The following is a 133478-nucleotide window of genomic DNA, read 5'->3' on the forward strand; positions in this document are numbered from 1 at the left end:
ATCGTTAGAAGTCGATCCACTCTGGTCAAATTAATAGAAAAAACAAGAAAGGAAGCTAACTTCGGCACGCCGAAGTTTGTATACCCTTGCAGATTGGTTTTGATGTTTATATTATAGATTTAAATGCTGAAAACACACACAAAACAGAGTTTCATTACATTTTACCTATACTTATTATGTTTACATTTTGACAGTTACAGTTTTACATTCCCAGCTTTACATTTTCTCTACATTTACCGATCGTTTATATGGCAGCTATATGATATAGTTGTCCGATTTTCATAAAATTTTTACCAAAATTCTGAAATAATAAAAAAAGCTTATATCTAAAAGTAGATAAGAATATGTTGAAAAACAACGAAGTTATAATTTTTTTCCTATTCATTTGCCGATCGTTCCTATGGCAGCTATAAGATATAGTCGTCCGATTTTCATAAAATTTTTACCAAAATTCTAAAATAATATCAAAAATTATGCAAAAATATTGAAAAACAGCAAAGTTATAATTTTTTTTCTAAAAATTTATCGAACATTTGTATGGGAGCTATATGATATAGTCGTCCGATCCGGCCCGTTCCGACATATATAGCAGTGAGAGTATATAGAAGACTATATGCAAAGTTTCATTCAGATAGCTTTAAAACTGAGGGACTAGTTTGCGTAGAAACGGACAGGTGGACAGACGGACATGGCTAGATCGACTCGGCTGTTGATGCTGATCAAGAATATATATTCTTTATAGGGTCGGAAGTGCCTCCTTCACTGCGTTGCAAACTTCTGACTGAAATTGATGATCCAATTACAATCTGCGTGCCGAAGTTGCCTTCCTTTCTTGTTTCTGTCTTAAGTAGTCTATATTTTTTTTGGATGGGCTGAGCCACTATACACACTCTATCTACGACCTTTGTGGATCTATTCTGGGCCAAAATCAACTTTCATCTGCTGCGTCGAGCTGCGTCTGCGAAAACGCAACGGCATAAACCAAAACTGGGTTAAATATACCAAAATACCGACACAATTTATAAGAACCAAAAATATACTAACTGTAAATATTTTATAGTATTACATTTTTTTCAGTTTTCAAATTTTTTTATTTGAGCAAATACATAAATATGAAGATAAAAACTTAAATATAAAATTTTTTAAAAAATAGTTTTCATTGAAAAAAACATATTTTTTCACTTTGGTGCCCTACAAAAAAGGAATGAGTGGGCGTGGCACATTTTCCAATAAATATGTCAAATAGCGTTTAAATTATTTTATTATCTTTTTTGGCCGCACAAATTATTGCCCTTTTTTATTGTTCAAAAATTTTCACAATTTTCACAGTTAGACGCATGCCATCGATCGGGTCGACGCACAGTAGCGCCTTTTCTCATTTAGCGTTGCAAAAATCATATCTTTTGAACCAAATAAGGTAATCGAATAATTTAAACGGCATTGGACAGGTAATTGTTGTAAAATATATATATGTACTGCATAAAGTACCACGCCCACAAATACGTCTTTTTAAAGGGTATCAAAGTGAAAAAATAATTTTTTTTCAATGAAAACTATTTTTAAACAAAAATTTTTATTTAATTTTTTATGTTTATTTTTATGTATTTGCTCAAATAAAAATAATTTGAAAACTGAAAAAAAATTTTTTTTTTTAATTCGAAGTGTAACCGCCACGCGCTACAGTTAGTATATTTCTTGAAATATATGAAATTGTGTCGGTTTTTTGGTATATTTTACCCTGAGTTGTTTTGGTTTTTTGCGTTGCATTTCCGCAGACGCAGCTCGACGCAGCCGATGAAAGTTAATTCTGGTCCAGGAAAGATCCACGTAACTTGTAGACATAGTGTAGTCAGTGGCTTTCATTGGCGTCAGAAGATATAGACTACTTTAGGCAGAAAAAGGTGAAAAAATGGACACCTGGCAGGTAGCGATTTACCTGTAGAAGCCCAAATCAAAGTGTCGTTTTTTTTAGGTTCTTTAATAGTTTATGAATGTATCTATCATTTAAAGTAAAAACCATGACCATTGGTTTTATGGTTTTTTTTGTAATATTACCTGAAAGTCGACCAATTTACACATTTTTTTTTGTATGATGCAAAAAACGAAACAAAGTTCAACTTTAAATGCTCATAACTTCTACAAAAAAATCTTAAAATTGATTTTATTGCAGATTCTGAATCCTTGTTAAATTTCCTGTCGAATAAGTATGGTTAAAATCGTTTTTGCGAACATGACTTTTTTGATTTTTCTGTGCGTCGCACAGTAGCGCCTCTCGAACAAAAGACGTTGCGAAAATAGGAAAATTCATCATCTCAAAATCGACAAAGAATTTCCCAAGGGTTCCGAATCTATAACCAAAAAATTGTTTTCCGTGTATTCGTCATACAACAAAACATAGGTAAATTAGTCGACTTTCAGGTATAATTACACAAAAACTACATAATACGGTCTTCCCACACAGCGCATCTGTGAGGAACGTTTGGGATTTTTCGCAGATGCGAAACTCGTGTTCCCACACACCGTCAAAGCGCATCTGGCATCCGAACAGCTGATCGATCAGCTGTGGCTCATGAAAATGTAAACAAAGACTGTCGAATTGGCAGTTGCAAATTTGAAATGGAGCATTTACCAACTATTTTGGCTATTGTACAACAGGAAAAGGCACAGATTGCGTCAGAATTTATCCGCACTAAATTTAAATGAATTAAATGACAAGGACAACACGAACCATTTCAAGTTTTCCATGATATTTGGGTGCTCCTGAGTAAAAGTCCCATACAAAATTATATTCCATCACCTACAGGTTCCGCGGTATACCTAAGAATACAAAAAACCGATGTTTGCCGACATTTTGAATTACGTGGCCTATATAATTGGACTTACCTTTATTATTTTCGGTAGGACGTACTCTCAATACATCACGGCACTACTAAAAAATAGTCCCAATCGTGGACCATTGCCCATGTCTTTGGAATTCGACGCCAAAGTTGAAACTCCCAAAATTTTCAACATTTCTGTGATGAAAATACAATTCTGAGAATTAAATCTTATATGGAACTAATTTTAAATATTCATTGAATCTATTGTTCATTGTATTCTTTAATTTCGGTTTAAAGCGTTTTCATGAGGACATTTTATTGGATTTATTAAACGAATAAAACCCCTTTTTTGGTTTGATTATCTACTACTATTTTCTGTCAAAATTCAAATAAGTCAAGGCAACCTATAGAATGCGAGTAAAAAATCTAAATTTATATTATATATAAAAAGATACATATTTGAGAGTAGGTCCTACCGAAAATAATAAAGGTAAGTCCAATTATATAGGCCACGTAATTCAAAATGTCGGCAAACATCGGTTTTTTGTATTCTTAGGTATACCGCGGAACCTGTAGGTGATGGAAAATAATTTTGTATGGGACTTTTACTCAGAAGCACCCAAATATCATGGAAAACTTGAAATGGTTCGTGGAAATTTTTGGCTGTGTACCTGTGTTATCTATCAAATGGCGTTTAAATTATTTAGTTATCTTGTTTTGTTTATGATTTGTTATGATTTTTGAAGCGGAAAATGAGAAAACGCGCTACTGTGCGACATTAGTCACGACTATCGAAACATCGAATATGGAATATTTTTTCGATCGGTAAAGAGGTATTCCCGTTTTGACTAAGCTCTTTCAAGCAGTGCAAGCAGTTCCTGGCAAAATCTGGCAAGCCGATTTTCGATAACACGTTATCGACGGCGATAACAAGCAAACGCTTTTTTGGTTTCTGTTGTTTCATTGTTGTTCTTTTTTGGGATTTTTATATCACATTTTGTGGCTTTAATTCTTCTAAGATTTATTTTTTGTCAATGTTCAAAAATCTCGGCTAAAATTCCGTTTTTTTATTTTCAAACTGGGAAACAAGGTTGCCGTATCCAATGAAAAAATCAAGTACTGCTTGAAACTGCTTGAAATAGCTTAATCAAAACGGGAATACAGTATTACCGACCTTTTTCGTGCTAAAATCTAGGTGGAGATGCAAACTTAGCTATATAGCTAAACCATCCCAGCTATATAGCTAAAAATCTCAGCTATATAGCTAAAAACCTCAGCTATATAGCCAAATCTAGCTACTAAAAGTACACGATTAAAAACAAGAAAGGAAGCTAACTTCGGCACGCCGAAGTTTGTATACCCTTGCAGATTGGTTTTGAGGTTTATATTATAGATTAAAATGCTGAAAAGACTCACAAAACAGTGTTTCATTACATTTTACCTATACTTATTATGTTTACAGTTTGACAGTTACAGTTTTACATTCCCAGCTTTACATATTTTATACATTTACCGATCGCTTCTATGGCAGCTATATGATATAATTGTCCGATTTATATAAAATTTATACCAAAATTCTAGAATAATAAAAAAAGCTTATATCTCAGAGTAGATAAACATACGTTGAAAAACAACGAAGCTATAATTTTTTTCCTATTAATTTCCCGATCGTTCCTATGGCAGCTATATCTAGTAGTCGCCAGATTTTCATAAAATTTTTACCAAAATTCAGAAATAATATATAATGGCCTAAAATATGGTGCAAAAATATTGAAAAACAGCAAAGTTATATTTTTTTTCGAAAAATATATCGAACATTTGTATGGCAGCTATATGATATAGTCGTCCGATCCGGCCCGTTCCGACATATATAGCAGTGAGAGCATATAGAAGACTATATGCAAAGTTTCATTCAGATAGCTTTAAAACTGAGGGACTAGTTTGCGTAGAAACAGACAGACAGACAGACAGACAGACAGACAGACAGACAGACAGACAGACAGACGGACAGACGGACAGACGGACAGACGGACAGACAGACAGACGGACATGGCTAGATCGACTCGGCTGTTGATGCTGATCAAGAATATATATACTTTATAGGGTCGGAAACGTCTCCTTCACTGCGTTGCAAACTTCTGACTGAAATTATAATACCCTGTAAGGGTATAAAAATGACGATTACGATTACTACACTTAGCGAAATGAGCCTTTTGGACTTAAAATTAAAATTATAAATTAGCTGTTTTTCAACATTTTTGCACAATTTTTTAGATATGTCCATTTCATTATTATTTTAGAATTTCGGTTTAAATTTTATGAAAATCGGACGACTATATCTTAAAGCTGCCATAGGAACGATCGGTAAATCTAGAGAAAATGTAGAGCTGGGAATGTAAAACTGTAACTGCCATTATAATTTATAATATAAATATGAAAACCAATCTGCAAGGGTATACAAACTTCGGCGTGCCGAAGTTAGCTTCCTTTCTTGTTAAATTAAATTTCTGTCAATCGATTTTATTTCAACGTATAAAACTTTATTATATTTCTGGTATAGCATTTTTACTCTGTAGTCAAAAGTCGCACGCTACCGCTAAATATTTAGCAATACAAAATTTCTTACAAATTGTGTTATTATATTGTTTTTAATTCATTAAGCAAACTTTAGCCGCTATTATGAAAAAAAATACAGTTAGACAATTTGAAAAAAAATTACGATTATGATTACTACACTTAGCGAAATGAGCCTTCTGGACTTAAATATAAATATATATATATCAACTCCTTTGACATAACTTCACACACTCTCAATGTGTGTGCAGGAAAACAAAACGAAAACCAAAATAAATGCAGAAGTCATAACAAATAAGTAAGAATAAAACCATAATTGCATGTTTTCACACGAGAATCGATAGCTGACATAGCTTGCTTTCCTCCCTGCTTTCTTGGCTTCCGGGGGTTGATCGCTTTTAAGATCCGAAAGATCGAAGAGTTTTTAAAGTTCAGTTTGCCCATGCTGACTTTTTTTGTTGTTGCACGCTGTGAAAAACAAAAGGGAAGATCAAAGAATTGCAAGGAAATAAAAAAGAACTGAGAGTTTCCGACGGCCTGTGATGGCCCAGTTTCAATCACAATCTCGGGAGTCAAGATTTTTAGATTTCTCTATAAAATATGTCTCTGTATATTAAAATTAGTAGAAGTCGGAACCTTAATAACATAAATAACCTAAAATCAAGGCAAAACAACTACTTTTCGTCTGTCTTTGTTTTACGAAAACTAGTCCCCCAGTTTTGAAATAAATGAATGAAAACTTGCTGTCTGTCAAGATATTTTCATCTGCTTTGAGTCATGGCCAATTTGTATTATTTCATATGTTGTTACCAAAGATCGGACCGAAGCCTATGTATTTAAAACTGTAAATATATGTATTGGTAAATATAATTAAAAGTTGATATTACTTTGTTTTTGTTCCGCATATATATTTTTAATTGCAATTGGAGCCATTCTGGTTAAATGATTATAAAAAAAAGAAAATATATTAAAGTTGTATATTTATACATAGCATAAATAAAATGCTGAAAACACACACAAAACATCGTTTCATTACATTTTACCTATACTTATTATGATTACAGTTTGACAGTTACAGTTACATTTACCGATCGCTCCAATGGCAGCTGTATGATATAGTTGTTCAATTTTCATAAAATGTATACCAAAATTCTGAAATAATACCAAAAGCTCATATCTCAGATGAAAATACGTTGAAAAACAACAAAGTTATAATTTTTTCTATTAATTTCCCGACCTATGGCAGCTATAAGATATAGTCGTCCGATCCGGCATAAATAGCAGTGAGAGTATATATGTACATAGAAGACTATATGCAAAGTTTCATTCAAATAGCTTAACAATTGAGGGATTAGTTTGCGTAGAAACGGTCAGACGGACATGGCTAGATCGTCTCGGCTGTTGGTGCTGATCAAGAATATTTATAATTATATAAATTGCAAACTGAAATTATAATACCCTGCAAGGGTATAATTATATTAAATATTTCAATCTGAAATATTGTTTTTTATAGGATTTACAAATATATATATTTTTAATTTTATCAAAATATAGTTTTTTTATATATCTCCTTTCTGCTTTGGATCGATTGATTATGATTCAATTGAAAACTGCAAGGGTATAAAAACTTCGGCATACCTAAGTTAGCTTCCATTTTTGTTTTTCTATTGAAGACAGTTAACATAATGTTTAAATTTTAAAGTTTACCGTTTCACGGAAAGTGCTATGAATCTCTACTGCGAGATTTTTTCGATTGCAAGTATTCCAGTAGCGAACTGCAAGGATTAACAAACTTCAGCTTTCCGAAGAATAGCTTCCTTGTTTTGTTTTTGTTTTTATTATTTTTTTAATCGGAATGCAAATACCATTTATTATATAGAACCCATGCGATTAAATCGCATTAAACCCAACGGAGCGAAATGAAAAATTCTTGAAAATATTATCTGCGGATTAGAATCAAATTTTGCCAAATAAAAGTGGTGGCAAGTGCCGCTCATTGACCTTAGCCCTTAGCCCAATAATGATTTTGTTTCGAAATCGTTAGGGAAAATATTACATAAACAACACTGGAAAAAACGGTAATATAATATAATAAGTTTGCATTTGTCCTGCCACGTAGGGATGGCGGAAAGTATAGATATGGACATTTCCCCAGAAAGGTCGACCGCGGCCAAAAAATAGTTCGCAAAAATATTTTTTTTTAATTGTAGTTATGTATATTAAAAAGGGGTTTTCAATTGATCAAATTTGACAGAATCTATACATATACAAAATATATACATATATACACAAACATAAAATATTGAACAAAAATTATTCTGATAAATATCAGTATCAATATAAATAGAAATATATGAGTACATTTTTAAGCTCATTGCATCCCCGACTTGTACAAGGGGTAAGTAAGTTTGGTAAGAATTCTCTACTACAGAACTTAAACTTAATTTTTCTCCAATATGGCAATAAGAATAATAACTCAGTATAATTTACAGGCGGAATCCGGCTAATCCATAATAAAACGTAACAATTATCGCACTTGAGAAACAGTTGTCACAGTTGCCACCTTACGCCCCTCAAGGGAATTTAAATAACGAGCCATTAAACAATTAAAGCACCGCACCGACTGCCTCACCGACCACCGATGACCAGGTCCAGCCAGCCGAGCATTTTGCTAGCCAACCAAATATAAACAAAAACAGGGAAATCCTTTTTGGGGAAAAGGGGAAGCAGACACACTGAGAAGAGATGTGTGGTGTGTCCACGGGGGACTTGCGGCCCTTCATCTGAAAAGAGAGGCATCCCACATCCACTGATGATATGCTTCAATTATTTTGAGCCATACCGTGGACGCACCTCCCAGCCATCGACCAGCTTAGAGAAGACCACCTACGTAAGTCTGCAGGAGAGTTCCTGCTGTCTTTGATGACTTGGCAAGATAAAAAGCTAACCGACTTTTAAATACCCAGCCAAAATTTACTGAATGTAAGGAAACACACATACAAGTTATAGTTATAAATTCTTCTTATTTTCTTGTTTATTTTTTTACGATTTTTATAAATTAAAAAATGTATACTTAAAATGTATAGTTAGTTTAAAAGTAACAAAGACTCTTCTGAGAAGTTGAATAAATTTATATATCGCATAATTATAATTCATATACCTTAATTACGGGGCAAACTTCCAACTAAATTGCAATACTCCGTTAAAGGATATAAAAAGCAAGCGACAACACCCTAAACGTCGTTTTACGAAGGGAAATAGTAAGGGAAGAGGTAAAGAGGTAACACGGTTTTCATACTTGAAAAGGGTGACATCCATCCGTAATTAAAAGAGACCATGCTGCGCTCTGAAAGAATTACTAGCAATATACTCATCTTGTTTTTAATCATAAAAATATGCTAAGTATCAACTAATTAAAACCTTTTTTTAATGAATTAACGGGAACTATTGGAATCACTTGCTACAACTCTTTGTTTTATGACTTTATATAAACTTAACCCTATAAATTTAAGCATTGTAGGTATTATATTAGACAAGAGAGAAAATTTGGCAGCCATAATTCAACTCTGAAACTAAATAAGTTTAGCTAAAGCCACTTATTTTAATGCAGGTTTAATTATCATGGAAGCTTTAGTCTAAAGACTAACTGATATGACTAAAGTGCCTAATATTTACAATTTTAAACCTCAGCAAACTACACTTTTTATGGAAAACATCAAAGCATTTAAGCGTTAAACATCATGGGATTAAACGCCTCACCACCAGAACTGCACTCCCCTTACGAATACCTCCCTATAAAGATTTAAGATATAGAAAAGTCTCAATTCCAGATGTGGCTACACCCATTCATCTCAGCTAGGCTGTACACTTGGTGCACCAGTTACTGCGGCTGTTGTGCCTGCTGATATATAAAAAAGCGTCGTCCTTTCTTCTTATCGCCAGTCCACAAGACTTCACACAGCGCAATGGAAATATTTTAGGGGAAAGAAGAAGTTAGAAATGGCTTTGGCAATTGGCCTGCTATATCGCCAAAATACTTATTCTTCAAGGGAGAAACAAGCAACGAAATAAGTTTGAAATAAGGAAGATAAGACCGCCGCCTTTTCCAATCCATATATCGTTAAACGAGTTATAAAGTATATATTTTTAAGAAATTAACTTACTGTGAATATTGTAGGAGCTTCAAATTTGACTATTCTTATTATTATTATTTATTATTATTATCATTACTATTTATTATTATTATTATTTAGCCCCACAGAAATGATCGACAAATTTTTAAAAGAAAAAAAATTTATCTTCGAACAGACGGACATGGCTATATCTACTTGGCTGTTGATGCTGATCAAGAATATATATATATATATATATATATATATATATATATAATAATATATATATATTATTATTATTAAACATTAGTTTAAATATATAGTTAATATAAAACTATATAAGTAATCAGTAGCGTATCGTACAAGCTAGTTTAATGTATTTTGTAGTCCAAGGGCTACAAAAGTGCTTCTTATAGATCCGAAGATTTCGCTTTATTTATTCTGTATGCAGCTGTTGGCGTAGCGAAACATTTTGCAGTGCTCTTCCACCAGCGCAACGGCAGCCGCTTGGCACGTGGCACGTGGCGGATAGCTTGCGATACGGCCTCAGCTTTGTAGCAGCTTCGGCACTAGTGCGAACATAATATGATGATTGCAGGACGCACTGTTTTAATTTCCTGCAAAGGAACTTCTTTTCATCCTGGCACACAACATTTTTGCTAATAAAAGAGATGTGTAATCTGTGCATATTAATATTTCTTAAATATGATACAAGTATCGTTGAGATTACGCACAATAAAATTGTAAATACTATATGCTATTTTAATTATTCAATTTGATTTATTTTCGAAATATATTTATTAAATTAATTAACTTTGTAATAGTTCTTGTACATACATAATATAACATATATATAACAATTACTGCGTTTGATTACTTAAGTAAGCAAGTCGGCCCGCCGATCTTTCTATACCCTGGTTTTTTTGGATTGGATCAAATAAGAAATTGCGGGGGATGTTAAAACCTTACGTCTTATGTAAAAACATCGATTTGTTCTATACAATTTAAAACATTGTTTTACAAATTTTATAAAATTACAGTATCTCTAGATTTATACGTATTTGTTGAAAAAAAAGAAATAATATCAGTTTTACAGTTACAGTTTTAGATTTAATGTTTTAGACTGTTCTTCACATACACATACCGATCATTCCGATAGCCGTTTTGTGCTATAGTCAACCGATTTGCATAAAATTATAACAGAAACTTTTGAATAATAAAAATGTCCATATTTCAAATAACTTCGTTCATATGGCAGCTTTTTGATATAGCCGTCGATACACTCATAAAATTATTTTTTTGCATTTTAGGAAAATCGCCTTTAAAAAAAATCGCCCTTAAACTAAGAAAAATTTTCTAGAATTACGAAAAAAGTGTGTTTGAATTTAAGGTAGGCACCGTAAAATTAAGAAAAGCCACCATAAATAAATAAATGTAGGGCAAGGTTTTCTGATTTGCTTCGTTCAATTTCTTTCTTTAATTACGGGCGAAAAGTGGCTTTTTTAAGGCGATTTAAAGTAAAAAATTTTATGAGTGTATAGTCGATTTTGATAAATTAAAAAATGGCTATACCTTGAAGTAGATGAAAATAAATTAAAAAGCAAAGCAAAGATAAATTGCGTTCAAATATGGTATATGGTAAGATCTGGCTCTTTCCGACTTATTTACTAGTAAGTCGTTCAGAAGGCTATCTGCAAAGTTTCATACATATAGAGCAGAAGCGGACAGACGGACGGACAGATGGAGCAGATCAAGACAAAATAAAATAAAACTCGGACGACTTTGTAGCTCCATTGGAACGATCAGAAAATGAATTGTATCAAATAATATATGTATCCAGGTACATATGTGACTTACATGATTTAAATATATGCTTGTTCGTAGCTACCGCATTTATAGATTACTATTTTAAATCGAAGATTATACATATGTAATCCCTAATTATTTTATTATTATTAAAATTGTATAATATTGTTAAGAATATTGTGGTTCTATAGTTACCTCAATCGAAAATCATTATTTTATATTTTGAAAATTGAAATATTGCCCGATATACAAATACTGGCTGATATTTTTGTGCATATTATCTTTAGATATATTGTCGCCCGCCTGCTTGTGTTTGTAGGTTTTTTGATGAAGAATTCCTGCAAAGCATTGCTTTGCATAAAAAACGTACGTACGCCCCTCATATGCCATCCCTTTCGAACATTCAGGACGCAGCATAGATGATTGGGTGGACTCAAAGCAGGACGAAACCTTCTGGACCTCCACATGTGGGTGTAACCGTTCGTGTTTGGGCTTGTCGACATTTTGCGCTTAACATTTGCAACGTTACGCCCACGCATTCTGTGTAGGTGTAAGTGGCACTCGTTTCACAGCGGAAACGCTGCGGGTAGTTAACGGAAACCGGAAATGTAAGATCGCGTTATTGCGTATCGGAATAAAACAATTCTATTGGATAGTGACTAGCCTCTTGATTATGCGGAAACACTTTAATTAAAATTAATTTAAGGCTTTAAAGAAGACTAGGGCAACTTATTGACCGTAAAGTAGGAAACCCAAATCCATCTTTTACCTTATGTCTTAATCATAAAATGTATAAACACTGATGTGAGTTTGGTGTGGCTGTTTCGGCCTTTATTTTATTTTATTTGTTTCAAAGTGATTTCTTTTTTTTCTTTCAATGCAAAAAAAGAACTGCAATATTCTGTGTACTCTTCTACCTTTATTTTTAACGTACATGGAGGCAAGTGCGAGTGCGAGTGCGACAACTGTTGTGGCCAACAGCCAGCCAACCAGAGCGCTTTCCTGTGGCAAATGGTGGTGCTTTGGCCAGTACCCAAGGCTTAGCCAATCACAGGCCGCTTTGTAACAACAACAATAATAATGCCATGATTCCCATGGATGGCATTCGAAGGGTCGGCCTAGTCAGCACCGTGGCGCAGGCAGGCTATGTCCGTAAAATTCTTATTGCTCGCTTACTCTAAATAAATGACAGTTTCTCCGTCGCCGTCGTTGTGTCCTGTGAATCGCCGCGATCGCTGGAATACATGAGATATATACATACATAACTTCTTTCATATCGCAGCAGGAAAAAAATATATTAAGTAATTACGTATATGTGAAAAAAATGCATACAGATAATACTTGTAAAAATGATAAAAAGTGTTAAACAAGAATCAATAGAACATGTGATAAAGTGACTGCATACCTTGGGACTTCTTTATTACTCGCAAAACAATGGATTTCTGATCGTCAATACCGTCGTCGACACCATCTGCACACATATTTGCGTTTTGCATTCAATTTAAGGTTTGCCTCGCTACCCAGGGTTCTCCCAGCAGGCAGTACGAAATCTAGCAGTAAAAGGTCCCGGAAGAAGGAGCGAAGCCTTTTCTAGGGAAACAAGAAACACCAATATCCATATCGGTTGGTCAACGCTTTAATAGGCTGGAAAAGGCGAAGTTTAGTTGGTGACTTAGCGCAGACTTAGTTATGTTTACTTTACAACCCACCCCGACGGCCATAGGAACTGTAGTGCCGCCTTGGTCAATAGAGCGCCTGCCGACCTTGGAGGATATGGCGCACAAAGGTAAGCAAGCTAAAAAATGCAAACATTTCACTAACTACGTCAATCTTGTCCTTATTGCGTCTGGCAGCCAAATTAAATCAAACGTTGAAAATTTCAATCGTTACACTATTATTATTTCATTATAAAACAAGAAAGGAAGCTAACTTCGGCACGCCGAAGTTTGTATACCCTTGCAGATTGGTTTAATGCCGAAAACAGACACTAAACAGAGTTTCATAACATTTTACCTATACTTATTATGTTTACAGTTTGACAGTTACAGTTTTACATTCCCAGCTTTATATATTTTATACATTTACCGATCGCTTCTACGACAGCTATAAGATAAAGTTGTCCGATTTTTATGAAATTTATACCAAATATCTATAATAATAAATAAAGCTCATATCTCAGAGTAGATGAAAATATGTTAAAAAACAACGAAGTTATAATTTTTTCTATTACTTTCCCTATCGTTCCTATTGCAGCTATAAGATATAGTCGTCCGATTTTCATAAAATGTATACCAAAATTTTGAAATAATACCAGAAGCTCATGTGTCAAAGTAGATTAAAATACGTTGAAAAACAACGAAGTTATAATTTTGCTCGATTAATTTCCCGATCGTTCCTATGGCAGCTATAAGATATAGTGGTCCGATTTTCATAAAATTTTTACCAAAATTCTGGAATAATAAAAAAAAAGGCTATATCCCAAAAATGGTGGAATAATATTGAAAAACAGCCAAGTTATAATTTTTTTTCCAAAAATTTATCGAACATTTGTATGGCAGCTATATGCTATAGTCGTCCGATCCGGCCCGTTCCGACATATATAGCAGTGAGAGTATATAGAAGACTATATGCAAAGTTTCATTCAGATAGCTTTAAAACTGAGGGACTAGTTTGCGTAGAAACGGACAGACGGACGGACAGACGGACAGACGGACAGACGGACAGACGGACATGGCTAGATCGACTCGGCTATTGATGCTGATCAAGAATATATATACTTTATAGGGCCGGAAATGTCTCCTTCACTGCGTTGCAAACTTCTGACTGAAATTATAATACCCTGCAAGGGTATAATTATGGAACTCAGTATTATATTGTTAAAATATGTACACATATGTGATTATCCAAACTAGTATTAGGTATTTAATATAAATAAATAAAAATTCGGGTTATTCTTGTTTCGATTTTTAAGGGGGACAGATTTGGCGAACGATCAGTAATCACAGTGTGCAAAAAGCTCTATCTGTTTTTCTCAATGCAATATTCAAATTGTTAGTCAAACTTTGCTGGTTCACATATACCGAAAAAAAGATTTACTTTATTCCAGACGTACTTAAGTCTTAGGTATTTTACAAATAGTTGACCTGTTGATACCATATATATTTTCCGCCTACGCTCTTTTGCTCTCTCTTTTTTCTCTATATAGACAATATGATTGCAATGAGAAATCTACCCTGTTTGGATGCCGCTAATGGCATCAGCGGACTGGGCGGTATTCCTGGGAAGACATCAACGACTATGGAATCAGTTGAAGCGACCGTAACAGCGCCACAGCCCCATTCCACGTCATCGTACTTTGCCACAACTTACTACCATTTAACAGATGATGAATGTACGTTTCCCCATACATCTTATCTCCATATCCACTTCCACAAATTAATCATTTTCAGGATCTGACAGGAATATTGTTGAGGAATGTGTTTCTGCCTAAATAGATTTTGTAAGGAATTCTGTCCTACTGTTATTTCATAGCTTCCTTTACGTTCTTTAACTATTAAAAGAAAATATATGTTTTCATTAAAGTCAAGTACTAAGATAAGATAAAACAAGAAAGGAAGCTAACTTCGGCACACCGAAGTTTTTATACCCTTGCAGATTGGTTTGATATTTATATTATACATTTAAATGTTGAAAACTCACACAAAACAGAGTTTCATTACATTTTACCTATACTTATTATGTTTACAGTTTGACAGTTACAGTTTTACATTCCCAGCTTTACATTTTCTCTACATTTACCGATCGTTTATATGGCAGCTATAAGATATAGTCGTCCGATTTTCATAAAATGTTTACCAAAATTCTGAAATAATATAAAATGGCCATATCCCAAAAATAATGCGAAAATTTTGAAAAACAGCCAAGTTATAATTTTTTTTCTAAAAATGTATCGAACATTTGTATGGCAGCTATATGATATAGTCGTCCGATCCGAGAGTATATAGAAGACTATATGCAAAGTTTCATTCAGATAGCTTCAAAACTGAGGAACTAGTTTGCGTAGAAACAGACAGACAGACAGACAGACAGACAGACAGACAGACAGACGGACAGACGGACATGGCTAGATCGACTCGGCTGTTGATGCTGATCAAGAATATATATACTTTATAGGGTCGGAAAGGTCTCCTTCACTGCGTTACAAACTTTTGACTGAAATTATAATACCCTGCAAGGGTATAATATTCTCGTATCGCAAAACTCCATAAAAAAATTTCAGCGAAGGGAGAAAGATCTTTCTGAAGGCTTTTTTTCTCGGATACTAACATAAGATAAATGCTGGAAAAGATTATGATAATAAATGTCGTAATGATAAGGTCTATTATATAATATTTAGTTCAAAAAGACATTTTAAATACGAAAATACCCTCCGGTTATTTTCCTTCGGCATCACATCAGCGAATAGATTAATGAATAAAATTCCTCATCCAATACCTTCGAGTACATCTTAATTTCATTATAAATATGTAGCTTGTTTACAAAAAACCTGGAAATACATGTCAGTGTGATCGCTTTTCATTCCAGTACTTTAATTTCTTTGGTCTGAATATATAGCAAATCCGCTGGAAAAATGTTTAAAGGGGATTTATCTTATCTTAGTACCGGCTAAACAATGATTCAAGGGAAAAATACAAATATTTAAATTATCATTTGCGAAAAACATAATCAATTTAAAGTAGAATATTCTTTTCAGAGAGAACCCGAGGTTGAAAATACTTTTAACTATGTCTATTAAAAATGTGGAGATAGTAATTCGGGTAAATTTCCCTAAATAAGGACAGACCGAAAAAACAGCAAATTGAGACATCTCAGCAACAATTCTTAATGAAAAACCAAATTCCTTTATGCCAATTCTTCAATGGTGTGAATATACTTAGCCCAACATGTCTTGACACAATATACAGCTCAATAGATGATCGGTAGGGGGAATAAGAATGGTTTAGTAGTACTCAAAATCGCGCACATATGCTGCCAATTATTATTAACACAATGTGAAAAACAGATCGTTTGTTTCGGCAAGCGACTTTTAAGACCATGATGATCACGAGTAGCTGCTACCAGTTTCCCTTAAAACCCGGAGTTCCATTTTTCAATAAATACTCTCCGAGCTGTTAAGTAGTCTGCGTCTGCACTATTGTTGTAAATCAATACAATCATTTTCCACCTTTCAATAATGATCTTGAAGTGTGTGTATGTCGACGGACTGACGGCGACCCTACCGCTTTCGTGTCATGTCGTTACAAATAGTAACAATTATTGGCATTGAGAGATGAAGTCGAATAAATACACAAAATACAAAACACACACAATGCACTCAACAAATGCCAAAATGAGCCTCTTTAGCGACGGCCAAGAGATGTGTTGGTTCTTTGTACCTAGAGGAGTCCCACCCCTATATAGTTCCTGATCCCTTGCAGTGCAGGGCAGGCCCCGCAAAAACGATTGAGACCCTTAGGAGGGTCCAGCAGTTACTTTACAGCAAAAAAAACTTTTGTTTTCCATTTGCCAAAGTGATTTGTGTGGCAATTACATTATTAATCCCTGTATATATGTTTATGGATTTTTTTTCTTGTTACAAAAGTTTGAAAATGGTTTTAGTTAATTCAATCTATTTTTGCGTAGTTCGTGGAGATCTATGGAAAATATGTGCAATTAAAAATGAAAACACCTCTATCGATGAGAGATAATAGTGACAACACCTTCTGCTAAAAGTCATCTGAACAAATCATTTGTAGTAACGTAATAATAATAGAGAGAGAAGAATTAAAGGGTATTATAATTTCAGTCAGAAGTCAGCAACGTAGTAAAGGAGTCATGTTCAACCTTGTAAAGTATATTTATTCTTGATCAGCATCTAGCCATGTCCGTTTGTCAGTTTTTAAGCAAACAAGTCCTCAGTTTTTAAGCTATCCGAATAAATCTTTTGAGATAGTTTTCTAACTATTTTTACTTGAACATATATAGGTCGGAACCGGTCTGATTGGACGACTATATAATTTAGCAGACAAGGAAATTATAGGTATTTCAATATATTTTGATCTTCTCTGAAACAGTCGATTTTCATAGACCTTCATCCAAAATTCTAAAATAATAAAAAATAATCCTTTCTTAGAGTAGAGTCTCGGCTTGTTAATGACGGGTCAGAATTGACCCCTTTAAGGGTTTTTACATTTCAGGTCAAAATCAAAAAAAACAAAGCTATTCCATAAAAGGTCCCAGCATCTTAAAACATCGACCAATTCTTGTTTATTGATGATCTTTTGAACAGATCGTCGTATTAAGATGTCGTTAGACGCGATTTTAAATTTAGATTAAACAAATTACACTATGTGGACGGCCGTTCCCAGTGATAACTGCAATTAAACTACAAACTGATGAAATTTAAAATTGAATTGCTAGACTTTTATTTGAACTTCATATAATTTAATTAATAAGCGATATATTCGTAATATTCTTATTGAAGTCATTTGAATATTTATTTTCAAGCATTGCTAAATTTCAGCTATCTAATCCATTTAATTGGTATTGAGGGTGAATTATGATCCAATTATAAATGTACTTATCTATGTATGTATATATCAACTGAACACTATTTAAACCATTTGAGTCGCTTGTATATTTTTACAAAATTCTTATCAAAGGTAATTAAAATACTCCGAAATAACATAACAACTGTATTTCAGATAAAAATACCAAACATTGTTGTCCCTTGCTGTCTTTATCAGTTATCTATTCTCTCGTACGCATTCCTTTCTGAAAAAAGTCACTAGACTCGGAGGGATTAGCCCCTTGTCAAAAGGCAGATACATTTGACGATGCTTCGCTGATTTCTTCACCAATAAAAGCAGTAAATTGATACGCAGATTTTGGGATTTTATTTCAATAAGTCTCCTTCGATACTTGGAAAATCGTTTGAAACCCTTAACAACATTCTCTTTTCTCTCATACTCAGAATAGAGCTCCAAGTATCCTCCTTCCTCTTTTTAGCCCTTTTCAGGCGTTCTTTTTGTGCTCTTCCTTCGTATGTTAGAATAATACAGTGTAAAAAATATATGTTCATTAAAAGGCATAACAAACAACTTATAGTATGCATTTATTTAATGGTAATTAAAATAAACATTTGCTCACCATTTATGTTACCAATATTATGATTTCATTGGACAATACTTAATGATTTTGTCGGTTAAAATAAATTAATATTATTTTTATGTATAAAATAGATTATATCATTAATTTACTGGAAATAAATTATTTATTTTAATATTTAATATTTTAATAATTCAGTATTAGTAGGTTTTTCTGCCAATATTTTCTGTTACAAACTTAAAGATGTATAAAATACGATTATAATATACATAATAAAATATTAAATAAAAAATAGTTTTTAATCAATTTTTTAAAAGTTTTAAAAATTAAATATCTTATAAAACCATTAAAAATATAATAAAACTTCAAGTTTCTAAAAAATATTTTGCTTACATCATACAAGCCAAAACTTACTTACATTGCCTTCCAATGTATTCGAAAAACTACACAAAATAGTTTCCCTTATTGAGTTTTTTCCTCACTTTACTCTAAACGCATTACTATATGCTTGAGGGGCTTAGGTCGATAAAAGTATTGTATTTGGATTTCTTTAAAAACGTGACAAATCAAATGATATGCCTTATTGCCATTATGTACACAGTAGGTCGCTCAGGAGATGGTTTTTGTAGCAATAATAATATTTGGAGCTACTTATAAATCAATAAATTAAATTGTTCACGCTTCTATTTTACTCATTGTTTAAATATCTTGTGTATTTCTTCTGTAGGTCACAGTGGAGTTAATCAGCTGGGCGGCGTCTTTGTTGGCGGCCGGCCACTGCCAGATTCAACGCGACAAAAAATCGTGGAATTGGCCCATTCAGGAGCAAGGCCATGTGATATTTCGCGTATTCTGCAAGTCTCAAATGGATGTGTGAGCAAAATTCTAGGCAGGTAGGATCATAAAACTTGATGATAACTAATTGTTTAGTTTTATAATGCCAAAACGTACATATATATATATATATATATATATATGTATAGTGTTTGGTTTGCATTTCTGGCTTAAATTATTTCCGTTTTGTTATAGATACTATGAAACCGGAAGCATACGACCACGGGCTATTGGCGGGTCAAAGCCACGAGTGGCCACCGCCGAAGTTGTTAGTAAAATTTCCCAATATAAACGCGAATGTCCGAGTATTTTTGCTTGGGAAATTCGTGATAGATTGCTGCAGGAGAACGTTTGTACGAATGATAATATACCAAGTGTGAGTATGATCTGATGTTGTTACTAAATATAAAGTAGCTTAACCCTATATTTTCTGTGTATGTGTAAAATATTGTAAACACACTTTAAATAATACTTAGTTTACATTAGTAATATATCAGCAAATATTTACCCGTTGTTCTCGTTTTTGAAAGAAGCTAACTTCAACAAGGGTACAAAACATAAATCAATTTGACATGGATCCCCCTGAAAAATGGAAATATCCTTAAAAATAATTATGATAATAGGTCTGCGTCTATGTTAAAACTACACATGTACATGTGTTTACTTATAATTTTACTATAATCAGAAGAGACTCTTACTTAAATAAAGGACAATTTTTCTTGAATGTAAAAAAATGTCTTGTTTCGAGGAAAAACTTTCTAAAATTAGGGTGCATTTTTTCGTAAGTGAGGGAAATTGTATGTTTTTTTTTTGTTTTTACAGCATTTGTAAATGAGCAATAATAATATTCTTTTTGTTGTAATAATTGTTAATAAACAATAACTGTTTATTAACAATTTAATATTATTAATTAAATAATTATAAAAACAATATTATCATTATTGCTAACACTCTTGGTGTTGCAGAGGAGACTTGCTCTTACTAAGAGTTGGCGGACCCCCGTCCTTCCATGCCAAGGATGTTACAACAAGCTAGGAATCATATGTGCACGCGTCGGCATTTGTCCCCCAATTTAAGCGTGAATTCGGATTCAAAACAAGGGCAATTAGCGCGTATATTAAGAATAAAACCGAACGGGGCAAATCAGAAAAGGCACCGTTTAGCTAAGGAAAATAGGTAAATTGCCTTGATTTGATGGTGCCTTGCCCCAAGTTTATGGACATTTTATTTAAATAATTTAATTTGAATAATTACAAACATTTTCTTAGTTTTAGGGCGATTTTTCTTAAACCTTGAAAAATATTTTTATGAGTGTAAGCTGCATAAAATGTTACAGATAGATTATCATGTTTATATAGCAGTATATAACAAATTAATTATAACTTTACTAACTAGTTTATAATTACTACTAGAATTTAAAGGCCTAAATATTTTGCACTATATTAGCGGAAAATTAAGTACATAGTTTAAATTTGGAAATTATTCAACCATTACAAGGTATTATAAATTGATTCAGAAGTTTGCAAAGCAACGAATTCATATCCAGCCCCATAAGGAGTATATGTACATATATCCTTGAGCATCAACAGTAGCTTGATCTAGCCCTGTCTGTCGGTCCGTCCATCTGTCCGTTTCTACGCAATACAGTTTTGAAGCTATCTGTATAATACTTAGCAAATAGTTTTCTGAATAATAGTATATCATTTGAAAAATATATAACATAAACATTCCAACATATTTTCGTATACTTTAAGCATGGCCATTTGTATACCCTTGCAGGGTATTATAATTTCATTCAGAAGTTTGCAACGCGGTGAAGGAGACGTTTCCGACCCTATAAAGTATATATATTCTTGATCAGCATCAACAGGGGAATCTTTCTAGATATGTCAGGCAAAGATCGATTTTTTGGCCATTTTTGCAAAATTTTATAATTTTTTAAAATTTTTGATTTTGATAAAAAATTGAACTTTCAAAATTTTTAAATGAAGTATGCAGATTTATTAACTGTAGAAAATCTTGCACAGAACAGTTTTCCGATTTAAAATTAATGCTCTTTTGGCCGAGTTATGATATTTTTAATTTTAAAAAAATCAAGAAGTTTTTTAATATAAACAAGAAAGGAAGCTAACTTCGGCACGCCGAAGTTTGTATACCCTTGCAGATTGGTTTCGATGTTTATATTATAGATTTAAATGCTGAAAACACTCACAAAACAGAGTTTCATTACATGTTACCTATACTTATTATGTTTACAGTTCGACAGTTACAGTTTTACATTCCCAGTTTTACATTTTCTCTACATCTACCGATCGATTTATATGGCAGCTATATGATATAGTTGTCCGATTTTTATGAAATTTATACCATAATTCTAGAATAATAAAAAAAGCTTATATCTCAGAGTAGATAAACATACGTTGAAAAACAACGAAACTATAATTTTTTTTCCTATTTATTTCTCGACCGTTCCTATGGCAGCTATATCATATTGTCGTCCGATTTTCATAAAATTTTTTACCAAAATTCTGAAATAATATAAAATGGCCATATCTAAAAAATGGTGCAAAAATGTTGAAAAACAGCAAAGTTATAATTTTTTTTCTACAAATATATCGAACATTTGTATGGTAGCTATATGATATAGTCGTCCGATCCGGCCCGTTCCGACATACATAGCAGTGAGAGCATATAGAAGACTATATGCAAAGTTTCATTCAGATAGCTTTAAAACTGAGGGACTAGTTTGCGTAGAAACAGACAGACGGACAGACAGACAGACAGACAGACAGACAGACGGACAGACGGATAGACGGACAGACGGATAGGCGGACAGACGGATAGACGGACAGACGGACATGGCTAGATCGACTCGGCTGTTGATGCTGATCAAGAATATATATTTTTTATAGGGTCGGAAATGTCTCCTTCACTGCGTTGCAAACTTCTGACTGAAATTATAATACCCTGCAAGGGTATAAAAATCAGATTTTATAATACAAAATAATATTTTTCTAAGTCAAGGAATCATTTTCGACCCCATAAACCATATATATTCTTGATCAGCATTAACATGCGAATCTTTCTAGATATGTCAGGAAGAAATCCATTTTTTTTGGCCATTTTTGCAAAATTTGATAGGGTTATCATTAAAATGAGCAAAAATGGCCAAAAATTCGATTTCTTAAAATTTTAAATTTGGTATGCAGTTTTTTTAAATTAAGAAAAACTAACACAAAACTGCTTTCCGAATCGAAATTAATGCATTGTTGGCTTAGTTATGATATATTTTAATTTTAATCTGCAAGGGTATACAAACTTTGGCTGGCAAAGTTAGCTTACTTTCTTGTTTATTGATTAAGAATTTCGGGTTTGTTTTTCTAAATATTTACATCTACTCTGTGTTATGAGCATTTGATTTTTATGGAAATTGGACGAGTTCTTGGAACGATCAGTAGATGTAGAGAAAAATGAAAAGCTGTGAATAGGTTAATTATTGGAATATGTAATTACTTATTTTTTGTTCAGCATGTATATATATATATATATATATATATATATATATATACATTTTTTATATTTTATATTATATATTATAAATGTACATGTACATGCTGAACAAAAAATAAATAAATATAATAAATAATATATATATATATATAATATAAAAGCGTCATTTGCTTTTTACCGTTTTATTTATATATGTATGTGTATATTATTCTATACTATACATAAAATATGCAAAAAAAAAAAAAAAAAGGAGCAAGCCAAATGAATTGTGACAGCCTATTCTCCAGCCGATGGCCGCCGACCGTTGTCCTGCCTAGCGGCCGCTTGCCTTATAATTTTTTTTTCTCTCATTGACAGTTGTGTGGAAAATGTGCTCATTCAAATGGAAGGGAAAATCTTTTATGCACATTAAGCGACAGAAAAGGGAAATCAGTGCTTGCAAAAATTGTATGGAAAAAATACAATATTAAATAAATACGGCCCCGCCAAGGGCCGCCACCACAAACCGTTAAGCGTTGAGCGTTGAAATTCACGCGTCAGTGTTAGGGGGAAACGGCTTTGCTAAATCACGTTTCGAGCCCTAAAAATTCTCGTACTTACATTTTCTTTGGGGTGAGAAGAGAAGGCAAAGGAAGCAGGTTTTAACGGAAATGTTTAGGCATTCAATAGTTGTCGTTTAAGTCAAATAGTTCCTGAAATTGCTACTTGTTGTCGTTCTGAATATTTAGGTTTTAATAGTGGTTCGACGTGTAAAATCGTTATTGAAATTCTGTATATACGACGAAGGACGGAGCTCATTTTTTATTTCCTAAAATGAGTTTGAACCCCCGGGTAAGGACATTCTTTCTGCCTAATTTTTCCACTCAACTGCACTTTTGCTCCTGTTGTTCTTCCTTTCTCACTCTCTCGTTCATTTATACATTTCTTTTGGTCTCTTTATATTTTCTTTTGAATTTTTGTTTGAAAAGCAATGTCAAGCGCAGGCAAATCATATCTTTAAAATAATAAATTGTTAATATCCAACGCTAAAGGATATATAATAAAATATTACAGTAAAACAGAAAGTTTTTGTATTTCATCTTAAATTGGACAAGAAAAGAAGGTAACTTCGTCACGTCGCAGTTTGTATACCCTTGCAGCTTGCAATATAAATATATGTATATGCTGAAAAAACAAACAAAGTAATGTAATATGTAAATGTAATAAAAAGAAAAGATAGCTCTTTATTTGGGGCATTGCTTAATAAACTCAATTCTAGTCAATGGAACGACTAGTAAGTAGTAGTAGCTCGTTGTGTAAATAGTTTTCAATTCCTTTGTATGATGAAAAACAGTAAAGTTTTTTTCTAACAGATTCCTGATTGTTCCTATGACAGCTATATGAACCGGACCGTTCCGACTTATACACTAGTGGGAGTAGACAGAAAATATATTCATGCTCGTCTGAATATGGCAAGACGAAACGGCTGTTTTAGCTGACCAAGAATATAAATACTTTATAGGGTCGGAAATGACTCTTTCACTGCGTTTCATACTTCTGACTAAAATTATAATACCCTGCAAGGGTATACAAATCTTTTCTGTATATATATAAATAGGTTTCATCAATAAACCGCGTCCTTCGGAATTTAGCAGCACAAAAAGAGCAACAAAGCTCTGGATCAAGTAACTCCACAAACAACAGTAGCTCCGGGCAAAGCACAAAAGTAAATAGTAATATCAGCAATGTCACGGATCTGATACAGACTTCAACGCCCTTAAATTCATCGGAAAGCGGCAGAGCCAGTAATTCGGGTGAGGGAAGTGAACAGGAGTCCATCTATGAGAAGTTGCGCCTGTTAAACACCCAGCAGCAGGCAACTGGATCATCTTTGGATCCTGCAGTCATTGCTCCACCTTCATCTTCAGCCATGGATCAAGCGCCAAGCAGCCACTTTCATCATCATAACCAAGTGCAGGTGCATCATCAACCACAACACCAACAGAGCTGGCCTGCAAGACACTATTCTTCAGCAGGATCTTGGTTTCCCAGCTCACTAGCCAGTGGCAACGAAACAGCCATTACTTCGCCCTCAAGCTTAGCCTATACTACGGCCGGATCACGATCAACAACAGTCATCCCGGAGCCGTTGAGTACACCCAACGACATTACTTCGCATATAAGAAACTGCCCAGTGCCCGCAACAGAGGATATTCATTTAAAAAAAGGTACAGATGGTCCTTCAATTTCATTAGTTCATAGATTCACGTTTGGATAAAATCAAAATTTGAATTCATCATATGTGGTGTACCCTGCCTGGTGTACTATATTAATACATATGTATATACAACAGATCACTTTATCTCTATCTCTTTCCACAAATCATGATAAACCGTAACTCAGATATAATTTTGCTTTTTAATTTAGAATATACATTTTTATATGATCATTTTACCCATGCGGTATTTAAGGGCATATAAATTTGGATGTAATTGATTAATTTTTGTAAATTAAAAATATAATAAGAATATTGAGTCGAAGTTATAGGTATAAAGCGCCCTCCTAAGACGCTTAATTTAAAAAAATGATAATTCAAAATCTACTGAAACAATCGTTTGAAATTTGGCACAGCTCTTCTTCCACGAATTCTACATTTATTTGCGTCGTTTTCCGGTTTTTTTTTATTAAATTTTTTTATTTAACAAATTAACTTAACATAACAAATTAACTTAACTTAAATAATTAACTTAACTTAATCAACAGTTTCAATTTTTTCTTAGCTGATGGTTCCGTGAAATGTCACAGTGTACATCGCAAATCATTTCTTCTTCAAGAAAACTGTATAAATGTTGGTTTTCATAGAACACCAGCTAATTTGCGACAACACATTTTTAAATAACATTTTATATAACAAATTTTATGAACCTTGTTTTGATAATAACAGGTTGGGTACCAGCTCTATTTTTTAATTTTTAATTTTTAATACCCGTACCCATATGAAACGTGGAGAAGGATATATTCATTTGAATTAATCAATTCCGTGTGTAATGTTTCTTTTCAATTCTATTTCGCTAAAAAGAATAATAAAGCGAAAAACGGTGTCTACCCGAATTGGTATTTTGCTCGATATGTGCACGCACGAACGAATTAAAATATTGGGAAGAAAAGAATTTGCAAATTTTGCTCTTGTGTTGTTTCCAGCTCTTATTTTTATAAGTTATAAAAAAATGTTTTCGACTAAACGTGCGTAAATGCGATGGGCACGTGACCAACTTGATTGAATCAAACGTACTCTCAGACTTACAGATTAAATAAAAAAAGGAACATGGCGGGGAAAAATAACTAGGAATCGCAACGAAAACCCAATTCTAATTTTAGTTAAAATGATTATCTTTACATTGAATGACAAATTTTAAAATTTTATAAGGGAGTTAACTTTGGGACCGTTGCAGTTTGATATTGGATTATTAAACATTCATTTCATTTTTTTTCGGACTTCTTGAATATGAAATTTTAGAAAAAATAATAAATATTAATAAATATTATGTGCATTTATTTAAAAACGACGCTTCATTAAAGTCTGAATTTCAAGATTTCGATCTAAAAAGTTTTGGAACCACAAAAGCAGAAATTGTGTGGGAAAGTTGTTCGTGTTATATTTTGACTACATCTCTTTATAAGTAGGCCTCCCACTTCTAAGAGACTTGGGGCAATGGACAACCACTGATGTTACCACTGTACCGTGGTTGACAGGTTTACCCTTAGCCCGTGTAGTTGGTTTTAATGCGATTTACAGACTCATTTTACAGGCGATGACACTTCATTAAACGACAAACCGTTGTGAGGGTGGTTGTGGTAAAGACCGATGGGTTTTATATGGTTGGGATTTAGATTTTAAGTAGGTTGGGGGGTTGAACTCTGCTCTGGTGACGATTGTGGGGGTGCATAAATAGATTAAAAATATACATATTTATAAGAGTTCTATGTTTTCACAGTCCTCATCTCTCTGAGAAATATCTCTCTAGTCTATTAGTTTTTGCTTTTAACGCAACGAACAGTGATTTAACTTGGTTTTAAAATAAGAAATCGAATAAATATTTCCACATCAATATTCAATCAAAATATAGTTTTCTAATTTAATTATATATTATTATTTTAAAGATCCCTTAAACCAACCGTCAAAAATATTTGTGACCAAATTAAATTTAAATGATAAAATGTTTCCGAAGATAAACTTCTTTTCTCTTAGCAATTATTATTATTCTTAACTATTGTATTATTAAACACTGTGCACTGTCCCACAATTTTAGGTCTGCTACCACATCCTCTCACCACCTTTTCTCAGATTTCTTCTAACTAGAATTCGCCCTTGTTTTTTGCCGCCCGGATCTCTGACTGCGGCGTCTGTCATTGTGACGCTTAGTTGTAACTCTTGCTATTACTGTAGGCTGTCAGAACATTGCAGTCCGGCAACCCTAGTTGACATGTGCTTTGAAGAGAGATAAAGATACACAGATACAGGAGAACAGGGTTTATCCCGCGGCTGAGACGTGTATTTTTGCCATCAGCGCCTATTTGGCGCTGTCACATTCACTAAAATTCAACGTCAAGTACACTCGAGACCGCAACGTAATACACTCGCACATGCACACACACACCTTTTGCTTAAGCCAGCACATAAGTAATGCCTAGGCAATTTTATTTTTCGAAGTGAACTATAACACAAAAATACGATATATACTAAATATATTTATAATGCATTTAAACTTTTAATATGTGCAATAGTATAAACAAATTTGTTTTGGTTCCGATTCATTTATCGAAAGAGCTTGATGGCCATCAAACAGATGAAACGGGATCCAATGAAGAAGATAACTCTAATGGTGGCGCCTCAAACATAGAAAACAACAATGAGGATGATCAAGCTCGACTGATACTAAAAAGGAAGTTACAACGCAATAGGACATCATTTACGAACGACCAAATAGATAGTCTGGAGAAAGGTAAGAAACAAGCTTTGGCAAGACAAATTTTCTATTATCTGCAGCTAGTTTTCGATGCTGTAAACATTATGTAATATTTAAAATTATATATATCATAGGGCTATATTTTTATACCCAAAGGAAACAAAGGTATACTGACTATATTAAATACTGCAGCCAAAGGAAAAATTGCTAAAATAGATGTAAATATATAATGTACATATCATGTATAGGATCCAGAGATATATTTATGTTTTATACTTTTAAAATAATGTTTTTACTAAAATAGTTATTCCATTTTAGAAGCGAATGGTAAATTTATATGAAAGCCATGTAAAATTAGAAAAAGGTTTGGCGTTTTTCATACTATGGTTTGGCAGGTAACCCCTGAAATAATAGAGGCTCGTGCTATATAATAACAAGAAAGAAAGCTAAAAGATAGATACGTAAAAGCTTTAAAGCTTGGCTTATGGCAAGTCTGAGAGACTTGCATGCCAAACGACTGGTTAAAAACAACAAAAAGAACTATTGCCGATTTTCAGGGTTTGCTTTTGCCTTTACATCGAAGCTTACGATTCCCAACGGGTCTAAGCTAAGATTGAAGGTAAAGTACCAAGAAAATTAGCAATAGTTAGCAAGTGGTCTGATGAGTTGGGTAGCGCCAACGAAACGATCGTCACCACAGCTGCTACTTGTCTATTGACAAGTTCTTTTTGTTGTTTTTAGCTAAAACCGACCCTTTGATTTTAATAAAATCGAAGCTGGCTATGACCTCAAGTCTGCAATTACGAATGCTAAAAGATATAAAGATAACACACATTCATATATGTATAAATATATTTGGTTTGGCAAAAATGTGAAAAACATTGTTTTTAAACCGTATTAAAAAACTGTCCGTCTGTCCGTTTCTACGCCAACTAGTCCCTCAGTTTTAAAGCTATCTGAATGAAACTTTGCATATAGTCTTCTATATACTCTCACAGCTATAAATGTCGGAACGGGCCGGATCGGTTGACTATATCATATAGCTGCCATACAAATGTTCGATAAATTTTTAGAAAAATTCATTTTTGGGATATGGCCATTTGATATTATTCCAGAATTTTGGTAAAAATTTTATGAAAATCGGACGACTATATCTTATAGCTGCCATAGGAACGTTCGTTGTTTTTTAACGCATTTTTATTTACTCTGAGATATAAGCTTTTTTTATTATTCCAGAATTTTGGTATAAATTTCATAATAATCGGACAACTATATCTTATAGCTGCCATAGAAGCGATCGGTAAATGTATAAAATATATAAAGCTGGGAATGTAAAACTGTAACTGTCAAACTGTAAACATAATTAGTATAGGTAAAATGTAATGAAACTCCTTTTTGTGAGTGTTTTCAGCATTTAAATCTATAATATAAACATCGAAACCAATCTGCAAGGGTATACAAACTTCGGCGTGCCGAAGTTAGCTTCCTTTCTTGTTATTATATTATACTAGTAAGCCAGGCGAACTCCGTTACGCCACTTTCGACAAATTATCCGTTTAATTGAAGTGTTCTTTGGTAAACCACATTTTTTGTGGTGTATTGTGGTTAATGGAATTATCTAGGGACCAAATAGCCTCTGGGATGTTAAAATCACCAAGAACTACTAACTAAGTGGTCCCTATCCGAAAGTCTTTTATAGATTAACTGAATAGCGGAAAGATGGTTTCAATAAATAGGAAGTTCCGACAATGGAGGAAAGATGAAACTGTCTCGTTGGTGGTATTGCCATAAGGGGATTTTTCAAGGTAAGCTGATTATCCGCCTTACCAATTTCGGACGGTAGTCCGGGCCTGACACCCTGGTAGGGAGCTGGGGCTCTGAGAGGACAACTGTTGGGACCCTCCAGTGGACAAAACGGATATGGGCAACACCGGGGGCACGGTCTCACCCGCGACACCTTCGGATAACGAATATTTTCTAGCACTCTATCTCAGGATTCTTGAAATTTGTCCTGAGGTCGATGGCTATGTCGAGGAAGGCTGCTGTTAGGAGCCTGCCACGCTGGTTGGGATCCTCTTAGATGCTGCACACCAGTTGATCTTCGTGTGCTCACGCGTTGTCTGAATCGGGCATTTTCCCTTACTACATTTCGTCTCTCCTCGCTTAAGTTCTGTGAACACACTTGTTGCTGGCATGCATGCCTTGTGAGGAGACCGATGTTCAAACGTCGTGCTCTAGGCATTTTGAACTATATGCAAAGTGGTTAATTTAACCTCAAATCCACAAAATTTTCACAGTTCAACTTACCAGCTTAAAGACAAATGCTGGTTTCCAATTGAAATGTTAGGAAACGAATAACTTTTTTTTTTTGCAAAACCATGGAAATCGGTTGGTGCGTTCTGGAGTTATGTATATGATATGGGCCTATAGGCAGAGTGGTTAATTTAACCTCAAATCCGCATAATTTACATAGTTCAACTCACCACCTTTTCTGTTGCAATTATTCTTGAAAAATTCCGAAAAAGAGGACACTAAGCTTGCCTCAAATGCTACAAATTCCCAAGGCTCAGATGCACCATTTGTTTTACTAAACCATTCGAAAGTGCCCAATAAGTTAATTAAAATCGGGGACAAAGACAGGCCGGCAATAGCTGAGAATATTTCCACCGCTGGTCCCGATTGGATAGTAATTCTGTCCTATCCGGGAAATTCTGGTCTTAATCAAGGACTATAGGCAGAGCGGTTAATTTAACCTCTAATCCACATAATTTATACATTACACTCACCACCTTTTCTGTTGCAATTATTCTTGAAAAAGACGCTGAAATATATGAGGAAGAAGAAGAGGACACTAAGCTTCCCTGAAAAGCACCAAATTCCCAAGGCTCAGATGCACAATTTGTATTAGTAAGCCATTCGAAAGTGCCCAATATTAAATTTATTAAAATCGGGGACGAAGACAGTCCGGCAATAGCTGAGAATGAATAACTTATTTTTTTACTGATTCTTCACAATTTCACAAAATTTGTTTTGTTTTGTTTTGTTTCATAAAATAAACTGAGTAGAGAATTAAGGCATGCTATGTATCAGTGATGGCCTTTATGCAAAAATGACTTTCCCGATTTTCTGTTGCAATTTTTCCTGAATTTTCTTTACTGCTTATATAACGAATTCAAAGACCTTTCCAACGAATGCAAAACCGTGGAAATCGGTTCATGCGTCGTGTTCCCTAAATGTTGCACCGCACATTCAGCTGATCCACCATCGACGAAATGAAATATATTTGCAGAAATTGATGCGGTTCCTCTGTTGTTGGCACCAATGAACCATGCAAATGATATATTTGCCCTTGTATCTGTAATTGCAAACAATCATTTGTTGAAGAATCGTGTGATGGTGTAGTCCGTAGAGTATATGTTGTTATTATGTTGCAATTCTTTTTGTTTGTCTAAGTGATTGTAACTTTTACCTTGCAAGTCGGCATGAAGCCGCCTTCTCGAATGATATTAGCTCCAAAGGAAGTCATGCGAAAGCAGTTATTATATTCAAGGATGTGTTGAAGAAAATGGCTGGAATCTGGATCACTTCCATCGAACAATGCTTTCAGTGACTGTGGTGGTGTAAGTAATGGATCCAGTTTGACTTTTCCACTTGCGCAGCACAATCCAGCAGTTTCCCTTTTAAACTTTAACGCATTGCAATATCGGCATATAGTCGTCATAGTTCCAATATCTAATTTTCTATCATCTCTGTAGTTCGCAGAGGGATCATATTGAAATGCCAAGCGATTGTATGATGCCAATGATCTTCGTGTGCTCACGCGTCGTCTTAATCGGTCATATTCTCTTCTTGCATTTCGTCTTTCCTCGCTTAAGTTCTGTGAATACCCTTGTTGCTGGATTGCATGCCTTCTGCGGAGAACGATGTTCACACGTCGTGCTCTAGGCATTTTGGACTATAGGCAGAGCGGTTAATTTAACCTCTAATCCACATAATTTACACAGTTCAACTTACCACCCTAAATACAAATGCTGATATGAAACGAATAACTTATTTTACTCCAAATGAAACACAATTTCGATTTGTCATAAAATCAACTGAGTAACGCATTATGGCATGCTATGTGGGAGTGTTTGCGCTTTATGCAAAAATGATTTTCCCGCTTTCTGTTGCAATTTTTCCTGAATTTTCTTTACTGCATAAAATCACAAATTCCGAGACCTTTCCAACGAATGCAAAACCGTGGAAATCGGTTCGTGCGTTCTGGAGTTAATTGATCCCCGCAGAAAACTCGACTTATTTTTATATAATAGATTATATACAATAGCATTGGTGGAAAAAGGTTGCGTCCAAGTTGCGTTTGATTCGATAACAACAGAATTGTTCGATATATATATAAATTCGGAACGGCAAAACCTTATGGGCAGTTAGTTCAACGGACGGTGAATGCGCTTTGACGGTGTGTGGGAAGACCCTATAACTTGTGTTTTTGGTAGCAAACAACGTAAAGTACTGCCTTTTATATTTACAATAGCTCTTTTTCTAGGCCAGAAAAAGGCAAAAAATGTTGAAGTTAAGAAAATCTAGGCATCGAAGATGCTGCCACACTTTTCACAGTTTTAATTCCGGTGGTCTCAAATAATTATTTGGTTAATTAAGTAATCACATTTAATAGCATTGTTTATAAACAACCATTTTGGCGGTCCTTTAAAGTTATTAATGTATTCATTTATATTCTATAAATATTTTTAACTGACTGTTTCGTTCCACCAACAATATGGCAACCTTGGCGATAACTTTTTGCGGGGAACTTATCGGCTTATCGCCAAACGAGAAAACTGGTTGAACACGGCAAAAATTTTGTTGTCAAATCTGAGGAGGGGTCAGAAATAAATTTTTTATAAAATAACTACCTGCCAGAATAATCTTATGGTGGTGTGGAATCAACATCAATAGACCACTGAGTAAATTATTTTTTTCCTGTTGTAAATTAGATCTAATTTTATATAAAAAAGCCATTTACTTTTCATTCCGGCTAGAAAAAGGTGCCGTTTTTCAAATCGAAAAAATCTTTCGTTTTCGATTACCGGAGCACCAATTTCTAGTTTTCAAATCGAAAAAATCTTGACGTTTTCGATTACCGGAGCAGACCTGAATAAGTTTTTTTTGTCTTAAATATATTTTTTATATTAGATATTTTAAACTTAAAAGGTTATTTTATACGTTTTAAAAAATATGTTTTTGAAATTTATTCAATTTTACATCTGAGACACCTTTTTTTTATTTCCAGGACTACAAAATAAACAAGAAAGGAAGCTAACTTCGGCACGCCGAAGTTTGTATACCCTTGCAGATTGGTTTTCATATTTATATTATAAATTATAATGCCGAAAACAGACACTAAACAGAGTTTCATAACATTTTCTGAAATAATACCAGAAGCTCATGCCTCAAAGTAGATTAAAATACGTTGAAAAACAACGAAGTTATAATTTTTTTCGATTAATTTTCCGATCGTTCCTATGGCAGCTATAAGATATAGTGGTCCGATTTTCATAAAATTTTTACCAAAGGTCTGGAATAATATAAAATGTCTATATCTCAAAAATGATTCAATAATATTGAAAAACAGCCAAGTTATAATTTTTTTTCTAAAAATTTATCGAACATTTGTATGGCAGCTATATGATATAGTCGTCCGATCCGGCCCGTTCCGACATATATAGCAGTGAGAGTATATAGAAGACTATATGCAAAGTTTCATTCAGATAGCTTTAAAACTGAGGGAAGAGTTTGCGTAGAAACGGACAGACGGACATGGCTAGATCGACTCGGCTGTTAATGCTGATCAAGAATATATATACTTTATAGGGTCGGAAACGTCTCCTTCACTGCGTTGCAAACTTCTGACTGAAATTATAATACCCTGCAAGGGTATAAAAATATTGAGTAAAATGACGTTCGGAAATGTTATATAACGAACGAACTTGAGGTCCGTCATTGGCAGTTCCTATGAGATATTACAGTAGAAAGATTAAGCTTTCTCTTATTCTTAATATTATTTCTGGTATACGCACAGTTAGCGTTTTATAAAGCTTTGAAAAGGGCCAAAACAAGAAGTTTCTCATACTTTGACCGCGATTTTCTCAAAATTGGTACGTGATGGAAACTTTTCGTTTTCGAATTAACAATATACTGACCATGATCTTTCAGTATCACTCGCCTTTTGTCTCCGGGTAGAAAAGTTTGAATTTTCTCGAGCTGTGTAATTTATCTTATTTGCAAGCTATGAGCCACATTTCCAGTTTTATTCTATATTATAAGCAACTTTCCCAACCTGACTCAGGCTACTTTCTTTCAAGCCGTAACTCCAATTGGGTTCCCAGTCCTATCGGATTAACATAAACAACCCTCTTAGAATGCTTACCTTGCAATTCTTGCTATCCCATGCTTTGTCACTAGACATAAACAACTGCCCTCAATCAGCTAGACCAATGAGCTAGACTAAACAAAGCACCCTTCTGTGACTAACCATGAAGTCCTTTCAGTCCCACGCTTAGAAAAGTCCAAAGTCCCCTCTCACGAAGTCCTCTCTCCCGAAACTTACTCTCTCAAAGTGACGATCATTCTAAAGCTTTCTCATCCAATTCAGAAGCTTTTGAATAGGCCAACCCTCGTAGTGAGAAGTAATGGCTAGTTCTTAATTAAGGCTAACAAAGATAAGAATACAATAAGGGCTTCGGTACAAGTTATAATTTATTAACACAAATGAAACCTCTTTTGTTAATTCGCATATTATTTTCAGAGTTTGAACGCACCCATTACCCCGATGTCTTTGCACGTGAGCGCTTGGCGGGAAAGATTGGATTACCGGAGGCCAGAATACAGGTTTGGTTCTCTAATCGTCGTGCCAAATGGCGTCGCGAAGAGAAGCTTCGTAATCAGCGAAGAACACCAAATTCAACAGGGGCCAGTGGCGCCTCATCGTCCACTTCAGCAACCGCATCCATAACAGATAGTCCCAATAGCTTGAGTGCTTGTTCTTCTCTGCTAGGAGGAGGAGGATCAGTGGCAGGAGGTGCCCCGGGCTTATCTTCGCCAAATATCTTGGCCTGCAGCGCTGCTCCAGGAGTACCTGAGAGTACGGATACCCCAACGCCCACTAATTTACATCATAGATCTAGTGCAAGCTCTGCTGACAATACTCAAGGGCGCAGCAATGAAGACTGCAGAGGAGGTGGTGGCGATACGTGTTCACCATGTCCTCTTGAAATTTCCGGCCAGCAACATCACCAGAACAACATTTCTCCTCTTGTACATGCCCATGCCCAAGCACTGGTTCCTACCATATCGCCACGACTGAACTTGAGCAGTGGAAACTTTGGGGGCTCCATGAGTGCCATGTACTCCAATATGCACCATGCAACTGCTTTGTCCATGAGCGATACCTATGGGTGAGCGTCTTTATTTTTAGTTTTATTTTAGTATTTACTTGCAAATACCCCAAATACCCGTTTATAGATAAATACAAAAAAAAATAGTTAAGTACTGGTATATTCAAAGTAAAACTTTTAAAATCAATCAAACCTTCAGATCAATTGGACCCGTGCCCAGCTTTAATCATCCCTCTGTTGTTGGCTCTTCGCTTGCACCACCAATATCGCCAATATCCCAACAGGGGGGCGATCTTACGCCTCCTTCACTGTATCCTTGTCATATGAACCTACGACCGCCGCCACATCACCATCTGGTTACGAATGATGGTAACTCCCACATAGATTCTAGAGGAAACTGTAGTGGATCATCGGGGGGATACGAGGCACTATCTGCCTATGCTTTGCCACCACCACCGCCGATTCCATGTTCGAGCAGTGGATCATCTTTGAATTTCTCCGGAAGCTCTCCCTCGTCCAGCACTACAGCCGCCGCCGCCGCTGGTACCTCTGCCCATCATCATCATCACCCTTCTACGATGGAATCCCGTCACTCGCCATCCTGTGGATCCAACTCCAATCACCTGGGTATTGGCCATACTTCAGTCTTTGCCACGGACTCAATTTCACCGACTGTGTCTCCATATATGAGCTACAACTATGCAGCAGCTGCAGCTTCGTCTTCCTCCAATGCCAATGTGGGGGTGGTGACAGCCCCTGTTTCTGGGGGAAACGTACCCTCTGGAAAGCAACAGTTTTTCGCCTCTTGCTTTTATTCACCTTGGGTTTAGGTTTATACTTAGTTATAAGGTGCACTCTGAAATCCAAAAATAACGTCAAAAAAATAATAAATCGAATTTACATATCTCTTACCTAAAAATAGAAAGAGGTTGTAGAACAAAGGTACGCCCCTAATTCCTAATCCTAGAATACTTTTGTGTCTGAATTAAATAATTTACAAGTATAATCAAAAATGAGAACCCGGTACCGATAAAATAATTTTTTATTTATGATCTAATTTATGAAACACTTAAATTAAACAGTGCGGATGTCAGAAGCAAATGTTGATAAAATAAGGCGAATGTTGTGCAACACACAAATAAAGACAAATGTTGGTACTGCAGCTACAGGTGCAAATGTTGCAGGAGGTCAACATACACAAGCACTTCAATATTTATTATCCGATTTTGCCGCCGAACAGGTCTTAATTTTCTGTATCATTTTACTGTAAGCCGCAATTTATTTGAATATACTTCATATACCTTATATTATGATTTTTGAGGATGGAAGTGATCGTAAAATGAAACTCGATATCTGTGCAACAGATATGAATTTTGTCATCAAATTCAGTAGCGCCAATAATCTGACCTGTGGTTTTACACGGACGGACAAATAGACATGTTTAGTCGACTCAGCTAGTGCTGATTAAGAATATATATGCTTTTTGGTGTCGGAGATGCCATCCTAAGCTTCGTTTTGCAGCATTTGGTAAGCATTTTATAAAGATATATGAGTGTGGTATGTATCTAAGAATAATGTCAAGTAAGTGCTAATGATAAGTACTGTAAAACATTTGGCCAATGTTTGTTTTAGAATGTTTAATATGTATTATTGTTATTTTATTGCAGGGCAATAAAATAATTCAGAAGTTTTTTAATTTTATGAAATTGAGACGCTACCATAACTACCACGGGAACAATCGGTAGATTTAGAGAAAAATTAAAATTCCAATTGCCTACAAACTTTAAATAAAGATTGAACAAATATACATAATTTGTTCAACGGGGGAGGGTATTTGTATTTTATTTTCTTTAATATATATATTTTTTTTGCTGTTTGTGCTGTTTCTTTTTTAAATATATCTTATTCCAACTGACTTTAAATCTGAAGTTTCATACAAAACGACAAACAAACAAAGGGTCAAATATTTTGCTTTTTGGAAAGGCGAATTTCGACGCGTTTTCATACCCGTGCACATATTCTTGATCATCATCAACAGCCGAGTCGATTTAGCCATGTCCGTCGCTCCGCCTGTCCGTTTCTACACAAGTTCAACTAGTCCCTCAGTTTTGTAGCTATCTGAATGAAACTTTGCAGATAGTCTTTTGACTCGTCTCTCTGCTATATAAGCCGGATCGGATGACTATATCATAAGTTGCCTCAAAAACAATCGGAAATTAAAAAAACAATTAAAACTTTTTTATTTTTCAACTTTTTTTATCTTCTTCTTCGAGGTAAGGCAATTTTTTATTATATTCGAATTTTTATTTCAATTTTATGAAAATCGGTTGCCTATATCATAAAGCTGCCATAGGAATGATCGGTAGATGTAGATAAAAATGAAAAGCTGAATGTAAAACTGTAAAAAGTATATGTAAATATAGATAAATGTAATGATTATTATTAATTTTCTTTGTTCAGCATATATATTCATTTATTATATTAGATATTTTAAAATACAGTTTTTTACGGCTGTTTTTAGTCTTTGAAATTTTAACAAAACCAAATAAGTATATGGACATTTTCAGGATGGCGATCGGAACATTCGTACGCCATAAAGTTCAAAAATATGACAAGATAGCATTTTTTAAAGTTTTGTTTTTCACAATTAATGCACTTTGCCAGGACTACTTGCATTTTAAAAATAAAGTATTACGGACTTGTCGTTTATTTTTAAAAATACTTCATCGCGAACAGTACAAAAACGGAAGTCTTGTTTGACTTCGCCTTGAAAATTGCGAAGTTTTGTAAATTATTTCATTAATAAAAGTTATTTCATTTAATAAAAACCATTAATTAATTTATTTAAAAATTGTATTTTTTGTTCGAATAATTGAATGGCATTTAATTAAAGCATAACTATAATTGTAAAACAAATAAAAATAACAAGGAATGCATTATTTTTCAACAAAAAAATATTATAGTTACGAAAGCAATTTTATTCAGAAATGATCAAATTTGAAAGTATCTAGCATATTCTAAAACAATATAAATAATACATAAAAATTGATTACATTACAGTGTTAGCCACGATTCATGACTTTCAAATTTTGTAAAATTAAAATAAAGTGTTTGCACATGATTTTATTTTGTTTCAGGGTATAATAATTGCATCAGAAGTTTGCAACGCAGTGAAGGAGAAGTATATATTCTTGATCAGCATTAACAGCCGAGTCGATCTAGTCATGTCCGTCGGTCCGATCGTATGTCCATTTCCCTCATTTATAAAGCTATCTTTTGAATAGTCCCAATGCTATATATACATATGTCGGAGCTGCCATACACATGTTCGACAATGTTTTAGAAAATAAATTATAATTAAGCTGTTTTTCAAAAAATTTTCATCATTTTTTAGATATAGCCATTTTTATTATTTTAGAATTTCGATTTTAATTTTATAAAAATCGAACGGCTATACCATATATCTGCCATAGAAACGATCGGAAGATGAACAACAAAATTTGAAGCTGCGAGTATAAAAATTTTATCAAAACCAAATTATGTACAAAAATACACTTTTTATAATTTCTTTTTATTTTTTCTATTAACTTGACCAAGGGTATACAAACTTCGGCGTGCCGAAGATAGCTTCCTTTCTCGGATTCTTTTCTAAAAATGTCGCGTTTTACAACAGAGAATTTCTCATATGCTGTTTCAGTACATCGATATTAACATTTTCATCGCAAGCAAAATTGTAAATTTTTTGAGCCCATTTGGAGGCATTTGGAGACTGTTTCCATTTGTGTATTAGTACTGGCGAACTCAAAATTTGCTTTTTCGCCAATTACACAGGTACACAGCCAAAAATTTCCACGAACCATTTCAAGTTTTCCATGATATTTGGATGCTCCTGAGTAAAAGTCCCATACAAAATTATTTTCCATCACCTACAGGTTCCGCGGTAGACCTAAGAATACAAAAAACCTATGTTTGCCGACATTTTGAATTACGTGGCCTATATAATCGGACTTACCTTTATTATTTTCGGTGGGACGTACTCTCAATACATCACGGCACTACTAAAAAATAGTCCCAATCGTGGACCATAGCCCATGTCTTTGGAATTCGACGCCAAAGTTGAAACTCCCAAAATTTTCAACATTTCTGTGATGAAAATACAATTCTGAGAATTAAATCATATATGGAACTAATTTTAAATATTCATTGAATCTATTGTTCATTGTATTCTTTAATTTCGGTTTAAAGCGTTTTCATGAGGACATTTTATTGGATTTATTAAACGAATAAAACCCCTTTTTTGGTTTGATTATCTACTACTATTTTCTGTCAAAATTCAAATAAGTCAAGGCAACCTATAGAATGCGAGTAAATATGTATCTTTTTATACCCTTGCAGGGTATTATAATTTCAGTCAGAAGTTTGCAACGCAGTGAAGGAGACGTTTCCGACCCTATAAAGTATATATATTCTTGATCAGCATCAACAGCCGAGTCGATCTAGCCATGTCCGTCTGTCCGTCTGTCTGTCTGTCTGTCTGTCCGTCTGTCCGTCTGTCCGTCTGTCCGTCTGTCCGTCTGTCTGTCTGTCTGTCTGTCCGTCTGTCTGTTTCTACGCAAACTAGTCCCTCAGTTTTAAAGCTATCTGAATGAAACTTTGCATATAGTCTTCTATATGCTCTCACTGCTATATATGTCGGAACTGGTCGGATCGGACGACTATATCATATAGCTGCCATACAAATGTTCGATATATTTGTAGAAAAAAAATTATAACTTTGCTGTTTTTCAACATTTTTGCACCATTTTTTAGGTATGGCCATTTTATATTATTTCAGAATTTTGGTAAAAATTGTATGAAAATCGGACGACTATATGATATAGCTGCCATAGGAACGGTCGAGAAATAAATAGGAAAAAAAATTATAGTTTCGTTGTTTTTCAACGTATGTTTATCTACTCTGAGATATAAGGTTTTATTATTATTTTAGAATTATGGTATAAATTTCATAAAAATCGGACAACTATATCATATAGCTGCCATATAAACCGATCGGTAGATGTAGAGAAAATGTAAAACTGGGAATGTAAAACTGTAATTGTCAAACTGTAAACATAATAAGTATAGGTAACATGTAATGAAACTCTGTTTTGTGAGTGTTTTCAGCATTTTAATCTATAATATAAACCTCAAAACCAATCTGCAAGGGTATACAAACTTCGGCGTGCCGAAGTTAGCTTCCTTTCTTGTTTTATATATAATATAAAATTAGATTTTTTACTCGCATTCTATAGGTTGCCTTGACTTATTTGAATTTTGACAGAAAATAGTAGTAGATAATCAAACCAAAAAAGGGGTTTTATTCGTTTAATAAATCCAATAAAATGTCCTCATGAAAACGCTTTAAACCGAAATTAAAGAATACAATGAACAATAGATTCAATGAATATTTAAAATTAGTTCCATATAAGATTTAATTCTCAGAATTGTTTTTTCATCACAGAAATGTTGAAAATTTTGGGAGTTTCAACTTTGGCGTCGAATTCCAAAGACATGGGCAATGGTCCACGATTGGGACTATTTTTTAGTAGTGCCGTGATGTATTGAGAGTACGTCCCACCGAAAATAATAAAGGTAAGTCCGATTATATATCCCACGTAATTCAAAATGTCGGCAAACATCGGTTTTTTGTATTCTTAGGTATACCGCGGAACCTGTAGGTGATGGAAAATAATTTTGTATGGGACTTTTACTCAGGAGCACCCAAATATCATGGAAAACTTGAAATGGTTCGTGGAAATTTCACAAAGTTTACTTTTGTGTTGCTGTGTTACATATGAATATTTCGCACACCGCATTCTCAGTCACAGTGAAGCCACCTCTTAATAGTTCTGGTAATTGGCTGGTTCTGCTTATATTTTTTGTTAGTAGCACTTGATGTTTTTTATTATTGTTTTTGAGCATCTATGTAAAGTGAGCAATAAAAAGTAATATAAAATAAATATTTTTTACTATGTTCTACTTACGCTGGTGAACGGTACAATATTCATATCGCAATAATTTTGTCGTCATACCAAAAGCACAGACAATTTGTATACCCTAGCAGAGTATTATAATTTCAGTCAGAAGTTTGCAACGCAGCGAAGAAGACCATTCAGACCCAATAAAGGATCTAGCCGTGTCCGTCTGTCCGTCCGTTTTAACGTTTAAACCGACTGCATTTCAAGTAATGACAAAAAGACATGTTTTAGGACCGCGAACGGTACTGTAAATAGTAAGTGGAAGAAACTAAAACAAATAATAGTTAATAATAGTTAGTTTACATATTACTATAACAATATAATTTAATTAACATGTGTTTTAGCATATGGGAATTTCCAGAAAAAATTAAATTTAAAACACGTGTATGTATATGTATATATGTATCTTATATTTTATTTATTGTAAAATAGGCTGTAGCCTGTGAACATGCGCCCTAAAATTGGCTCTTAGGAATTCGCTCTCACTTCGTTTACAAAGTACACACAATACGCTCTTGGATTTGCTGATCAGCTGCTCAGTTGCTCAGTTCCTTCTCGACATCCGAACCACGTAGCTGCTAGCCCACATACTAAAACAATCTACCTTGAACTCTTCAAATTTTTTCGGTTTTCTATGCGAAAGTTAAAACAAATAAATACCAAAGCTCATTATGTTCAACTTGGATGTGAATAATAATCGGAATCATTTAAAAACAAACGAAAGATGTGCGAAATTGTATTGCAACATAAAACCAACATAACAGAACTTCCCATAAAAATAGAATTTCCTGTATGTGTATAAAATATAAATAAATACCCAAATAAATATCAGAGATACGTACATATGTACAATAGGTATGTTTCTTCCTTTCCAAGTTTTTGTTATCGCTGACCAATATCCATATATAAATGTTTATATGTACATATGAGTACACATTGAAAATTTTTCACGCAATTGTTTGTATGTGTATAAAATAATGTGTATATGTGTGATTTACGTCTCTCCCTGCATAGAAAAGGAGGCAATAACTGCACTTTTTCAGCGATAAACTGAAGTTCAAGAACGGCCACAAAAATGTATTATTATGTTTATAAATGGTTTTAATTGAATACAATAGAGTGGTCGGCCATCAAGAGAGAGCCAGAGAGTCACTCGTGTGAAACGTGTACAGACAAATGTATGCAACTGTTTGGAACTCATATTTGTCTGTTTAAATTGGGGTGGTCATTTTTCTATACAAACACGTAGCACTAAAAATCTGGCGTGCGTTTGTTTTTTTTAAGGCTATATTTTTATTGTGTAATACAAAATTTAATTTGTGTCTTCAGTCCCTAAAGGGGACTGGGGTTGATCAGCATCAACAGCCGAGTCGATCTAGCCATATCCGTCTGTCCATTTGTCCACCTGTCCGTTTCTACGCAAACTAGTCCCTCTGTTTTAAAGCTATTTGAATATAGTCTTCTGAATACTATCACTGCTACATACATTTCTCGGAACGGGCCGGATCGGACGACTATATCATATAGCTGCCATACAAATGATCGAAAAATTTGTAGAAAAATATTATAAATTGGGTTTTTCCAACATATTTTCATAATTTTTAAGATATGGCAATATTTTATTATTTCAGAATTTCGGTTTTATTTTACAAAAATCAGACGACTATATATCTGTCATAGGAACGATTGGGAAATTAATAGAAAAAAATTATAACTTCGTTGTTTTTCAACGTATTTTCATATACTCTGAGATATGAGCTTTTTTTATTATTTCAGAATTTTGGTATACATTTTGTGAAAATTGGACAACTATAGCTGCCATAGGAACAATCGGTAGATTTAGAGAAAATGTAAGGCTGGGAATGTAAAACGGTAACTGTCGAACTGTAAACATAATAAGTATAGGTAAAATGTAATGCAACTCTGTTTTGTGTTTTCAGCATTTAAATTTATAATATTAATATTATATTATTATTATCAGAACAAAATTATTTTCTAATAATTTAACTAGAATTGCTCGATTCATAATGATCCAATTGCAAACTGTAAGGGTATACAAATTTCGGCGTGTGGAAGTTAGCTTCCTTTTTTATACCCTTGCAGGGTATTATAATTTCAGTCAGAAGTTTGCAACGCAGTGAAGGAGACGTTTCCGACCCTATAAAGTATATATATTCTTGATCAGCATCAACAGCCGAGTCGATCTAGCCATGTCCGTCTGTCCGTCTGTCCGTCTGTCCGTCTGTCTGTCTGTCCGTCTGTCCGTCTGTCCGTCTGTCTGTCTGTCTGTCTGTCTGTCTGTCTGTTTCTACGCAAACTAGTCCCTCAGTTTTAAAGCTATCCGAATGAAACTTTGCATATAGTCTTCTATATGCTCTCACTGCTATATATGTCGGAACGGGCCGGATCGGACGACTATATCATATAGCTGCCATACAAATGTTCGATATATTTGTAGAAAAAAAATTATAACTTGGCTGTTTTTCAACATTTTTGCACCATTTTTTAGATATGGCCATTTTATATTATTTCAGAATTTTGGTAAAAATTATATGAAAATCGGATGACTATATGATATAGCTGCCATAGGAACGGTCAAGAAATAAATAGGAAAAAAAATTATAGAGTCGTTGTTTTTCAACGTATGTTTATTTACTCTGAGATATAAGCTTTTTTTATTATTCTAGAAATATGGTATAAATTTCATAAAAATCGGACAACTATATCATATAGCTGCCATATAAACCGATCGGTAGATGTAGAGAAAATGTAAAACTGGAAATGTAAAACTGTAACTGTCAAACTGTAAACATAATAAGTATAGGTAAAATGTAATGAAACTCTGTTTTGTGACTGTTTTCAGCATTTAAATCTATAATATAAACATCTAAACCAATCTGCAAGGGTATTCAAACTTCGGCGTGCCGAAGTTAGCTTCCTTTCTTGTTGTTTTTTAATATAAATGCTCAATACCTTAAGAATATTGTGTCGAAGTTTTACATCGATCTTAACAAAATTGACGAAGTTGAACGGAGGTAATTTAGTGTTCAATGTATGAGTATCAAAAAGTTTAAAGCGCTCTCCTGAAAATCGGTGTACACAATAACCAACCAATTGGATTAAAATTTGAAATATAACTTCTTTAACTAATTCTACAGTCAAAAATCGGGGGTTTGACTTAAAATTTTGATAAAAAAAATGGGAAACCATTTTTAAAATAAAAACGCCATGTGACACTTATCGGATGTTTTGTTGGACAGTTAAGATGTACATCGAAAAGCAAAGGGAGACTCTGGAGATTCAGTATTACTCGTAGACCAGTAAATATTTTTATACCCTTGCAGGGTATTATAATTTCAGTCAGAAGTTTGCAACGCAGTGAAGGAGACGTTTTCGACCCGATAAAGTATATATATTCTTGATCAGCATCAACAGCCGAGTCGATCTAGCCATGTCCGTCTGTCCGTCTGTCTGTTTCTACGCAAACTAGTCCCTCAGTTTTAAAGCTATCTGAATGATACTTTGCATATAGTCTTCTATATACTCTCACTGCTATATATGTCGGAACGGGCCGGATCGGACGACTATATCATATAGCTGCCATACAAATGTTCGATAAATTTATAGAAAAAAAATTATAACTTTGCTGTTTTTCAAAATTTTTGCATCATTTTTGGGATATGGCCATTTTTAATTATTTCAAAATTTTGGTAAAAATTTTATGAAAATCGGACGACTATATGATATAGCTGCCATAGGAACGATCGGGAAATTAATAGAAATAAACTTATAGATTCGTTGTTTTTCAACGCATTTTTATTTACTCTGAGATATAAGCTTTTTTTTATTATTCCAGAATTTTGGTATAAATTTCATAATAATCGGACAACTATATCTTATAGCTGCCATAGAAGCGATCGGTAAATGTATAAAATATATAAAGCTGGGAATGTAAAACTGTAACTGTCAAACTGTAAACATAATAAGTATTGGTGAAATGTAATGAAACTCTGTTTTGTGAGTGTTTTCAGCATTTAAATCTATAATATAAACATCAAAACCAATCTGCAAGGGTATACAAACGTCGGCGTGCCGAAGTTAGCTTCCTTTCTTGTTAATACAAAAATTAAAAAAAAAATTTTCAAATGTGGTGTGATTATATGGTAATTAATTCATTAAGTTAACTTTAGCCGCTTCGCCAAAACATTTTTTTGAAAAGTTGCCGTTTCGCACCGAATTAACATTATCCCTCCTTAAGGGTTAAGCATTGTCCTATCACAAGCTATATGAATGAAGCGTTCCAGATAGTTTTCTGACTACTCTCACCAGCAGTGTTTAAAAAACTGCAGTCAACTTAGCAAAAGTTGAAATATTTTTGCTTTTTACAACTTGAACTTCGAACGACTTGTTGAAATGAACAATTGATTCTGCTTTTGCTTTTGAACAAAACAGAAGTGGCAGTAAAATCATATTCTAAAATAAAAAAGGAAACAAAAATAAACAAGAAAAGAAGCTAACTTCGGCACGCCGAAGTATACCCTTGTATACCCTTGCAGATATTATTTAATTACATTTTACCTTATTATGTTTACAGTTTGACAGTTACAGTTTTGCATTCCCAGCTTTACATTTTCTCAACATCTACCGATCGTTTAAATGACAGCTATATGATATAGTCGTCCGATCCGGCCCGTTCCGACAAATATAGCAGTGAGAGTATATAGAAGACTATATGCAAAGTATCATTCAGATAGTTTTAAAACTGAGGGACTAGTTTGCGTAGAAACGGACAAGTGGACAGACGGACAGATGGACATGGCTAGATCGACTGGGCTGTTGATTCTGATCAAGAATACATATACAGTGGTGCTCATAGACTTAAGCCACAAGACTTCAACCAAGAATTTAAACGAAAAGTAAGAAAAGTTTTTATTTCAAAGCTCCAATTATTAACACAAATAATTGAAGCGTCACCATGTTTAACGATCTTTTTCGCCACCGCAGAGCCCCGACTTGAACCCTATAGGTAACTTGTGGGGAATTCTTATACAAGTCGTTGGCCAAAAAAAAACCAGCAAATAAAAGCGATTTGAGGCAAATTTTGCAAGAAGAGTGGATGAAAATCACCCCTCAACAGTGCGCACGTCTTGTGGGTTCAATGCCAAAGCGTTGCTCCGCTGTTCTTAAGCAGAAAGGTCATCCCACTCAATATTAAAGTAAATTGATTAAAATTATAAGGAATATTGGGCAAATTTGAACTTTTTCAACCATTTTCTTCCAGGTGGCTTAAGTATGTGAGCAGGACATTTTGGAGATGGTCTCAGATTTTTAAAGTTTTTCGTTGAATATATTTTTTTATAACTTGGATATTCTTCTTTGGAACACTGATATATAGAACTAATGTGACACAAATAATTGGAGCTGTGAAATAAAAACTTTTCTTAATTTTCGTTTAAATTCTTGGTTGAAGTCTTGTGGCTTAAGTCTATGAGCACCACTGTACTTTATAGGGTCGAAAAAGTCTCCTTCACTGCGTTGTAAACTTCTGACTGAAATTATAATATCCTGCAAGGGTATAAAAATCAGCGGTAGTAGCCTTGCCTAATTTTTTGCTTTCTGTTTTAATGTTGGTTTTTTCGTTAACGTAAGTTTAAGCTTTTGTGTAGTTCAGCAAAGTAACCATTAATTTTTTTTTTATTAATTTCCTGATCTTTTCTATGATAGCTATACTTGCTATACGTCGAACCGAGGGTCGCAGCCGTGTGGCACGAACGCGAACTGGATAGACAAGGTAAAAAGGAAAAGATTAAAAAAATCTAAGAAAATTAAAAAAAATTAGTTAATTGTACATTACGAGCTAATTCAAAAGTTATTAAGGTTTTAAGTTTGGGAAGGTTATCATTTCAAACAATAATATCAGAGAGGGGTTGTATTTGAATTTATTATTAGGGAATATTAATCGAGGAACGTTGAAATCTAGCTGTCCTACCAGGAAGGGGCTCTCAACCTCACCGATTATAAGATAATTAAGAAACTACAACAGCAAGCATCGATCTACGGCTAGATAGGGACTAAACGACGGAGAACGAAAAGTAAAAGTTCTCCAAATTGAGGAATACATACAAAAGAACTATACAAGACGTTGATGCACTATGTACAGTACATATCAAGTGGAACTTGCGACACCAAGCACGTGCTTCTTTGTGTTAGGTGTTAGTAGACGCGAAGGAAATAAATAGAAAAGGATGCGAGGAAACTACTACTGGGGTGCCGCCGGATTGGTTGCTTGGGTTAAGATTAAAGTTTTTAGGAAGGTTGTCTACATTAGATATTATGGTGGGCATAGCGACATAAGTCCGCGCGACATAACTCCGCGCCGAAAAATATACATCATTTCGCTCAAAAAGAGATTTAAAAAATGTATATGGGCAATTCCACTGAAAGTTCCACCGCGGCCAAAAAACTTAAACTTCTCTAAAATGTTTTTAGTAAAACTAATTTCGAAATATTCGCGCAAACACAATTTTTCATTATTTTGATGAAAAACATCATAAAAATGGGCCTGTTCTCGTTTGATAATTACATTCAACCCGAGGCATTTGGCTTTGACTGTTGTTTACTAACATTACTACATAGAAGAATGCAAAAAGTCGAAATAAAATGGATATATGCTATGCTATAAAAATTACATGCAAAGTATGATGATAAAAAATGTGCCGTGCGAATCTACTTTTAATTGAATTAAAAAACAAGAAAGGAAGCTAACTTCGGCACGCCGAAGTTTGTATACCCTTGCAGATTGGTTTCGATGTTTATATTATAGATTTAAATGCTGAAAACACTCACAAAACAGAGTTTCCTTACATTTTACCTATACTTATTATGTTTACAGTTTGACAGTTACAGTTTTACAATCCCAGTTTTACATTTTCTCTACATCTACCGATCGGTTTATATGGTAGCTATATGATATAGTTGTCCGATTTTTATGAAATTTATACCATAATTCTAGAATAATAAAAAAAGCTTATATCTCAGAGTAGATAAACATACATTGAAAAACAACGAAACTATAATTTTTTTTTCCTATTTATTTCTCGACCGTTCCTATGGCAGCTATATCATATAGTCGTCCGATTTTCATAAAATTTTTACCAAAATTCTGAAACAATATAACATGGCAATATCTAAATAAATGCAAGTTATTTTTTAAAAAACTCATAACCATTTTTAAGAAGCATCTGTACACAAAAGTTTAAAATTAGTTGCATTAAAATATTGCTTCTGGATTCGTAGAAAATGGCTGTTGAATTGGTCGACCTCAAAAGTCACTTCCGTCCCTTGTCCCCTGCGAATCACTTGAATTTTTCAAATATCTCGAAAACGATAAATTACCCAAAATCAATCCTTCTTAACGTTTTTATACCCTTGCAGGGTATTATAATTTCAGTCAGAAGTTTGCAACGCAGTGAAGGAGACGTTTCCGACCCTATAAAGTATATATATTCTTGATCAGCATCAACAGCCGAGTCGATCTAGCCATGTCCGTCTGTCCGTCTGTCCGTCTGTCTGTCTGTCTGTTTCTACGCAAACTAGTCCCTCAGTTTAAAAGCTATCTGAATGAAACTTTGCATATAGTCTTCTATATGCTCTCACTGCTATATATGTCGGAACGGGCCGGATCGGACGACTATATCATATAGCTGCCATACAAATGTTCGATAAATTCTTAGAAAAAAAATTATAACTTAGCTGTTTTTCAACATATGTGCACTATTTTTTACATATGACCCTTTTTTTATTATTTTTGAATTTTGGTAAAAATTTTATGAAAATCGGACGACTATATCATATAGCTGCCATAGGAACGATCAGGAAATTAATAGAAAAAAAATTATAACTTCGTTGTTTTTCAAACTATTTTTATCTACTCTGAGATATAAGCTTATTTTATTAGTTCAGAATTTTTGTATAAATTTTATGAAAATCGGACAACTATATCATATAGCTGCCATATAAACCGATCGGTAGGTATAGGGAAAATGTAAAACTGGGAATGTAAAACTGTAACTGCCAAACTCTCAACATAGTAAGTATAGGTAAAATGCAATGAAATAATATCTGCAAGGGTATACAAACTTCGGCGTGCCGAAGTTAGCTTCCTTTCTTGTTTTACTTTGAATGTGTACGAATGTCCCGAGCGCGACTTTGGAATTGCCCATATATAGATTTTTATACCCTTGCAGGGTATTATAATTTTTATACCCTTGCAGGGTATTATAATTTCAGTCAGAAGTTTGCAACGCAGTGAAGGAGACGTTTCCGACCCTATAAAGTATATATATTCTTGATCAGCATCAACAGCCGAGTCGATCTAGCCATGTCCGTCTGTCCGTCTGTCCGTCTGTCCGTCTGTCTGTCTGTCTGTTTCTACGCAAACTAGTCCCTCAGTTTAAAAGCTATCTGAATGAAACTTTGCATATAGTCTTCTATATGCTCTCACTGCTATATATGTCGGAACGGGCCGGATCGGACGACTATATCATATAGCTGCCATACAAATGTTCGATAAATTTTTAGAAAAAAAATTATAACTTAGCTGTTTTTCAACATATGTGCACTATTTTTTACATATGACCCTTTTTTTATTATTTTTGAATTTTGGTAAAAATTTTATGAAAATCGGACGACTATATCATATAGCTGCCATAGGAACGATCAGGAAATTAATAGAAAAAAAATTATAACTTCGTTGTTTTTCAAACTATTTTTATCTACTCTGAGATATAAGCTTATTTTATTAGTTCAGAATTTTTGTATAAATTTTATGAAAATCGGACAACTATATCATATAGCTGCCATATAAACCGATCGGTAGGTATAGGGAAAATGTAAAACTGGGAATGTAAAACTGTAACTGTCAAACTCTCAACATAGTAAGTATAGGTAAAATGCAATGAAATAATATCTGCAAGGGTATACAAACTTCGGCGTGCCGAAGTTAGCTTCCTTTCTTGTTTTAATTTGAATGTGTACGAATGTCCCGTGCGCGACTTTGGAATTGCCCATATATAGATTTTTATACCCTTGCAGGGTATTATAATTTTTATACCCTTGCAGGGTATTATAATTTCAGTCAGAAGTTTGCAACGCAGTGAAGGAGACGTTTCCGACCGTATAAACTATATATATTCTTGATCAGCATCAACAGCCGAGTCGATCTAGCCATGTCCGTCTGTCCGTCTGTCCATCTGTCCGTCTGTCTGTTTCTACGCAAACTAGTCCCTCAGTTTTAAAGCTATCTGAATGAAACTTTGCATATAGTCTTCTATATACTCTCACTGCTATATATGTCGGAACGGGCCGGATCGGACGACTATATCATATAGCTGCCATACAAATGTTCGATAAATTTTTAGAAAAATAATTATAACTTTGCTGTTTTTCAACATTTTTGCTCCATTTTTTAGATATGGCCATTTTATATTATTTCTGAATTTTGGTAAAAATTTTATAAAAATCGGACGACTATAAGATATAGCTGCCATAGAAACGATCGGGAAATGAATAGGAAAAAAATTATTGCTTCGTTGTTTTTTAACGTATTTTTATCTACTCTAAGATATAAGCTTTTTTTATTATTATAGAATTTTGGTAAAAATTTTATGATCATCGGACAACTATATCATATAGCTGCCTTAGAAGCGATCGGTAAATGTGGAGAAAATTTAATGCTGGGAATGTGAAACTGTAACTGTCAAACTGTAAACATAATAAGTATAGGTAAAATATAATGAAACTCTATTTTGTGTGTGTCTTCAGCATTAGAATTTATAATATAAATATCAAAACCAATCTGCAAGGGTATACAAACTTCGGCGTGCCGAAGTAAGCTTCCTTTCTTGTTTCAGTCAGAAGTTTGCAACGGAGTGAAGGAGACGTTTCCGACCCTATAAAGTATATATATTCTTGATCAGCATCAACAGCCGAGTCGATCTAGCCATGTCCGTCTGTCTGTCTGTCTGTTTCTACGCAAACTAGTCCCTCAGTTTTAAAGCTATCTGAATGAAACTTTGCATATAGTCTTCTATATACTCTCACTGCTATATATGTCGGAACAGGCCGAATCGGTTGACTATATCATATAGCTGCCATACAAATGTTCGATAAATTTTTAGAAAAAAAATTACAACTTGGCTGTTTTTCAAAATTTTTGCATCATTTTTGGGATATGGCCATTTGATATTATTCCAGAATTTTGGTAAAAATTTTATGAAAATCGGACGTCTATATGATATAGCTGGCATAGGAACGATCGGGAAATTAATACAAATAAAATTATAGCTTCGTTGTTTTTCAGATATAAGCTGAGATATAAGCTTTTTTTATTATTCTAGAATTTTGGTATAAATTTCATAAAAATCGGACAACTATATCTTATAGCTGCCATAGAAGCGATCGGTAAATGTATAAAATATATAAAGCTGGGAATGTAAAACTGTAACTGTCAAACTGTAATGAAACTCTGTTTTGTGAGTGTTTTCAGCATTTAAATCTATAATATAAACATCAAAACCAATCTGCAAGGGTATACAAACTTTGGCGTGCCGAAGTTCTAGTCCTTTCTTGTTTTAAAATGGCATTACTCCTCGAAATCTTATAGAATATTATTTTATTTATATTATATTTAGAATATACTACTCTTTCAAATTCGATCAATTGTGATATGTTCCTTCAACGCGGAGATATGTCGTTTGTAATTCTGCGGAGCTATGTCGCTTGCAAACGACATAAATCCGCGTGGAGATATGTCGTTATAAAACGGCAAAGTTCCGCCGAAAAAAAACGACAAAAGTCCGCCCGAAAAATGTACCGGGCGGAGATATGTCGTCGGACTTATGTCGTTATGCCATTATGGTGTACACATCAATATAATTTGCACAGAAGACTCTAAAGGGTTCATGCAGTTCAAAGGATGTTCTACAGTGGGGCAAAACTAATGGTAAAAAGGATCTAGTGCTTCTACTGGGCACGGGAAAATTAAGCTCACCCAGCAAGTCAGCACTTTCCACGTCACCACGGATAAGGCTATAGATGAATGTAATACCTACCATGGTTCTACGATTAGGCAAAGAGGTAGTGCTGGCAAAACATTGGAGCACTATCGATGTTTGACTTTTTTTTAGAACATAGATTTTTTGTTTGGACTATCGATGTTTTTTTGGCTGGTTTAAAGTAAGTAAAAGTGTTTAAATTAAATTTAAAGCGAAGCCGAAATGATTTTTTTTTATAAACTATAGAAAGTCTCATTTGGTTATTAGTGTAATCTGCTTTGCTTATGGAGTGAGTCGTGCATGTATGTAAACGGCGATTGCTTTGACTATGCCTAGGAGCAAATACAAAAACAGTGCGAGCGGCTAGAGTAATGGGCTGGGCATGAGTGTTCTAGAACCTGCAAATTTACTTTTGTGAATGTATGTGTGTGTCCAATTCGGACGAAGAAGGCACCTTTAAAAATTACAAAAAACGAAATACTGAAGCTTTTTATCATTAAAATAATTAAATATTACAGGCGATTTGTTGTCATAAAATAAAGAAAAAACTATTGAAATGATTTTATATATATTTAAAAAAAAAATCGATACTATCGATGTTTCGTCCGTAAAAACATCGAAAAATCGATAGTTAAAAAAATCGAATTTTTGCCAGCACTATAAAGAGGGTAAGTTAATTAGAAGGAGTCTGGTCCTCTGCTTTGCATCCCAGTTTAAACCGCGTAAAGCGAAATTTAAAAGTGCTTTTGAACCGATTCTAATGCGTTTACTATGGACGCCATACTGAGGGCTTCAAAGTATATGATAGTCTAAGATAGGTCGATCAAGTGAAGTATATAGGAATTTTGTAACATATAGGTCATTGAATTCCTTCGACCACCGTTAAAAGAAACCAAGCAGACCCCTGGTTTTATTTACCATGCACGAAATATGATCGATAAAGTCAAGTTAGGGTCCCAAATCATCAACTATATTAATTCTTCCCAAAGAGCAGCAGTTCAGCGTATAATTTGCTTAGGAACGACACGGGAGAATGTGATTAGCTTGCATTTAAGTTTAATAAGTTCACGCGGCACCATGTTTGAAAATTGTTAAGATCTGTCTGTAGCTCTGACTGGCAAGAAGCGTCCTAATATAGCACACAAAGTTTGACATCGTCAACGTACATAAGTACTCTGGAGTAAGTCAAAACATTGGGCAGATCGTTGATAAATAATGTAAACAATAGGGGTCCCAAATGACTTCCTTGCTGGACGCCAGATGTCACCCTAAGAGCATTAGAAAGTATATTTTACAATTTGCGTCCTGCCATTTAGATAACATGAGATCCAATTAAGATGATCAATCGAAAATCCTATTAAGTCGAGCTTCCGAACAAGAAGAGAATAGTTAACGGAGTCAGTAACTAACTCTTGCCGGATCAGAGACAAAACAAAGATCAAGCAAGCGCTCTAGGAGTTTTGTACATGGTTGACTTGGGACAGAATAATGTCAAACAAGCCAGCAATAAAATTATGATGTGTTGTGGTAAAAGTGTATTAGTGGAATTATCTAGGGACCAAATAGCCCCTGGGATGTTAAAATCACCAAGAACTACTAAGTGGTCCCTATCTGAAAGTCTTTTGAAAATCAACTGTATAGCGGAAAGATGGTTCCAATAAATAGCAAGTTCCGACAATGGAGGAATGTAGGAACATGTAATAAAAATGGAACTACCATTGACTGATAGCTTCACGCAAAGAAGTTCAACATCGTTGAACTCCTCGAAAGTTATCAATACGGACGTGATAGTGGAGTCGACCGATATAAGGGCACCTCATCCACTTCTGATAGGCCGATTTAGCCGATACTAAACTCCAATATTGGGCCAACTAACGAAGTAAAAAGAGTTTTCGAAGTAAATGGAATTGAATTACTTCGACCACTGCCAAGCATGCCTCTGGCTTTCTTAACCATGCAAAAAATATGCTCAGAAAACGAAAGTTTGGGATCTAGATAGACACCAAAATGGTGAACAAGGTTTATTCTTTACAGAGAGCAGTCTTTAAGTTTGAGTTTAGATCTATTGAGATGTAATAAGTTAGCACAACACCATGCTTGAAAGTTATTAAGCATAGTTGAACGTCATCAGTACATTGGTACCTTAGGGTTGGTTAAAAAAAAGATGGTTTTGAAAATTTTTTTATTTAATCAAATCAAAAAAAAAACAAGAAAGGAAACTTCGGCACGCCGAAGTTTGTATACCCTTGCAGATTGGTTTTGATATTTATATTATAAATTCTAATGCTGAAGTCACACACAAAGAGTTTCATTACATTTTACCTATACTTATTATGTTTACAGTTCGACAGTTACAGTTTTACATTCCCAGCTTTAAATTTTCTCTACATCTACCGATCGCATCATAACATTTATACCAAAATTGTGAAATAATAACAGAAGCTCATATCGCAGAGTAGATGAAAATATGTTGAAAAACAACGAAGTTATAATTTTTTTTCTATTAATTTTCCGATCGTTCCTATGGCAGCTATATGATAACCAAAATTCTGGAATAATATAAAATGGCCATATCCCAAAAATGATTCAAAAATTTTTAAAAACAGCCGAGTTATAATTTTTTTTCTAAAAATTTATCGAACATTTGTATGGCAGCTATATGATATAGTCGTCCGATTCGGCCCGTTCCGACATATATAGCAGTGAGAGTATATGGATGTATGTATATTTATATATATTATATATTTCTTGGTTTTGACTTTTTTTTTAATGTTGTTGGTAGCTTTAAGAGAAGAAATAATCTTGAATTTTGCGTATATTTATGTGGTGCTGCTTCACCGGGGAACAACAATATTATTTTGTTATATAACTGTGTGTGATGCCAGCGCTGCCAGCCGGTTCTGCTCTGCTCTTCTAGTTGATGTACGTAGCATCTCTCCCGGCTAACCGCTATTTAACCTCTATCTCTGCTACTGACGCGGGGTCTGTCGGTTGTATTTAATCCTTACTCTGCATGTACTTGATCAAGTCGATGACGCGGTTGGAGTATCCAAACTCGTTGTCATACCAGGAGATGAGCTTGACGAACTTGTCGTTGAGAGAGATGCCAGCCTTGGCGTCGAAGACCGAGGAGTGGGTGTCGCTGAGGAAGTCGGTGGAGACAACCTCCTCGTCGGTGTAGCCGAGAATTCCCTTCAGTGGACCGTTGGCAGCCTCCTGCACCTTGGCCTTAATTTCATCATAGGAAGCCCCCTTGCCCAGGCGGACAGTCAGATCGACAACGGACACGTTGGGTGTGGGGACACGGAAAGCCATGCCAGTCAACTTGCCGTTGAGAGCTGGGATGACCTTTCCGACGGCCTTAGCGGCACCAGTCGAAGCCGGGATGATGTTCTGGGCAGCGCCACGGGTAGCAGTGGTGGCATGCACAGTGGTCATCAGGCCCTCCACAATCTCGAAGTTATCGTTAATAACCTTGGCCAGAGGAGCCAGACAGTTGGTGGTGCTGGAAGCGTTCGACACAACCTTCATGTCCGGGCTGTAGGCATCCAGATTCACACCGCACACAAACATGGGTGCATCGGCAGAGGGAGCCGAGATGACGACCTTCTTGGCACCACCCTTCAAGTGAACGGACGCCTTATCGAGGGTGGTGAACACTCCAGTCGATTCCACAACGTATTCAGCGCCAGCGCTGGCCCAGTTGATGTTAGCGGGATCGCGTTCGCTGAAGACGGTGATCTTCTTGCCGTTGACGACCAGGAATCCGCCCTCGGCGGAAACAGTTCCCTTGAAACGTCCGTGAGTGTAGTCAAACTTGAACAGGTAAACAATGTAGCTGACATCGATGAAAGGATCGTTGACGGCCACAACGGTGGCGCCCTTGTCGATGGCGGCACGCAGCACTAGACGGCCAATGCGTCCAAATCCGTTAATACCAATCTTCGAATTGATTATAGCTTGTTTTCTTCACTTTTGCTCCCGTTCAGTTTGCTAGCAAGGAATCGACTCGAAGACGATATGCAAAGTTTCATTCAGATAGCTTTAAAACTGAGGGAGTAGTTTGCGTAGGAACCGACATGTTTTCAATACATTTTTATGTACTTTGAGACATGTTCATTTTTTATTAAAATTGAATTTCGGGTTTAGCTTTCATAAAAATCGGCCAATTTATATAATTGCTGTCATAGGAACGACCGAAAAAATAAACAAAATATATTTTAGTTTTTCGTTTTTTTAACATATTTGTATATAATTTGAGGAAGGACAATATATTATGACTTTTAAATTTGGCTATTTTTTTTTTTTTTTTATCAGACGAGTATCATAGCAGTCATACAAATGATCTGAACTTATAGAGAAAAATCTAAAGCTTTAAATGTCAAACTGAAAATACAATATGTAATGGGTTAGTTAATGAACGTTGACATTAAATTTTTTCAGCATATACAAATATTATATTGCAAAATGCAAGGGGATCAAACATTCGGCGTCCCGAAGTTAACTTTTATTCGTGTTTTTTTTTAACAAAAATGTCTTACAATTTTAGCCTCTTTCATAACTAGTGAACGTTTTCATATGCAAAAACCATGAAATACAAAACGTACTATGGTTTGAAGAATGTATGTCGGACTTTGGATCAAAATAATAACAATAGGAACTCAATTACCATTCTTAAAAGCACTTATATAAGATTAAATGCCAATATTATAGAATATTCAGTCTGTGAATGCAATGAACTTAAAAAAAAACATCGAATGGTATTTCAAACTTCAAAAAAATATCACCAGATTCTTGTAAAACGATGTTGGGCTGTCGTTATACTTTTAGTTTTGGCGACAGCTCATATCGCCTATGGCCAACAACAAGGTCTTCAAATTCCTTCTAGCGATGATTCAAATGCCAATAAAAATGTATCTCTTACGACCCCTCCGAGCAACGGTGATCATGATCAAGTTGAAACAAAATACACAACTATTTACCAAAAGAAAGTGCAACAAAATAAGGTATCTGTATCCGTTCAAGGGGTTTCCATTTATCGCAACACCTTACTCAATATCGAGAGTATGCTACATCGTCAGTTGCGTGAGAAAGCGAAGCTTGACAACCTGGAATCGATCAAAATGCATATACTCATGAGATTAAATTTAAAGAAACTACCAAATATAACGAAACCCATCTCAGTGCCGCAGAATATATTAGATAATTTTTACAAGGATTATAACGTATCAACGGCAAAAGCTATGCGAAAAACGGAAGAAGAGTATGTCGAATTATCTCCAACTTCAGTCGAAGCCAATGGAAAGACAGAAGAGATATATGAAGAAAATTTCTCATCACAAATGCAAGGAGATGATGCCAATACTGTAAATAAATTTCGAAGCTATTTCGATCAAAATAAGGATTATTCAGTAAATGAAAGGCAAGAAGAGGAATACGATAACATTCTTTCACACATCAGCAGCATATATATTTTTCCCGAACGTAAGTGAGAAATCTAATATCTTATTAATATCTTAATATCTTAATATCTTAATATCTTAATATCTTAATATCTTAATATCTTAATATCTTAATATCTTAATATCTTAATATCTTAATATCTTAATATCTTAATATCTTAATATCTTAATATCTTAATATCTTAATATCTTAATATCTTAATATCTTAATATCTTAATATCTTAATATCTTAATATCTTAATATCTTAATATCTTAATATCTTAATATCTTAATATCTTAATATCTTAATATCTTAATATCTTAATATCTTAATATCTTAATATCTTAATATCTTAATATCTTAATATCTTAATATCTTAATATCTTAATATCTTAATATCTTAATATCTTAATATCTTAATATCTTAATATCTTAATATCTTAATATCTTAATATCTTAATATCTTAATATCTTAATATCTTAATATCTTAATATCTTAATATCTTAATATCTTAATATCTTAATATCTTAATATCTTAATATCTTAATATCTTAATATCTTAATATCTTAATATCTTAATATCTTAATATCTTAATATCTTAATATCTTAATATCTTAATATCTTAATATCTTAATATCTTAATATCTTAATATCTTAATATCTTAATATCTTAATATCTTAATATCTTAATATCTTAATATCTTAATATCTTAATATCTTAATATCTTAATATCTTAATATCTTAATATCTTAATATCTTAATATCTTAATATCTTAATATCTTAATATCTTAATATCTTAATATCTTAATATCTTAATATCTTAATATCTTAATATCTTAATATCTTAATATCTTAATATCTTAATATCTTAATATCTTAATATCTTAATATCTTAATATCTTAATATCTTAATATCTTAATATCTTAATATCTTAATATCTTAATATCTTAATATCTTAATATCTTAATATCTTAATATCTTAATATCTTAATATCTTAATATCTTAATATCTTAATATCTTAATATCTTAATATCTTAATATCTTAATATCTTAATATCTTAATATCTTAATATCTTAATATCTTAATATCTTAATATCTTAATATCTTAATATCTTAATATCTTAATATCTTAATATCTTAATATCTTAATATCTTAATATCTTAATATCTTAATATCTTAATATCTTAATATCTTAATATCTTAATATCTTAATATCTTAATATCTTAATATCTTAATATCTTAATATCTTAATATCTTAATATCTTAATATCTTAATATCTTAATATCTTAATATCTTAATATCTTAATATCTTTGTTCACGCCAGAAAGGCGCTCAATTTCGGGAGGCAGTGTGATCCCGAACGCTCTCCTTTTCTCTCCCTCTTCCTCCGGACTTCCAGTCCTAGAGCTTCCAATCCGCTCTCCCTAGCTTTAGTTTCTTTTGTATTGACCAGTACCAATTTACTTCTAATCAAATAAAGACATCGACGCCCGTCGCGTAACACCCCGATAAGTCTCCGTGTTCTTATTTCGAGTGCATTTCAGCTTAAAGCCGCCCCCCTCCAACATTTGGTCCATCAGAGCCGGATTTTTCGTCGCATCTACCAGCAGCTCCGGTGGCTTTAAAACCGCACAAGATAAGTTCAATTATATTATTGCTGCCGGTCATACAGTTAGGTTTTGCGAAGCTCAATTCGTCTTAATCTCTCTGTATGATTATTGTCTAAATCCAAGTCCGATTAATCCGACACTACGGCAGCATAAGAAGTTCCAATTCCAAATCCAAAATATTCGTTTTCTACATTTTTCAATATCTGTGCCAAAATCCAAATTGTGTGTGTAAATAAATGCAATAGCCACAGTGAGAATTTATTTCCAATAGTTCTCAATTCCTCTTCGTTAACTGTGTTTCCGCTAGCATTTATTTACATTTACATACATATTAAATACAGTCCACTCCACAAGACTACAATCGCTGTCAACATTGACAGTTTCCCATATTCGAGAAATTATATCCAAATAATTTCTATACAAGATCCACGGGTTCCAAAATTCATAAAGTGTTTGTTTAAATAAATGCCTAAGCCACAGTAAAACTTTCCAATTACGAATTATTCTTAATTCCTTCTCGTTTACTGTGTTCCCGCTAGCATTTATTTACATTACATACATACTCCAAATACAGTCCACTTCACTCCGAAACTTATATTTACAAATTTACAACAATAACTGTCCGCAGCTACTAAAATTACAAATTTATTTAATTCGTACATATATTTGTTGTTTTTTACTCCCTCGCTCTATCCTGAGCTGCAATACGTATTTACATACATACATAATCGTCTGCATACGACGCTCCAATATTTGGCAATTTTTTCCGCCTCTCCTTATAGTGGGATGACACTGCCGCATTAATTAGAGACTTCATTAAAGATTTGACAGCGCTATAGCGTTTTACACAAGTGCGAGCAAGACGACTATATGGCGCTCTAATGCATTAGAATAATGCATTAGCTACTTCATTGCCGCGATAATCGATAGATCTACATATTATATACTAGATACTCGATAACAAAATACGGGTTTAATGAAGAAAATTGTAATTGAAAAATGTATTAGCCAGCTCATTGACAGTATGGTCTCACAATGAGAATTTTATTTTTATATCATTTCGCTTGTTTTTTGAACTGAAAATATATTAGAAAATTAGCAAAAATAATATGTTTTGCAGTAGCAAGTTTCTAGCGCAGTAAAATTAATTAAAATTATTTTTTTTGTAATAATTAAAAAAATTTTAAGCATTATAGGTTAAAAACATAAATTTAAAGGATTCTGCATTTATTTATGCAATAATACTTCGACGAGGAATTCAGAAATTCATAATAATACGCCGCGAATGGCGGCCGTTTTTTTTGTTTACCTTTTACGGTCGGTGTGACCGTAGTCGTATTACCAAAATAATCCAAGCAAAATCCAAGCAAAATCCAAACAAAATGACAATATAGCTGACTCTTTCAAGGTTCTAATGAAGTAGCTAATTAATGAAAACTGCATTACTGTATCATATGGGCATTATCTCCGCTATTTTGCACTTGCATACGACAAGTGCACAAATATACACACACACGTATTGGTTCCGAAATACAGCACCGGTCAATCACATAAGTCCAGATAAATAAAATGATTTGTAAATTATTTTATATTAAAATTCCAACTAACTAATTAAGTTAGAAATCCAAGTGCGCTTCCGTATCCGCATTAGTGTGACCGTATTTTCGCTTCTGACCGGAATTATTGAATTAATTCAAATATTCCCGATTTAAATTCCACACGGGAAAACTACGATTTTCCAAAATTAATTATATATAATAATTATTACGACTCCGATTGGTTCCTAAATTCCCAATCAAACTTCGACACATAAATTTTAATATATATTTATAGTACATTTTTGTAAAAAAAAAAAAAAAAAAATCCAAAATGGCTCCTTCAATTTCAAACAAATTTACTTTGATCTGTGACCGTCTGAGTCACTTCGAGTCCAGAGTCTGCAATCCAGCAGCACCCACTCCATCCAAGTACTATTGTCAAATCCATCTCGACCAAGTCCGAGCGCTATGGGACAAGGTCGAGACAGAGTACGAAGCTTGTTCAGAGCTAATTTCAGTTGGTTTAGAGGGCGCTGCAGACACCTTGCCTACTCTTAAGGCAAAATACGACGACACCTATTCCATTTATGAACGGTGTGCCGCCAAGTTCATGGAACAGATCGATACGATCTCTGCTAAAGCAGCTCCAGTCCAACCTCCTGCGCCCCAAAATTCCTTTCCGTCTGGCTGTCGGCTTCCTCCGTGCGAAACGGAAGTGTTCTCGGGCGATTATCTTCGCTGGCCGACTTTCCGAGACCTTTTCACAGCGGTCTATATCGACAATCCTACGCTGACCCCTGTAGAAAAGTTGTTCTATTTAAATGCCAAGACGAGTGGTGAAGCTCATTCCATAGTTTCGAATTCGCCACTGACCAACGACGGTTTCCGCTCAGCATGGGAAAACCTATCTGAGCGTTTCGAAAATAAACGCGCGTTGGTGAACAGCCAACTGAAGAAATTACTAAACAACGCGAATCCTCGGCAGCCTTGAAGGAGCTGCAGAATACAATTCAAAATTGCCTCACATCCCTAACTCTGTCCGGCCTTCCTACGGATAATTGGGATTGTGTATTGGTTTATTTGTGTTCCTCGAAGCTTCCAAAGCTAACGCTCTCCTTGTGGGAGCAATCCCTACCAAATAAAACCGAAATTCCGACGTGGCTAGAACTTGATTCGTTCCTTACTGAGCGCCACAGAACTCTGGAAACCATCGATTCTCTCCAGCCTCCTACGTTACGCCTCAGTCCGTCCAAACCGACAAAATCCATCGTGGCACCGCGAGTACTGAAATCCTTTAGTACGCGGATTGTTCCCATATCCAAAAGATGCGATTTATGTTCTGCAGAGAACCATCCAGTGCGTTTGTGTCCACGTTTCCTTCAGATGACGATAGTCGATCGATCATCTTACATTGAGAAAAAGCAGTTGTGCTCAAATTGCTTTGCAAGCGGTCATTAACTCCGTAATTGCACAAGCGCCCACAGCTGTCTTATTTGTCACGGTCGGCATCACACATTGTTGCATCCAAGCAACACTTCATCCAGTGTTCCGAATCCTCGTGATGACGCACCACAAATTCCCGCACCCATCCAAAGAGTTTCCTCGTTCTCCACACGAGTGACCACTTCTGCCGATTCCAATTACTGGGTTCCGTACGACGACAGCAAGAGCAGACGTTCCCGAGGTATTTTATCCTACCAATGCCGAGTCTGCCAAGGGAACCATCCTCTTCGGAAGTGCCACCGTTTTCTCCGGCTTGATGCGAAGAAACGGCTCCAGACAGTCATCGACAGGAAGTACTGCGTCAACTGCCTGGCCCACCACCATTCCGGAGGATCCTGTCGAAGTAGCGACCGATGCCAGTCGTGTGGACAGGATCACCACACCCTTCTACATGCCGACGAACGCTCAGCGTTATCCTACGCTTTCCAGAGCTAATACTTCCTGGTACTTTTGCTGCGTATCCTCGCAAGGGGGGGGAGAATGTTCACGCCAGAAAGGCGCTCAATTTCGGGAGGCAGTGTGATCCCGAACGCTCTCCTTTTCTCTCCCTCTTCCTCCGGACTTCCAGTCCTAGAGCTTCCAATCCGCTCTCCCTAGCTTAAGTTTCTTTTGTATTGACCAGTACCAATTTACTTCTAATCAAATAAAGACATCGACGCCCGTCGCGTAACACCCCGATAAGTCTCCGTGTTCTTATTTCGAGTGCATTTCAGCTTAAAGCCGCCCCCCTCCAACAATCTTAATATCTTAATATCTTAATATCTTAATATCTTAATATCTTAATATCTTAATATCTTAATATCTTAATATCTTAATATCTTAATATCTTAATATCTTAATATCTTAATATCTTAATATCTTAATATCTTAATATCTTAATATCTTAATATCTTAATATCTTAATATCTTAATATCTTAATATCTTAATATCTTAATATCTTAATATCTTAATATCTTAATATCTTAATATCTTAATATCTTAATATCTTAATATCTTAATATCTTAATATCTTAATATCTTAATATCTTAATATCTTAATATCTTAATATCTTAATATCTTAATATCTTAATATCTTAATATCTTAATATCTTAATATCTTAATATCTTAATATCTTAATATCTTAATATCTTAATATCTTAATATCTTAATATCTTAATATCTTAATATCTTAATATCTTAATATCTTAATATCTTAATATCTTAATATCTTAATATCTTAATATCTTAATATCTTAATATCTTAATATCTTAATATCTTAATATCTTAATATCTTAATATCTTAATATCTTAATATCTTAATATCTTAATATCTTAATATCTTAATATCTTAATATCTTAATATCTTAATATCTTAATATCTTAATATCTTAATAACTTAATATCTTAATATCTTAATATCTTAATATCTTAATATCTTAATATCTTAATATCTTAATATCTTAATATCTTAATATCTTAATATCTTAATATCTTAATATCTTAATATCTTAATATCTTAATATCTTAATATCTTAATATCTTAATATCTTAATATCTTAATATCTTAATATCTTAATATCTTAATATCTTAATATCTTAATATCTTAATATCTTAATATCTTAATATCTTAATATCTTAATATCTTAATATCTTAATATCTTAATATCTTAATATCTTAATATCTTAATATCTTAATATCTTAATATCTTAATATCTTAATATCTTAATATCTTAATATCTTAATATCTTAATATCTTAATATCTTAATATCTTAATATCTTAATATCTTAATATCTTAATATCTTAATATCTTAATATCTTAATATCTTAATATCTTAATATCTTAATATCTTAATACCTTTATTTTCATTTTAATTTTTTGTAGGAAACGCACAAAATTATATGATTATTATCATAATATTACGTTTTCAATCGTTATTTACCATCCTGAGGACTTGCCCTTATCTAAATAGCTGATTTTAAATTTGTCGGATACTTTTTAAAGTATATTTTCTATTTATATTATCTAGAATTCCAGCCAAACTCACGAAACAATCGAAATCGAAACAAACCAAAGGCTGATTTTCTGCGATTTAAAATTGACAATAGCTACACTGACTTATCATATGCTACGCTTCACCTATATCTACGTGGATGGGATTGGATTAGCGCACATCAGCCAGAACTTATCGAAGAGATCGAAAAGCAACAGAGCAAAGATATAGTTGTAACGATACACCGGGCAGTTCGACGGTCAAACAACTCAAGTATTACTCATAAAGCCAAAATATTTGAATTTCGACAGAGGATTCCATCGGGACTAGGTGAATGGGTCAATATTGATTTGTTAAAATCATTTTTTGGTGTTGAACCTGGAGCAAATAAGACTCAGGAGATTATAATCAAAGGTGCCGAGTTCTGGATGAAGCCGTTAGTTGTGACCATCGATAACGCGGCGTCAAAGAATCCATTGGTGAGACAACAGCTTGTAGTTTTCGCTTCATTTACTAAAAAAGTTAAACTAACCCATTAACATTATTAAACGATTTATCTTTTAGATGAAAGATGTAAAATATAAAGAAAAAATCTTGTCTGTCCGTCTAGTTATCTGGTTAAAACATTCAATTGTCTCTTCTGTTATAGGTAGTATCGGACTACATTATTTTATTCATGTATTAAAATACGTTAAAACCATAAATTTGTTATTTAAAATTTATTTATAAAAAACATATTTTATCTTAATTTGTAGACCGTGCATATAGAAATTGGATCCCAAAAGAAGCATCGAAGAAAAAGAAGTGTTTTTATGGATTGCACAGAAAATGATCATGATCTGCGTTGCTGTCGGTATCCTCTCAAAGTTAACTTTACCAGCTTCGGATGGCATTTTGTGGTAGCGCCAACTTCATTCGACGCATTTTTCTGCAGTGGTGATTGTAAAGTTGGTTATTTAGAACAATATCCGCACACGCATTTAGCAGCATTAACTACGTCTGCAACACCGTGTTGCTCGCCAACAAAGATGAGTTCCTTAAGTTTATTATATTTTGATGACAATCATAATCTAGTACTAAGTGTTATACCAAATATGTCTGTCGAAGGTTGCAGCTGTTCCTAAAAGATGGAACATTGAATTTTTTAGCAGAAAACTAGTAATAATAATAATACATTGAACTATATAAATATATTTAATGTAAATAAAAGACCTATATAGAGAAAAATATATTTATTCTTCAGAAATTTCTTTCTTTAATAGATAAAGTATATTTAATTTAATTAAAATCGCCCATCAATGTTTTGGTTGTGCGACTATGCATAACAAATAAAATCGGTAATCTCTAATAGTCTGGGTATTACCTTGACGACTGAATTACTGAACTTCAGCTGTAAAGGGAACGACCCAAAAAAAGTGTTTTATTAACAACATGAAAGAAAGCTAACTTCGGCATGCCGAAGTTTTGTTTACCCTGGCAGTTTGCAATTGGATCATTCAGAATATAAAACGTTGTTTTAAATCGTATAAAACAACTATATTTTAGATTTCCCTGAAAAAAAATAGATAGAAGTAGATGAAAATATGTGGAAAAACAGTGAAATTATAGTTTTGTCGTTTCCCAATCTTTCCTATGCCCGTGACCGTCCTCCTCCAGGAAGTGGATCGTGCGACGTCGCGGTCTGTTCTGGCGCTCCTAAATCCGGTGGCATAAGGCGGCTGATAGGGTGCCGTTTGGCGTCGTCCATCCCGACGGTGCGGGTACCCAGCGGGGGGAACCACGAACCGTCCTGCTTCCTCCGCTGTCTTCCTCGCCGGCACCCGGCGAGATCTCCTCCTCGGATGAGCTGCTGCGGCTGTCTGCCAGGGTGCACTTCGGCGTCGTGCTCTGCGATTTGGAACCCGCGGCGGTGGGTCGTCGTCTTGGAATAGCTGCCCGTGGGCATCCGAGGGGTTACCCAGCTCCTCGCTTAGGTCCTCTGCCGCAAGCTCGGCTACGGTGGGCAGTCGCGGTCGTTGGCCACTCAGTGGTGATACTGCCGCGCATAGGGCTGTGTAGTGGGGCCCGGTGCAGTCTTGTCCCGAAAATCTCCTCATATAAAGGCGGTGGAGATCTATCGTGACTGGTGGTTGCTGGTGACTATCGCGGGGGTGGCGATCGCGTTGCGATCCCCGCTGTCCCAAACTGGGCCATCCTCGTCGGCTGCACCCAGTGGTTCAGGGGAACCGGTGGGAGATGGCTGACTCCCGGTGGGCCAAAGGTCAAGCAAGTCCTCCTGCAGTTGGCCGAAGCATGCAGCCTCCACCTCGCCCATGTTCGGAGGGGTCCTGGTCGTGCGCTTCTTGATGATCGGGACCAGCCGTGGGGAGTGGCTCTCTCAGATTTCGTCGCCGTCTTCTGCGGTCGGGTTGTAGCGGGGGTCACGCCGCCGTCGCCGCCGTCGCCGTCCTCGTCGGCTGTTGGGTCGTAGCGCCGAACTCCGTCGCTGTCGCTGCCCTCGTCGTCGGTGACGACTACCATCCGGTAGTGAGTCATCGTCGTTGGCTAGGATGTCCTCCACGCTACCCCAGGAAAAGTGGTTCCAGGGTGGGGACTCCCTGTTGCCCTCCTCGCGCTATCGGGGCGGAATGAGCTCGATCCGGATGGGCCCGAATCGGTCATCCAGGTCCACGTCCTTGTCGTCGTCGCGGTTTCTTGCGACCTCCGGTAGGAGGTGTCGCTGCCGGATGGGGCCGACCCGAAGAGAGGCAAGGGGAGTTTGCCACCACTCCATCGGTGCCAATGCCCTGCGCCCTAGGGATGTGAAAAATATATCAAAATATCAATTGATCGATATTTTTTGAATAAAAATATATATTTATATCTTGCTATTTTTTTAAACTGATATATCGAAAATCGATATATTTCAGGGACATATTTTTGATATTTCCATAAAGTGAGGGAGGGAAAGTGATCGTCTCACGTTTTGGCTGTCTCAAAGAGACACTTTCCCAGGATTGTATCAACTTGCCATGAGCTACCTCATAACTCCAGGTAGTTCAGGGCCATCAGAGAGGCTGGCCTCTGCGATAAAATGCGTCGTATGCGCGGACTGACGTCCACGTCATGCAACACGTTTTCTTAAAATCGTTAAAAAAAAAACATTTTTGGATATAATGGGAGAATTCTTTTTCTTTCATTATTGCCAAAAATGTTTTTTCAACGATCTAAACTAAAAACTTTGGAAATTTCGAATCAAAATTATATCTGAACGATGTACTATTATCTTACTTTATTGAAATTATTTTATGATACGTTCTGTAAATTTAATAATTGTTTTTATTTATTATTTTAAAGGCTCAATATCTTAAGAATATTGTGTCCAAGTTTTACATCGATCATAGGAAAATTGACGAAGTTATGCAGAGTTGAACGAAGGTCGGTTGGTGTTCAATGCATGAGCATCACAAAGTAAACTTTGTGCTCTCCTGAAAAATTCCATTTTAAAAATAACACGATAACTAAAAATTTTAAACCTATCGGTTTGAAATTTGGAACATAACTTCTTTAGATAATTCTTAAAATTTTTAAAATTTTAATTTTATTATATTTTTAATTTATCAAATTAATTTAATATTTTAGCCAAAAATCGGCGTTTTGACTTCAAATTTTTATTAAAAATCGGAAAAAAAAACGTGTTAAAATAAGAACGCCACGTGAGTACCTCGGGGCACCTATCCTTTAACGAATGAGGTATAGTTTTCTTAGATCGGATGATTTTGTGGACAGTTAGGATCTACACCGCAAACCAACTTTTTTTGGAGGCGACACGGAATATTTCCTATAACTTCTCTACGTATTTTGGAATACAACATTTATCAAAAATTGTTCAAATGTTACGTGTTATATGTTGTGTTATAATAATATAATATAATAAATTTAATTCATTAAGTTAACCCCCCCCCCCCTTAAAGTGATCTCATGAGAATTATATGCTATGCTAAAGAGTTATCTTACTTTATTGAAATTATCTTATGATCTCATGAAAATGACATGTTCTCTTAATATATAAATAAATAATATAAATGAAAAATATTAAAAACTAAAAGAAAATCAATATTTTGAGGTTTTAGACAAAAAAAAAGGTGTTTTGATATTTTTCTAAAAAATTATATATCATCGATACGATATTTTTTACTTATTTTCACAACCCCACTGCGCTACTCCTGGAGGGGAGCGCTACTCCTCATGGAGCGCTCGGAGAAGGTCATCGGCCGCGGCGTGCATCCACGACAGCTCGGCCACGCGATGGTCAATGGGCGGCCGGAGTCGTCTATGTCCAGGTTGGTGGGCGTTCTTAGCGGAACGAGGTTCGGCAAAGGCGTTGCTCGCACGTTGACGTTGGGTGCTAGTCGTCGTGCCTCTCGGTAGACCGGATGAAGTCTTCGACTTAAAAGCCTAGTACTCTGACGACAAAAATCCACTGTAACATGTGTTATAGCTGCCAAACTCCATATACAATAAACGGCGTGAAAAATGAAGAAGAAGAACTTTTTGCCTTGTCGATTTTGCGGGTACTCTGACGACGAAAATGATACCTGCGAAAATTGAATGGCGTTCCAGATCAAGAGAGTAAATAGCTGATATCGTGGTATAACATTAATTCATTTTATTTATTCTTACAGGCTTAATGGAGGGAAAGTTGAAGGAAAAAAAGTGGCTTGATAAGTACTGTCAAGCCCATAATATGGGACTCAACCCACAAAGGGCATTTTATTGCCATATTTATTAACAAATTTGTTTACAAATAGCTAGCTGTTCAGTGTAAGCAAAGAAAAGCATTAAACGCCTTAAAAGGTTCATTCTCATGGCGCTTCATGGCTTTTCCTTAATTTTCATACTGGTTACCGAGCAAATTATATAGCGTTTCTGCTATAACACATGTTACAGCGGGTTTTTTGCGTCAGAGTACTAGGCTTAAGAATAGAGAAGACTATATTAGACTGTCCTTATGGGCCCTACCTAACGGAGTGGGCTAGTATTGGCTTGACTTATGTTCAATCCACTAGGGATTCGAAGCGTTGGACAGGCGCGCCTGTCCGCCCTACGAAAACATAATCTCCTCCTTCTTGGCGCGGCGCTTGTCATTAGTGCTGGCGGCTCGGAGTGGATATCCCGTGCCTTGTGGTCTCGACGTCTGGCTGTGCGTCCTGGATGGTGTCCTTGGCGTCTTGGTGGCCGTCATGTGCGTTGCTTCCGGGGTCTGCTTCCTCGTCGTGTGTTCCGGCCTCGGTGTCTATATCTTCGTTGTGGTGATTAGGCTTTACCTGGCTCAGGTCCGTCGACGTCGGCTTCCTGAGATGTGCAGCTGCATGTTCTTCGGTGGTCTCCATGTTTCATGCGGAAAAGTCTGAAAACCTCTCCTAGATTGGCGACGTGCTCCTCCAGTGTAAAGCCTATGACGATGTTTTCGTCCAGATATGCAAACACGTGAGGTTCCATATCCGGACCGATGACGGTGTCTAGGGCGCGTTGAAACGTGGCAAGGGCGGAGTGAAGTAAAACAATCTCTTACCGGCGACGGTAAATGCTGTGCACTCCCGGATGTCCGGGGCCACTGGGATTTGCCGATACCCGTCCTTTAGGTCCATCGTCGAAATGAACTGCGCGTTCCGAAGCCGTTCCAAGATCTGATGGATCCTCGGAAGCGGATAGGCGTCTGGTACGGAGTTCTCGTTAAGCTGGCGATAGTCCACGCACATGCAGACTTCGCCATTCTTTTCGTATCGAACTTGGCCAGCTTCTGCGTCTCGGCTCCCTCTGCTTGGTACGAGACGTGGTTCTCTATAGGATGATTCACAGAGTTGACGGTTCCGCATAGGGGCGGGTTCTGCTCCGGCGTTTGCTCGACGTCATCCTTGGAGGTACGAAGAGGGTTCTGTTTCGCGGCGGTGTGTGACTCCTCGTGTTCGCTGAGTGTTGAGGGTGGCTCCGTCGTTGTAGCTGGCTCCTGTGGCCTGACGGTGGTTCGAGATGCGGTTTTTGGGCGTTCGCCCGCCTCGGCTGCGTGTCTCTCGTAGTTGGTCACGTGGTGGGTCAACTCTGCCAGCGTGCGGAAATTCTGATTCCAGGTGTACGATGGATATTCCGGCAGCATGTTCTTATAGGTCATCTCCAGTTCCCTGTCAGGATAGAATCCTGCCCGGCGCATCTGCAAACGAAGGTCGATCAGATATTTCTTGAAGGATCAATCAAACCACAGACTATTTTTGCCTATCAATTAAAAACAATCAGGCCTGCCCCGGTAATCAAAAACAGTAAGATTTTTTCGTTTTTGAAAATGAGAAATCGGTGCTCCGGTTCCCGAAAACGAAAGATATCTGCGATTTTAAAAAGCAAATTTCCTTTTTTATACGAAATCTGATCTTATTTACAAAACCAAAACAATAGTTTACTCAGTGGTCTGTTGATGTTTATTCCACACCACCACAAGATCATTCTGGGAGGGGGTAACGACATAAGTCCGCCGCCATAAGTTCGCCGTTTTAAAACGACATAATTTCGCGCGATCTTATGCCGCTTGAGGACGCCATAAGTTCGCCGCAGGAAAAACGACATTATTTCGCCAGCCGCGATCTTATGACGCTTCAAAGCGTCATAAGTTCGCCACAGAAAAAACGACATAATTTCGCCAGCCGCGATCTTATGTCGCCGAAAAGCGTCATAAGTTCGCTCGAAATTATGACGTTTAAAAATGACTTGCGGCGGACTTGTGACGCTTCAAAACGCCATATTCGAATGATTCGAGTTGCAACTGTAAATAACACTACAGAAAACTAACATTTTTGTCCAGAAAACTAACATTTTTGTATTTTATGGTATTTTTAAGAGCATGCAAAACAAACGAAATGTTTTCTATGCCCTGGGAGGTACTTTAAAAAAAAAAAATGTATTTCTGACCCCGCCTCAGATTTGACAACAACAGTTTTGAGGTGTTCAAAAATTTTTCTCGTTTTGGCGATTGGTCGATAAGTCTATCGCAAAAAGTTATCGCTAAGGTTGCCATATTGTTAGTGGAACGAATCAGCCAGTTAAAAATACTTATAAAATATAAATGAATACATTAAAAACTTTAAAGGAGCGCTATAAATGTGGTTTATAAATAATACTATTTAATTTTATTACTTAAATTAAAACTGTCAAAAATGTGGCAGCATCTTAGATGTCTAGATTTGCATATTTTGGCCATTTTTGGCCTTTTCCTGGCTTCAAAATTGTAAATATAACAGACAGTTCTTCACGGTGTTAGCTTATTACAAAAAAAAAAACAAGTCAAGTAGTGTTTGAGCAGTAAGAAACGATGAGAATACGAAAAATTTCGAAAGAAAAAATTTGTCAAAACCGGAGCAGCTAAAAATTAAATTGTACGATTTTGCCCAACACGAAAACCACCAAATTTTACGATTACCGGAGCAGGCCTCAATAACTTAATTTTAAAAATAAATTTTCAAACGTTTAGACCGTCTGAATTTCAAGTAATGACAAAAAACATGTTTTTGGACCGAACGAACGGTACTGTAAAATAGTAAGTGCATGAAACTAAAAAAAAAAATGATTGTTAATCCACGGCTGGCTTATCTCTCTTTATATTTTTAGACCCTTGCAGAGTATTATAATTTCAGTCAGAAGTTTGCAACGCAGTGAAAGCTTACTGAATGAAACTTTGCATATAGTCCTCTATATACTCTCACTGCTATATATGTCGGAACGGGCCGGATCGGACGACTATATCATATAGCTGCCATACAAATGTTCGATAAAGCCTAGTACTCTGACGAGAAAAATCCGCTGTTTAGACAACGCACTATGGACAAAATAACCGTTTTTGGTGCATAAACTCCAGTTGATAAGATATTGACTTGAAACTTGTTTGGTGTATTACTTGAACTAAAACAAAATTTTGGTTTTTGTTTTTTTTTTTAATTTGTCCACTGCACAGTGGTTAAAAATGCGTTTTTAAATAAAAAAATTTTACAAATTATAGATTTAATCCCATTTGGTATTTTTATACCCTTGCTGGGTATTATAATTTCAGTCAGAAGTTTGCAACGCAGTGAAGGAGACGTTTCCGACCCTATAAAGTATATATATTCTTGATCAACATCAACAGCCGAGTCGATCTAGCCATGTCCGTCTGTCCGTCTGTCCGTCCGTCCGTCTGTCCGTCCGTCCGTCTGTCCGTTTCTACGCAAACTAGTCCCTCGGTATTAAAGCTATCTGAATGAAACTTTGCATATAGTCCTCTATATACTCTCACTGCTATATATGTCGGAACGGGCCGGATCGGACGACTATATCATATAGCTGCCATACAAATGTTCGATAAAGCCTAGTACTCTGACGAGAAAAATCCGCTGTTTAGACAACGCACTATGGACAAAATAACCGTTTTTGGTGCAAATTATAGATTTAATCCCATTTGGTATTTTTATACCCTTGCTGGGTATTATAATTTCAGTCAGAAGTTTGCAACGCAGTGAAGGAGATGTTTCCGACCCTATAAAATATATATATACTTGATCAACATCAACAGCCGAGTCGATCTAGCCATGTCCGTCTGTCCGTCTGTCTGTCTGTCTCTCTGTTTCTACGCAAACTAGTCCCTCAGTTTTAAAGCTATCTGAATGAAACTTTGCATATAGTCTTCTATAATAGATAATTAATATAATAATATATTAATAATAGGGTATAAAAATTATAACTTCGTTGTTTTTCAACGTATTTTCATCTACTTTGAGACATGAGCTTTTAGTATTATTTCAGAATTTTGGTAACAATATTATGAAAATTGGACAACTATATCATATAGCTGCCATAAAAGCGATCCGTAGATGTAAAGAAAATGTAAAGCTGGAAATGTATTACTGTAACTGTCAAACTGTAAACATAATAAGTACAGGTAAAATGTAATGAAACTCTGTTTTGTGTATGTTTTAAAGCCTAGTACTCTGACGAGAAAAACCCGCTGTCTAAATTAGACAGCGGAATCGCTGTTTATTGTGCTACCGAGCTAGTGTGACCAAAAAAAATTAAGAAAAATCCTGAAATGCCATGAAAATGTACTTTTTTATGGCGTTTAAGGATTTTCTTAGGTCTTTGTAAACAAATATTCAAAAAAAATATTAAAAATATTAATAAATATGGCATTAAAATGTCCTTTGTGGGTTAAATTCCATATTATGATCTTCTCCTTGACAGCCCCTATCAATGCCACCTTTTCCCTTCAACTTTCCCTCCATTACCCCTAAATAAATCAAATGAATTATTTAGACAGCGCGATATCAGCTGTTTACTATCTTGATCTGGCAACGCCATTCAATTTTCGCAGGCTTCATTTTCGTCGTCAGAGTACCGAAAAAAACGACGTGGCTAAAAGTTCTTCTTCTTCTTTTTTCGACACCGTTTTTTTTATATGGAGTTTGGCCGCTGTCTAAATTTATACAGCGGATTTTTCTCGTCAGAGTACTAGGCTTAAGCATTTAAATTTATAATATAAATATCAAAACCAATCTGCAAGGGTATACAAACTTCGGCAAGCCGAAGTTAGTTTCCTTTCTTGTTATTTCTAGTGAAATAAAACACATCGGTAACATATCTGAGATCCATTGTTAAATTTGAAGAACACTGAAAAAAAAAATGGATTACATTTTTTTAAGAACTCAAAACTTTTAACTTACTTTTTTATTTTTTTTTTTGTTTTTTTATTTAGTTTTCAATATCGTCTGGTACCTCTTCCTCTAATTTTATTTCAAAAGTGTCTTTTACATCATCGTTAAAATTTTCTTCATCTATGTCTTCTGCACATGAGTTTTGGGATGTACTTCCTTCTTTGTGGCCAACACTTGGGGATATGATTGGCGAATCCAAAAGATCTAAAACCTCTGCTGGCAGAGGCATCCAATTGGTTGTTTAAGCAAAAACTAGACAGCAATGGATCAGATGAATCCATGGCTCTGTGAAAAACATCTGACATATTGTCAACCAGGCTACATTTTCTGGCATGATATTGTCTGTCTGCTTTAAAAAGTTTGTGTCTTGCTTTTGATACACTTTCTGCTAAGGAGCCAACAGGCACAATCGATTTTTCAATAATGATGTATCCATGTACTAAAATTTTTTTTACTGTTGGCGACATGGGGTACCAAAAGTAATTAGCCATATACATAGAAAAAGTTTCTGAACAGAATATTTTAAAATTTTCAGAATTTATAGGGTAATGACAATTAATGGCGATCAAAATTACATGTAGGCGCTGAATCAAATTATGATATATTCCTAATATAGAGGACAATAATTTTGGGTTGGAGAATGCCCGCCTTCCCGTATTCATTCTATCAGAAAGGCGTATAGTCATATTACCTAGCTAGTCATATTACCGGCTAGCCCCCTGGCGTGTTTTTGTCTAAAACGCTTTATGTTTTGGCAGCATCGTGGCAAATGTTTATAATGTAATTTATAAAGTTAGTAATTTTATTTGATATTGTTTGGTTAATTGCTTTACTTTGATGATCGGCATTTACTTTGTCGAATATGTAAGTCTCCAAGGCTTCCCGCGAGCGTTTGTTGCTTTCCCAAACTGAAAGAAGAGCCCCGTGACCAAGCACATATGTACCTACATAAACGCAAGTTTAGCAAAAAGGAGCAAAAATGACCAAAAATGCTTAGTTGTATGACAATAAGGACACTTTTGTAATTAGTTTCTCGTTCTTACTCTTTTGCAAGTCTGTGCCATTAATAAGTTATACTCTACAAAACACAAACACAATTGTTAGTTCAAATCAATAAAGATACACATATAAAACAGTTCACAGGTGGACAAGAAGACACATAAAAACAAATGTCTAAGCTAATTTGCATTAATAAATACCTTCGTAAGGAATTTCCATTTTTAGATTTATGAAACTTTTTTTTCACACAAAACAACAAGCACGCAAAGTTTGACAATTTTTCGCGCCAATTTTACGACATTGCAAAGTCTCTCAAATAGCGGACTTTGCTGGAGTGGCAACACAAGAGAGTTGTCATAAAAAATTTTTGGAAGGCTGTTTTTTCAAATGAAGATATCTATTTTCGACAAGTATAGGCCATTTTTAAAAATTCATTAGACAAATAATTAGCTTTATGCGCCAAAATCGGGTTTTTTTACCCATAGTGCAGCGGCCAAACTCCATATAAAAAAACGGTGTCGAAAAAAGAAGAAGAAGAACTTTTAGCCACGTCGTTTTTTTCGGTACTCTGACGACGAAAATTAAGCCTGCGAAAATTGAATGGCGTTGCCAGATCAAGATAGTAAACAGCTGATATCGCGCTGTCTAAATAATTCATTTGATTCATTTGATTTATTTAGACACCCCTAATGGAGGGAAAGTTGAAGGGAAAAGGTGGCATTGATAGGGACTGTCAAGGGGAAGCCCATAATATGGAATTTAACCCACAAAGGACATTTTAATGCCATATTTATTAATATTTTTAATTTTTATTTTGAATATTTGTTTACAAACAGCTGTCCAGTGTGACCAAAGAAAATCCTTAAACGCCATAAAAAGTACATTTTCATGGCATTTCAGCATTTTCCTTAATTTTTTTGGTCACACTAGCTCGGTAGCGAAATAAACAGCGATTCCGCTGTCTTATTTAGACAGCGGGTTTTTCTCGTCAGAGTACTAGGCTTAAATTTTAAGAAAAAAAATTATAACTTGTGTGACGCGCAGACGCGCACAAATATATGCGTAAGATATAAAATAAGGATGAATTCTATTCTCATCCTTATTTTATATCTTACGTATATATTTGTGCGCGTCTGCGCGTCACACAAGTTATAATTTTTTTTCTTAAAATACAATAGAAAACTATGAATATGGAATATGGAATAGATTTGAATTGAATGCGCGCGCGCGCCATGATCAGGCGCAAAGGGTCACACTGGCCCAAATGAGGATCTGGCCACACTCTTAATGGCAAATTTCTCCGGGCGCGTCGGTCGCACTCGGCCGCACCGGAGCGCTATATAAGGCGAGCTCCAGCCCTTGGGAGGATTCAGTTTTCGGCCAGCGATCGGCCAAGTCCTCTACCAGGAGCTAAGGGGAAGCCAGCAGCAAGGAGTCACCCAAGGAGCACGGTTAAGTAAGGTATATTGGTAAGCGGTAACCCATAGTCGGACCCCGACCATATCTTACGTCTATAATTTGTGGAGGACCTTAGGGCCTCTCTGTACGTCTCAATATTGGAAGACCTAAGGGCCTCTCTATAAGTCTCTATATATCTCGGTAGACCTTAGGGCCTCCGTGCACGTCTCAAACTTTGAAGACCTTAGGGCCTCTAAAAACTTCTCTCTTTTAGAAGACCTTAGGGGCTCTAACCACTTCTCAAACTTAGAAGACCTTAGGGCCTCTACAAACTTCTTAATCTTCGAAGACCTTAGGGCCTCTAACAACTTCTCAATCTTAGAAGACCTGAGGGCCTCTAACAACTTCTCAATCTTAGAAGACCTTAGGGCCTCTAACTACTTCTCAAACTTAGAAGACCTTAGGGCCTCTACAAACTTCTCAATCTTAGAAGACCTTAGGGCCTCTAACACCTTCTCATCTTAGAACCCTTAGGGCCTCTACAAACTTCTCATCTTAGAAGACCTTAGGGCCTCTACAAACTTCTCATCTTAGAAGACCTTAGGGCATCTACAAACTTCTCATCTTAGAAGACCTTAGGGCCTCTACAAACTTCTCCATCTTAGAAGACCTTAGGGTCTCTACAAACTTCTAAAGATTGGAAGACCTTAGGGACTCCACAAATCTGCTCGCTAACTGGAAGATCTCAGGGTCTCCGCTAACAAGTTATTCCACTAACTGGCAGACCTGAGGGCCTCCCACCAGTAATTCTCACTCTAGGAGATCTGAGCGGCATTCGCGCATCGGCGTTTCACCGACACCGTCGACCCGAGCGGGAAGGATGTACCTGACCCGGAAGTGCGGCGTTCCAGAGCGACTACCCGCGGCAGCAGACCAAATCCAATCTTTTTAACAGTTGTAATGTTCGAGGCAATAAACATATAATAATAGTTACGGCATATTTCTCGGCGTTCTACTCTGGGACCGGGTCGGCATCTCTTTCAGCAACCACCTCAGACAACAAATAAATTTCTGAGACGAACCCTGGCCATCCTTGAGCCACCGGAATGACCAAACCTTCACACTTGGCTCATTTTCAATATTTTTGAGATATAGCCATTTTATATTATTCCAGAATTTTGGCAAAAATTTTATGAAAATCGGACGACTATATCTTATAGCTGCCATAGAAACGATCAAGAAATTAAAAGGGTAAAAATTATAACTTCGTTGTTTTTCAACGTGTTTTCATTAACTCAGAGATATAAGCTTTTTTTATTATTTCAGAATTTTTGTATAAATTTCATGAAAATCGGACAACTATGTCATATAGCTGCCATAGGAGCGATCGGTAGATGTAGAGAAAATGTAATGCTGGGAATGCCGAGTTAGCTTCCTTTCTTGTTTATTACTTTATTGTTGATACAAAAATCTTAATACAGTTTTCCCACTCAGCGCATTTGTGTGGAACGGTTGGTATTTTTAAAAAAAGTGAAACTCGTGCTCCCATAAAGTTGCGAATCTGCATCAAATAACAGCTGATTTGCTGTGGCTCATGAAAACGTAAACAAAATTGACTGAAGCGGATGGGGAGTAAAATGGATAGTAAAAATTTATAGAAAAAATTAACAGGAAATGTTCGAACCATCTTGGAACACGGACGTGTTTACTTTTACTCCGCATTAAATCCATTTTATAAATCGAAATAATCGTCAAAATCTCATAACTTTGCTTTTTTCCTGCAAAACAAACATAGTTCTGCAGCGATTATATCGAAGTAAACAATAATTTGCACTATTTACATTGTTTTTTAACAACTAAAAAGCTTGTTAAACGCTGTGCATTTTGTTATTGTCGTGCGAATCGAACATAGAACATTTACATCGAACTGAAGCAAACCGCTTGTGCACTCGCCTACACATAAACACATACACAAAACATAAAACACAAAGCGCGCGCACAAAACACTCAAAACAACAACACAATGAGTTCGATGGCAAAGCGATCCAGGAAGGAGACTCAGCTCGACCAGGACGGATCCCGGCCCTCAGATGCCCAGTTGCTGCAGAAATTCGACCTGAAATTCGCAGACCTAAAGGAGAGTCTGACTGGCTTCCTGGAGAAGAAACTTCAACCGATGACCGAGAAATACGACCAGCTATGCCAGCTGGTGGCCAAACTGGAGAACGAGGTGAGAGAGATGGGCGCGTTGAAGCAGCGGGTCTCGGAGCTGGAGAAGAAGCTAGCGGATACCCAAAGCGATAAACGCGTCGAGGCGCTCGAGGCCAGGCTAGTGGCAACTTGTAATGCGCAGGCAGAGGCAGAAATCGCATGCGACTTGCGCTGGCATGGAGTCCCACAAACGGATGGGGAGAACCTGAGGGCACTTTTCCACGCACTCTGCTTCTCACTTGAGCTAACTCCTCCGCCCAAAATACGAAATATTTTTCGCGTGCGACCAAAACAACCCGCACATTCTATAGTTGATCCGATCATAATTATAAAGTTGGACCACGTGAGCGATAAAGCGATGCTCTTACGTGCAGTGGCTGCATTCCGGCGAAATAATAAAACGCAACTAAGCTTAAAGCTTATAGGCCTAGACTCGCCAGCGTTTATCTACATAAACGAGCAGCTGACGAAACCGAAATATGAAATATTCAAACGAGCAATGCATCTCAAACGGATAAAGCGCTTATCAGCTGTTTTCACTCGGCGAGGGGAGATATTCGTGAAGGAACGAGTAGGTGCAGAGGCTAGGTGCTTGCAGAGCTTTGGCGATCTGGATCATCTGGAGTTGGAGATGGGGCTCGGTAATGAGTCCCTTACTTTAGAAGTTTCAAGTGTTGGAGCTTTACAAAATAGTTCTTTTCGCGCCTAAACGTAGTTTAAAATGCATTTTTTATTTAAAAAGTTTAGTAATATTTAAAAACAGTCGCTGTAATAGGAAGCTTATATTTATTGTGGGAGTCTTTAAATTTAGAATAATTCTTGATAAAATGCTAATAATTTTAAAATTTATTAATATAACATGGAAGACAACATAAATCAAAATAGTCAAAATAGCCGCGCGTTACTGCGCATTCTTGGAAAGCAGAGATCTGGTCTAAAAATCTGTCATATAAATGCTCAAAGCCTGACTAAAAAAATTGAAGAATTTAGGTATCTCTTTATCGACTCAGAAATAGATGTTATATGTATATCTGAAACATGGTTTGTCCCGAATATTTGTGATGTCTTAGTTGAATGTGACGGCTTTAACTTGTATCGTTCTGATCGTGAAAGTCATGGTGGAGGGGTTGCAATGTATGTGAACAAAAAATTGAAGTCCAAATTTGTATGTAAACATCCTGCTTGTAGTTCTGTGGAATATTTATTTGTAGAAATTAAATATAAGTTACAACACACTGCAAAAATGCTGATTGGGTGCGCCTATCGGCCTAATTGTCGGACCAACTATGACAACATTACAAGTATCCTAGCTGATTTGTCAACAAAATATGCAGATGTTATTCTTGCAGGTGACTTTAATAGTGATTTAATAAGAGAATCACATCTTACAAATAATATGGAGTCGCTAGGGTTAAATGTAGTAAACACTACTTCCCCTACGCATTTTTGCAACACTCGCAGCTCATTACTAGATGTGTTCTTTGTGACTAATACTGACAAAGTAGCTTTATATGACCAGCTAATCGTCCCGTCTTTTTCGAAACATGACCTCATCTTTCTGACATACGCAATTGACCTTCTATATCATGACAATACCATAGTCTTTAGGGACTTTAGAAATATAAATTATGAACATTTAAATGAAACCTTTAACTGCTGTAATTGGGATGGCCTATATTTACTCGCAGAAGTTGACGATCAAGTAAAGTACTTTCAGGATAATATACTTAACTTGTATAACAGCTGCGTTCCGGTTCGTAGAAAAATAATTCGTGCAACGGAGAAACCATGGTTTCATAATGGCATTCGGAATGCGATCAATGAACGCGACAAAGCTTTCAAAAAGTGGAAGAGGTATAGGACATCACATGAATACAGGAAATTTAGTTTGCTGAGACAATCTGTAACTAAGCTCATTGACATTGCTAAAAGCAGCTACTATTCCTGTAAATTTGAAAGAACATCTTCTACTCAAGAAACATGGAAAACAATAAAAAGTTTGGGAATAGGAAAATCCAAAGGGAGGGTGGAACAGGACATAGATGTGAATGAACTAAATAAACAATTTATAAAATGCTCAGTACCTGAAGTTCTTGACAATCAATACTTACAACTTGCACCTGAAATCGTCTGTGATAATAGGTTTAGGTTTGTGACTGTTAATCAATGTGATATTCTACAGACTATACTTGACATTAAGAGTGATGCGACTGGACTTGACGACATTAATCCGAAATTTATCAAAATTTTGTTACCTAGGATTCTGCCTTATTTAACTCATATATTAAATAAAGCATTAACAACCTCGACTTTTCCTGACTGCTGGAAAACGGCCAAGATTATTCCGATTCCAAAATCAAATACTGACTACAGACCTATATCGATCCTGCCGTACCTTTCTAAAATATTAGAAAATATAATGGCAAAACAAATAAATAAATTTCTCACTGACAATGAAATGCTAAATAATAATCAGTCAGGATTTAGGAAAGGTCGAAGCTGTACTACAGCTATATTAAAGATTACTGACGACATAAGGAAACAAATGGACGATAACAATGTCACATTTTTAGTTTTACTGGACTATAGCAAGGCTTTTGACACTGTAAACCATAATATTCTATGTTCAAAGTTACGTAATATGTTCCATTTTTCAAAAACTTCTGTTAAGCTTGTGTCTTCGTACTTAAATAATCGTCGTCAATCAGTTGTTCTATCTAATGTATCGTCGGAATTTGGAAATGTCACTCGTGGTGTCCCCCAAGGTTCAGTACTTGGTCCACTGTTGTTTACACTGTATGCTAATGACCTACCATCTGTGTTGTCAGAATGTAATGTGCATCTGTATGCCGATGATGTCCAAATGTATGTGAGTCGTCCTTTAAATAGAATAAGTGAATGTATTGATGTATGTATCCGTGAACTTGCTCGAGTAAATGAATGGGCAATCAAAAATGGACTAGGCATTAACCCAAATAAATCTAAGTGCCTCGTAATAAGCAGAAAAAAAATAAAGCTAGACAATATCGAACCTCTTCACATTAATAACAGTCCATTAGAGTATGTCGAAAAAGCCGTAAATCTTGGATTTACATTCAACAGGACTCTTACATGGAACGATCACATCGCAAAGGCAATAGGAAAAGTATTTGGAATGCTGAGAGCATTGTCTGTGACTAAGGGTTGCCTGCCTATAAATGTTCGTATGTTAGTAGCAAAAACATGTTTAGTTCCGTGTTTATTTTATGGTGTAGAAGTTTTTTCAAATTGTGACTCGATTAGCCAAAATAAAATAAAAATAGTATATAATAGCATCGCAAGATATATATTTAATTTGGCACGAATGGAACATGTGTCGGCTTATGCCTATAAAATTTTTGACGTAGAACTTAGCGGATGGATAAAGATGAGAATACTGACATTTCTTCACAAATTAATATATAAGAAAGAACCAGCATACCTATTTGAAAAATTAACATTTACTGCGTCTAGAAGACTAAACAATCTAATTTGTATAAGGCCCAGATCCCTGACATCCGAGAGACAATTTTTTATTAATGCTATTAGATTATGGAATCAGCTACCCAACAACATTAAAAACATTAGCAATGCTACGCAATTCAAAGAAAAGGTACTCTCACAGTTTAAATAAGTCCCATAAATTAAATTAAATTACAGCGACTTAGGAATAGGATTAGGATTAAGTTAAATTAACTACAAAATATACTAAATAATAATAATAATAATAAACTTTAAATTGTTAGATTAAGAATATCATATGCACAAATTTTGTTTAGATTTAAGCTTTATGACAGTATGTATTGTAACCCTTTGTGACTAGCGCTCTAATTTATAAGTTTTACACTTGTAGCGTTAGGAAGGCAAATAAAATCAAATCAAATCAAATAGTAAAAAATAAAAAAATAAAATGGTTGTTTAACAACAGCAAAACAACAGATTGCGCCAGATTTTGTTCGCACTAAATTAAAATAAATTAGATGACAATTTAAATTTATCTAATGATTTTTCTCTAACAAAGAGCAAATTCCCCGAAGAGTCTGTATAGGTTTCCCAAATCAATAAAATAATGTAGAGGTAGGCGGTTTATATTAAATATTAGCAATTGGGAACATTTTGGGTGAAGAATATACGGGAAAACACCAACAACTATTTTGGGCATGTTTGTAGCTTTGGCGCCACATTTTAAATTTTATTTTTCAATTGTTCCCCGTTAACTTTGTTTACATTTTCATAGGGTTGATCAAATTTTCACTGTTATAGGGTCTTCCCACACACCGTCAAAGCGCATCTGGCATCCGTTGAACAAACGGTCCATAAGGTTTTGCCGTTCCGAATTTTCTCAATTGGCCCTGCATCAAAGCGCATCTAAATGTAACGACCGTTTGTTTGGCGATAGTTAGGCGATAGTTTTTCGGTGCAACTCTGAAAATTTGACCAACACTACACACTTGGCGAGAAACAAATGAGATTTGGAATTTAAAATGTGGCGCCAAAGCTACAAGCATGCCCAAAATAGTTGTTGGCGTTTTTTCTGTATATTCTTGCCCCAATATGTCCCCAATTGCTACTATTTAATATAAACCGCCTGCCTCTACCTTATTTTGAAGAGTTTGGATGCCTATACCACCTATAGACACTCTTCGGGGAATTTGCTCTTTGTTAGAGAAAAATCATTAGAAAAACTAAAATTCCTTGTCATTTAATTCATTTAAATTTAGTGCGGATAAATTCTGACGCAATCTGTGTCTTTTCCTGTTGTACAACAGCCAAAATAGTTGGAAAATGCTCCATTTCAAATTTGCAACTGCCAATTCGACAGTCTTTGTTTACATTTTCATGAGCCACAGCTGATCGATCAGCTGTTCGGATGCAGATGCACTTTGATGCAGCTCTGTGGGAACACGAGTTTCGCATCTGCGAAAAATCCCAAACGTTCCTCACAGATGCGCTGTGTGGGAAGACAGTATTAAGAAGAAGAAATCAGAGTTGCACCGAAAAACTATCGCCTAACTATCGCCAACAAACAAACGGCAAAACCTTATGGAATGTTTGTTCAACGGACGGGGGATGCGCTTTGACGGTGTGTGGGAAGACCCTTTATAGCGAAAACGTAAGCAAAAAACAAATGTATGTAATAAATAAGAACGAAAAGCAAAGACAGCGCCTACGGTCTCGAACAATGAAAAAATCATACCTGTGAGTTTCGAATCAAATATATTTCCAGAGAAAAACAAAAATAGGCCATAAATTAATAATATTCTTTTAATTTACACATTACTTTAACAATATCAATTATATAAACACACGTTTTTTTAATTTTAGCGTCGCGATAGAACTTTTCTGGATATGCCCAAATACAGTTGCCTCTTTTACGGTTCTAATGAATAACTGTGTTTCTGCGTCAAAGCGCAAATATTATATATATACATTTTAAATATTAAAACTAACAAAATGGTTGGGGGTTTTATGCAAAAAAAAAATTAATGAAATCGAAACAAGTCAGAAAGCTAATTTTGAAACGCCGAAGTTTGTATACCCTTGCAGTTTTCAATTAAATCATAATTATATACTTTAATTTTTCCAGGTTTCCGTAATAAATAAAATAATTAAAGTTCAATGCACGCATATGTGAATGGGGAAACTTTAAAAATGTATGATTTTAATATTAAAGCCCAGTACTCTGACGACGAAAATCCGCTGTAATATTGTCTTCCCAAACATTTGTTTGGAACGGTTGGGATTTTTAAGAAAAGTGAAACTCGTGTTCCCACAGAGCTACTTTAAAGTGCATATGCATCCGAACAGCTGATCGATCAGCTGTGGCTTTTGAAAACGTAAACAAAGGCTGTCGAATTGGCTTTTGCATAATTGAAATGGAGCATTTGCCAACTATTTTGATTGTTGTACAACAGCAAAAGCACAGATTGCGTCAGACTTTATCCGCACTAGCTTAAAATGAATAAATGACAAGGAATTTTACTTTTTCTAATGATTTTTCTCTAACAAAGAGCAAAGTCCGAGAAGAGTGTCTATAGGCCTTTTTTAGTGCTTCAAAACCCGGATAACCCCTGAAGCTCGAGAATCTCTGGAACGGAATGACAAATTCATTTGTGGCCACCAATGCAAACTCACTTGGCATCTCCTCGTCATCAGATGCATCCGGAACACGCTCAATTCCCTCGTCAGGCGCTGGCCAGCCGCTCGCTGGCTGCCTCAAAAATGCGGGACCGCTTAGCCAACGGGAATCCGGGCTAAGATCCGCCTTACTCTGCGACCGCGTCGCATCATCCGCTGCGTTGTCAGCTGTAGGTACCCATCTCCACTGGGATACCCCTAACGCCTCCAAAATCTCCGCCACTCGGTTGCCAACAAACTGCTTGTACCGGCGGTGGGTGCTGCCGATCCATCTCAGCACCGTTTTGGAGTCCGTCCATAACACCGTCTCACTGACGTCCATATACCTGCGCCAGGCAGCAAAGGCTCTGCCTATCTCCTCCAGTAGTGGTTCGTCCCACTGGATCTTCTGCCTCACCTCACCCCATCCGAAGCTCTTGACTCATCCAGGTGGTCCCAACGCCGCTTCCACGATGGGTAAGCTGGATGAAAACTGGCATAGTTTGAAACCAGCCTGCGCATGTATCTCCTTTACTCGGGTAGATACCTCAATAGCCTCACTCTTCCTCGCATACCCTTTGTATACGTAATCCTTGATGATCCGATCGTATTCCAGCGCCAACTGCCCGTTGCGCTTCAACTTCTTCTCTACGTTGATCAGCCGTCTGTGCGCCATCTCGTAGCTCCGTGGCAGCACAGCGTGGTCGTCCTTCCAGAGTAGTCCCGTCTGGTAGCGACGCCCCACTTTCACCGTGGTGTCTTCGAGGATCCTTTGGTCCCGCCCGTCATCGCCGGCTGCGACCTGTGGCGAGCTTCACACCAAATCTTTCCATCTCGAAGTAGTCCTCCACCATCTTTTCCATCATATCTTCCATTGACACGGCTAGAAGGCAGGACCTCGGTGACGGCGTAGTCGATTGTCCACTTACCGGCCCAAACACAACCGCCTCGTCCTAAGTGGCAATCCCAAATGTCCACGGTACAGTCCGATGAGCAACTTCGGCACCACGTTGCTGTAAGGCTTCATCGACAGACGCGCATCCTTATGCACGCCCTGGACATCTCGCCGACATAACGTCTGCATCGGCAGACTCAAACTCGAAATGGCGTACACGTTCCTCAATGCGTGGCGATAAGCTCAACTTATCTCTAGACTCTCCACGTTGGTTGGCTCTCTACTGGCCCTTCCTCCAAACCATTGAATATTTAGCTGTCGTTGTTCTCCTCGCACTTCCAGATCCCTCCGTAGCTCGTCCGTAGCGCGTATGTGTCCACCTGGCGACCAGCTCCGTCCAGCGTTACTGGCAGTATACGGAACAATAGTCGGCCTCCCTCTGCGTCAATGCAGCTTAAATTCCAGGTGCCTTCGCTGGCTTCAGGGCCCTTCTATCCAGGCTGTTTCTGAGGACAGCCGACTGGTGGCTCCTCTCGTGGTCCCTGTAACCACCTCGTGGCAAAGACCTCCTTTCCGGGCTGCATCTGGAAACTGCTGACTGCTGGTTTCCACCGTCGTGGCGCCTGAAGCCACTTCGCTGCTCCGGCCATCTTCGCCCCTCGTCCGCTCCATGTAGCAGACGGTGATGCAACCTGCGGCATCCCTTAATCTGGCACTCGCTGTGCACATCGCAGGTTCTGGACGTATGACCAATCCGTAAGCATGTGAACCAGAGTCGATGCCTCTTCACCATGTTCCACCTTTCCGGTGGCGAAGCTCCGATGAACTCTCGTAGCATGTTGCCCTCCGCAAATTGGACAAAGTCCATGCCGATCATCCCGCTGCTCGCATCCGTTCTGGTCGACGTTTTCCGTTTTCCTCGACGTCCAAAATCGTACACAGGATGTTTGCGTACTCCTGTAGCCACGCGCTGAAGCGCGCTACAGTGGGAAAGGGCTCGATTGATGCAGCGTGCCTGGCCCAATCCACTCGCTTGCTCGTAGGAAGCTTTGCCACAAGCTCCTCCATAAGGGATGCACGCTTTCAGCTGGCTGCGAATAAGCTGCTCCGGTCGGCCAAACCTAAAGCGCAGCTGCTCCATCACGGCGCTGACGTTCCCAAGGTGAATCAACCGCGACTTCACTGTCTCACGTGTCTGCGTCTCCATGTCGCTGACTGCGACTCCGTCCGTACCCAGGCGCTGGCTGCGCTCCTCTATATCGCTGACTGCGACTCTTCTTCTGGTACGGGAATGCGCTCCTGGCAACTCTCTATCTGGGCATCAAGTCCTCCAGCGCAAGTTGCCCTTGCGGTCTCCCTAGGACTGCAAATAAAAGGAGTTGTCTTGCCTCATGTGGAGTTGCCTTCAAACGGCTCCCACACGCATAGGTCCAAAAGGAAAGGCTGTTACTTCAATGGCCTATGGCCTTGGCTGTAGTGAGCGTTTTATTCTGTGAAATATTAAAATTAGCCTAATACATTTCAAGCTAACTTAAGCTTACCGCAGTGTGCCCTCTTACAATTCAGAAGACAATGAAAAAGCACAATTTGGCGACATTCACAGCACCGTAATTAGTAGGCCCATACTTCAGGGGCCAAGAAATTCACACAAGATCGAATACTTAACAAAATACTAGAATTTCCTTGGGATTGTTATTCTACCTATCGATTACAATGTTTGGCCGTCGACATATAGGTAGGGTCAAGAATATCAATAAAAAAAACGCCAACAACTATTTTGGGCAGGCTTGTAGCTTTGGCCAAATTTTCACTGTTAAGCCTAGTACTCTGACGACGAAAATCCGCTGTCTAAATTAATATAGCGGCCAAACTCCATATAAAAAAAACGGTGTCTAAGGTTAGGTTAGGATAGACCGGACGGCCCTCGAGGGGCCACACATAGGCCAATATGGCCTATAGCTATCCGGGGAAAGTCCTGGATGGACCTAGAGACGATGCCAGAACTGGAGAGCCTAGGTATCTCATTCTTGCCCTCCTGAGGGCCGGATATTTGCAAATGAGATGCTCTAAGGTTTCGATTGCCTCGGATTCATCACATTTCCGGCATTTGGCGTTGTCGGTAATACCCAGCTTGACTGCATGTGCAGCAGACAGGCGGTGACCTTTAAGAATACCCACCAACATTCTGTAGTCCTTCCGCGGAAGATGCAGCACGTAGTGGGTGAGTTTCTCGTTGTGTTCTTTGCACATGATTTTTGATATTCTGCAGGTTGCGGAATTACTCCTCCACCTGCTTTTTGCGCTTGCGTCAGCCCGTCTCTCCAGCTCGCTTTGGAGCGTTCTTAGGGAGATAGGGACGTTTTCTGTTCTTTCACTCGCCAGTCCAACGCCTTCCTTTGCAAGTTCGTCGGCGGTTTCGTTACCGTCTATGCCTTGGTGGCTGGGAACCCAGTAGATCCTCACTGACTTAGGCGTGCTTAGGCTATCTAGTGACTCCCTGCTTGCCAGTACATTTTTGGAACTGACCGCTGATGATTGCATGGATCTTATCGCCGCTTGACTGTCTACGAACAAATTGACCGCCTCATGAGGACGGTTTATGCTCTGCGCAAACTCTGCTGCTTTCCTGATGGTGAATACTTCCGCCTGGAATATACTGCAGTAGCTTGGTAGCTTATACGACAGCCTCATTTCAGGGTCTGAACAGTATATGCCCGCTCCAACTCCTCTTTCCATCTTGGAGCAGTCGGTGTATATATTGAGGTGTTGAGCAGAGTCCTGGCCTGACTTCCAGTCATTTGGTCCCATGAATACTGTTGTGTTTACATCCGGGCACGTTCTGGGTATCATGTAGTCAGATGTACTGCTCATGTCTCGACCAATTAAACTGTGCCCGAAACCTTGTAGCGACCAGTTTCCTGATGCAACCAGACGTTGTGCCGCCTTTCCTGCTGTCAGTTGCGCTTGGATATCTAGGGGATATATACCGATTATGGTTTCGAGTGCTTTGGTGGGGGTTGACCTCAGCGCCCCTGATATGCAGAGCAGTTCCTGCCGCTGAGTTTTATTATACGTTTTCTTCTCCATGGCTTGCCACCACACTAAGACTCCATACAGCAGAGTCGGACGCACCACCGATATGTAGACCCAATGCATTAGAGCGGGTGAGAGGCCCCATGTGCTGCTAAGCATCTTCTTGGATGCATATGGTGGCCTTTATTACCCTCTCCACTACATTGGCCTTCCACGTCAGCTTGCTGTCAAGTACAATGCCGAGGTATTTGACTTGTGTTTTCGGGGTCAGCCTGGTTTTGTTAATTTTCAGGTGGGGTCCATTGCGGCACCTTGTATCTCTTGGTGTAGAGAATAAGGTCCGTCTTATTCGCATTGATATTGAGTCCTACCTTCTCCGCCCACTCACATATCTCCCTGAGTGTTGTTTCCATGATCGAGCTGAGGGTCGATGGACAGACTCCCGTGATAATTATGCTTATTTCATCCGCATAAGCTGTTATCTTTGGTGCTTTCCTCTCTAATCTCTTGATTAGGTTGTCTACCACCAGATTCCATAGGAGGGGCGACAGAACCCCACCTTGCGGCGTGCCTCTGTGCGGCCTTACCATGGAAGCGGTGCCCCAATCTGAATGTACCCGCCGGCAACTTAGAAGATGTTTTATCCACAAGTTGATAGCGGGGGACAAGTTGGTCGCTTCTAGGGGATCCATTATTGCGTCCGTGCTAACGTTGTTGAATGCCCCGGATATGTCCACGGACACTCCAAGTGCATATTCCTTATTGTTTAGGGCTCGCTCAATGGTGGCTACCAACGAATGTAGTGCCGTCTCCACTGATTTCCCCTTCGTGTAGGCGTGCTGGTTGGTCGACAGTTGTCTCCCTACATCGTTCCTGATGTATAGGTCCAGTACCTTTTCCAGCGTTTTAAGTAGGAATGAGGTGAGGCTTATCGGTCTGTAATCCTTGGGGCTCGTGTGGCTGCACTTTCCTGCTTTGGGCAGGAAGACAATTCGAGAGGTCCTCCATTGGATAGGGATATAGCCCGTGATTAAATAAGCTGTATATATTGCGTAGAGCCATGGGGTGATCATTTCCTTGGTCGCCTGCAGCATGGCTGGGAATATTCCATCTAGGCCTGGTGCTTTTATTCTCGCAAATGAGTCTATAGCCCAGTTGATTCTACTAGAGGATATTAGATCTTTTGGGACATGCTCTGCTCCAGTTGCTAGGTCCTGGTGCTTATTTGCATCGGGTACCTCAGTGCATCCTGGAAAATGCGCATGCATTAGTGCTGTTAGGGCCTCTTCGCTGCCCTCAGTCCACTGTCGTCGTCGCGTTTGATCTGACTCTGTATGGTTGGCTGCTTCGATAGCAGCTTCCGGAGTCTAGCCGTTTCCGGGGCAGCCTCTATATTGGAGCAGAAGTTTCTCCATTCATTTCTTTGCGCCTTGCGTATTTCTTTCTTCTAGTCCCTAAGTAGGACTTTGTATTCCTCATTGATGATGTCATCTTTCGCCTGCGTGGCGATTTTGAAGAATTCTTTGTGTTTATTGCGTCGGAGTGAAAGGTCCTTATTCCACCAGGATGGCCTGGTCTTCTTTCTCGTGTCCGATATAGGGCATGAGGCGTGGTACGCATCCAGCAGTTCCTTGGAGAGGGTCTCTAGGGACTTTTCTATGTCTTCCGCGGATTCTACTATGCCCGGAGAGATCGCGAGCCGTTTCGCGATAGTCTCCTTGAACTTTCCCCAGTTTGTATTCCGGGGGTTCCTGAAGACTGATGGTTTTGGAGAGTGTTCGAATGCGTATTGGAACCGTATGTACTTATGATCTGAGAAGGATGGATCTGCCTTCAGGGTGTGAGCATCCTTATCCCCGGGGTGGCGCTTTTTAAGGTATACGCTACCCATGCCCCACGCCATCTTTCCGTATCTGGGATAAAGGATGTCCTCTGCCTCCTTGTTTATCTGGAGGACTGCACTTTGCCCCCCTCCTTGGGTGTTGGGGCCGCAACGTGCAGAACCTTCCAGTCCGCGGTTGGGATATCCGGGTTATGAAGCTGCAACAGCTTCAGCGTCCGGTCCGCTTGGATTGCGATGGGGAAGAGTACCTTCGATCGGGTCATCCATGCACATTAGGATTTTGATCCCATTTAGCCACCCAACGCCATCGAAGGTGGGCATGGGAGCATCGGGATCATCCTCCATCCGTGCGTACAATGACTCAACGAGCCGCGCATGCACCATCTTCCACTGCGTCTCGGTCATTTTGCCGGCTTCATCGCTTCTGTCAATGAGGGCCACGATCAAGTGTCGTTTGGTCACCTCACTGACTTTTGCGGTTTTTTTGGGCTTTTTCGCCATTTGGGGAAGGCCTGCCTCCTTAGGCCGGCGTCGCCGCTTGCTCCCCGGTGCGTCCATAGAGGCGCTTTCGGTTGAACGTTGCCGTTTGTTGGCAAGCGTCTCCTCCACCTTGTTGGCGAATCCGCCAGTCGATCTCATGTGAGGGAGTTTGGCGAAGTAAAGCCTCCCCTGAGCGATTTTCTTCTCAGCCCAGGTAAGCTTTGCCTTCTCGCCTGGGGATAGGGCGGCTTTTTTCTGGGCAAACGGTGTCTAAAAAGGAAGACAGCGGATTTTCGTCGTCAGAGTACTAGGCTTAAAAAAGAAGAAATCAGAGTTGCACTGAAAAACTATCGCCTAACTATCGCCAAACAAACCGTGGTTAGATTTTAATGCGTTCTAACCGCGGTCCATTTGAGAAAATTCGGAACGGCAAAACCTTATGGGCAGTTAGTTCAACGGACGGTTAATGCGCTTTGACGGTGTGTGGGAAAACCCTTTAACACGTAAAACAGCGGAATCGCTATTTAATTTGCTCGGTAACCAGTGTGACCAACAAAATTAATGAAGAGCCATAAAACGCCATGAAAAGGGTAATACTGAACAGCTGTTTGTTGTTTGTAAACCAATAAAGAATAAAGGTAAATTCAAACGAATTGGATTTTTGTGTTTTCCTGATGTATTTCGCCGCCAAAGAGCTGGAGGGAAAAAATGAACTTTTTTAACTTTTTGTTACTCCGCAGCAACAGCCTCCCAGGCATTGTTAAGGAATATGGCATTAAAATGCTTTTTGTGGGTTAAATCCCATATTATGAGCTTCCCCTTGACCGCACTATTTAATGCCACTTTCTTCTCGCAGGCAGAAAGTTTTACGGTCCTACAATTATTTTATTCCTTTAACTATCCCCCCATTAGGGTTGTAAGAATAAATAAAATGAATTCTTTCAACAGCACAATATCAGCTGTTTACTCTCTTGATCTGGCAACGCCATTCAATTTTTGTAGGTATAATTTTCGTCGTCAGAGTAGTAGCAAAAACGATGAGGCAAAAATTTCTTCTTCCTTTTTCGACACCGTTTTTATTTATATGGGAGTTTGGCCGCTGTATTACGTGTTACAGCGGATTTTCGTCGTCAGAGTACTTGGCTTAAATGCCTAAAACTTTTTTAATTATTACCAAAAAAAAGTCTTTTAATTAATTTTACAGCTCAAGAACCTTGCCACCGAAAACATTATTATTATTATATTATTTTTTCTAATTTTGCGTTGTATATTATAAATTTAAATGTTGAAAACACACACAAAACAGAGTTTCATAACATTTTACCTACACTTATTATGACAGTTACAGTTTTCATTCCCAGCTTTACATTCTCTACATCTACCGATCGCTTCTATGGCAGCTATATGATATAGTTATCTGATTTTCATAAAATGAATACCAAAACTCTGAAATAATAACAAAATATCATATCTCATAGTAGATTGAAAACAACGAAGTTATAATTTTTTCCTATTAATTTCCCGACCGTTCCTATATCAGCTATAAGATATAGGCGTCCGATTTACATAAAATAAAAACAGCCAAGTTATAATTTTTTTTATAAAAATTTTTCGATCATTTGTATGGCAACTATATGATATCGTCGTCCGATCTGACTTGTTCCAACATATTTAGCCGCGAGAGTACATAGAAGACTATATGCAAAGTTTCATTCAGATAGCTTTAAAACTGAGGGAGTAGTTTGCGTAGAAACGGACAGACGGACATGGCTAGATCGACTCGGCTGTTGATGCTGATCAAAATATATATGCATTATAGGGTCGGAAAGGTCTCCTTCATTGCGTTGCAAGTTTCTGACTGAAATTATAATACCCTGCAAGGGTATAATAAAAACCAAGGGTAAATAAAAACCACTTTGAGTTTTGTGCTCTAATGAACTGGCTAATAGGGTCTTCCCACACAACGTTAAAGCACATTCAACATCCGTTGAACAAACGGTCCATAAGGTTTTGCTGTTCCGAATTTTCCAAAATGGACCGCCGTAAGATCAACATTAAAATCTAAACACGGTTTGTTTGGCGATAGTTAGGCGATAGTTTTTCGGTGCAACTCTGATTCTTCTTTTTAATTTGACCATTCACCACGAAAATGTAAACAAACTTGGCGAGGAACAAATGAGAAATGGAATTTAAAACGTGGCGCCAAAGCTACAAGCATGCCCAAAATTGATGTTGGCGTTTTTTCTGTATATTCTTGCCCCACTATGTCCCCAATTGTTACTATTTAATATAAACCGCCTACCTCTACTTTATTTTTAAAGATTTTGGATGCCTATAGACACTTTTCGGGGAATTTGCTATTTGTTAGAGAAAAATCATTAGAAAAACTAAAATTCCTTGTCATTTAATTCATTTAAATTTATTGCGGATAAATTCTGACGCAATCTGTGGTTTTGCTGTTGTACAACAGCCAAAATAGTTGGTAAATGCTCCATTTCAAATTTGCAACTGCCAATTCGTCAGCCTTTGTTTACGTTTTCATAAGCCACAGCTGATCGATCAGCTGTTCGGATGTTAAATGTGCTTTGACGTTGTGTGAGAACACGAGTTTCACATTTGTTAAAAATCCCAAACGTTCCTCACAAATGTGCTGTGTGGAAAGACAGTATAATACACTTTTTAATTAAAATTTTCTTCATTAAACCCGAATTTTTTTATCGGTCCAAATCTAGTATCTAATTTTTTATGTAGATCTATCGATTTTAGTGGCCATGAAGTAGCTAATGCATTAAAGTGACATACAGTCATCTTGCTGTCACTTGTGTAAAACGCTTTTTCGGAACGGCCACAGACGCTGGATGCAGATGCAAGCTCTGAGGAAAAAACCTATAAAGTAATTAAGTTTATACTGTCTTCCCACACAGCGCATCTGTGAGGAACGTTTGGGATTTTTCGCAGATGCGAAACTCGTGTTCCCACAGAGCTGCATCAAAGTGCATCTGCATCCGAACAGCTGATCGATCAGCTGTGGCTCATGAAAACGTAAACAAAGGCGGTCGAATTGGCAGTTGCAAATTTGAAATGGAGCATTTACCAACTATTTGTTGCATTTTCAATCGGAATGGGCTGGAGGACTATCGATAGATCGATAGAGGTAGGATCTTTAGGACCAGGGGGGGCAGGGATTCAAAAGAGCGAACCGGGAATAGGAAACGGGATTAGGTTAAGGGAATTAAGAGAAAGGGTTTTTACCCTTGGCCTCGGCCGTTGCACCGAAAAAAGAACGGTTCCTGGGTGCGAACTCGGGTGACAGGCGAAGCCTATATAGGGAGGGATAGGCAACATGGAAGCCGGCAGTAGCAACGGAAAGTCGAAGTTAAAGCAGCTAATCTCCTGGGCGGCTAGGAATTACCTGAAGAACGTGGGTGAAAGTGCAAAGATTTAAAAAAACGTTTTATTTAATAAACGTGTATTTTCAGCGTGGCAGTGAACCAATCGCTGGCCACGGCGATTTTTTATTCAAAATTTGTGAAATTATACGGAGAATCTTACCCGCCGCCGACGTTCTGGGGAGGATATATTCTGGAGAGGAGTGAGGGAGATTTTCAAACGAGCCTCTAAGCAGCCGTTGACGGAGCCATCTCGCTAGCCAAACGGGAGTCCGGTGAGTCCGTTCCGTGAAGCGCCGTCTGGAACCGGCAGGTTTTTGTACCCATATTTAGGACAGTTGTTTGGCTCTGCCCCTTCTCAAAAAAACGACGTGGCCGTGGCTCCGAAGGGCCTTCTTTCCTCGGGCTTGCGTCGCCATCAGTCGTCACGATTTCTGGCCACTCACGCCACTGAAGCCATTTGCGGGTCGCCGAGTGACTTCTCGTTGCTGCAATAGAATAAAATAATTAGTGTGCTGTTGTTTTTGTTAGGTTAATTTATTTGTCTTACTATAATTGGTTCCGTGTGCTTGTTTCTCCGCGTCTCTTAACTTGGGTCAGGGATTTGTGCAACACGAGTTCTGCAGAATTGAGGAACGGCTTTGAAGAAGTGGATATTCACTGAAGATATACTTACCCATCCCCTTTATTTCTCTTGGAGCTCCAGCAGGGATAATAGGTAGAAAGGAAAAGGGAATCTAGCGTACTTCTCCAGCCAGTTTGTGGCTTTTTCCTTAAGCGGACCGCCGCTTCTTCTCCGCTGCCGCAGTCTTGGCGCGAGCGCATCCCGGGCTAGGGTGACGTTTCGCCGGGAATGAGTCCATTAGGAATTCTATATTACTCTGCCAATGTTAGCCTTAAGTATCTGAAATTTATAAAGTATTAAACGCCATGAACTTTGAGTAAAAAGTATTTACCTGGGGAGATGGGCCGGCCGTCAAGCCGCCTGGATTAGACTCCGGTCCGCCGGAGATGGGTGGTGCCCCTAGACACACCGGAGGCACCACAGGTTGGGCGGGAGCGTCGTGGCGACACCATCTATGCCACCATTCCGCAAAAGTCGTCTATTTTGGTTTGTTTACTTTTGTTTGTTAGAGATGTATTATCTGTTAGTGAGGAGTTTGTGTGAGACGTCCGATTAATCGGTGTTTCGTTGTGCGGACTGCGGGCATAGGTTCCTACCCCCCCTGGGCATCCACTGAGCTAGTCCGGCATTGCCCAGGGAATATGCAGTTCCGTAACATATTTTGGCTGTTGTACAACAGCAAAAGGCACAGATTGCGTCAGAATTTATCCGCAATAAATTTAAATGAATTAAATGACAAGGAATTTTAGTTTTTCTAATGATTTTTCTCTAACAAAGAGCAAATTCAGCGAAAAGTGTCTATAGGTGGTATAGGCATCCAAAATCTTTAAAATAAGGTAGAGGTAGGCGGTTTATATTAAATAGTAACAATTGGGGACATATTGGGGCAAGAATATACCGAAAAAACGCCAACATCTATTTTGGGCATGCTTGTAGCTTTGGCGCCACGTTTTAAATTCCATATCTCATTTGTTTCTCGCCACGTGTGGATACACTTTCGTAGTGATGGTCAAATTTTCAGAGTTGCACAGAAGAACTATCGCCAAACAAACGGTCGTTACATTTAGATGCGCTTTGATGCAGGGCCAATTGAGAAAATTCGGAATGGCAAAACCTTATGGACCGTTTGTTCAACGGATGCCAGATGCGCTTTGACGGTGTGTGGGAAGACCCTATTAATAGCATTATTTATAAAAACATTTTTGGCCTTCATTTAAAGTTATTACTGAATTCTTTTATATTTTTTTTATAAGTATTTTTACCTGGATGTATTGTTTCACCAACAGTTTTGGTGACAATTTTTACTAAATCGAATATATCTTGTTGACCACGGCAATTTTTTTGTTTAATCTGAGGTGTGGTCAGAAATAATTTTTTTTCATAAAATAACTACGTGCCGGAATTATCTCAATAGACCACTGAGTAAACTATACTTTTTTAAAATCTGATATAATGTAAGAAAGGCATTCATTTCGGTCGGACAAAGGTGTTCATTTTACAAATCGCAAAAATCATTTGAAATGGAGAACAGAAGCACCGGATTTGCGATTTAAAAATCGAAATCTGTAAATTCTTACGAAAGCAATAGCCGGAGCAGACCTGATAGTAGTAAAAATTCTCAAAAGACTATCTGCAAGGTTTCCTTCTGATAGTTATTCGATATTTGATATTTTTACATATTCTAAGAACCCTAACATCTGTTAAAAATTCAAACTGTGTGGTAAGACATCAACTTTTGTCTTCACATGAAAAATTTTGCATTTGTGGCTGCCTTTGCATTAAGGGTTGTAGTTTGATGTTTCACAATGCTAAAAAGTCCCAAGTGTTCCACCGTCATGGTGGTGCGCTGGACGGTGAATTGTGCGAAGTGGAGTTCCAGCATCTTTCCTAATCATTCGTTAGTGTAATCGGTTAATTTCATAATCCTTAATAAAAAGTGTTTTGGTCATACTTAAAGCTGGGTCAGAGAAAAAATATGTATACAATCCAAAGGAAATATATACAATATGAGTTTTGCTAAGAAATAAAGCAATAAATATGAATAATTGCGTTGTCGACGCGGAGTACGAATATGTTGTGTTAAAAGTGAGTCTTGTTGAAAGATGCGTATTCTTTGATGTATCTTTGATGTATCTTTCAGATAAATAACGTAGATATTAGTCACTTGCCAAGGTATGAAGCGGTTCAAAAGTTCCTCCAGGCTAAAGAAACTTTAGTTGTTGAATTGAGCAGGCAAAAACAGAATCACAATGCCATAGGTTTAGATATTAAACAAGAATTTTGCTACAAATCTTCAAATGCGTATACGGATAACATTGCAAAAAAAAAAAACGAAGCTGATTCTAAAATAATTGGAATTAAACCCGAAGCTTTAGTCTCGGCAAAAACAGCAAATTCATGTGTCTCTCAGCAAGGCAATTCCCTTACACCATTAATAATTCCTGCTGAAACTGAAAATCATCCCCTCAGTTTAACACTAAGGACTTTTAATAGCGAAAAAATAACATCGAAGGAAGTTCAAACACAAACCGTTTTAAACACAGATATTCTAAAAGATCACGATCTGGTTCAAACAATAACTGATCGTTTTATTGAGCAGGAACATCACATATTTGAACAATGTCTGGAGCCGGAAATTGATATTGAGGTGAGATGCTAAAACTGTATATTTTAAAATTTTCATGAAAATCTGTTATTAATTAAATTATAATCTTTTCTTGTATACCAACTATTGTCTTTTAATCCGACAGGAAATAACACTCACTAAAGCTGTTATTAATGATACTAGCGATAATATCGGCATATATATTTGCTCTTCCGGCTATCAACCTTCAAACATCGATACAACAAACAAGGAGAGTCAGATAATATGTAAAGATACCGGAGAAATCTGCGAAGATGTATTCATCAGTGGCATTAAACCGAAGAGTATAGCCCAGAACGATGGACGCCTACGGGAGGGTGATCAGATACTACGCATTAATGGCATTGATGTAAAGAATAAGGAAGAGGCAGAGCTCAAGATATCAGAGAGTAGCACAGCTGTGACGCTTCTCGTTAGTCGAATTCTATACCCAGTAAGCATAAAAAGTATTCATTTTTTTGGCTAGTGTTCTAAAACTTTAATGTACCGAGGTAGTCAGTTATTTCCACCTAACAACTTCTTTTAGTTGTTATTCTTGTTGGCACATTTTCCAAAATTTTTGTTTATCGAGTAGCTTGATCTATGCAGAAGCTCCCCGAAAAAAAAATGCAAAAATTAACGGTTCACAGGAAAATGCTAGATGCTAGCACAAAAAGAATATCAACTAAAAGGAGTTTCCGATGAACTACAATATTATAAAGGTGTTGTCTTTTATAGGAAGACGAGGGCGATGATGAAGACGACATTGAGAGTAATTTTGAATATGCCAATACTACTTTTCTGCCCGATGATTACACCAATGTTGTGGATAAGTTGGATAAAGTCCTTTTGAGTCACGTTCATCAATTTAATGAATTATCTAGTGAAGAAGGTGTTTTAATAACACAACAAAAGCAGAATTCAACAACTCAGCAACAGAATACAACAACAAAATCCAATTCTTCCCTGGAAAAAAAGATAGTCGAACATCATAGCAAAAACCATTTTCTTGATAAAAAAAATATAGATCAAGCAAACAATATTAGAGTTTCGAAAAATGATTACGACGATAGCGAGCACATTTATGAGACAATTCCAGAAGACTCGGAATCGGAACCCTTATACTGTTCACCCTATCAAAGTTCAAACTATATAACTAAAATAGGATCGGCATCACCGGAAGCATTCGAAACTTCAGCAAAGCAACAACAAACTGAACGTGTTGCCCAATGGCTGGGCCTAAAATCACCAAAAACAATTGATCCCTCCCTAGTTGGTAATCGCCCGACACCGCCATCGAAGCCTACTGCCACTTGCAGCCGGGTGTTTACCTTACGAAGCACAACAAGTCGATCCAGCAGCAGTGGCTATGTTCGAAATAATAATATTAATGGAGCAAACAAGTTGATTATTACAAAACAAGATGAAGTCGACAACTCATCAAGTGCCTACAATACAGGAGGTTCGAATAACAGCGCCTCGCCAAAAATCGTTGAAGAGAGCACAACAGTGTCTATAGATAATTCTGGAGTGAATCACCTGGTTGCCACTAGCCCTGTAAGCAGTATGTTACTTTTGCCATTTGGCAAATCTGGACGGATTGGCCTCTGTTCAACCAACTTGCGAACAGCATATGTTAGTGGTGAGTCAAAAGTAAATTTTATTTTTATACCCTTGCAGGGTATTATAATTTCAGTCAGAAGTTTGCAACGCAGTGAAGGAGACGTTTCCGACCCTATAAAGTATATATATTCTTGATCAGCATCAACAGCCGAGTCGATCTAGCCATGTCCGTCTGTCCGTCCGTCTGTCCGTTTCTACGCAAACTAGTCCCTCAGTTTTAAAGGTATCTGAATGAAACTTTGCATATACTCTTCTATATACTCTCACTGCTATATATGTCGAAACGGGCCGGATCGGACGACTATATCATATAGCTGCCATACAAATGTTCGATACATTTTTAGAAAAAAAATTATACCTTAGCTGTTTTTCAATATTATTCCATCATTTTTGAGATATAGCCATTTTATATTATTCCAGAATTTTTTTAGGAACGATCGGGAAATTAATCGAAAAAAATTATAACTTCGTTGTTTTTCATCGTATTTTAATCTAATTTGAGACATGAAGCGATCCGTAGATGTAGAGAAAATGTAAAGCTGGGAATGTATAACTGTAACTGTCAAACTGTAAACATAATAAGTATAGATAAAATGTTATGAAACTCTGTTTAGTGTCTGTTTTCGGCATTATAATTTGTAATATAAATATGAAAACCATGTTTAGTGTCTGTTTTTGGCATTATAATTTATAATATAAATATGAAAACCAATCTGCAAGGGTATACAAACTTCGGCGTGCCGAAGTTAGCTTCCTTTCTTGTTTCTTTTAGTTTTTTCACAATTTCACACAATTGAACGTAATTTCGGTTTGTCACATGAAATAAACCGAGCAGAGAATAATGGCATGCTATGTATCAGAGATGGCGCTGTAGACGAAAAATTATTGTCCCGCTTTTCAGTTGCAACTTTTCCTGAATTTTCTTTGCTATTTACCTCGCGGAGTCCGAGACCTTTGCAAAACCGTGGAAATCGGCTAGTGTGTTCTTAAGTTAGATGATTAAACAGGAAAACCCGACTTATTTTTATATAATAGATATTCGTTAGATTTTTATAAAGTTAAAAACAAATTGATGAAATAAAACAAAATGGATATATCTTAAAGTAATTGAAAATATGCCGAAAACAGCGATGTTATACATTTTTATGGTATTAAAATTTCAGTCAAAAGTTTGCAACGCAGTGAAGTAGACCTTTCCGACCCTATAAAGTATATATTTTTTTTTTAATCAGCATCAGTCAAAAGTTTCCGACCCTATAAAGTATATATATTTTTGATCAGCGTCAACAGCCGATTCGATCTAGCCATGTCCGTCTGTCTGTTCGTTTCTACGCAAACTAGTCCCTCAGTTTTAAAGCAGTGAAGGAGACCACTGCGTTGCAAGGGTATAAAAATTATAACTTCTTTGTTTTTCAACGTATTTTCATCTACTCTGAGATATAAGCTTATTTTATTATTTCATTATATCTGCCGTACAAGCGATTGGTAAATGTAGAGAAAATGTAAAGCTTAGAATGTAAAACTGTAACTGTCAAACTGTAAACATAATAAGTATAGGTAAAATGTTATGAAACTCTGTTTTGTGTGTGTTTTCAGCACTTTATTTATGCTATGTATAAATATAGAGATTTTATATATTTTCTTTTTAATTATTTAGCCAATTGCAATATGCAAGGGTATACAAACTTCGGCGTGTCGAAGTCAGCTTCCTTTCTTGTTATACCCTTGCAGGGTATTATAATTTCAGTCAGAAGTTTACAACGCAGTGAAGGAGACGTTTCCGACCCTATAAAGTATAAATACTCTTGATCAGCATCAACAGCCAAGTCCATCTAGCCATGTCCGTCTGTCCGTCCGTCAGTCCGCCCGTCTGTCCGTCCGTCTGTCCGTTTCTACGCAAACTAGTCCCTCAGTTTTTAGCTATCTGAATAAAACTTTGCATATAGTCTTCTATATACTCTCACTGTTATATATGTCGGAACGGGCCGAATCGGACGACTATATCATATAGCTGCCATACAAATGTTCGATAAATTTGTAGAAAAAAAATTATAACTTTGCTGTTTTTTAAAATTTTTGCATCATTTTTTAGATGTGGCCATTTTATATTATTTCTGAATTTTGTTAAAAATTTTATGAAAATCGGACGACTTATGATATAGAAATAGAAACGGTCGGGAAATAAATAGGAAACAAAATTATAGCTTCGATGTTTTTCAACGTATTTTTATCTACTCTAAGATATAAACTTTTTTTATTCTAGAATTTTGGTATAAATTTCATAAAAATCGGACAACTATATCATATAGCTGCCATAGAAGCGATCGGTAAATATATAGAATATGTAAGCTGGCAATGTAAAACTATAACTGTCAAACTGTAAACATAATAAGTATAGGTAAAATGAAATGAAACTCTGTTTTGTGAGTGTTTTCAGCATTTAAATCTATAAAATAAACATCAAAACCAATCTGCAAGGGTATACAAACTTCGGCGTGCCGAAGTTAAGTTCCTTTCTTGTTTTCTATGGCAGCTATATGATATAGTCGAGCGATTTAAAAAAAAATTAAAACCGAAATTCTGATATAATAAAAGATGACCATATCTCAAAAATGATGCAAATATGTTAAAAAACAGCCAAGTTATAATTTTTTTCTAAAAATTTATCGAACATTTGTATGGCTGACATATATAGCAGTGAGAGTATATAGAAGACTATATGCAAAGTTTCATTCAGATAGCTCTCAAACTGAGGGACTAGTTTGCGTAGAAACGGACAGACGGACATGGCTAGATCGACTCGGCTGTTGATGCTGATCAGGAATATATATACTTTATAGGGTTGGAAAGGTCTCCTGCGTTGCAAACTTCTGATTGAAATTATAATACCCTGCAAGGGTATAATAAGGAAATGGAGGTATTTCTTTGGAAACATACTCAATAGAAAATTCATGGAATATTGCGTCCCAAACTACGTTTGCTCCGTTAAGACGCAGCCTGGTGTAAATAGACTATAAAATATAGTTTATATATTCTTTTTTTGACTTAAGCTTCCTTACATTCTTGATTCCAGAGTGCCAAAGCAAAGTCAGCCAAGAAAATGAGAACATTATTCTTAGAGCAGGAAATGAGGAATCGTCTTATAGCCACTGCCCACAGTTCAACGCCCCAAATTTAAGCCGCTATCACTTCGTAAGTAGTCAACAGGTAAGTGTATCAGTTAATTTAATTATATACATATAAATAAAAATATAATATAGGTCGCTAGCAAATGCCTTGAGTCAACGAATAGCTCAAAACCTAATGACGTACTCTTCAGCAACGATACAAATAATGCCGATGAAATTCCAATGGTTTGGAAGGTGAAACGTCGCCCCGATGGATCGAGATATATCGTGAAAAGGCCAGTACGCAATCGTGCACCTCAAGTCTCCTCATCGATTCGGAAAAACATACGTTATAACGAAGTAACAACAACCGAAGAGGATACAGTATCGGAGGTAAAAATAGGTCGCTATTGGACAAAGGAAGACCGAAAACGACATATTGAAAAAGCTCGAGAACGACGTCAGCAACAACAACAACAGCAGCAGATACAATAGAAATATTTCTTATTACTATAGAAAAAGCATTTTCCAATTTCTAAACTTATATTTTGCTTTAAAAACAATAGCCGGAAAATCAAATATGCACAGATTCCACGCTATATCCAATTTTTGCTTAATACAAAAGTTAATATTTATAATTTGGAACGTACACAAAGTCGTCAATGGTTTTTAGCTTTTATCTATATTAATACAAAAAAAACTCATCAAAGCCACATAATCAAGCTCTTATATTTTGGAAAACATTTTGTCAAATGACTTTCCTTCTTCATAATAATTATATTTTGTTAATTAATTGTTCCTATAATAGTGTTTTAAATCCCACTATTCATGCAATTAGACTTTGTGGATGCGAACGAATATATATATCTACATAAATATGTATATTTAAGGTACAAAAAACCAGTTTGTTGTCTCTTTAAAATGTCAAGAAGAAAATGTTGTATCTCACACAAAAAAATATAAATAAATCCATCAATTAAGAAATTGAAATTAAAATAAGTCCTACGTACTTATAGTAATGTTATATCTGGATGAGGTCGTATGAACATATAAGGATTGTAGTAGTGAATGTCAAAAGGGGGACTTTCAGCCAGAGGCAAAGGATCGCCAATGGAACGTGTGCTTTGCTTTAGTCAGACTCTTGCTAGAAACAGAGATAGAGAAAATAAAGTTGATATTAAGTTATCAAGTCAGCTCCTGGAATCCGTAAGGAGGTTGACACATGTGATGGCCATTTTTCTATCAGTTTTTTTAAATGTTAAGTAGTTATTGAGAAATCGTTTTAACCAGTTGCAAAAACGTGGTTTCGAGAAAAACTCAAAGGAAATAATAATTGTAGGAATAGCCTGCATGTATTTTCTGTGATGAAACTTCGTTACGACATCGAATATCAAAAAATCCTTTTAAACACTCATAGTACACAAGTAAAGAAACCGATTTATTAAAAAAAAAAAATTAATTTTTGAAAAACAACACTAATTATTTGCTTAAAACACTTATAATTTAATTTATTATTTTTGATAATATCCTAGTGAACCTACCTTATATTTATTGCACTAGTCAAAATGGGTATACAAATTTTACTTAATCTAACAATTTGTATTCTTATTACCAAAATATACTTCAGTTTTTATCATTACTTTACTAATTTCATTGAATGGCACTCTACATGTTATAAATCTTATTTTTTTTATTTTTTTAAATTTATGTATTATTATATACTGTCATTTGTTATTACTTTACATATACTTTCATCAAATCTTGAAACCGAGTTCGCTCCATACGGTTTTATAATAGTGTGGCAGATGGAACCATTGACGGATTGCATTTATAAACAAGAAAGGAAGCTAACTTCGGCACGCCGAAGTTTGTATACCCTTGCAGATTGGTTTTGATATTTATATTATAAATTATAATGCTGAAAACACACACATTCATTACATTTTACCAAAATTCTATAATAATATAGAATGGCGAAATCTCAAAAATGATGCAAAAATATTGAAAAGCCAAGTTATAAATTTTTTTCTAAAAACTTATCGAACATTTGTATGGCAGCTATATGATATAGTCATCCGATCCGGCCCGTTCCGACATATATATCAGTGAGAGTATATAGAAGACTATATGCAAAGTTTCATTCAGATAGCTTTGAAACTGAGGGACTAGACGGACGGACGGACAGACGGACATGGCTAGATCGACTCGGCTGTTGATGCTGATCAAGAATAAATATACTTTAAAGGGTCGGAAAGGTCTCCTTCACTGCGTTGCAAACTTCTGATTGAAATTATAATACCCTGCAAGGGTATTAAAATGCAATTGAAGTGTGGAAGTGGAAAATATCCAATAATATCGAAATTAATTTATGAGTATATAGTCTGAAAGAATTTTGCGAACAAATTCGCGATATCAGGCTCATTAGAAGCGGAGGCATTATCGAAGTGAACACATAATGGATATTGAGATTGAGATTTCCGTTTTAAAATTACGAAAGCGTAAAATTTCTTAGGGTTAGCCTGAAACTCAATTTTGCACCGATTTAAGTGGTTACGAACCGCCACGAACTCTGAAGTACTATCAGTGTCAATATTAGAAATCATTTTAGAAACAAGATCAGATTTAACCGCGATGAGAACACCACAGCCAGTCCGCATGGACGATCACGTCTATAGATAGTAAAGTTCCCTGAGCAAATTTCACAATCAGACACAGAGGAGTTGAACCATGTTTCTGTAAAAACAATTACATTACTGAGTTTGCCAAGTAAATTACGAACATTTTGATAATGAAGAACAAAAGAATTCATTAGTTTTTTGGAGGCCTAGTTGAAAGAGTTTGAGGCCGCGAGCACGAGGATTACTTTTGTTTACGAATTCATGAACAATTGCATGCTCAGGCTATCCTGAAGAATCAAGAGCCTTAGAAAATATCACGTCTTTGCTTAAAAATGAACTTTGAGACACTAAACTCGGTACCAGAAACATTGAATTTGTTGCTCAAATGGTTCTGGATTGAGGCGGGTTACACAAATCTGCCAGCTAAGGTCTACGTTGGGCAACTCCAGAATTTGTAGACTGTTGGGGGACATTACTAGTAAAAACCGGCGCTGAAATAGTGACCGCCGGAGGAACCACTGGGTGGGCATCCAACACCAAGAACGCTTCATTGAAGGCAGCAGCTCGCGACGTGGATGCCTGGTCGACGTTGACAAGCTGCTGAACCGAGGGCATGGCGAACTCGCCCAGTCCAGAAATGGGGACCGGTACAGCATTAGCAGCAAAGGCAGCAGCATGCGACGTGGATGCCTGGTCAACGTTGACAGGCGGATGATCCAACAGCCAGTCCAGAAATTGGGACCGATGCAGCCCTTCTTCACCGGAGCCATTATCCAGGCTTGGCACGTGAGCTGAACTGCATAAGGGGGCTTGCAGGATCTGGAACAGATAAAATATTCTCAGAAAGATTGCACCTTTTTATATTTGTGAAGTCACTTATCAGTTTTAGGGATTAGAAATAGTATTCAGCCTTCTGGAAACGATTTGAAAAATCCTTGAAGCCGGCAGCCAACGACTGAAACTCCAGGTGAGTTTTCCTCATGAAAACCCTCATATCGGATTTGATATGCAGGCAGCTCTGGCACGTCCAGTCCAATCCGGGATTATATCGAATGAGGTCGTCAATATGCGGGTCAATTCGCCCCACATCGGCACATCCAGGGTGAGCGATATTGTCGCAGAGCCAACAGTAAATGGTGGCCTGCCGCGAAGAAAATTTTCGGCCGTTTGAGCACTTAGTGATACATCAGGTAGCCATTATTTGGATAAAAATAAAAATTATTTGGATAAAATGTGACGAAATAATTTACAAAATGCTGTGTAAGTATCGCGGCGAACAGACCGATCAAAACGGAAAGCGAAGAACGCATAAATAAAAGCTTTTATCTAAGCGCCGAAAAATAAGAAGTATGTGTTATTGATTTAGGTAGCGGCAACAACAACACTAAGGCGATGCAGCGATAAGCGGTAAACACAATGCACCAGAAAAGAAAGGCAAGGAATAAACCGAAATTGTTTTACGACGATAAAGTCACAGACTTTATTTAAAATGGTCCAGTTGTTTATAAAGAGTACGAAAACACCGACTGTTCACACATGAACACGTATCTACACTTATCTATAGACAAGATGCATATGTTAGGTATTAAATCTCTGCAGCAGTGCACTGCACTTGTCTATGTATAACTACAACCGCCACTTGGGCCTATGAAAATACAAGCAACCCGAAATATAACCTCCTGCGAGCGGTCTGGGTTTGTTAAAGATATGTGCTATCGGGGTGACTGTGTGCCCTTATCGCACTTAAAATATTTCCCACGATCGGGAACTGTCCGATGCGTGGGTCTAAAACTAAGATCCAAAATGTACATTCTCATGTTAGCTATTTAAGCTAGGATTTGAATAAATAAAAAACAGTTTGAAATATCAACTCAAAAAATTAAGACGTGTTCTTATTTGGGCGCTATTCACCGACAATATGCCAAAAATGTGGGCTTTGTTAAATAGAATACACCATGAAAACTTTAAATAAATGTAGAGCGAGGTAAAGCACGTCCAACTCAAAGCTTGGCGAAAGCGTTATATATTATTATGTATATAAATTATAAATTACGTTTACTTAAACGGCATTTGACAGGGAATTGTAAAAAAAAACCCACTAATTCGTCTCTTCGTAGTAAAAAGAGGTATTATTTTCTTTGAAAAGAAACTTTTAAAAACAAAACATTGCTTTATTTTTGTTGATTTAATCAAATAAGAATTTTTTGAATAATGAAAACAAAATTATGTTATTATTTTGCTTTTAAGTTTATTTTTTTAATATTTGATCCATTTTGACTAAAAATAAGCCTATATTTGGGAAATTTCTAATAGACTAATTTTCCTTTCTGGACTATAATCATTTGATTCTTTATGCAGCTGATTAAAATTAAAAGGAAGATACATACATGCAGTGCGTAGTCATAGTGTTCGGGCATTGTCCAGCTTCAGATTTGATTGACTACTTTAGCCAGAACAATATGAAAAAAATGGACACCTGAGTTTATGAATGTACCTATTGTTTAAAGAAAAAATCATGACCATTGGTTATATAGTTTTGTGTAATATTATCTGGATGCCGACCAGTTTACCTATTTTTTGTGTATGATACATACAACGAAGAAGTAAAACTTTGAAGCTCATATCATCCACAAAAAAAAATTTTTTTTTAATACAGATTCGGAATCCCTAAAAAATTATCTGTCGGATATGTATGTTTTAAAACGATCGTCCGTTCCGAAATTTTTATACCCTTGCAGGGTATTATAATTTCAGTCAGAAGTTTGCAACGCAGTGAAGGAGACGTTTCCGAGCCTATAAAGTATATATATTCTTGATCAGCATCAACAGCCGAGTCGATATAGCCATGTCCGTCTGTCCGTCTGTCCGTCTGTCCATCTGTCCGTCTGTCCGTCTGTCTGTTTCTACGCAAACTAGTCCCTCAGTTTTAAAGCTATCTGAATGAAACTTTGCATATAGTCTTCTATATACTCTCACTGCTATATATGTCGGAACGGGCCGGATCGGACGACTATATCATATAGCTGCCATACAAATGTTCGATAAATTTTTCGAAAAAAAATTATAACTTTGCTGTTTTTTAACATTTTTGCACCATTTTTTAGATATGGCCATTCTATATTATTTCTGAATTTTGGTAAAAATTTTATGAAAATCGGACGACTATATCTTATAGCTGCCATAGAAACGATCGGGAAATTAATAGGAAACAAATTATAACTTCGTTGTTTTTCAACGTATTTTCATCTACTCTGAGATATAAGCTTATTTTATTATTGTAGAATTTTGGTATAAATTTCATGAAAATCGGACAACTATATCATATAGCGGCCATAGGAGCGATCGGTAGATGTAGAGAAAATGTAAAGGTGTGAATGTAAAACTGTAACTGTCAAACTGTAAACATTATAAGTATAGTTGAAATGTAATGAAATAATATCTGCAAGGGTATACAAACTTCGGCGTGCCGAAGTTAGCTTCCTTTCTTGTTAGTAGTGAGACTAGTCAGAAGAAAGTCTGCAAAGTTAAATTTAGATTGCTTCAAAGCTGAAAGACTAGTTTTCGTAATATTGGACAGACGGACATGGCTAGGTCGACTCGGCTGTTAATGCCAGGCATAGCAGCAGAGACGAGCGCAGTCTGAATTCGGGGAAGTACGCTTTTTCTAAGAAGCGCAGCGCGAGGCATAGCAGCAGAGACGAGCGCAGTCTCTGCTGGCGAGTGAGGTCCGTTGTCGCGCTACCGAAAGTTATAGGAGAGAAAGAGAGGTATATAGATAAACTGAAGTAAGAACGTTGACAGAACATATAAATAGATGGAGAGAAGGGAGTGGAGTTTAGTTTAGTTTGGTAACGATCGGCAACGGAACTCGCTGTGCTACCGCGCGAGGACATTAATATGGACGAAACCATTCCACATCCGACATATACTTACCATAGAGGGACAGAAATATCTCATTCACGGGGTGGAAAACTCTTGACTATACAACAAAAATAAAAACTAAAAGCTGTTAGTTTTCGTTATTGTTTATCTTACCCTTCAATTATTGTGTAACGTGGTTATAATGTTCGATATAATATTAATTTAGTTTATTATTTATATGTATCTATATTTAAGCTTTATTAAAATAGGTACCAATATAAAAACAATTTACATACATTTACATCATACATTTATTTTTAAAACATACGAGTTATATCTCAATTGAAAATATGTGTACAAAAATGCGAACAATTATTTTGGGTGTTGAATAAACGCATTCTTTAAGTATTTCTCCTGTGCCTTGACAGTTTTGTTTCTTTAATGTATTTCAGCACCTTATGAGGATTTTTTCGCCTGACATATAAGTCCATTTTGTATATTACTTAAAATCTACAAAATCATAATTTGTTGATTTTTCATAATAACACGATAATGACGGCTCAATGTTTCTCCATTTATTGGAGTCTCCTGTAGAGCTGTTAGGGCTAAGTGTCGTCGTCACTGTCTGAGGTTGGGGATAGTAGTGCAAAGGACGAAAAGAGTGCAGATGTGATTTAAAAAATACGGGAAAGGCCAAACGCTGTTGGATTTGTAGGCTAGACGATGAAGATGAAAGGTTCTTTGTAGATGCTAAGGGTTTGTGGTAGTACTGCTTTGGATTACAGCATCGTTCCACATGATGATGGTGAACTTTATCCGTTGTTCGGCGCGCAATTATCTTTAAATGTTGACCATTTAAGCCTTTTGATTCCTGAAAAACAAATTTGAGGTTTCTATTGATATTAATGACGTTTTTTATTGTTTGTTATAAACATTAAATACTCTCAGAGGAACTAAAAATATCTGAAGTTCAGATAATCTTCAAAGATTCTTTTCAGTAACAGAATTACAGTTACCATTTGTGTTTCAGTGTCTTAATATGCCTTTCAGTATAATTATTGGAACACATGATTCGACCCCTTGAATTTCTTCTTCTTCAAGTTCTGAAACAGTTAATATCATACACAATAGGACTAGAATAAAATACCACAAGATGTTTTGTAAATTAGGTATTGATTTGCTTTAATTACATACCCCATTTATATTGAATTCATCATCACTGCATAGTTTTTCCTTTGTATCCGCTGGAGAAGTAGGACCTGATATTTGAATACGTTCAGTTTTAAAGATTGAAAGCGAAGATCGACTGGCATTCTCAATAGAGCAAGAACTGGAGATCAGCTCCAATTGATCGTCAGCATCCTCCTCGGTTGTTATGATATCAATATCGACATCTGCCTCAACATCAATATTCGTACTTGTCGTCTGAGAGACACTATTACTTTCACTACTTTCGTGATGTCTTAAGAATTTACTTTCATCCTCTGTTGTTTCAATATCCACAACTTCGTCGTCGTCGTCTTCGTTCTCGTTAGCATTGTTATTATCGTTTACTTTTCTGCAAACACTGTTTCCTAATATCTCTGTAAAATATTGTATGTTTATAAATTAAGGGCAACACGTACAATGTTTTGGCTTACTTTCTTTATCTAAAATTGGCGAAAATGACAAGTCGTGGTTAACTAATCGGTGTGAAGTACTATTATGTGTGAGAACTGTCGTTGTTCTTGTTGCCTGTGAGGAGTTGATATTATCATTACTTTTGTTTAAATCACTGGATCTCGTATATAAAGATGTTGAGACTATGGCTGTAGACGCCACTACGGGCTTAAAAGCCGAACAGCTTAGAATTGATGGAATCTTATAATCAGCGAGACCATTATTTCCTCCTCCTATACCCGTGAGCTTACGATTTTTATGGGTAGTAACATTATCCGAAAATCGCACCGAATTTCCTATAACATTCGCCTCTTGTTTACCCCATGATTTCGGGTAATTCGAGTCGATTTCATAGGTTTCCAAATTTGATTCCGCCATTTTTGAATGCTGTTGTTCGTAATGCTGATGATCCTTATGTTGCCACATATAGTCTACGACAAAATTTCTTGATATTGGCATTACAGAAAGATGATCCCCAGATAGCGAGGCATTGGTATCAAAATTGTAAGGGACACCAACAGCTGCCACCACAGCAGCGGTAGCAGCAACAGTACTATATTTATATTGCTTATCCAGGGTGGGGCACCGTGATTCCTCTTTCGTAGACAAAGTCTTATTTGAGTCTCTTTCTAAGTTGATGGTTGGTGTTGGTGAGATACAGGAGGTTATTCCTCTCAGAACTTCAGAAGAAGGCGATATGTTTTGATTACGATTATTGTTATTATTACTACTACTCCCACTGCCAACCAATCTTTTTCTTGTTCCGCCATTAAACATTGCCTTCACATCTTCCCAAGCGTGTATAATCTTTTCATCATTGGTATTATTTCCATTTAATAATGTCATATGCCGACGCCAAGAATTAAAATTTGCAGCATCTGGTTGGACATATCTATCATTTGTAGTTATCCGATGTGAATGAAATATAAATTTGTTAGGCGAGAAAAACATCCCACAATATGAACATTTTATGCATTTAGCTCGCGAGGAATTGTAACGGGAAGGTAGAAATGAACCGCGACAGCCCCAAGCACACTTGTGCTGAACGCTAAACGCAAAATCTTCAGGCAATCGCGGCGGTGTATTATCTCCTAAAAAGCTCTTACACAAGCGCTCCGCTTCTCGTCGTGTTATCATTCCACAACGACGCGAACTTACTGGCATAGCGCCAGCTCGTCGTAGTATTTCCAATTGTACGGGTGTGCACTGTACACAAGTAATGCCCAAAGCAACCCTGCGATTATGTATCTCGTTATAGCTAAATTGTTTGAGCAAAGTATTCGATATTTGGGCTAGGCACAAACGCTCCTGCCCCTCAATATATAAAGATACAATGGGAATGCCATAAAGAAGAACTGTGCTAACCTGAAAATGAATTAAAAATTGTAATTAATGAAAAGGAAATCTTAAATGATAACATGAGTGCCGCAGAAATTGCCTTAGAGAACCATTATTTTTGTTGCTTATTTTCGGTAATCTAAACGATTTTCTGTTGCAGGCTTATTTAATACCATTTTACGGCACCAACCATAAGTAACACCGGTAAATAGCTATTGAGACCAACCAAAATATTTACGTACATGATTTGACCTTTGTAGGGCCGCCGGACCATTTTCCATTTCAATAACAGGAGGAGCCACAGAAGCAGTCATCATGGGGATACTTTCGGTTAACGATATTTAAATCCTAAAAATGGTTGGTATATAAATATTTATAATGGCTTCAGAATTACACGTATAATAAAACATAGTCACAACAAAGAATTTGGAGACTCGGACCAAATTTGTAAAATATATATATTTTAAAGGGAGTGCCGGACTGGATGAATGTTAGAAAACATCGATATTTAAAATCAACAGCCGAGTCAATCTAGCCATATCCATCTGTCCGTCCGCCTTTCCGCCCGTCTGCCTGTTTCTACGCAAACTAGTCCCTCAGTTTTGAAGCTATCTAAATGAAACTGTGCTGATAGTTTTCTGACTACTCTCACTAGTATATAAGTCGAAAAGGACCGAATCGCACGACGGTAATATATAGCTGATTTATGAAAGATCGGCACGGTTGTTGATGCTGATCAAGAATATATATACTTTATATTATTACATCTAAGCACATTTACTACTAAATTTATTTTACACATAAATTGGTATCAGAAACCTACCTTCGCCTTACTCGGAAACTCCCTTATTCAATTATAGAATGCGTGTGAATAGAATAATTGAAAAGAAGCCTGGTGTCCCTAGAGACCATTTCGTTAGAGATAATAAGGTTAGCAAAAAAGTTATAAAGTACAGATTGTTAAGCTTAATGCCATTGTTATTTGCAGGACGAACGGCAAAAGCGAAACAAATGATTATAGCAACTTTTATAAGGGGGAGAAAAGAACGAGGGTTGAACAAATTACAAACCAGTGAGGTAAATAATGACAAAATTATGTTACTATTTAGAAAAACGAGCCAGATTGTTAACAAATTCTGGCAGATGTATCCTTAGACTTAGTCGCTCGAGAATAACTACGTGCCTCAACGAAGTATTTTTTCTCAGGGTTGCTGGAAAAGCTTTTTGAAAGTTATAAAAACATTGCGATGTCTCTATAACAAATATATACAAAAATGTTATAAGAATATCGAATCAAATTCTTGTTTTAAAGAATACCCTTTAAAAATTAAAACAAGTCTACCTGCAAAGTTTAATTCAAATAGTTCTAAGATACTAGTTTGCGTTGTTACGATGAACCTCATCGGCTCGCCTCTTGATGTTTGTCCGCCTATCTTTGGCGTCCAAACTTTCGTTCTTGTTCATTCCTTATTAAAAGGTAAAAACAATTTATATTCGCTCTTAAATTTAAAAGTTTTTTATGAACACGGATAAAAAACATTTTACATCTTAGAAAAATTAGCCTAAATAAAAAAAAACCTTATAAATATGTTTTTAAAATTTTGCTTAATTGCTAATAAGTCATAATACTATGTGACGGGCATGAAGAATTATCCCTAATTAATTTGAGTGTTTTGAGTGCTAAACACACACACAAGGTGTGCCTCAAACTTTAGCTTCCTCCGTCGCTCGTCTCAAGTTTCAATTGGGAAGTGTACGTATACGCACACTCTTCATACAGTCACCAATATAAACGACGGCCTATTAAAATTGAAAACGATTACGATTACGTTTCTAATAAAAAAAAAAAACAAGGGTTGCTGGCAATGCAATCAAAAGCATATGCCTTTGACAATACAAATAAAGATATATATGTACTTCGGGGTAGATATAAAAAATCCTGACTAAAATGCCCACTGATGAGTTGGCAATAATTCGCTTGAGTGGCTGCCACTGCTACACTGTCAACAGGCAATAATAGGTGTTTCCTGCTATGTATTTGGGGCGGGAAACGTCGTTACAGAGCTTAGCATGTTGCTGCTGTTGGTGTTTCGGCCGGTGATGGCCTTTTGTTTACAAGTACAACATCATACATATTTAATTGGGTTAAATTGCTTGACGATTTAACATTTGGTAATGAAATTTGTGGATAATTGAGTTTACTTTGTATCTACATACATATGTACATATTTATAAACTCTTTCGTTAGTATGGTATGAGAGCTATCGTAGCAATGGAAATATTAAGGACACTAATGCTTTGGGACCGCTGCACTATAAGAAATTTGGGATTTGTTATGGTATTTAGTCATTTTATCAAACTTTTAATATTTGAGTTTTTTTTTTAAACGTCTTAAAAATATATTGCTCTGTAAAGTGTACTACCAGAAATGTTAATTAATAGTGCACTGTTAAGCCTATCCACTGTTAAAGTCGGCAGTTGTAGCCAAAAAGCACCCGCTTGAAAATAACTAATATTTGGTTACTTTAAAAGTGCGAAACTCAAAAGTATAACCAATTTGTATACCCTTGCAGGGTATTACAATTTCAGTCAGAAGAGTGCAACGCAGTGAAGGAGACCTTTCCGACCCTATAAAGTATATATATTCTTGATCAGCATCAACTGCCGAGTCGATCTAGCCATGTCCGTCTGTCCGTTTCTACGCAAACTAGTCCCTCAGTTTTAAAGTTATCTGAATGAAACTTTGCATATAGTCTTATATATACTCTCACTGCTATATTTGTCGGAACGGGCCAGATCGGACGACTATATCATGTAGCTGCCATACAAGTATTCAAAATTCAAATTATAGCTCGCTTTTTTCAACGTTTTTGCATCGTTTTTGAGATACCAAATTATATAATTTCAGATTATCGGTTTTAATTTTATGAAAATCGGACAACTATATCATATAGCTGCCATAGATGCGATCGGTAAATGTAAAGAAAATGTAAAGCTAGGAATGTAAAACTCTAACTGTCAAACTGTCAACATAATAAGTAGGTGTCACTTAAAACAGAGACGGGCACGAGATCTAACGGTTTGGGTAGCAGCTCGGCCAAAAAAAAAAAAAACAACAAACACAACCCCCAGCGTCTCGACGCGTTGCAGCACACAGAATGTGCAAGCGATCGCGAGCACCGACTGCAATATGCCCTGTTCCTATCTCAGTAGATGGATTGTTATTCATTCGAATACATATGTATGTACATATGTATATGCAACACATTTCACTGCTGCCACTGATTTGAATTGTAAACAAATATGAAATGTATGCTGAAACATTAAGAAATGTATTATAACATATAACATTTTTATTTTTATCATTAACCCAATAGCGAATATGCCCATATTGTTAGGGTACCTAGCGTGAAAAGTAGCAAAAGACCAAATATTCTTGCTGGGCCGAAATGAAACGATCGCACACATGCACCCGTGTACGTGAATGCATGAACACGCATACATGTAAAGGCATGACGTTAACAGCTGACAGCTAACATCCCTGCAGTACCATTCATCAACATTTCATCAACGTTTCATCAATAGCCAAAGCGTTTTGTTGATGATTCATCGATGAATTGCCATACAAATTACTGATGAATTTAACATGGGCATGTCATAGGCTGTCATCAACAGCAATTCATCAACATTTAAGCATCATTTCATCGATGAATTATTGATGAAATACTGATGAAAGGCTGATGAAATGTTGATGAAATACTGATGAATTACTGATGAAATACTGATGAAATGTTGAAATGTTGATGAAATACTGATGAAATGTTGATGAAATGTTGATGAAATACTGATGAAATGTTGATGAAATACTGATGAAATGTTGATGAAATACTGATGAAATGTTGATGAAATACTGATGAAATGTTGATGATTCATCAACAAATCATCAACATTTCATCAGTATTTCATCAACATTTCATCAGTATTTCATCAACATTTCATCAACATTTCATCAACATTTGATTGATGAAATGATGATGATTCATCGATGAATTATTGATGATTTTTTTTTCATATATAAAGTAAAATTCTTGAAATTTTATTGATATTATTTATTCTTACTAATTCTAAACCAACACTAAGACACAAATATAAACAATTAACATTAAATCCATATATTGAAAAGCCTCAAGGTCTGTTTGCTCCTCGGTTTTCCGCTTTTTATTGACGTAGACCAAATTTTTTGCGCAGTAACTTCTCTGGAGGCTCAGTTCTATCCACTTGGGCAATTGCATCTACAAAAAAATAATAATTAATCAAGGGAATACATAATAATAAAATTAAATAGAATTTACCCAAAAGATCCTCGTTTCAATATGTTGGCCATTACTGCAGTCAGAAAAGAAAAAAAAATATATAATATATAATAAATAAAATAATACACATAGGCTTTTATTTAATTATAAACACTTCACTTTACTCACCTATTTATATATTCCAATAAGGCCCGGAACGAATTTATTTAAGAATTTATTTATTAATTAATGAAACACACGACACTTCTGCAGTGCAGAGCACTTCAACTTCTAATGCAAAGGGAATAAGAAGAAGCAAGACGAAACCGAAAACCGCTGCTCCGAAAATATGGAGTCGAACCTTCGAGAATCTATTTTAATTGCGTCATCTACTTTGTTTCGGACTTCAAAAAACGAAGTCCATGCAAATTGTTTTTGTTTTTTTTTTGCATGCACCGACAAGTCGGACTCGAAGGGAGTTCGGGTCTCCGAAGGGAGTTCGGGTTCAAGTAGCAGTCGGCAGAGCGTCGATTCTGTCGGCGTCGCAGTCGGCGCGTTGATGAAATGTTGATGAAAAGGCCTATTGATGAAATGTGGTACTGCAGGGCTACTAAATATCTACATACTTATGTATCTATAAATGTATACATACATATATATGAATGTATGTATACATATATATATATGTATGTCGGAATTGAACGACTATACATATATTACTGCCTTAAGAACAAGGGGAACATTTTCAGAAAATAATTATAACTTTGCCTGTTTTAAAAATATTTTATTTTAGAGACATTGTAATTTTGTTATATGTTAAAATTTCGGTTTTCATTTTGTTTAATCGGACGACTATATTAGATAGCTGCAATCAAGATCTGTATACATGTGTACACTGTACAGAAAAATCTAAACCTGTGAATGTAAAACTGTAAATGTAACAATGTTAATACTTTATTCATATAATAGGTGAGTTAATGAAATTTGAAATTACTTTTTTTTCAGCGTATGTATATGTACATATGCTACAAAATAAAAGAAATATATAAAAGTTGTATATTTATACATAGCATATAATAGTTTGGTTTTGATAAAATAAAAAAAAGGACGCTTAATCGTATACAAAATTATTATATTTTAGATTTAACAAGAAAGGAAGCTAACTTCGGCACGCCGAAGTTTGTATACCCTTGCAGATTGGTTTCGATGTTTATATTATAGATTTAAATGCTGAAAAGACTCACAAAACAGTGTTTCATTACATTTTACCTATACTTATTATGTTTACAGTTTGACAGTTTCAGTTTTACATTCCCAGCTTTACATATTTTATAAAATTACCAATCGCTTCTATGGCAGCTATAAGATATAGTTGTCCGATTTTAATGAAATTTATACCAAAATTCTAGAATAATAAAAAAAGCTTATATCTTAGAGTAGATAAACATACGTTGAAAAACAACGAAGCTATAATTTTTTTCCTATTAATTTCCCGATCGTTCCTATGGCAGCTATATCATATAGTCGTCCGATTTTCATAAAATTTTTACCAAAATTCAGAAATAATATATAATGGCCACATCTAAAAAATTATGCAAAAATTTTGAAAAACAGCAAAGTTATAATTTTTTTTCGAAAAATATATCGAACATTTGTATGGCAACTATATGATATAGTCGTCCGATCCGGCCCGTTCCGACATATATAGCAGTGAGAGCATATAGAAGACTATATGCAAAGTTTTATTCAGATAGTTTTAAAACTGAGGGACTAGTTTGCGTAGAAACGGACAGACGGACGGACAGACGGACATGGTTAGATCGACTCGGCTGTTTATGCTGATCAAGAATATAGAATTTATAGGGTCGGAAACGTCTCCTTCACTGCGTTGCAAACTTCTGACTGAAATTATAATACCCTGCAAGGGTATAAAAATCATAATAAACGTTTTTAGGTTTTATAAGTTAACAAAGTTTCATTACAGTTTGACAGTTACAGTTTTATATTCGCTGCTTTAATTTTTTTTTTGTAAACCTTCCTATCGTTTCTATGGTAGCTATTTATATGATAGTAGTCCGATTTTCATAAAATGGACACAAAAATTCTGAAATAAAAAAAATGTATATCTCAGAGTAGATGAAAATAAACGAAAAAAAAACGAATTTATTATTTTTATACCCTTGCAGGGTATTATAATTTCAGTCAGAAGTTTGCAACGCAGTGAAGGAAACCTTTCCGACCCTATAAAGTATATATATTCTTGATCAGCATCTAGCCATCTGTCCGTTTCTACACAAACTAGTCCCTCAGTTTTAAAGCTATGTGACTAAAACCTTGCACATAGTCTTCTGAATACTCTCACTGCATTGTCGGAACGGGCCGGATCGGCCGACTATATCATATAGCTATCATACAAATGATCGACACATTTTTGTTTTATTTTATTTATTATTAAGAATAGCAAATATCTGCCAATATAAATCTGTATCCTTACCTCTGACCGGATAAGGAGAGTTTTTTAACGATATGCTTCGACTCACATCAGGTGGCCAGTGGCAAGGATAGGTCATTTTGTAAATGTCATGTTGTAAAATCTACGGACATTTCAAAATACAACAAAAAGTACGGGTCGCTGTTAAGCGAACATAAAACGCGAAAAGGATCATGTGCCTCGAAAGTTGTTTTACAAATATCCAAGGCTATAGGCCGTAAGTAACGTGATGGCCTTGAAGGAACTGAGAAACGTAATTGACTCAGAAGCTGACTGGAAAAAAATATGTCCGTTGATTAGTTTATGAAGAAACATCGTGCCGTGGCAGGTTTGACGATACTTGAGAGAGGACTGGTCCAAAAGGCGTAGGATATCTGCATAAGAAGGGAGGCGGCGAAGTGGGTCTCAGTCTAAACCACGAAGAGCGAATAAAAGGATTTGTTTCTGTACCGATTTAATAAGGTCTTTAAACTTTGTATATTGAGGGGACCATACACACGAACAACATTCTCGAATGTATAGAAGTTTTGTGGTGTAGGGATCATCAAATTGCTTAGACCATTGTCTTACAAAGGAAAAAAACCCCTTTTAGCTTTACATACAATTACACCGAGGTGATCGGTGAAGCTCAAGTTGTGGGTAAATAGAACTCCAAGATCCGTTACAGAATGGATACGTTCAAGAACACTAGTCCCTATGTAATAGTTGGCATGGAAACAATTTCTGCGGTAAAACGACACGTATTTACATTTAGAGTTATTAAGAAACAACAAATTATGAGTGCACCAGGACAACATGTAGTTCAAATCAGCTAGCAAAAACTTAGAAGAGCAGGATTCACCAGAGGCAAACATAGTTTACCATCATCAACGAATATCATGACGTAAGAGTGGAGAATAACTTGGGGCAGGTCATTTATAACAAGAAAGGAAGCTAACTTCGGCACGTCGAAGTTGCAAGGGTATAGCAGATTGATTTTAATTTTTATATTATAAATTATAATGCCAAAAACAGACACTAAACAGAGTTTCATAACATTTTACCTATACTTATTATTTTTAAAGTTTGACAGTTACAGTTATACATTCCCAGTTTAACATTTTCTCTACATCTACGCTTCTACGGCAGCTATATGATATAGTTGTCCGATTTTTATACCAAAATTCTATAATAATAAGTAAAGCTCGTATCTCAGAGTAGATGAAAATACGTTGCAAAAACAACGAAGTTATAATTTTTTCTATTACTTTCCCTATCGTTCCTATGGCAGCTATAAGATATAGTCGTCCGATTTTCATAAAATTTATACCAAAATTTTGAAATAATACAAGAAGTTCATATGTCAAAGTAGATTAAAATACGTTGATAAACAACGAAGTTATCATTTTTTTCGATTAATTTCCCGATCGTTCCTATGGCAGCTATAAGATATAGTGGTCCGATTTTCATAAAATTTTTATCAAAATTCTGGAATAATATAAAAATGCTATATCTCAAAAATGATGAAATAATATTGAAAAACAGCCAAGTTATAATTTTTTTTCCAAAAATTTATCGAACATTTGTATGGCAGCTATATGATATAGTCGTCCGTTCCGACATAAATAGCAGTGAGAGTATATAGAAGACTATATGCAAAGTTTCATTCAGATAGCTTTAAAACTGAGGGACTAGTTTGCGTAGAAACGGACAGACGGACAAACGGACGGACAGACGGACATGGCTAAATCGACTCAGCTATTGATGCTGATCGAGAATATATATACTTTATAGGGTCGGAACCGTCTCCTGCGTTGCAAACTTCTGACTGAAATTATAATGCCCTGCAAGGGTATAAAAATGCCAAATAGAATAGGACCGAGGTGGCTCCCTTAAGGAACACCAGAAGTCATATGAACAAGGTTTGAGAGTGAACCCTCGAATGCAACTCTTTGAGTACGGTTCGACAAATAAGTACAAATTCAAAAGACAAAGTTTTTTGAATAGTAACTGATGATTCTCCGAATTAAAGGCTTTGCTGAAATCTGTAAAAATAACATCGGTTTAGGTGTTATTTTTAAACGCGTTTCTAATGACAGCAACAAACTCAAGGAGATTTGTAGACGTTGATCTGCGTTTCATAAAGCCGAGTTGTGAGGGGGACATTATTGAGCTACATTGGTGCTGAAGCTGAGTAATTAAAAATTTGAATAATTTGGGAATCGAACTAAGTTTTGCTATATCTCTATAGTGTTCAATATTAAATTTATTGCCCTTTTTAGAAGTGGAAATGATAAAAGATTCTTTCCAACTTCGGGGAAAACTGAAGTGATAACTGAAAGAGTCAGTGGTCTACATAATGCGCTAGCAAAATTACTCAAAACACAGCTAGGTACAACATCTGCACCAGAGAAGACGGAAAGTTTGATTGTTTTGAGATTATAATGATGTAATCTTAGCCGATTACAGGCATAACAAGAAAGGAAGCTAACTTCGGCACGCCGAAGTTTGTATACCCTTGCACATATTATTTCATTACATTTTACCTATACTTATTATGTTTAGAGTTTGACAGTTACAGTTTTACATTCCCAGTTTTACATTTTCTCTACATCTACCGATCGGTTTATATGGCAGGTATATGATATAGTTGACCGATTTTCATAAAATTTATACCAAAATTCTGAACTAATAAAATAAGCTGATATCTCAGAGTAGATGAAAATAGGTTGAAAAACAACAAAGTTATAATATTTTTTCTATTAATTTCCCGATTGTTCCTATGGCAGCTATAAGATATAGTCGTCCGATTTTCATGAAATTTTTATCGAATTTCTATCAAAAATGTTGAAAAAGAGCCAAGCTATAATTTTTTTTTTCCAAAAATTTTTCGATCATTTTTATGGGAGCTATATGATATAGTCGTCCGTTCCGGCCCGTTTCGACATATATAGCAGTGAGAGTATATAGAAGACTATATGCATAGTTTCATTCAGATAGCTTTATAACTGAGGGACTAGTTTCCGTAAAAACGGACAGACGGACGGACAGACGGACATGGTTAGATCGACTCGGCTGTTGATGCTGATCAAGAATAAATATACTTTATAGGGTCGAAAGGTCTCCTTCACTGCATTGCAAACTTCTGACTGAAATTATAATACCCTGCAAGGGTATAAAAATGCAATTGAAGTGTGGAAGTCGAAAATATCCAATAATATCGAAATTAATTTATGAGTATGTAGTATGAATGAATATTGCGAACAGATTCGCGATATCAGGCTCATTAGAAGCGGAGGCATTATCGAAGTGAACACATAATGGATATTGAGATTTCAGTTTTAAAATTACGAAAGCGTAAAATTCTTAGGTTAGCCTGAAACTCAATTTTCACCGATTTAATTGGTTTCTGTAGCATTCAGAATTGTGTGTTAAAATATTTAAACGAGCCATTAAATATCTCGAATGGTCGACTTGGAGACCAGTTTGTCTATACTTCTTAGAGAGTCTGGATTTCAAATGATTTAGATAAGAAAGCCGACGAGAAAGCCATGGGGGCTTATGAGAAACATTTGGTGAGGAATATGAAGGAACATACATGACAAAAACTGAGTACATGATGCCATAGAAACGTCTAACGATGTTTGAGGGATCCTCTGTGGAGTTAAAGAAAGTCCAATCAGTTAAGGATAAGAATAAGTGGTGGGTTATTTCTGTAAAATTAGCCTTTCGAAAGCAACGAAACGTTGCAGGCCCAGTTTCACGACACGATAATAATGAGGTTCGAACCTTCAAGGACTAGCTCCAAAGTGGGATGATTGGCGTCTTAAGGACTAGAAAGAGGGTCAATTCTAGTGACGTAGGGATTGGCAACTCAGAGACAAAGATGAGGTCTAAGACATTATTACTGCAGTTCCTAAAACAAACAAAACTTACTTGTCCCAATGAGAGGTGAATGAGACCAAATAAAAATATATATACATATATAACTTGACTGTTTTTCAACATATTTTTATCATTTTTGCGATATGGCCATTTTTTATTACTTCAGAATTTTGGTTTTAGTTTTATAAAAATCGAACAATTGTCTTAGCTAACTGGTGCTAGTGCTTACCAAGAGGCTTAAAATAAAGTCATGGCACATGTTTTTTTTCAGTTTGAATGCGTACAAAAGTCGCGTTTGACATCGGAGAGTTGCCCATATTATAATATTAGACGTTTCATATATATTATAATTATAGTCACAAGTTTGCAACGCAGTAAAGAAATAATTTCTGACCGTATAGGGAATATATGTATATTTTTGATCAGCATCAACAGCAGAGTCAACCTTGCCATGTCCGCCACCCGTTTGTTCGTTTCTACGAAAACTTGTTTCCCAGTTTTAAAGCTATATGAATGGACTGTGCAGATAATTATCTTACTATATTATAGGGTCTTCCCCCACACCGTCAAAGCGCATCTGGCATCCGTTGAACAAACGGTCCATAAGGTTTTGCCGTTCCGAATTTTCTCAATTGGCCCTGCATCAAAGCGCATCTAAATGTAACGACCGTTTGTTTGGCGATAGTTCTCGGTGCAACTCTGAAAATTTGACCATCACTACGAAAGTGTATACACACTTGGCGAGAAACAAATGAGATATGGAATTTAAAACGTGGCGCCAAAGCTACAAGCATGCCCAAAATAGATGTTGGCGTTTTTTCGGTATATTCTTGCCCCAATATATCCCCAATTGTTACTATTTAATATAAACCGCCTACCTCTACCTTATTTTAAAGATTTTGGATGCCTATACCACCTATAGACACTTTTAGGTGAATTTGCTCTTTGTTAGAGAAAAATCATTAGAAAAACTAAAATTCCTTGTCATTTAATTCATTTAAATTTATTGCGGATAAATTCTGACGCAATCTGTGCCTTTTGCTGTTGTACAACAGCCAAAATAGTTGGTAAATGCTCCATTTCAAATTTGCAACTGCCAATTCGACCGCCTTTGTTTACGTTTTCATGAGCCACAGCTGATCGATCAGCTGTTCGGATGCAGATGCACTTTGATGCAGCTCTGTGGGAACACGAGTTTCGCATCTGCGAAAAATCCCAAACGTTCCTCACAGATGCGCTGTGTGGGAAGACAGTATTAAGTAGTATATAAGTCGTACCACGACTGATTTTTTTCTATAAATATTCTGATCTTTCCTATGACACCTATATGATATAGTCACTTGATTTTCATAAAGTTAAAGCAAAATTTGGATATAATACAAAATGACCATATCTCAAAGAAGATCGGTTCTATGGCAGCTATATAGAATTATCGTCCGATCCTCCTAGTTCCGACATATATGCATACAACTGAAAACAGTTGTTTCCATATATGTAAACTGCTGGAAGCATCGTCTAACTATCGCAATATATCGGCGACATTTTCAGTTATTTAATCATTAATACTGTCTTCCCACACAGCGCATCTTTGAGGAACGTTTGGGATTTTTCGCAGATGCGAAACTCGTGTTCCAACAGAGCTGCATCAAAGTGCATCTGCATCCGAACAGCTGATCGATCAGCTGTGGCTCATGAAAACGTAAACAAAGGCTGTCGAATTGGCAGTTGCAAATTTGAAATGGAGCATTTACCAACTATATTGGCTGTTGTACAACAGCAAAAGGCACAGATTGCGTCAGAATTTATCCGCAATAAATTTAAATGAATTAAATGACAAGGAATTTTAGTTTTTCTAATGATTTTTCTCTAACAAAGAGCAAATTCACCGAAGAGTGTCTATAGGTGGTATAGGCATCCAAAATCTTTAAAATAAGGTAGAGGTAGGCGGTTTATATTAAATAGTAACAATTGGGCACATATTGGGGCAAGAATATACAGAAAAAACGCCAACAACTATTTTGGGCATGCTTGTAGCTTTGGCGCCACATTTTAAATTCCATGTCTCATTTGTTCCTCGCCAAGTGTGTATACACTTTCGTAGTTATGGTCAAATTTTCAGAGTTGCACCGAAAAACTATCGCCTAACTATCGCCAAACAAAACGTGGTTAGATTTTAATGTGTTCTAACGGCGGTCCATTTTGGAAAATTCGGAACGGCAAAACCTTATGGACCGTTTGTTCAACGGACGGTGAATGTGCTTTGACGGTGTGTGGGAAGACCCTATAAGATAACTTTTTAGAGCCAGCTTCTTTCTTGTACTCATACAGCGACAGCTTGTGACTACCCTTTAGTTCCAAAATTCTTTGCCCGTCCGATTCCTCGCGGCATGTTCGAAAAACAAACAAGTTCGAAACAAAATAGCCGAAACAAATTCTACCTACGCTCGGCTACTGCCGAGGGCTTCACGAAGTTCGACCTTCGTATTTGTTATTGTTTTCGATCTCCGTTCGGAGCAGTGGTTGCGAGAGTTCGTAAATTAGAGAGAGATGAGATGGAAGGAAGGGAGGAAAGAAAATTGGTGTCAAAAACAAAGAGTATTGCACCGACGTCAGAATGACCTTTTTAAAATAAGTAAGATTATTTCAAAATATTTAAGATTATATTTAGTTAATTTTTACGTATGTACGAAATGTTCATGATTGATGATCAGCCCTTTGTGAATCTAATTACATGGCATTGCCTCTTCGGCTATACCCTGACACGCGCGAGAATTTTTGGTCTTCGGTTATGTCTTCTTATTCTCTTTGCATTTTGAGTTGACTGATGTTGCATTCACAAGTGTTTTGTTTAATTATTATAAGGTAAGTGGAAGTTATTTGCATTCAATTAATAATTTAAATTGCAGAATTGACGATAAAAATGGATGCGACTTCAACCTAGACGGTGTGAATGTTATTTAGTACGGATTTACGAAGTTTTTTTTATCCAGTTTAAGTTGGTATGTATTGAAATTTACAATTTGATTCAAAACAAGAAAGGAAGCTAACTTCGGCACGCCGAAGTTTGTATACCCTAACAGATATTATTTCATTACATTTTACCCATACTTATTATGTTTACAGTTTGACAGTTACAGTTTTGCATTCTTAGCTTTACATTTTCTCTACATCTACCGATCGTTTCTATGGCAGCTATATGATATAGTTTTCCGATTTTTATGAAATTTATACCAAAATTCTAGAATAATAACGAACAACAAAGTTATAGTTTTTTTTCCTATTAATTTCCCGATCGTTCCTATGGCAGCTATATGATATAGTCGTCCGATTTTCAAAAAATTTATTGATTTATTTTCATAATATTTTTACCGAAATTCTGAAATAATATAAAATGGCCATATTAGAATGTTGATCAAGAATATATAAACTTTATAGGGTCGGAAACGTCTCCTTCACTGCGTTGTAAACTTCTGATTGAAATTATAATACCCTGTAAGGGTATAAATATGCAATCCATAGTTAAATAAGGAATAAATTACATCGGCTATTAATAGGAAAGGGGGATTTTTCAGGAAGGAATGAATATATCGGCCAGCATAAGAATAGATCATCGATATTTGCAGAATATAACTATCCACCATGCGAAAACAGCTGATTAAACAGTGGCTCATCCAAAACATAAACAAATCAGCTTATACTGTCTTCCCACTCAGCGCATTTGTTAGGAGCGGTTGGGATTTTAAAAAATAAGCGAAACTCGTGTTCCCACAGAGCTGCGTCAAAGTGCATCTGCATCCGTTCAGCTGTGGCTCATGATGTGACAGTAAAATTAATAGTATATTAACTATTTCTGCTGTTTAACAACAGCAAAACCACAGATTGCGTCAGAATTTATCCGCACTAAATTTATATGAATTAGATGACAAGGAATTTTAGTTTCTCTAATGATTTTTCTTTAACAAAGAGCAAATTCGACGAGTGTGTATAGGCGGTATAGGCATCCAATATCTGTAAAATATGGCAGAGGTATGCGGTTTATATTAAATAGTAACAATTGGGGACATTTTGGGGCAAGAATATACAGAATAACACCAACAACTATTTTGGGCATGTTTGTAGGTCTGCCGCCACATTTTAAATTTCAATTCCTAATTGTTCCTCGCCAACTTTGTTTACATTTTACATGAGAGAGAGACCGTTTGTTCTAAATTAAGACAGCGGAATCGCTGTTTAATTCGTTACCGAGCTAGTGTGACCAAAAAAATTAAAGAAAAGCCTGAAACGCCACGAAAACTTTTTATAGCGTTTAAGGATTTTCTTTGGTCACACGGACAGCTGTTTGTAAACAAATATTCAAAATAAACATTAAAAATATTAATAGATATGGCATTAAAATGTCCTTTGTGGGTTAAATTCCATATTATGTGCTTCCCCTTGACATCCCCTATCAATGCCACTTTTTTCCTTCAACTTTCCCTCCATTAGGGGTGTCTAAATAAATCAAATGAATTATGTGGACAGCGTGATATCAGCTGTTTGCTATCTTGATCTGGCAACGCCATTCAATTTTCGCAGGCTTCATTTTCGTCGTCAGAGTACCGGAAAAAACGACAAGGCTAAAAGTTCTTCTTCTTCCTTTTTCGACACCGTTTTTTTTATATGGAGTTTGGCCGCTGCACTATGGTCCAGAATCCGTTTTTTTTTGTTTGCATAAATATTGAAAGCTTTTAAAAGTGCGATTGCGATCAGCTCATTTCCGAATAGAAATTCGCGCTAAAATATATAGATGCTTTACACGTAATTTTGGTCCAAAAAATTCAACTAAAATATGGAAAATAATCTTAAAGGTACGCACTATTTAATGTATATTGTTATTTTATGTGTAGTTCTACGTATTTAGTGTTGTGTAATGTCCAATTTATGTGTATGTTTTTAGAAAACTAACATGCGTTCTCCGTGTTTCGTGGAATATAACTAATAAGCTGCTCCATGCTGACAGCAACTAATTGGTCCAGATTGTACTCGTGGGTGTTGTCTTTAACCACAAACAAAATACTCATCCCCGTTCGTCCCCCTTTTCTAACATTTTGGTAATATAGTAGTTTAGTCACAGCGAACTTTTTAAATTATGGAGCAGCAACAATCGAAAAATTCAATCTGTATCGAAGTGACTATGCACCAAAATTAATAAAGACACTGTGAAATCCAAGAAAATAAAGGAAATAGATTAAAAATGCATTAATTTTTAGTGATATTCATAAATATCTTCCCAAATGTAACTATGTTCTTGAACGGTTCATTTCTTCCAATAATTCTAATTATAAATTCGGAAAAATATCTCACTTTTTTTTAACAACTTGTTCATTATATATGCGTTTATTATGTATATAATAAATGGTAATTAGGTATATAAATAAAAATGATAAATTAAATATCAATCAGTTTGCAGGGGCGGCAAGAGTGGGCGTGGTCGTACTGGCCCAATTTTTTGTACACAAGTTGTTAATGCCACAACAATAAAATCTGCGAAGTTTAAACACTGTAGCTCAATTTTTCGACTTTATGCCAAAAAAAAAAAAGGATTCTGGACCATAGTGCGTTGTCTAAATTTAGACAGCGGATTTTTCTCATCAGAGTACTAGGCTTAAATAATGATGAGATGCGAGTAAATCGAGATCCTCAGATGATTTTTCGCTAACGAAGACCAAAACTTCTTAAAAATATGTAAAATAGGGGAGATGTAGACATTATATGTATATTAAAAATGATATATTGTAGCAGTGGCACCTGCCCTATTTCTGTTTACATTTTCCTAGTGAATGCTTACATTTTCACTGTCAAGAAGAAGTCATCACATCTGCACGGAAAAACTATCACCTAACTATTGGCGAAACAAGTCAATGAGAAAATTTGGAACGTATTGTGGATGACAGATGGATCTGTGTGGGAAGACCCTCTGTCCGTTTCTAGTTTCTTAGTTTTAGAGATATCTGAATACAACTTTGCAAATAGTATTATGACTACACTCACTATATACATAGAACGAATATATCATTTAGCTGCCTAAGGAAACAGAAAATTAAATAAATATATAGAAAATTGAGATAATTTTATCAAAAACAAATTGTTTTTGTTTTTAAGTTTTTTTGGTCTAGTTTAGCTCGGCGTTTATTTTTGAACTTTTTGGGAACCGAAGCTATACGGGAATATTTCATTTTTTATTCCTTATGGTATTGTTTTCTAGCTCATTTGTTTTACTTCCGTGTAGTTCTTATTTAGGATGTTAAACTTACTTACCTACATTTTGAAAATCAAAACTTAAGCGGATATATGATTATCTTTGTAATACTTGTAATGTCTTCTGCCCAATATTGTTCTTTACCGTTTTATAATTTCTTACGTATGATATTAAATTACATATCGATTTTTAAATATGAAATTAATAAGTACGGAAAATTGAATACTAAGGAGGTCTTGAGGAATTTTGTTCTTTTTTTAACATGGCCCGGGTATTTAATTAAGCTATTTTTTAAGTATTTCATTTTTATGAATAAAAAATTAAACGTCTATTTCCAATTAATTAAGTTACCTAACAACGCAGTAGAAATCCATGCAATATTTATCCGTTCTCAAAAAACATATTTTAATTAACTTAATATTTGTTTAAAAATGATCTTGTTTAAAATTTTACCAGAATCCTTAGGACAATCCTTAGGATATCGCGTCACGAATTAAGTACGAAAACTGAATATGAAGCAACTTTACTGATACTGTTGGAACCCCATGTACAGAGTCCTCATCAAATCTTGAAATTCTAACCAATAGGAAACATAGAACTAAGGATACACTACAAAAAATCTACCTTTGTATGTGTGCCTCGGAAAAACCTACCAATGAGATTTGATTTTCGCAGGGTCATAAGGGCGGGGCGTGTCCAAAAATGGACGCGTCTGCGCTGTTTACATTCCATTTAGACGTTGTACCACTGCCTCCATTCTTTACTTTCGTGGATTTTAAATTATTTAAATTCTCACTCCTAATCTTCTTAATTTAATTAACTTTTCAATCTAAATATTGGTTTGGAAACATGCGTGCTTCAATAATTGTTTAATTGAGTAAAGACGGGAAACGGATTAAACATATTGTAGGCATATGTATTTTAAAATCACTGCACTGAGCATTATAATTTTCATGAAATATAAACATATAAAATATTTAAATCGTAACGTTTTATATATAATGAGTTTATGATAAATAAATATATATATATATATATTATTTTTTTTTATTTATTTATTTATTTATCATAAACTAAACTAAAGCCAAAAATCACCATTCATTTTAGAAAACTTTGGCTTTTGGCTTTAGTTTAGTTTATGATAAATAAATATATATATATATATATATTATTTTTTTTTTATTTATTTATTTATTTATCATAAACTAAACTAAAGCCAAAAGCCAAAGTTTTCTAAAATGAATGGTGATTTTTCCTTTTATTTAGTTTAATTTTTCTTAAACGGGTAAGTAAGGGGAATTGTAAATTTATTTTTTTGTTCTATTACATTTGTAATAATAATATTGTTTTTGGTGTTATAAGTTATTATTGATTATTAATTTATAATGAACAATGAAAATATTATTTATGACGTTATGTTACAATATTATTAATAAACAATTTTTGAGAAATAGTTCGGTCATTTAACTGCATATCAATATTGTTATTATAATTGTAATTGCTTCTTTACATTCTTTTTCCGCACATTTTATGTTTTCGGCAGTCGATACAGTTGAACTTTACTAGCACGCTAATCTCACCTGCTTAAAAGTATTCTAAGACCGCTTACTCCTTGAACTAAATTTAATAAAAGTATAAAATATTTAAAAACATACATAATACAATCCACTTCATTCATAAACATACACTTTTTTTCTGGGATATACGATTATTTTTTTAGGTTTGTTTGTGAATAATTAAAGACATTAACCGCAGTTTTAGTCATGAACATAATGCCTCGGAAAATTCAACTACATGGTGCAGTGTAGTTTTCTCAGATATGTGAAGTAGTGCTATGACTGGGGTGAAGCTCAGTGACGCCAGGATCTCTTTACAGACAAATTTATAAAGATAGGACGTGAGATGGGGAATGTCAGCCACCGGGTTACCGAGTACGAAACTGCCTTGTTTTGGAATTTGCAGAAAAGCGAAAGGGGTCAGCGGTAGCGCTTATTGGGTCTGGCTCACGGCACGAGGAGACCGAGGGGGATCGATTATGGGGACACGTTTCTAAGGGAGGGTCTTCAAGCTAGGTCCTAGGTATCCGCCAGGTCGGATCACAGCCGGCACTCGTCGAAAGGGTTGCCACCTTGGATCGGATGTTACACCGCCAGCACTCGCTGTCGGCCCAAACTATGCGGCCGGCTAAGCCTGGCCGGGTTTTCCTACAATTTTCAGTCATTTCTTGGGTTAAAGTTAACAGAGGGTTTGGTATTGAATTTCCCATCGCACCTCAAACTGGTTGGGCTATTACAGGCTGTTAAAAATCGGCAAAGGAAACCTGTAGTCAGAAAAAAAAAGCCGACCCCCAGATCGCGGCACAGTGATAGTGGAGGCATCGGGTAAAGCTTAAGCGAAATCTTGGCGCTGGTCACGCGGAGGGATGACAGCCAGCTGACCTTGGAGCTGCTGCCAACAAGGTTCGCTGCACAGCGAGGGGTAATCAGTTCGGAGAGCGCCGAGTTCATGAAGGGCAGTATCTCTAGGGTGCTCGCAGAAGTGGCAGAGGTGGTCAGCGACTGAGATTCGCGACCTCGATGTGATCACGACTGAGAATGAGATCCGTACCGCTCTCTCGAAGTAGTACCAGCTTAGCGAAGGCGCAGTGAAGGCTCAAAGCCTGCAACCCGGATTCAGTGAATCTAAAACGGCGGTGTTCGATGGCCAAGGAGGTAAAGGGGTGCTGCCTAAAGTGCGGCAAAGCAAGGCACGGCGGTAGCAAGGTTAGAGATCACGGTGTACTCTCTGGTGCCTCTGATGCTGGCGGACTCAGCCAAGCTGATGAAATCGCTGAGGTCCCTGAAGAGAAGGAGGAAGCAGCAGACGGGCTGAGCGGCCTTTCATTGTGAGAAGCATTGTAAAAAATAAACGTCTACAAAACAAAAAAAGAAAAGCAACGATTGACAACAGTGCAGAACAACATTTTCTTACAACGCATGCTCCAGAGACGATGGTATATATGTACCAGAGAGCTGCAACGATCAAAATTTTTTCGATCATACCCAATCATTGACTCGGATTTTTTGTGACGCAAAACTTTGCATCAACAAAATTGAATGATCGTTCGCGAGCGTGATCGAAGCGAACATTCAGTTCCGATCACTCTTGACTTGGTTCGGAATGATTTTTTTTGGTCGTACGCGTTGTATGAGCAACAAAGAATGATCGAGACCAGCTGCATCCATTCAGGCCGATCGCAATCATACCGTTCGGTCACACCGGTTTTGATTTGCTCATAGCGAGTGGTTCGGTTCAGTCTGACGAAATTTAGCAGAATCTCAGACACAAACTGTTTGTTTATTAATAATAAGCATTAAATATTAAGTTTTTTCTGCATTACATAAATTTTAGTTATACGAGTAAATTATGAAGAAAAACTGAAGTCATTTGTATCAGTTAGTTAAAACGCAACTTTTTTCCTTTAAAACATTTAAATATTTATATATGTAGATATGTTCCAAAAAAATTTTTAAAACATTTCCAAGGCAATTCTCGATCTGATTGCATCATTCACAATCAAATCATGCGCAACATAAGTGAAGCCTGAGCTCTTCTGAATCGTTGGACTTGATCGTTCTTTTTTTGCACAATCAGTTCCGATCCAAAAAATCAGTACCGGTACCAAAAAATCAGTTTGAATCAGGAAGCAGAGCAATCAAGCTAACTGAACGAGATCGTTCGTATTGTGCGCGAAGATCGATCGAACATGTTGTGGCGATCTTCTGTGTTGAGTTGTGATCGGCTTGAGCGTTGTTGATCGATCCGGACCGATCATACTCATACTCAGCTCTCTGATATGTACATTGTCCTGGTCCGGTAATCATAAAATTTTTTCGATTTTGTTTTGGGCGATATCGTACGATTTCTTATTTAACTGCTCCGGTTTTCGACATATTTTCGCTATCAGAAGTTTTGTTTTCTCGTCGTTTCTTACTACTCAAACACGGCTTTTTTTTTTTTTTTTTTAGAAAGCTAATAACGTGAAGAACTCGAGAAGTCAGAAAAAGGCAAAAAATGCTGAAGTTAAGCAAATCTAGGCATATAATATGCTGCACATTTTTCACAATTTTAATTCTGGTAGGCTCAATTAATTATTTGGTCCATTTTGACAATTTATGTAATCAAATTAAATAGCATTTTTTATAAAAAATATTTTTGGCGCTCCTTTATAGGGTCTTCCCACACACCGTCAAAGCGCATTCACCGTCCCACAGTAGCGCCTTTTCTCATTTAGCGTTGCAAAAATCATATCTTTTGAACCAAAAGCCTAGTACTCTGACGAGAAAAACCCGCAGTCTAATTTAGACAGCGGAATCGCTGTTTATTTCGCTACCGAGCTAGTGTGACCAAAAAAAATTAAGGAAAATCCTGAAATTCCATTAAAAAAGTACTTTTTATGGCGTTTAAGGATTTTCCTTGGTCACACTGGACAGCTGTTTGTAAACAAATATTCAAAAAAATATTAAAAATATTAATAAATATGGCATTAAAATGTCCTTTGTGGGTTAAATTCCATATTATGGGCTTCCCCTTGACAGCCCCTATCAATGCCACATTTTTCCTTCAACTTTCCCTCCATGAGGGGTGTCTAAATAAATCAAATGAATTATTTAGACAGCGCGATATCAGCTGTTTACTATCTTGATCTGGCAACGCTATTCAATTTTCGCAGGCTTCATTTTCGTCGTCAGAGTACCGAAAAAAACGACGTGTCT

General features: G+C 36.2%; 6 protein-coding genes and 4 long non-coding RNA genes across 13 annotated transcripts; 3 read left to right on the top strand and 7 right to left on the bottom strand.

Moving 5' to 3' along the window:
* Window positions 1-12187: 12187 nt before the first annotated feature.
* Window positions 12188-14805, bottom strand: LOC138929057 (uncharacterized). The gene is made up of 4 exons (XR_011445476.1): window positions 14681-14805; window positions 13009-13106; window positions 12717-12955; window positions 12188-12546 (listed from the first exon to the last, which is right to left on the bottom strand). It is a non-coding gene; the product is annotated as an uncharacterized lncRNA (long non-coding RNA).
* On the top strand, window positions 12949-35971 carry ey (eyeless). The gene is made up of 8 exons (XM_017173853.3): window positions 12949-13097; window positions 14517-14702; window positions 19185-19350; window positions 19487-19667; window positions 24399-25008; window positions 27607-27783; window positions 34553-35201; window positions 35341-35971. The coding sequence occupies exons 1-8, from the start codon at window positions 13001-13003 to the stop codon at window positions 35969-35971; spliced, it is 2697 nt and encodes an 898-aa protein (XP_017029342.1). The 5' UTR covers window positions 12949-13000.
* Window positions 27988-32069, bottom strand: LOC138929056 (uncharacterized). The gene is made up of 6 exons (XR_011445475.1): window positions 31762-32069; window positions 31217-31702; window positions 30534-31102; window positions 30231-30475; window positions 30055-30171; window positions 27988-29995 (listed from the first exon to the last, which is right to left on the bottom strand). It is a non-coding gene; the product is annotated as an uncharacterized lncRNA (long non-coding RNA).
* Window positions 35863-42316, bottom strand: LOC138929058 (uncharacterized). Of its 3 annotated transcripts, none has more exons than XR_011445479.1 (3): window positions 42001-42316; window positions 41165-41426; window positions 35863-35997 (listed from the first exon to the last, which is right to left on the bottom strand). It is a non-coding gene; the product is annotated as an uncharacterized lncRNA (long non-coding RNA). The 3 variants fall into 3 exon arrangements; XR_011445478.1 differs by lacking the exon at window positions 35863-35997 and adding an exon at window positions 36366-41102 and having other exon boundaries at window positions 41165-41403; XR_011445477.1 differs by lacking the exon at window positions 35863-35997 and adding an exon at window positions 36366-41102.
* myo (growth/differentiation factor myoglianin) lies at window positions 41672-65524 on the top strand. Of its 2 annotated transcripts, XM_070287739.1 has the most exons (5): window positions 41672-42013; window positions 56762-57696; window positions 64332-64774; window positions 64860-64944; window positions 65051-65229. In XM_070287739.1, exons 2-5 carry the CDS (start codon window positions 56802-56804, stop codon window positions 65125-65127), a joined length of 1500 nt encoding a protein of 499 aa, XP_070143840.1. In that variant the 5' UTR covers window positions 41672-42013; window positions 56762-56801; the 3' UTR covers window positions 65128-65229. The 2 variants fall into 2 exon arrangements, with proteins under 2 accessions (XP_070143840.1, XP_041632669.1); XM_041776735.2 differs by lacking the exon at window positions 64860-64944 and having other exon boundaries at window positions 41680-42013; window positions 65051-65524.
* On the bottom strand, window positions 54936-56332 carry LOC108079494 (glyceraldehyde-3-phosphate dehydrogenase 2-like). Its single transcript, XM_070287646.1, has 2 exons — window positions 56325-56332; window positions 54936-56179 (listed from the first exon to the last, which is right to left on the bottom strand). The coding sequence occupies exons 1-2, from the start codon at window positions 56330-56332 to the stop codon at window positions 55210-55212; spliced, it is 978 nt and encodes a 325-aa protein (XP_070143747.1). The 3' UTR covers window positions 54936-55209.
* A 4391-nt stretch (window positions 65525-69915) lies between the features above and the next one.
* LOC138929050 (uncharacterized) lies at window positions 69916-71857 on the bottom strand. The gene is made up of 2 exons (XM_070287666.1): window positions 71743-71857; window positions 69916-70485 (listed from the first exon to the last, which is right to left on the bottom strand). Exon 2 carries the CDS (start codon window positions 70483-70485, stop codon window positions 69916-69918), a length of 570 nt encoding a protein of 189 aa, XP_070143767.1. The 5' UTR covers window positions 71743-71857.
* Window positions 71858-94053: 22196 nt separating this feature from the next.
* On the bottom strand, window positions 94054-95565 carry LOC108074886 (uncharacterized). Its single transcript, XR_005991087.2, has 4 exons — window positions 95342-95565; window positions 95062-95289; window positions 94936-95005; window positions 94054-94873 (listed from the first exon to the last, which is right to left on the bottom strand). It is a non-coding gene; the product is annotated as an uncharacterized lncRNA (long non-coding RNA).
* Window positions 95566-96937: 1372 nt separating this feature from the next.
* Slip1 (SLo interacting protein 1) lies at window positions 96938-103372 on the top strand. Its single transcript, XM_017167130.3, has 6 exons — window positions 96938-97095; window positions 97151-97657; window positions 97761-98087; window positions 98372-99275; window positions 102330-102463; window positions 102517-103372. Exons 1-6 carry the CDS (start codon window positions 97048-97050, stop codon window positions 102856-102858), a joined length of 2262 nt encoding a protein of 753 aa, XP_017022619.3. The 5' UTR covers window positions 96938-97047; the 3' UTR covers window positions 102859-103372.
* Window positions 103373-105404: 2032 nt separating this feature from the next.
* fuss (SKI family transcriptional corepressor fussel) lies at window positions 105405-112124 on the bottom strand. The gene is given in 4 exon segments (XM_070287647.1): window positions 105405-105800; window positions 109357-109713; window positions 110037-111866; window positions 112082-112124. Coding segments are annotated over 4 exon segments (2622 nt in total). The 5' UTR covers window positions 112121-112124.
* Window positions 112125-133478: the final 21354 nt, after the last annotated feature.

Source organism: Drosophila kikkawai, chromosome 4 (assembly GCF_030179895.1).
Source record: "Drosophila kikkawai strain 14028-0561.14 chromosome 4, DkikHiC1v2, whole genome shotgun sequence".
NCBI classification, from domain to species: Eukaryota; Metazoa; Arthropoda; class Insecta; order Diptera; family Drosophilidae; genus Drosophila; species Drosophila kikkawai.

Coding starts and splice junctions, on each gene's coding strand:
- ey (XM_017173853.3), top strand. CDS start 13,001: ATGTTTACTTTACAACCCACCCCGACGGCCATAGGAACTGTAGTGCCG. Junction 19,351..19,486: donor GTGAGCAAAATTCTAGGCAG/GTAGGATCATAA, acceptor GTTTTGTTATAG/ATACTATGAAACCGGAAGCA. Junction 25,009..27,606: donor GGATATTCATTTAAAAAAAG/GTACAGATGGTC, acceptor ATTTATCGAAAG/AGCTTGATGGCCATCAAACA.
- myo (XM_041776735.2), top strand. CDS start 56,802: ATGAAATACAAAACGTACTATGGTTTGAAGAATGTATGTCGGACTTTG. Junction 57,697..64,331: donor CATATATATTTTTCCCGAAC/GTAAGTGAGAAA, acceptor TATATTATCTAG/AATTCCAGCCAAACTCACGA. Junction 64,775..65,050: donor CGGCGTCAAAGAATCCATTG/GTGAGACAACAG, acceptor CTTAATTTGTAG/ACCGTGCATATAGAAATTGG.
- LOC138929050 (XM_070287666.1), bottom strand. CDS start 70,485: ATGCGCCGGGCAGGATTCTATCCTGACAGGGAACTGGAGATGACCTAT.
- Slip1 (XM_017167130.3), top strand. CDS start 97,048: ATGAATAATTGCGTTGTCGACGCGGAGTACGAATATGTTGTGTTAAAA. Junction 97,096..97,150: donor ACGAATATGTTGTGTTAAAA/GTGAGTCTTGTT, acceptor TGTATCTTTCAG/ATAAATAACGTAGATATTAG. Junction 99,276..102,329: donor GCGAACAGCATATGTTAGTG/GTGAGTCAAAAG, acceptor TCTTGATTCCAG/AGTGCCAAAGCAAAGTCAGC.